Source organism: Lathyrus oleraceus, chromosome 7, assembly GCF_024323335.1.
Source record: "Lathyrus oleraceus cultivar Zhongwan6 chromosome 7, CAAS_Psat_ZW6_1.0, whole genome shotgun sequence".
Classification (NCBI taxonomy): Eukaryota; Viridiplantae; Streptophyta; class Magnoliopsida; order Fabales; family Fabaceae; genus Lathyrus; species Lathyrus oleraceus.
In genome coordinates, this window is record NC_066585.1 from 82996041 (window position 1) to 83140219 (window position 144179).

General features: G+C 38.9%; 1 long non-coding RNA gene across 3 annotated transcripts; it reads right to left on the minus strand.

Annotated features, from left to right (window-relative positions):
- Positions 1-49237: 49237 nt before the first annotated feature.
- On the minus strand, positions 49238-50586 carry LOC127107037 (uncharacterized). Of its 3 annotated transcripts, XR_007795614.1 has the most exons (4): positions 50473-50586; positions 50228-50368; positions 49854-50058; positions 49238-49663 (listed from the first exon to the last, which is right to left on the minus strand). It is a non-coding gene; the product is annotated as an uncharacterized LOC127107037 (long non-coding RNA). The 3 variants fall into 3 exon arrangements; XR_007795613.1 differs by having other exon boundaries at positions 50228-50562; XR_007795612.1 differs by lacking the exons at positions 50228-50368; positions 50473-50586 and having other exon boundaries at positions 49854-50215.
- Between the last annotated feature and the right edge of the window lie 93593 nt (positions 50587-144179).

Below are 144179 nucleotides of genomic sequence, written 5' to 3' on the forward strand. Positions count from 1 at the left end.
CACACTGCAGATAGTACAACTATCGTGGTCGTGTTCACAATCACTAATCGTACATAGGGTCTTGCGCATTTCTACCAAAGATCGACGAATACGTTGCACATCAAACACTCAGAAACTTCTTGGATAATCATCTACCATATTAACAGAGGGATTACCATGAGCAGGCAATGGGTTAGCTTTCATAATTGGCACACGGTCCTCAAAAAAAATTCTAAGTGTCAAGCCATATGTTCAATTATTCCACCTTGGCTAACTTTTTATGTGAGCTTCAAATGAGAAAAGTGTCTTCATAAAAGTTGTAGCTCTTTAAAAAAAACCTTCAAAATGGTCATAAATTTGACCTTATTTGGATTTGGGATGAATGAGTTATGCATTTTTGAAGTTGAGGAAAATCACTTGTTCAATGGTATTGGTCCAAAATGACCTATAATGTATCCTCATAGCACATGCTCATAAAAGTTGAATTAGCTCTTCCTCCAAACCTAAAAGTTGAAGTAGACACCTTTAATTTGATTATGAAACTTGGAAATATTTCATATCATAAAAATTGAGCAAGTTATGGCCTTGGGAAGTTGGACTCCAAATTAGGGTTTAGACAAAATGACCTATAATCTTTCAACATAAGAAATGACTTTCCAAGAAAAAATAGCTCTAGACCTCTACATGAAAGTTGTTTGGAATGTCATTTAGAGTAACTTTTATCTTGGAAACATTTTCATATGATAAAAATTGTAGTAGATATGGTCTAGGTGACCCCAATTTTGATCAGATGAATTCCTCTGGTCAACCTCCAGCAACCACCTTGCTAACTTGCAATCCTATTGACTTTTTGGACTCATGGGAGATCATATCTGAATAAGATGACTAAATTTGAAGTGTCCCTTGAAATATTTGATCAATTGGTGAAGAAGCTTGATGAAGAAGTTACATAAGATACCCAGATGAACTAGGGTTTCCAAGGCAAACCAATTCCAAACTCTTGAAGAATTTTTGATCAAAATAACATGTAGAAATAATGGGGACTCATATATGATGCTTAGAGCCGTTGTGGATCATTATTGGTTGAGCTCTTAGTAATGAGGGTCTTAAACCCTAGATGTGAACTTGATAGATCAAAGGTGATCAAGTGCCCTACCTACAAAAGAGTTAGGCAAATGCAAAGACATATTTTTGGTAGTTTCGTTAGGAAATGATAAAATAAAGAGTATGATACAATCACATGGTGCTTGGTGATCTCTCCCAATACAAACCCAATGGATGAGAGGGGGAAAGAGGATGCCAAGGTGTGATCCCAATGCCAATGCATATGATGAGATAGCATGAGGGATCTTAGGGTCAAAATTGGGGTCTTACAAATAGCATATTCTTTATTTCCAGTTTCGTCTTGCTGACCAAGAACACAACCCATACTTTCATCAAGCACAATCAGATACATGATCAACGGTCTTCCTTCAACAGGTGGAGACAGAATCGGAGGCTCAAGCAGATATTTTTTGATACTGTCAAAAGCTTTCTGGAAATCTTCGGTCCAATCATAAGACTGATCTTTCCAAAGAAGCTTGAATATAGGCGCACACGTGGTAGTCATGTGCGAAATGAATCTTGAGATATGTCTGTAAGATCCTAATTTTGATCCTAAGATCCCTCATGGCATCATGTTATTGCACAAGTGCATTGCCTCAAGGATCATAGCATGGTTGGCTTCTTAACCCTAGGGTTGGGACTTGTTTGAGTGTTTTGAGATCACCAAGCCTGCTTGTATTGTATATTATTGCTTTTCTTATTTGATTACTAACCAAAAGCACAAAAATATGTCACTAACTCTTTTTGTTTTGAAGCTCAAGTGATCATGTGCTCCACAATGCTCCTAGGAGGCTCCTAAGCCCAATCAAATGGCTAGATGAAGATGAGAAAAAGCATGAAAATGGTCCACAAAGCTCCTAATCATCACATATGTCTCCCAAGTATCTCAATTTGCCAATTTGATCAAGATAAACCAAAGGGCTTGAAGATTGTCTCCCAAGGAAACCCTAATTTCACTGTGCTTTGAATGTGACTTGCCCATGAAGCAATCTCGACCATTTGCGCTTCACTTGATCTCAGCAAGCTTTTGCATTCATCATTGGCCCTTCCGCACGCTTGCACAGGCCCATGCATCCAAATTCAAAATGCCATGCACATGAAAGAAGCGTGGGGTTCAACCACATTCAGTTATAAATAGAGGAAACACGAGCTTCATTCATGAACCTTTTGGAGATCCAAATTGCTGCAGAAGTGAAACCATAGCCATACCAAAGGAATTTACTCAAAAAAATCACACTTTCGAGCTTGAAATTTAGTATCATTAGCTGAATTTTAAAGCCTAATTCCTTATCCTTTCACTTCCACTACATCCATAGATCAAAGAGGAGCAAGGAACTTGGAGGACTCGTGGCCAGAAGTGCTTCAATTCAAAGGTTATTTCTCAAACTTTTTGGATCTAGAACTCTTAATTCAATGTAGTATCCTTGTGTTTCTGTGGTTTTCTGAAGTCCTCACACTTGAGGCAACCTTGTGATGTTTTCAACTTTCCATTTTATGAACGTTTAGTCTGAACACCATGATTTTCTCCTTCACATTTCTCTCAATATAGGAAGAGTGAAGGAGATCCATTGGTACAATGATGATCTCCATCACACGAGCTTCATTTCCATGGCCTTGTTTTTAATTTTCATTGAGATTTTATTTCCTGCAACCGGTGGCCAGAATTTGTTGTTTGGCCGGAGAAGATGGTGCTTTCCACCACCACCACCACCACGTGTGCATCCTCCTGGCCCTTGGATTTGGTTTCCACGTTCTAATCTTGATCATCCATTGTAATTACTTCATTTAATGCATGTTGTTGCGCGTTTGACTCAAGCACACCGTGTTCTCTGTGATCTGGACCATCCATGAGTGCCACGTCAATTAATGAATGCATCATGTGGCTGAGCTTTTTTCCATTTATTCCATTTTCTTTTTATTTTCAGTTAATTCATTTGATTTTCAAAAATTCATTAAAAATTCATTCGAAGTCAGAAAAATAGGAGACTAATTCCAAAAAAAATCTTGAAAAATCTAGTTTCATATTATGATTTTTAATTATTTTTGTGACTTCATTTGATATTTTTTATGAATTACTTGTTTTTTAATAGTTTAAATTCATTTTAAAATACTTTCTGACTTTTAAAAAATCCAAAAATATTTTCATAGCATTTGTGGATCATGATAAGTAAATGAAAAATGGTCTCATCAATTTCTTATTGGATTTGAGATTATTTGAGATTTTAATTCATATTATGTTATTTTTAATTATTTTAATTGATTTTAAATACTTTCTGGTTTCAAAAATTGGTGAAAAAATTAGTCAAAACTTGTTTGACTATGTTGAACCTATGAGAATTTAATTTGACTCATTGAAGTTGTTTTGAATTGAATTTGAGGTTTGACCTTATTTGTTTATTTTTTATTTGCATTTTATTTTAATTCAAAAAATACCAAAAAAATATTGTTGACTTCTTGACTTGTTATCTTCATTTCTATTTTGTTTGGTGTTGATTGATGTTGATTTGATTCACATTTGATCAATTGGATTTGGTTGTTGTCCTCTTTTTCCCTCCCTTTCATCTTCATCCCTTTCTTTCCATCATTGGCCAATGAGTTAAAGTCTTGAAGTTTGTCTTGACAAATGAGGAGTTTAACCTTCTTTGATCCAAACCAAACTCAACTTGATTCATGATCAAGTGAGTTGTTTTGTGTCCAAGATAGGTTGCTTCTTGGTCAAGCAAATAACTAAAAGTCCATACAAGGCCCTTCCCCCTTTTTTGTTTGGCATGGCAAGTTTATGGAGCCTGGCTTACTAGTCATGATCTCTAACTTGTGTTCTTTGCCTATATTTTTATTGACCGACCTCAGATAGGTGTGACTACTACATTAGTCCACTTACGATTGCTTAACATAGCGATACATTGTATTATGACAAGCTAACATAACCTTACTAACTACTAACTTTAATTTGAGCTTTTAATTTCTTGCCATTTACTTTTAGTGCCATTTATTTCTTGCTCATTATTCATATTGCTTTTCATTTTGCTCACTTGAGCACATATTTTATGTTTATGTCATTTTTCTTTTGCTCATTTGAGCCCATTATTGTGTAAATATATATTGCTATTTTGTGTTGCTTTGTGTTTGTTTTGTGTGAACCGGATGCAAAAGGAGAAAGGACTTAGAATTAGGACTTACCTATGCTTAAAAGGAGTTCAAGAGCAACTAGGCCTCATGCCTTTAGAATGCAAAATTTATTGAAGAGCAACTAGGCCTCATGCCTTTAGAATGCTAAAATTCAAAGTTGATCTCAAAGGACTTCTCCTCCAAACTTATTATTTGTCCATTCCCCTTATTGTGTTGTGAACTTTTTGATGTTTGCTTTTGTGTGATAGGGATCTCATCTTAAGATTGTGAAAAGAGGACCATTGTCATGAGTAGCCAAGTTAAGAGCCAAGCCAATTGGAGATCCTGGGAGCTTGAATTTAATTTGTCTGGTTGCTTGTTTGTGTACTAAGTCCAAAGGAAAGGAGCATCTTGAGTCATCTCTATGACTTCAAGAAAAGGAACTCCAAGGGTTTATCGTTTCCCTCTTATCTTTGTATGTTTTAGGACTAGCCCTTCTCTTCTTCTCCCCACTCTAACCAAGCCAAAAACCATTTTCAAAACTTTGACTTTGTTTCAAATTAGAAACCTAGGCCTTAAGCCTTTGACTTTTTCCAAATCATTTTTATAAATACTCGTTGTGAATAAACATTAATCTAACTTTGACCTCATTTTGTAAATAACTTTAACTTGTAAATACAACCCATTTCAAGTTGTTTTGTGGCTCCAATGTCCACTTTGTCAAAACCTTTTTAAAACATTAGTCATAGGTTTGAGTTATCATAGTGGTTGATGTAAATCTCACCTCATCCTTAGTGATTGGATTATAAGTCTTCCATGCTTATTATAGGGTTAACCCCTCACTAGCATGTTAAAGCCTTCCTCACATGGTGGATTGTTGGTTTAGGTTGAGTTTTCTCCCTTTGATAGCAAAAGACCTTAAGGCTTTTGATTAAAATCAATTCACCCATCTTTGAGATTTTTACCCCGAACTATGAGGTTTTGATCCTCCTTTGTGATGGTATGTACACAATGGGTTCATCCATTCAAACAACAGAATTTGTAAATATAATCTATTCTTTTCTCATCCCTCCAATCTTTTTGCCCACATCTTTTCACAAATACCAACCTACAACACATATTTGCAAAAAGGGTTCCCTTAGAGTACTAAGGATGTTTTGGGTGCGTAAAACCTTCCCATTTCATAACCAACCCCCTTACCTAGATCTCTGACATTTTTATTAGTTTTTGATTTGAAAAAACTCTTACTTGGCTTTTGTTCGCTTTTTAGCCTTTCTTTTGGATAAATAAAAGTGCGGTGTCGACTCGAATTGTATGTTTACTTTTGGTTTAGTCAATAAACCTAAAGGTAACGAAAACCCCGCTACAATGTCATACCCTAATTTTACCCGAGTAGTTTAAAAAACTTTCGTTAAACATCCATAACCAAAGACCACGATGCATAGACTCAAAACTTAGAGGTATTTACTTGATCAAAACTTCATCAACCATAATCATGTCAAGCTTCCTTTGGGTGGCTTCTCAAACCTTAAAATTCTTCATCCTTCATAGTTTGTTTTCAGTTGCACAGGGTGATTGAGTCTTCCCTTGTTCATGGCCATTGCTTCTAGTATAAGCTCTTGGTCCCATATAATTTCGCCCGCTTTCCTTCATCTATGCACATTTCATCTAATTACTTCAAGCACGTGGTTTATTCTTGTTTTGTTCATCTTGTGTCCGTTAATTTATGCTGGCTCATTTCTAATTGATTCTTGATAAGACATAAGGTTTCATTTAAGCTTTGTATTATCCACACATGGCCAATGGTTTGGTCATGGTTCTTTCATTATTTATTCATGGATCCTTGGTTTAGGTTGTAGTCATGTTCACATGTCCATTTGCAATATATCGCATTTCAAAAGTTTAATCAAAACAGTCCCATACGACATCATTCATTCACAAACGATCCTCAAGAGTCATACTTCATTTAAACATTAATTATTCAAGGTCCGCATATACAAAGAACTACAAGTTTGACTAGTCCTACAAACAGTTGACTTCTGGTCAACTCATTGACCCGACTCAACGAACCTACATTGGTCAACATAAGACTTAATTTAATCCATCTTGTTCCATGTCTACTTTCTTTCACCCTGATTTCTTCAAGGAAAAACAAGTTATACTTGTTCATGCTATACCTACAAAATCAGCCCATGCGTACTTATGCTCAATGAACACGTTCATGTTTTTTTCCCAAACATTTCAAGCCGATTCAAGCGTATAGAAATAGGTATGATTAGAGAATTCATACATGATGTTGTGTGCAATATCAGTATCACAAACGCCTACACCAATTGCAACTTACGAATCAAAATCACGACCATAGAGTGGGCAAAGTAATTTTAAGTTACTCAACAAGGGAGAGCGTAGTGAACTTGGACCGTAAGATGCAAACGAATCAAGTACATACTAATAAAACAATGTCCATGGCACTTCCATTCCATGGAACGTAAACCAACAATTAAAACATTTTCAGCAAGACAGCAAAGTTGATCAAGTCATGAAACCTATGGGCACAACACAAGCTTGATTTACATTATGAATTCGGTAGTACAAACTCTAACCAGTATTCATTTGAAATATAAACCAAGCAATAAGAAGACAAATAGTAAACCAGCATGACTAAAGCGTGTACAAAAAAACTGAACCCATAGTTGAAACGAACTTGAAACATGTGCATACTCATTACAATATCATGGTATTTCAAATAAAGTCTCTACAAACAAGGGAATCATGCTTCAAAGTCGTGAACCACGACGTTTGACCACCGTATTTCAGAGGGTGCTACACTGCGCCTTGTCCAAGCAGTTGTGAGTCTACAAGTCTTCTGCAGAGAAGAGGTCACCACTTGTCCTTTGTTGTACAGCTTATACCTTACAATGCATCACTACAACATCACAATGCATGAACAAAACCTATAGGAAAGGCAAACCATGAGCAAAATAGAAGAAAATTTGGAACGACTATGACGTGATACATGAAGATAAGATCCTAGCTACAAGGCCATAAATAATACATTGGAATCATAAGGTTAAGGTGCAGCACAGTCCAGAAATGCATCTAAAACATGAACATGCCAAGCGTATGATGAATATGGTTAGATACCTGCTATGAACTAGTCACCTAAGGCTTGCAGCTACACAGAAAGCATTGAGTGAAATCCGATCTTTTGCTCTTTTGCTGCTGCAGAATCAGGTCAGGCACACGAGCTGATATAGCAGTACACATGAGTTAACCTTGTTACCATAACCTCTGCAGAATGGCCAAGAAGACTCCAAAGCACGAAAGCTAATGGGCCAATGTTTCGTACCTGCCAAAACATGAAGCAAGGAAACCAACAGAACATCATTCACCATAAAAAGGCCAAAAATAACAACAATAACAACGCACTACATTTGGAGTTTCTTTGCCTCAAAAATGAATGATAACACAAAATGCTCTCAAAGGGAATTAACAGAATTGGAATTCAAAAGCTTAACCTCTTCCTTTAAGTCGGACAGCAGCCAGTTGAAAATGATAGGTTGAAGAATGAGACAGAGAAGCCACATCAAGTAATGGTCCACCTCCTTTTAGATCAATAGCAGAGGAAGCTTCAAGACCTCTGGTGCAAGAGTCGTGTTCTAAAGGATGAAAACATCAAGACATATGTGATAACGACATCAACAGTAATTTAATATCTTATGGAATTAACAGCTAGAAGGAAGTGAGTAAATGATACTTAGACCTTTGGCTATGACTTCTTTCTTGCACTCGAGTCAGCTACCCTATGAACCAACGAGACAAAGTGTACCTTGACTTTGTAGCGTCAACAACCCTTCAAAGCTCAGCAGAACCCAAAACTACAACCGCACCAGTAAAAAAAACTGTCACAAAAAAGTCAGGTTAAAATCATACACCAGTAAAAACAGAACGATTACCACAGTAAAAGCTAAAGTAAATTGTTACCGCATTACATTTTGCATCAATGAAGAATTATCAGAGAAATTCTTACAAGCACCATGTAATCTCAAAAGGAAAGATCTCACTCACTACAGACAAAAAAAACAATTGGGACCACATCAATTTCTAGGACCACCAAATCTGGAGAGGATTCTTTTTACTAACGGAATGATTCGACAAAACTTGGCCAGCTCATGATGGATAACATTGAAGAAATCTCGTACAAAACTCTATAAAAGGGGGTCTCCAATGATGGATAAGTAGGGGTGTGCAAAAAAAACCGGTTATCCATAACCAAATTGGTATCCAAATTGATCCACTTTAAAAAAACCAAACCAAATGCTAAAATAAAATTTGGTTTTGTTATTGGTTATCCAAATATAAACCGTTACCCATTATAAAAATTTGGTTTTGTTATGGATTATCCAAATTTTATTGTGTTAAATTTTTATTTTTGTATGTTTACATGTTTTATCACATTATAAATCAATTTTATATTTTAAATTTTTTTAAATTTTATAAAAAATTTATTTTAAAAATAAAAATCAGATTTTTTTTCTTTTCACCAAAAATATTATATTTGGATTTTTTTCGAAAAAATTATATTTGATATTTTTTTTTCAAATAAAATTATTATTTTTTTCTAAATAAAAAATATATTTTTTATCAAAAATATTTTGTATTTTTTTCAGTAAAAAAAATTGTTTTTTTAAAAAAAATAGATTTTTTTTAATTTTTTATTTATTTTAAGAATATAATTTTATTATTTTCAATTTTTTATATATATTTCTTTTCTTTTTTCTGAATATTTGTTATTTTTTTTCTAAAAAAAATTGTTTTTTTAATGTTTTTTAAATTTTAAAAGAAAAAATATTTTAAAACCTTATAAAATTTGTTTAGGAACAATTATGAGAGATTTTAGAAATTTGAACAATTTTTTGATGAGTTATTTATTTTATGAATAATTATGATTTATAGAGATATGATTCATAATTATTTTATTTTATGACCGTTTTTATATAACGCATCATACTTTGATATTGCTTTAAATCGAGATATTATTTGTGGTGATTATAAAAGACAAACTTAAAATAATTTTTTCAAATAAATATTTTTTTTATATAAAATAGTTTTATAATTAGTGAAAATAAAAAAGTTAGTTAAAAGAAAATAAAATTAGTGAAAATAAAACTATTTTTTATTATAAAATTGGTTTTGAAATTGATTTTTTTTATGAAAATAAAAAATTGGTTTTAAAGAAATTGATTTAAAACTATTTTTTTTAAACTATTTTTTTTAAAAAAACTGTTTAAAACCGAACCGATCCACTTATAAACCGATTTCTAAAAAATAAATTGGTTTTATGAACTTGTTGGGATTTCACACCGAAGCTCAACAAGTTCGAGCTAAGGCACTGCTAAACCGAAACAATCGCCAGATCGATAAGGAAGAACGTGAAAGGAGAGGATTCAAAGTAGATGGAGCAAAGAGAGACTAAAGAGGATTGCTTACCAGGTATGTTCGCGGCCACTGAGTATCCGTCAAAGTTGCGTGAATCATCTTCTCTGTTGCTTCAAACATCATAACATTTGTATAACTCTGTTTTTCTTGCTGTGATTTGTTGTTGATTGTCGATATGAGAGATAGATTAAGAATCTAGGCCAGACTCTTTCTCAAAGTTTCAAATCGGTAAAACTAGAACTTTCGATGGTTGGGTCCAATTGAAGGTTTGGAGGTCTTAGAGAGTGTAAATGTTTCGTGTTGGAAATTTTTTGTCGAATTTCGTGTTGCTATTTTCGAATCCGAACAAGTTTAGAATATGAACACCAAAGGGTGTTCACCAGTTTCTTTTTGAATTTTGTTTTAAGAGGAACGAAAATTGGGTGTGTGTTTAAGAGGTAGATTAGAAGTGCAGGAGAGAAATATTTAAATTGAAATTTTATTTCTGCAGATGCCCAAAGACTTAATTGTATGTTGGTTTCCTCTTAATGTTTAATTAAAAATGTTTAAATATCATATTGGGAAACGGTTGCCAAATCAAATTCCCAAGAACGTCTTCACATCACTTTAAATGCCTGCTAACTGCTTTAATGCTATGCGTTTTTCCAATGCAATTTGGTCGGCTTTGGGATAGAGAAACGCCAGCAGCTGTACAACTGCCCTTTAGAACTTTTCATTTTCCATTGATTGTGTGTTATGGGCGGACGATCAAGTGGGCTTAAGGCCCATTCTTTTGTTTTTTTGTGTTAGCAGACTATTTGGCGTGGGGAGTCTTGGGCCTTAGGGCCCACTTCGAGTCACTCCCCCAACCCAGACCTCTGTTGGGCCCTGGTGGTTTGATTTTTAAGGTCCTATTCTCTGCTTTCCTACCACACCCCCAGTTTGTTATTTTATTTATTTTTTTCGTTTTTATTTAAAGGTTCTATTTAGACATTTGATTAACATAACAATTATGGTTCATAATAATCGTAAAATGTTTATCAATATGAGTTGGATTATTATCGTTGATTCGTATTTGATTTATTTATTTTGTTAGATAATTATAACCAATTAAATAGGATGATAATTGTTAAGTAATCAAAAATTCATATTCCTAAGGTGAATCCAGTCTTGGTCCAACACCAAGTATTTTTCTTCTCGAAACCTATTAAAATCGAATGCAAAATATTTAATTAAAATACTCCTTCAAACTTTTAATTCTTAATTTTTGGATGAAAAAGAGGATAGTAAGCATCTGATTCACTATCTCTCGATTGTTCGAATAATTGGTGTTCGCCATATTGCTCGGATTTTCGTCATTCAATTAAAACCCTAAAAAACTTACAAATTCAAGTCCTCTTCCTAAATTAGTATAATACTTAAAAATATTTTTATAAATTAAAACTTTGGATGAAAAGGGGTATGGTAAGCGACCGCTTCACTATCTCTCGAGTCTTCGAATATTTGGCGTCCGCCATATTACTCGGATTCTCGTCATCTAATTAAAACCTTAATCATACAAATTCAAATTATTTTTCCCAAACCAATTATAATTTCTAAAAGATTTTATTTTGATAATTTAAACTTCGGATGAAAAAGAGTGGGAGGCGTTCGCCTCACCATCACTCGAATTATTGAATGATTGGCGCTCTCCATATTGCTCAAATTATCGACCTCCGATTAACATACACTAAATGAACTTGGATAAGGGAATAGGTGGCGCACGCCTCATTATTCCTCGAATAAGCAAGTAGGAGGCGCACGCCTCGCTACCCCACATATTCGATGTCCACAAACAACTTTCAATAATAATTTGAACGAAAGGGGAATAAGAGGCGATTGCCTTATTATTCCCCAAAAGATTGAACGATTGGTGTGCACCATATTGCTCAATCTTTTATCGTTCTTCAAAAATACCAAACACATCAAACCTCTTTCATCGCCCCCGTGCGATTGAAACTCTTTTCAAAAAGAACACTATTTAATCCTTTCTAATGCGCATAACAAACTAATGCTTAAACCTCCACCGAGAGTAAACAAGCCAATCTTTAGCCTTTAGAACGCGATCTAAACAGTCGTTCATTAAAAGACACCAACCAATCGTAGTTTCCCGAATAACGAATGCTCTGACATCCTTATTGCACTATAAGGATATGTAGGCATGAGCTTGTGAGATCTTGGCGAGCACACTAATAAAAAAACCTCCCTTTTCCCCATTTTGAGGTTTCCATCCATCTCTCTTTTCAATATTTTTATCACTCGAAGAAAACAAATAACATTAACTAATATTCAAATCGCAAATTAGACTAAAAGGTTCTCGTTGAGTACAACGGACGTGAGGGGTGCTAATACCTTTTCCTTGCGTAATTGTGTAGCACCTCAAATTTGCACCTATCATTATGCATACATTTTCATATTAGGTCATAACATATCATGGTCCATTGCATAACATTTGTATTGCTTCAGTTGCTTCAAGTGCAAGACAGTCAAGGAATTAGGTCAAACCAATCTCCTGATCAGTCAACCAAGCAGGCAAAGGAATTTCTCATTGAACCAAGGCCCTAGGGTTTGTGCAACAAGTTCACATGGCTTGGAGGTCTATTTGAAGTATTTTGGTCAAGGGTTGAAGACTTGGAGATCATCAGTTCATACACAGACAGTCAAAAATCCTAAAAAAGTCAACTATCAGTCAAAGCAGTGGATGGTGGTCATTCTTGTGGAATTTGGGCACCATGATCAATAATCAAGAGTTCATGCAACTTGGGACATCATTCGAAGTCAAGTCCTCAAGGAATTAGGGTTTGGAAGTCATCAGTCAATGCACAATCAGTCAGAAACCCTAAAAGTCAACTGTTGGTCAACTGTCCATTTAATCAGTGATTTGATGATTGGAATTGGTTTGTGAGAGTTCATTCATGTCCAAATAGTCATCATATATCATGCCAAACACCATCATGGAAGAATTTGAAGCCAGATCAGAAATTTCCCAAAATGGAAACTGGGCCTGTAACTGAAACCTGCCATAAATGGAAAGTCTTGATCCTCAAACCTACATTTTTATACAAGCCTCAAATGAATTTTTGCCCAACATGAAAGTTGAAGATCTTGTTCTCCCATTTCCAAAAAGTCCTAGAACTCTCAATTCCCATGTGTGGTTGGCAAGTTATGATCGAATCGATTTCAGAAAATCTTGAACTTCAAAGGGCCATATCTCCCAAACCGTTTGGCCAATTTTGGTGGGGTTTTTTCCTACAAGTCACATTTGATCCCCTCTTTCCAAAAATATAGGTTTCATGAGCCAAAACTTCACCAATCAAAATAGCATATTTTGACCTTTTTCATTTAAATGGAAGTTTGACTAAGAGTTGACTTTTTGATTCAAACATTTTTTCAACATTTGGCCAATTGGAACAGCTCATAAATGTCGTTTAGAAGGTGTTTGCAAAGTCAAAATATGCAGCACATGTGAATCATACTTGGTTACTTGAATTGTAAGAAAGGTACAAATGCACCATACTTGTCCATGCCTTGCCTTGTACCTCAAAAGGACAGCAATTATGCAGCAATTTTTCTGTCAATTGAACACATCTTAGCAACCTAAAATCTCAGAAAAGAAGCCATACTTGCTCACTTGAATATTGGGACAAAAGGACAAAAGCAACCACATCCATCCATACCTCCACACTTTACTTTGTACTATGGCAGCAGGAAATCATGGATGCACAATGCCCTCACCTTGCTATTTGTTGTCCAAAACCCTAAGGTTGCCAAGCCTTGCACAGTTCTGGACCATCATCTTTCATCATGTCAAACTACTTGCACATAACACAACAGCAAGAAGGCCATTGTCCATACCCTCTCACACCTCATCCTGCTGTACAATTCAAAAAAAGACCATACCTCTATGAACCATGCTGGTACACTATCACATGGCAGGTTTTAGGGATGAGGGTTTTCTGTCAAAATGGAAGACTAACTGCTGCATAACAAAAAAACGGGATGCTGTGGAAAAGGATTTTTTGAGCCATTTGAACCAAGAGCTGAAAAACTTCAAAAAGAGAATGAAATCCTGCCAATGGCCAACAGCAGAAAGAACAGCAGAACAAAAACCTCCTTCAAACCTTACCTTGCCCTGCTAACATCTGCAACCAACAAGCATACAACACTGCAGCAGAAAAAAAGAAAGCTTTGGCAATTGCTTCTCAAAACCCTGCAGCAGCATAATCCAACCTTGCTTGGCAATCAAAAAACCTGAGTCACTTGCATTTCCAACCAAAGCCTGGCCACTTGCATCCATCTGCATACAGCATTCTAAAGCTTCACCCTTGCTATTTGCTTGGCATTTCACAAACCCTGCCACACCATAAAGCCACCACCGAGCAATCTTCATTTTCCACACTTTCAAAACCTGGCCTTTGCACCCTCCCAATCCTGTCACCATTTTGAAAGTAGCAGCATACCACAAAAACACTTTGGCATTTCTCTTCCAAGGTCTGTCACCACACTGCAGCAGAGGAAAGAAAAAAAACTTTGGCATTTGCTTCTCATAAAACCCTGCCACAAGCAGCATGCCAAAACAACAAAGAACCTTTGGAAATTACCTGTCATGAAAAAGCCCATAGCAACAACTAACCACCTCCAACTGCAGCAAAAAAACCAACAAACTAAACTGGCTTGGCCTTTCTTCCAAAAAACCTTACCAACATCAACCAACAGCTAGCAGCATACACTCTCAAACTTGACCTGGCTTTTGGCACTGCATCTTCAAAACCTTACAAATACAACAAATTAACCTGGCCATGAAAAACCAGTCACACCCTCCCAAATCACCTTTGGCTACTTGCAGTTGAACTTCACTTGGCCAAACTCAAAAGAACCTGTCCAACTCCAAACCTTGCCTTGCATTCTCTGTCAAAAAAGATACCACAAGCCACAAAACTACATCACTTGGCCATTTTTTGCATTTTTTTTCTGTCATCAAAACTAGTAACAGCAGTATACCACAAAGAACATTCATTCATTTTCCAACCAAAACCCCTGCTTTGCATTTCTTCTGCTGTCAAAAAGCATCAAAGAACCAACAGACCAACCAAGAGGCCTAAGTCATCCCAACTGCACTCACCCTTATCTTGCATCTCATTTCTCCTGTCCCAAGGCAAAGCAACCAAACCTGCCATACCATAGAGCAGTATCCAACAGCATGGCTTGACTTGGATACAACCCAAAACCTCACCTGCTGTCATTTTGGAAATGCAATGGTAGCCACAAACCAACACAACAAGCACTTCATCGATTCACACTCACTCAAAAGTCCAACCCTACCATTTTGCATTCCATTTTCTTCTGTCCAAAACAAAAACACTTAACTTGCCTCACCTTCACAATCCATTTCACCCTTTTGAAACCTTGCAGCAACCTTCATTTGCAAACATTGTCAAACTTTGCCTTGCAACACAAACCAATATAAAAATACACTAACATCATCAAGCCAACATTGCATTGATTCACTCATTCCAAAACACCCTTGCTTGGTATTTCATCTTTGATCTCCAACAGTCCAACCAACTGCATTGCATCTTCAAAAACCTGCCACTTTGCATCTTATCTTCTTCTGTTCAAAACAAGAGAGCACCAAAAACCCTGCCTTGCATAAGCAATGGGAAGGAGCAGATTGGTTCATAACATCCAAGTGTGAGTTCATTTCAACCTACACAAGCCAAAGCATCTCCCTCCCTCATCAAGGCATAGTTGGAACTTCAATTATTTCACTTCAATTCCATCAAAAAGCATCAGCAACATAACTGCTTTTCCAAATTGGTGAGTTTTTCAACTTCCACCCTTTTTTAAATTGACACATGTTTTGAAAAGGTCTTTCATTGCTGAGTTTAATGATGGCCTTAGTTTTGGAAATGGTTGAGTTATTATGAAGATGTCTTGAAATGAACATTGATGATCCAAACTTGTCTCACTCATTGCTCTTTGCCTAGCTCGAATTATTGAAAATAGGGTTTGGATTGTTGTTGTATGTTGATTGATGATTACAAGGGTATGCTCAATTGGCATTTTTGGGAGAAATTGAGAAATTCGAATTTGGGATGTTCATGACATAAACCCTAGTTTTCCCAATTTGTATTTTCCCAGATTTTCTGCCCCCTTTCACGTGCATGGCTTCTTTCCCTCCAGCCAATCAAAACATTTCATTTGGTGCCCAAAACGACTGTGTTTGGTTAAGTGAATCATGATATTACAACTTTGCCATTCTTGCTCCATTCATTTCATTTTTATTTCACATTTTATAGCCAATCTTCCAAAAATCATAACTTGCTCATTTTTGATCCAAATTCAATGGGATTTTTTGTGTTGTGTTCATCATGATCTCTACTTTTTTATCATTATTTTTCCAGATTTTTTAGATGAGTGGTTTTTAAATGGCCTTAGGGTTTGTGACATGTGACCAAATATTGTACCCTTTGCCAAATCAATTGTGAAATGATGAGAATGTATCCAATGGCTCCCAAATTTTTTGTGCTTAAACTAGACACATTCATGGTGATTTTGGTATAAAGTTTGTGGATTTATCATTTGTGGTTTGTGAGATATGATTTTTTGAATTAGGATGTGACAACTTGTGTCACACCATTGATGTCCAACTTCATGATTTTCATTACCATGCTTCCTTACATCCAAATGACCCCAAATTTTGCATGAACCTACTCTTGTATGTCTAGTTCACATGTGAATTTTCTTGGATTTATTTGAGCTATTTTCCTAATTGTTTGAGATTTTCTCCCCTGCCTAGTCAATAGTTGACTTTGTGTGACACATGTTCCCATTTCATTTGTGAAATTCTCATACTTTATTAGGTGGACATGAAATTTGATATGTGATAACTAGACATCTCAAGCTTGGCATTGGTGTTAATCTCATTCATTTCTCATCTGTTTTCAATTTGATATGATTTTTTGAAGTTGACCCATGCTTGTTGACTTTCTTTGTGCATGTTCAAATGTGCTTTGACTTTCTGATTTTTATTGACTGCCTTCCACTTGTCCAAATGGGATGAAATTTGACATGCTTACCATGCTATGTGTTATGTTTGATCATAATTTATTTGGTGATTTTTGGAAAATGTTTAGATTGCTTTTGAGATAAGTCTTGCTGTTGACTTCTATGAGCTTCTGTTTGCCATGTTTTGACCTAAATGGTTCATGAAATGATGATGATGATTGTTATGAGTGTGAATCCAATTGGTTGTGTTTCCTAATTGTTTGAACATGATTTTGGATACTTGACCCTTGCTGTCTTGACTTTCTCATTCACTTTTGACCCTAGGCTTGCCCTAGTGGTCCTGTTACTCACCTTTGAGTTTGTGATTTCAGGTTGACCATCAAATGGCCATTAAGACCAATTCTTTTGATTGAGCTTACTCAAGTATTATTGTCTAACCTATTTGTTTTGTAGGTGGCCTGGCTCACATGCCATAAGCCTCATGCCTTGCACATCCATGTGCCCCTAATGAACTATTGTTGTCTGCTTCTGTTTGTTTTGTTTAAAGTTGTATACTAACATCTGCTTGACTGTTTCAGGTGCTTTAGTTGCTTAGTTCCTTGTGAACTTTTTGCTTTGCTTTGCTTGTATAAGCAATTTGCATTGAGGTATGTCTCTTTTACTTCATGTAGTCTGGAAGACCTGGCCTGTTACTTGGCCAGGCAACTGTCTGAAGCCCTCCTTAAGAGGCAATGTTTGTGGATGTTTAACTTTGTCCTTGCATAGAGTCAAAGTCCTCCTAAGTGAAGAGGCAATTGGTGGAAGGTAGGGATATGCAATCTATCCCCCACTATTCAGTGTGTCATCTGCCTTGCTCACACCACTGTGTTGATGCATTGCAGATACAAACCCAAGATCTTGTACAACTGTACAGTTGAGTCAGTTTTAATGTGTAGAAGGGTTCCCACTTTCTGAACCCACACATTCTTGTCTTGAGCTCTCCCAGGCCAGGGATAAGAGCTGTGAGGTCTCATCCTCACTTCATCCTTTCATCTGCTTCACCTTAGTCTCTCAATGGCAAGGTTAAGAGCACATTCACCCCATTCCAGAGGTTTGTTTGTTGAGGTTGATATGACCCCTTGACTAAAACCTAACCCTTGTTTGAGCCACTTGTTTGTGTATAGCGTGTGCTATCTGTGCTTGTAGGATTGTTTGACTTGCTTCCTGTGCAAGGTAGGATTAGTTTAGACTTGCTTCCTGTGCAAGTTAGGTTTTGCTTGGCTTGCTTCCTGTGCAAGTTAAGTATGTGTGGCTTGCTTCCTGTGTGAGCCATGCTTAGGATAGGTTGGCCCTTGTGCCATTTAGCTAGAAACCATAACTTAGGGTTGATTTTGCATGACAACATCTAGGCTCGAGTCGTAGTCTCCCTAGAGTTGTGTCTCCCTCTGTTATCTGGTTAGGCTAGTCCTTTTCCCTGCGTAGGGGAACTACATCGCCCTGATCTTCACACCAGATGAAGTATGTAGGCAGGAGATTGAGCTGATCTCTCCGGGCGCCCTTTTTCTTTTTTGAGTGTGTGCTTGACAGTTATAGGCTCGAGTCCCCGACTCCCTATCAACTTGTTGTGTTGTTGTGTGCTTGGAAGCCGATGTAAGTCCATCGAGTGGCATTTGGGTTTCAGTGTGCGTGTGTTTAGGTTCGGATGCTGATGTAAGTCCAGCAATTGGCATTCAGGCTCCACGTTTGCCTCTTTGTGTGTGTTTTGGTTCGGATGCTGATATAAGTCCGGTGATTGGCATTCAGGCTCCACGTTTGCCTTTGCCAGCGTTTAGTTGTGTGCGTGTCAGCCGAGCTACGAATGCTCTGATTCTTCTCTCGTCCGAGAAGATACGTATGCATAGGATGCGATATCCTAGCAAGCATGTGTTGTCTCCCCAGTCCGAACTACTTCGACTCTGATGTCTATGCCTGATAAACTAAGTAGGCCCAGGATGCGATATCCTGCCGAGTCAGTTTCAGTTTTGTTTTCTTGTGTCTCCTTCAGCCAGTGTGTGTGAGTTTAAGCAGTGTTTAGCAACCAATATTCCTTCCTTTTGTGCGTGGATCCCGTAGAGTACTACGGATGCGTAGGGGTGCTAATACCTTCCCTTCGCATAACCGACTCCCGAACCCATTCTCTTTGGTCGCGAGACCATGTTCTTTCCCAGGTTTACTCTGAGCGTTTCCTTTCCCTCTTTTGGGATAAATAACGCACGGTGGCGGCTCTGTTGTTCTTGTTTTCCCGCCGGTTTTTCGCGCGATGCGACAGCTGGCGACTCTGCTGGGGATATAGAGAAGTTGACCTATGCTGGTCCATCTTCCCTGAGCGAGTCTCTCCTAGCGCTCTTTAGGTTAGGGTTTTGGTTGCTTTATGCTGTGTTTATTTATTGCATTCATTATTTACTGTTTGCATTCATTGTCTATTGTTTGCATTTATGTTTGCATTAATGTTTGCATTTATTCATCTGTTCACCTGGCTGGTTGTTTGTTTCTCTCTGTGTGGGGGGAAGAGTCAGTTGAGGTAAAAGGTCCAATACCCAGACCATGAGTGCAATCTAGGATACCTAGGAATAGAGTGATTCGTGGGAAGCGGGTGGTATGGCGCCACTTAGCGGAACATTGATATCACGAGCAGTTCAGACCCTGGTGGGATGCTGTCGTTACATACTTCGGGTGTGTATATGACAGTATTCTGCGAAAGGTTATTTATGCTGCGTTTCTCTCAAGCTTTACCCTGGCCTAGACTACACCCGTGAGTGGGGAAGGGTTATTCATTACAGGTACCGTTGGTGACTCGGTTCTGTTGGTGACTTGGTTCTGATGGTGACTTTGTGTTCAGACAGTGTTCAGTAAACCTTAAGTGGGATTTATGTTCTGATTTTGACTGAAGCTTTGACCTAGTATCAGAGTTTGCACAACCAGCCAGTCCAGTCTGCATCATTTGCATCATAGCATATTTATTTTTCAAAAGAAACGCAATAAAAAAAATCAAAAAAAAAGAAAACAAAAAAAAAAAAAAAAAAAAAAAAAAAAGAAAAAACTAATCTCTGCATGCATATCATTTCTCAGGTACATTCCAGAGCTTGTCTACTGATAGAGATGGCAACGGTCCCCGAGCCGAAGCGGAAGACCTGTTCCTACAGCTTTCATCGTGAGTCGTTGACTTCACTGATTGAGTTGGGTAGCTTTGTGACAGATGATCGTCTGAAGAATTTCGTTGGACAGTATGGAGATATCTTGACAGTACTAAAGACAGTAGTGGATCCGGTGCCTCTGCAGACACTACTACAGTTTTATGACCCAGAGCTCAGATGCTTCACTTTCCAGGATTATCAGCTTGCACCTACTCTCGAGGAGTATTCTATCCTGTTGAGTATCCCTATTCAGCATCAGATTCCCTTTTTGGACGTCCCAAAGGAGGTCGATTTCCGATTGATTGCCAGAGCTCTACGAATGAATGTCAAGGAAGTTGGTAAGAGTTGGAAGTCCAGTGGGGAAGTTGTAGGTCTGCCATTGAAGTTCCTGTTGAGAGTAGCCAGAGTTGAAGCAGAAAAGGGGAATTGGGAAGTTTTTCACGCACAGTTAGCTGCCATGATCTATGGTATCATCCTATTTCCCAGTATGCCAAACTTTATTGACTTCACTGCTATCAGCATTTTCATCAGAGGGAATCCAATCCCTACTCTTCTAGCAGATACTTACTATGCCATTCACAGCAGGCATGGTAAGGGAGGAGCCATCAGGTGTTGCCTACCTCTTTTGTTCAAATGGTTCATGTCTCTTCTGCCAGCCAGTGGACCATTTGTGGATACCCAGAGCACTCTTAAGTGGACTCAGAGGGTCATGTCGCTTACTTCCTACGACATCAGGTGGCAGTCGTACCGGATGGATGTGAAGGATGTCATCATAAGTTGTGGTGAATTCCGGGGCGTGCCACTCATAGGGACCAAAGGTTGCATCAATTACAACCCAGTTCTTTCTCTTCGCCAGCTAGGGTTTGTTATGAGCGAAAGACCGCTCGAAGCAGAGATAGCTGAGAATTTTTGTTTTGAGAAGAAAGATGACCCTGTTAGGTTAGAGCAGATAGGGAGAGCCTGGAGAGATGTGGGAGTGAAGGATGGATCCGTCTTGGGGAAGAAGTTTGCCGTTGCTATGCCCGATTACACTGAGTGGGTCAAGAAGAGAGTGGAAACTTTGTTGTTACCCTATGATAGGATGGAGCCGTTGCAGGAGCAACCACCTTTGATCCTTGCTGATAGTGTACCTGCTGAGCACTATAAGCAAGCCCTGATGGAGAATCGTCGTTTGAGAGAGAAGGAGCAAGACACCCATATGGAGCTGTACAAAGCTCAGGCTGATAAGCTGCACTTGGCCCATCAACTCAGGGAGGTGCAAGGAGAGGATGCTAGCAGAGCAAGAGGTAAGAAGAGGTCATATGAGGAGATGGAGAGTATGTTAGGTGCAGAATACCGGGAGCGCTTGAGGCTGCAGAGAGCAGAAGCCAGTTATCAGAAGAAGATCAGAGACTTGGAGAAGCAACTCAGAGATAAAGACATCCAGTTGAAGAAAGAGATGGAGTTGAGACAGAAATCAGAGGACCACCTTGGAGGAGAAGTCTTGGAGCTCAGAAGACAGTTGAAGGAGAAGATCACCCCTCTACCAGATTGTTCAGAATGCTCACTGTTGATCGACCAGTGCCATTACCTGAAGACCCTCATTCCTGAAGACCGTCTGTCTTAGTTTGTATCTCTGTTTGTATTTTGTTGAGAATCACCTCCAGGCTTGTTGGATGGGATTCATTTGCATGTAAGCCATCTCTTGGATCTTTTTGTTAAGAATCACCTCCAGGCTTGTTGGATGGGATTCTTTTTCTTTGTACGTTGTTTATTCAGATATTCTGTTGACATTGGTTGTATGCCTTTTCACCCTTATGTATGTATAAGGATGTCAGCATTCCCTTGTATCTGTTTGTTCTCTTGTTGCTGCAGGTTGCCATCTTTTCAGGATGGGTCAGGCTCTTTGAATGCCTGAGAAATGAGCATATCATGTGCATCATACGCATCATTTGCATCATACTCATATCATTTTGCATAACAGGTGTTCTTGGTCGTGACTTCTCACTCTTGGTTCCTGTTCAGGCAGGATAGCTGATCAACGTCCGCACCGCTACTCAACGAGACTGAATCAACAGAGAAGTATGGATCAATTTCAAGCTGAGTTGGCTGAGATGAAGGCAAGCATGGCCCAGTTTATGAATATGATGCAAGGGGTTGCGCAAGGTCAAGAAGAACTTCGAGCTATGGTTCAGAGACAAGAGGCTGCAAATCCACCGGTCAACCATGGTCCGCCAGAGGGAGGCCCGGTCAATGATAACAATGTCGCTGCTGCTGTACCCGTCAACAACTATGTTGTAGGTGATGAGTTGGGGGGTATTCGAATCAACGGTCAACCTATTGTTCCAGATGCCGCTAATGCCAGAGTAGTCCGTGCTCCGGCCCGTAATCATGTTCCAATTGTTGACAGACAAGAGGATATGTTCTCTCTGCTCAGTGAAGACGAAGACGTTCTGGGAAGGGTTAATGAGAGAGACCGCAAAGTTGAAGCTCTTGCTGAGAAGATCCGTGCTATGGAAAGTCAGAATTCCCTCGGTTTTGATGTTACCAACATGGGATTGGTTGAAGGTTTGAGAATCCCTCACAAGTTCAAAGCACCGTCCTTCGACAAATACAACGGTACTTCTTGCCCTCGCACCCATGTGCAGGCTTATTATCGAAAGATCTCTGCGTATACCGATGATGAAAAGATGTGGATGTATTTTTTCCAAGATAGTCTATCTGGGGCTTCTTTGGACTGGTACATGGAATTGAAGAGAGATTCTGTCCGCTGTTGGAGAGATTTGGGTGAAGCCTTCTTGAGGCAGTACAAACATAACATGGACATGGCACCGAGCCGGACTCAGCTGCAGAGTCTATGTCAGAAATCCAATGAAAGCTTCAAGGAGTATGCCCAGAGGTGGCGTGAACTGGCTGCTAGAGTTCAACCCCCTATGCTGGAGAGGGAGTTGACAGATATGTTTATCGGTACTCTTCAAGGTGTGTTTATGGACCGGATGGGGAGCTGCCCATTCGGTAGTTTTTCTGATGTTGTCATTTGTGGAGAGAGGACTGAGAGTTTGATCAAAACTGGGAAGATTCAAGATGCTGGTTCCTCTTCTTCTAAGAAGCCGTTTGCTGGGGTACCTCGTCGAAGAGAGGGTGAAACTAATGTTGTTCAACACCGCAGAGATCAGAACAGAATTGAATACCGTCAAGCTGCTGCAGTGACCATTCCGGCACCTCAACCTCGTCAGCAACAACAACAAAGAGTTCAACAACCGCAACAACAACAACAACAGCAGCGCCCTTTCCAGCCTAGGCAGAAGTTACAGGCTGATAGAAGATTTGATCCTCTGCCTATGTCTTACGCAGAGCTACTACCCGAACTACTCCGGTTGGGGATGATTGAGTTGCGTACAATGGCTCCGCCTACAGTATTGCCTCCCGGATACGACGCCAACGCCCGTTGTGACTTTCACTCTGGGGCACCAGGCCACCATACTGAGAAGTGTCGAGCTCTCCAGCACAAGGTTCAAGATTTGATCGATGCCAAGGCAATCAACTTCGCTCCAGTGCCTAATGTCGTAAACAACCCCATGCCTCAGCATGGTGGGCATAGAGTGAACAATATTGAAGGGAAAGAAGCTGAAGATCTGGTTGTTAATGTTGATGACGTTCAGACTTCTCTGCTAGTTGTGAAGTGCCGTCTGCTGAAGGGGGGTGTCTACCCGGGCTGTGCAGAATCTGAGAATGGCTGCGACCAGTTAAGGGCCGGTATCCAGGGTATGATGGATGAGGGTTGTTTGCAATTCAGTAGGGCTGTAAAAGATCGTGGAACAGCGTCAACTATCACCATTTACTTTAAACCGTCTGAAGAACGTGGACAAAGGGTCGTCAGTGCACCTGCAGCAAATGGTACCCCAGTTACCATTCCCGTGCCTGTAACCATCAGTGTTCCAACTACTACCGCTGCATCTGGAAGAAGGGCTGTTGAGAATAGTAGAGCTGTGCCGTGGAAGTATGATAACGCTCACCGCAGTTACAGAAGGGCTGAAAGTCAGACAAGACCAGTGAATCAAACTCCAGTGACAATTGGTTTACCGAATAGAGTTCCTGCAACTGTTGGTCCGGCTGTGGATAATGTAGGGGGTCCAGGAGGTTTTACCAGAAGCGGTCGTCTGTTCGCACCGCAGCCTTTGAGGGACAATAATGCTGAAGCTCTCGCCAAAGCAAAGGGTAAGCAAGCTGTGGTTGAGGAAGAACCTGTTCAGAAAGAAGCGCCCGAGGGGTCATTTGAGAAGGACGTGGAAGAGTTTATGAAGATAATCAAGAAGAGTGACTACAAGATTGTGGATCAGTTGAATCAAACTCCGTCCAAGATTTCTATACTTTCACTATTGATGTGCTCTGAGGCACACCGTAATGCCTTGCTAAAGATGTTGAATCTGGCTTACGTGCCTCAGGAGATTTCTGTCAATCAACTGGAGGGTGTGATGGCCAATGTGAGCACCAGGCATGGTGTGGGTTTCACCAACCTGGACTTACCGCCTGAAGGGCGAAACCATAACAAAGCCTTGCACATCACCATGGAGTGCAAGGGGGCAGTGTTGTCTCATGTATTGGTAGACACCGGGTCGTCGTTGAATGTGTTGCCTAAGCAGATTCTGAGGAAGATTGATGCAGAAGGGTTTGTGCTTAATCCCAGTGACCTGATCGTTCGTGCTTTCGACGGATCCAAACGTTCTGTGTGTGGAGAAGTTACCTTGCCCGTGAAGATAGGTCCTGAGGTTTTTGATATCATCTTCTATGTTATGGACATCCAGCCTGCCTACAGTTGTTTGTTGGGGCGTCCATGGATTCATGCAGCAGGGGCAGTCTCGTCGACTCTCCATCAAAAGCTCAAGTATGTCTGGAACGGTCAGATCGTGACTGTGTGCGGTGAAGAAGAGATTCTGGTGAGTCATCTATCCTCGTTCAAATATGTTGAGGTGGATGGCGAGATCCACGAAACCTTATGCCAGGCGTTTGAGACTGTGGCTCTTGAGAAAGTGGCGTACGCTGAGCAGAGAAAACCAGGTGTTTCAATTACTTCTTACAAGCAGGCTAAGGAGGTTGTTGATTCTGGAAAAGCTGAAGGCTGGGGCAAGATGGTGGATTTGCCGGTTAAAGAAGACAAATTTGGCGTCGGTTACGAGCCTCTCCGAGCAGAGCAGAATGGTCAAGCGGGTCCGAGTACCTTTACCAGCGCTGGGCTGATGAATCATGGCGATGTCTCTGCAACCGGTAGTGAAGACTGTGACAGTGATTGTGATTTGAACAACTGGGTTCGCCCGTGTGCACCAGGGGGGTCTATCAACAACTGGACGGCTGAAGAAGTGGTTCAAGTTACTCTTCTGACAGAGTAATTTTCTGTTGTTTTGTCATTTTGCATGAAAATCCTACGTTCTGCCCAAGGCGTAGTGATTCATTTTTGTAGGGCCTCATCATGTTTTAATAATTATCATTAATGAAGGACATTTTTTGAACAAATTTTGTGATCCCTGTCTTTCTGTTTTCTGTTTTCACTTTTTTCAAAACAATAAAAATGGCAATGTTTTTTGTTTTTGTGACTTTATTGAACTCTTTTTCTAAAACAAAGCATCAAACATGCAGAAGCGACCTTATGGCATTCACTATGAACAGTTCTGTTATGGCTCAGTATGATTTCGATAATCCCATCTACCAAGCTGAAGAGGAGAGTGAGGAAGACTGTGAACTCCCTGCAGAATTGGCCAGATTACTGAAGCAGGAGGAAAGGGTCATCCAACCTCATCAGGAGGAGTTGGAAACTGTTAATCTGGGTACTGAGGACGACAAAAGAGAAATCAAGATTGGGGCTGCTTTAGAGGACTCTGTCAAGAGGAGGCTGATTGAGATGCTGAGAGAATATGTGGAAGTGTTCGCCTGGTCGTATCAAGATATGCCTGGTTTAGATACAGACATCGTGATGCACCGATTACCTCTTAGGGAAGGATGTCCTTCGGTCAAGCAGAAGCTTCGTAGAACGAGTCCTGACATGGCAACTAAGATCAAGGAAGAGGTTCAGAAGCAGTGGGATGCGGGTTTTCTGGCTGTTACAAGTTATCCGCCGTGGGTTGCCAACATCGTTCCTGTGCCGAAGAAGGATGGTAAAGTCAGAATGTGTGTCGATTACCGGGATTTGAATAGAGCGAGTCCGAAAGATGATTTCCCATTACCTCACATTGATGTATTGGTTGATAATACGGCTCAATCTTCGGTATTCTCTTTCATGGATGGTTTCTCCGGATACAATCAGATCAAGATGGCGCCAGAGGACATGGAAAAGACGACATTCATTACACCTTGGGGCACGTTCTGCTATAAGGTGATGCCATTTGGGTTAAAGAATGCCGGTGCTACCTATCAGAGGGCAATGACGACTCTCTTTCATGACATGATGCACAAAGAGATTGAAGTGTACGTAGATGATATGATCGCGAAGTCGCAGACAGAAGAGGAGCACCTGGTTAATTTGCAGAAGTTGTTCGACCGGTTGAGGAAGTTCAAGCTGAGGTTGAATCCGAATAAGTGTACGTTTGGGGTGAGGTCCGGGAAGCTCTTAGGCTTTATTGTCAGTGAGAAAGGGATTGAGGTTGATCCAGCTAAAGTCAAAGCTATTCAAGAGATGCCTGAACCGAAAACGGAGAAGCAAGTCCGTGGGTTTTTAGGGAGGTTGAACTACATTGCAAGGTTCATATCTCATCTAACTGCTACATGTGAACCAATCTTCAAACTGCTTAGAAAGAATCAAGCGATCAAGTGGAATGATGATTGTCAGAAAGCTTTTGACAAAATCAAGGAGTACCTACAGAAACCTCCAATCCTTATACCTCCAGTTCCAGGGAGACCTCTGATAATGTACCTGTCAGTGACTGAGAACTCGATGGGGTGTGTATTGGGACAGCATGACGAGTCTGGTCGAAAAGAGCATGCCATATACTACCTTATCAAAAAGTTTACCGACTGTGAAACAAGATATTCACTGCTCGAGAAAACTTGCTGTGCTTTGGCCTGGGCTGCTCGCCGACTGAGACAGTATATGTTGAGCCATACTACCTTGTTGATTTCTAAGATGGATCCAGTGAAGTACATCTTTGAGAAACCAGCTCTCACCGGACGTGTTGCCCGTTGGCAGATGATTCTAACAGAATACGACATTCAGTACACGTCACAGAAGGCCATCAAGGGTAGTATTCTGTCAGACTATCTTGCCGAACAACCGATTGAAGATTATCAGCCTATGATGTTTGAATTCCCTGATGAGGACATCATGTATCTGAAGATGAAAGACTGCGAAGAGCCTCTTGTCGAAGAAGGACCGGACCCGGATGACAAGTGGACACTGATGTTTGATGGGGCTGTGAATATGAATGGTAATGGTGTTGGGGCAGTATTGATCAATCCTAAAGGTGCTCATATACCTTTTTCTGCCAGATTGACGTTTGACGTCACCAACAACGAAGCTGAGTATGAGGCTTGTATCATGGGGATAGAAGAAGCCATTGATCTGAGGATCAAAACACTTGATATATTTGGAGATTCAGCTCTAGTGGTCAATCAAGTCAACGGAGATTGGAATACAAATCAGCCGCATTTGATTCCGTATAGAGATTACACCAGAAGAATACTGACGTTCTTCAAGAAAGTGGAGTTGTATCATGTCCCCCGGGATGAGAATCAAATGGCTGATGCTCTGGCAACTTTGTCGTCTATGATCAAAGTTCATTGGTGGAATCATGTGCCACATGTTGCGGTGAATCGACTTGAGAGGCCTGCGTATGTGTTTGCAGCCGAGTCTGTTGTGATTGATGAGAAGCCGTGGTATTATGACATCAAGAATTTCCTCAAGACTCAGGAGTATCCGGAAGGTGCGTCGAAGAATGACAAGAAAACCCTGAGAAGGCTAGCTGGAAGCTTTTATTTGAATCAGGATGATGTGTTGTACAAGAGAAACTTTGACATGGTCTTGCTCAGATGCGTGGACAGACCCGAGGCGGATATGTTAATGCAGGAAGTTCATGAAGGTTCCTTCGGTACTCATGCCGGCGGACATGCAATGGCTAAGAAATTGTTGAGAGCGGGTTATTACTGGATGACTATGGAATCCGATTGTTTCAAGTATGCTCGGAAGTGCCATAAGTGTCAAATCTATGCTGATAAGGTGCATGTACCACCAAGCCCTCTGAATATCATGAATTCACCTTGGCCGTTTGCCATGTGGGGCATTGATATGATTGGGAAGATTGAGCCCACTGCTTCGAATGGACATCGCTTCATCTTGGTTGCGATTGATTATTTCACCAAGTGGGTGGAAGCAGCTTCCTACGCTAATGTTACCAAACAAGTGGTTACCCGGTTCATCAAGAAAGAAATCATCTGTCGTTATGGAGTTCCTGAGAGGATCATCACTGACAATGGTTCGAATCTCAACAACAAGATGATGAAAGAGCTTTGTAAAGATTTCAAGATTGAACATCACAATTCTTCTCCCTACAGACCGAAGATGAATGGTGCTGTGGAAGCGGCAAACAAGAATATCAAGAAGATTGTGCAGAAGATGGTCGTTACGTACAAGGATTGGCATGAGATGCTGCCTTTCGCTTTGCATGGGTACCGTACCTCAGTACGTACGTCGACCGGGGCAACCCCTTACTCCCTTGTGTATGGTATGGAAGCTGTTCTACCTGTCGAAGTAGAGATTCCTTCTCTGAGAGTTTTATTGGATGTCAAGCTAGACGAAGCCGAGTGGATTCGAACAAGGTTTAACGAGTTGAGCCTTATCGAGGAGAGACGGTTAGCAGCTGTATGCCATGGACAGTTGTATCAGCGAAGGATGAAGCGAGCCTTTGATCAGAAAGTGCGTCCTCGAAGCTATCAGATCGGTGATCTAGTTTTGAAGAGGATCCTCCCTCCCGGTACAGATAACAGGGGCAAGTGGACTCCTAATTATGAAGGTCCGTATGTTGTGAAGAAGGTCTTCTCTGGTGGAGCCTTGATGCTTACAACTATGGATGGTGAAGATTTTCCGTCTCCTGTTAACTCAGATGTAGTCAAAAAATACTTCGCATAAATTGACCCGCTGGACAAGAAAAAAGAGTCCAGGCAAAAATGGGCATCCCGGCGAACCAAAAAACAGAAAGAAAAGGTTCGGGCAAAAATTAGGGATAAAAAATAATAAAAATTTGTACACCCGGTAAGTCGAAAACCCGCAAGGGCGGCTTAGGCAAAAATGGGTATCCCGGTGGATTGAAAACCCGAAAGGGCGATCCAGGCAAAAGTTAGGGATTAAAGCGAAGACTACAGTCTGAGTTGTCTGTACTTCATCGAGCTTTGTCGTCTGCCATCTCGAAAGATGTGATCCGTCCAGTCATTCTTCTCAGAAAGCAAGGAGTTGGGAGGAAAACTGATGATCTATGAGTTATAACAGAATTGGGAAATGGTGGATGCCGTGTTCACATTGCCATTAGGATAGATTTTTCCTTTTGTACGCAATTACCTCTTTCTAGGAATTGCTTCCTAATGTATTTGCCTCTTCAGGCACATTTTCAATCAATAAAAATCGTTATTCAGATAAACAGCTTCTTTGTTTTTATTTTTACTGTTTTGTTTGCAAAAATGTCCGAATTTTTTGATAAGCATTGCATATATAAGAACATGAAGGCTACACAACAATGTGCAGAATGATAAAACATTTGAAAATCATTTTTGAAAGATGAGGACACTTGAGCGTATCTTGTCCATGTACCCCCTGGGGGCATTTTGTTGTGCTGTTTTCAGGTTGGCATCTGTGAGGACGTTTCCTCAGCAGATATTTTCCCCAAGCAAGTTTGGAAGCTACCAGAGCTATGTTCCCCTGCGGAGACGTCTGTGGATAGTGCCTTCTATTCCTCAACAGATCTAAGGATTGCCTATCCCCAGCAGGCCGGTATTTGCCAATTTCCTCCCCGAGTGAGGCAGGTTCATTGAAGTTATCTCCAGCGTTTATCCTACCTGTGGACTGAAGGATATCCCCAGCGGAGTTTACCTTTTCCCAGCAGCAGTGCTATGCTTCAACATGAGTGTGAAGTCGCTTTACCATTCCTCAAGCAGAGTTCCCCGCAGAATATTTCCCCAAGAGGAGTCTCCCCACAGAGTCAGAGTATCTGATACTTTGGCTCCCCAGCCGGAGTTTTTCATCATTTGCATTTTGCATGTAGTAATCATCGCATCCTCAAATTGCGTAGCATTCCCATTCGATATGGAGCATTACGCCATAGAAAAATTCAAACATATGCATTCATGTGTTAACTTCACCAGACCGTATCCCCGGCAGAGACGGATCATTTTATTCAACATCAGCACAGCAAGTCCGCTACAGTTGCTCTTGACAGCATTCAGAATTGTTTATTCCCCACAGAGGTTTATTTCCTCACCCGATGGTGACAGAGGTTTATTTCCTCACCCGATGGTGACAGAGGTTTATTGCCTCACCCGATGGTGACTGAGGTTTATTTCCTCACCCGATGGTGACAGAAAGTCTATTTCTCCTCAGTGAGACCCCCAGCAAGTGATCAGCCTTGCCTTGGCATATCTAAAAAGTTGTTCTTGTGATACCGGTAAGTGTCATGCTAGCACCCACGTGTGTTTCTTTCTTTTGGTGTCGGTAAACACCATTGTTTCGGTGTCCATAAACATAGAGTCTTCCTCCAGTCATCAGTAAATGTCTGGTCATCATTTTTGGTGTCGGTAAACACCATTGTTTCGGTGTCTGTAAACATCGAGTATTTTCTCCAGTCATCAGTAAATGTCTGGTCATCATTTTGTTGATGTCGGTAAACATCATCTTTCGATGTCGGTAAACATCGAATCTTTCCATCAGTCATCGGTAAATGTCTGATAATCCCCAACTAGAAATCCCCAGTAGAGTCATTTGTAAATGTCCTATCTGGTTTCCAGTTGCAAATATCTGTATCTCCCCAATAAAATTCTCATTCCCAGTCATCGGTAAATGTCTGGTCATTTCTTTGGATGTCGGTAAACATCATCTTTCGATGTCGGTAAACATCGAGTCTCATTCCCAGTCATCGGTAAATGTCTGGTCATTTCTTTGGATGTCGGTAAACATCATCTTTCGATGTCGGTAAACATCGAGTCTCATCCCAGTCATCGGTAAATGTCTGGTCGTGAAATCAAGATCCCCAGAAGTCGTCGGTAAACGTCTTGTCTGATTACACCACGAAGATCTTGTCCCTCCCCAAGTGGAGACGCCATCAGTAAATGGCCCAGTTTTTCTTCGATATCGGTAAATATCGAATTCCCAGTTGCAGCAGCCATCGGTAAATGGTCTTGCCAAGTTGACATCGGTAAATGTCAAGTTTCTTTGAAGCCACCATCGGTAAATGGTTTTGCTTCCTTTCAACATCAAATCTGTTTTCCCAGCAGCCATCGGTAAATGGTTGTGCTGAAGTTGATATCGGTAAATATCAAAGTTTCCAATTCTAACCATCGGTAAATGGTTTTGTTTTTCAGAAGTTTATTTTCCCCAGCCACCATCGGTAAATGGTCTCGCTGAAGTTGATATCGGTAAATATCAAAGTTCTAGTTCTCTAACCATCGGTAAATGGTTTCGCTTTCCTGAAGCTGTCAATTGCAGTCGTCATCGGTAAATGACGTGGTCTTCTTTGTATCATATCCAGTCTGTGCAAATTCTACGGTTCTTTGGTATTCAATCCCTGTTTACCCTGAAAGTCTGACAGCCGTCGCTATCATCCGTTCGGGTTCCCAGCTGATTGAATAGGGGCAGCTGTAGCACCTCAAATTTGCACCTATCATTATGCATACATTTTCATATTAGGTCATAACATATCATGGTCCATTGCATAACATTTGTATTGCTTCAGTTGCTTCAAGTGCAAGACAGTCAAGGAATTAGGTCAAACCAATCTCCTGATCAGTCAACCAAGCAGGCAAAGGAATTTCTCATTGAACCAAGGCCCTAGGGTTTGTGCAACAAGTTCACATGGCTTGGAGGTCTATTTGAAGTATTTTGGTCAAGGGTTGAAGACTTGGAGATCATCAGTTCATACACAGACAGTCAAAAATCCTAAAAAAGTCAACTATCAGTCAAAGCAGTGGATGGTGGTCATTCTTGTGGAATTTGGGCACCATGATCAATAATCAAGAGTTCATGCAACTTGGGACATCATTCGAAGTCAAGTCCTCAAGGAATTAGGGTTTGGAAGTCATCAGTCAATGCACAATCAGTCCGAAACCCTAAAAGTCAACTGTTGGTCAACTGTCCATTTAATCAGTGATTTGATGATTGGAATTGGTTTGTGAGAGTTCATTCATATCCAAATAGTCATCATATATCATGCCAAACACCATCATGGAAGAATTTGAAGCCAGATCAGAAATTTCCCAAAATGGAAACTGGGCCTGTAACTGAAACCTGCCATAAATGGAAAGTCTTGATCCTCAAACCTACATTTTGATACAAGCCTCAAATGAATTTTTGCCCAACATGAAAGTTGAAGATCTTGTTCTCCCATTTCCAAAAAGTCCTAGAACTCTCAATTCCCATGTGTGGTTGGCAAGTTATGATCGAATCGATTTCAGAAAATCTTGAACTTCAAAGGGCCATATCTCCCAAACCGTTTGGCCAATTTTGGTGGGGTTTTTTCCTACAAGTCACATTTGATCCCCTCTTTCCAAAAATATAGGTTTCATGAGCCAAAACTTCACCAATCAAAATAGCATATTTTGACCTTTTTCATTTAAATGGAAGTTTGACTAAGAGTTGACTTTTTGATTCAAACATTTTTTCAACATTTGGCCAATTGGAACAGCTCATAAATGTCGTTTAGAAGGTGTTTGCAAAGTCAAAATATGCAGCACATGTGAATCATACTTGGTTACTTGAATTGTAAGAAAGGTACAAATGCACCATACTTGTCCATGCCTTGCCTTGTACCTCAAAAGGACAGCAATTATGCAGCAATTTTTCTGTCAATTGAACACATCTTAGCAACCTAAAATCTCAGAAAAGAAGCCATACTTGCTCACTTGAATATTGGGACAAAAGGACAAAAGCAACCACATTCATCCATACCTCCACACTTTACTTTGTACTATGGCAGCAGGAAATCATGGATGCACAATGCCCTCACCTTGCTATTTGTTGTCCAAAACCCTAAGGTTGCCAAGCCTTGCACAGTTCTGGACCATCATCTTTCATCATGTCAAACTACTTGCACATAACACAACAGCAAGAAGGCCATTGTCCATACCCTCTCACACCTCATCCTGCTGTACAATTCAAAAAAAGACCATACCTCTATGAACCATGCTGGTACACTATCACATGGCAGGTTTTAGGGATGAGGGTTTTCTGTCAAAATGGAAGACTAACTGCTGCATAACAAAAAAACGGGATGCTGTGGAAAAGGATTTTTTGAGCCATTTGAACCAAGAGCTGAAAAACTTCAAAAAGAGAATGAAATCCTGCCAATGGCCAACAACAGAAAGAACAGCAGAACAAAAACCTCCTTCAAACCTTACCTTGCCCTGCTAACATCTGCAACCAACAAGCATACAACACTGCAGCAGAAAAAAAGAAAGCTTTGGCAATTGCTTCTCAAAACCCTGCAGCAGCATAATCCAACCTTGCTTGGCAATCAAAAAACCTGAGTCACTTGCATTTCCAACCAAAGCCTGGCCACTTGCATCCATCTGCATACAGCATTCTAAAGCTTCACCCTTGCTATTTGCTTGGCATTTCACAAACCATGCCACACCATAAAGCCACCACCGAGCAATCTTCATTTTCCACACTTTCAAAACCTGGCCTTTGCACCCTCCCAATCCTGTCACCATTTTGAAAGTAGCAGCATACCACAAAAACACTTTGGCATTTCTCTTCCAAGGTCTGTCACCACACTGCAGCAGAGGAAAGAAAAAAAACTTTGGCATTTGCTTCTCATAAAACCCTGCCACAAGCAGCATGCCAAAACAACAAAGAACCTTTGGAAATTACCTGTCATGAAAAAGCCCATAGCAACAACTAACCACCTCCAACTGCAGCAAAAAAACCAACAAACTAAACTGGCTTGGCCTTTCTTCCAAAAAACCTTACCAACATCAACCAACAGCTAGCAGCATACACTCTCAAACTTGACCTGGCTTTTGGCACTGCATCTTCAAAACCTTACAAATACAACAAATTAACCTGGCCATGAAAAACCAGTCACACCCTCCCAAATCACCTTTGGCTACTTGCAGTTGAACTTCACTTGGCCAAACTCAAAAGAACCTGTCCAACTCCAAACCTTGCCTTGCATTCTCTGTCAAAAAAGATACCACAAGCCACAAAACTACATCACTTGGCCATTTTTTGCATTTTTTTTCTGTCATCAAAACTAGTAACAGCAGTATACCACAAAGAACATTCATTCATTTTCCAACCAAAACCCCTGCTTTGCATTTCTTCTGCTGTCAAAAAGCATCAAAGAACCAACAGACCAACCAAGAGGCCTAAGTCATCCCAACTGCACTCACCCTTATCTTGCATCTCATTTCTCCTGTCCCAAGGCAAAGCAACCAAACCTGCCATACCATAGAGCAGTATCCAACAGCATGGCTTGACTTGGATACAACCCAAAACCTCACCTGCTGTCATTTTGGAAATGCAATGGTAGCCACAAACCAACACAACAAGCACTTCATCGATTCACACTCACTCAAAAGTCCAACCCTACCATTTTGCATTCCATTTTCTTCTGTCCAAAACAAAAACACTTAACTTGCCTCACCTTCACAATCCATTTCACCCTTTTGAAACCTTGCAGCAACCTTCATTTGCAAACATTGTCAAACTTTGCCTTGCAACACAAACCAATATAAAAATACACTAACATCATCAAGCCAACATTGCATTGATTCACTCATTCCAAAACACCCTTGCTTGGTATTTCATCTTTGATCTCCAACAGTCCAACCAACTGCATTGCATCTTCAAAAACCTGCCACTTTGCATCTTATCTTCTTCTGTTCAAAACAAGAGAGCACCAAAAACCCTGCCTTGCATAAGCAATGGGAAGGAGCAGATTGGTTCATAACATCCAAGTGTGAGTTCATTTCAACCTACACAAGCCAAAGCATCTCCCTCCCTCATCAAGGCATAGTTGGAACTTCAATTATTTCACTTCAATTCCATCAAAAAGCATCAGCAACATAACTGCTTTTCCAAATTGGTGAGTTTTTCAACTTCCACCCTTTTTTAAATTGACACATGTTTTGAAAAGGTCTTTCATTGCTGAGTTTAATGATGGCCTTAGTTTTGGAAATGGTTGAGTTATTATGAAGATGTCTTGAAATGAACATTGATGATCCAAACTTGTCTCACTCATTGCTCTTTGCCTAGCTCGAATTATTGAAAATAGGGTTTGGATTGTTGTTGTATGTTGATTGATGATTACAAGGGTATGCTCAATTGGCATTTTTGGGAGAAATTGAGAAATTCGAATTTGGGATGTTCATGACATAAACCCTAGTTTTCCCAATTTGTATTTTCCCAGATTTTCTGCCCCCTTTCACGTGCATGGCTTCTTTCCCTCCAGCCAATCAAAACATTTCATTTGGTGCCCAAAACGACTGTGTTTGGTTAAGTGAATCATGATATTACAACTTTGCCATTCTTGCTCCATTCATTTCATTTTTATTTCACATTTTATAGCCAATCTTCCAAAAATCATAACTTGCTCATTTTTGATCCAAATTCAATGGGATTTTTTGTGTTGTGTTCATCATGATCTCTACTTTTTTATCATTATTTTTCCAGATTTTTTAGATGAGTGGTTTTTAAATGGCCTTAGGGTTTGTGACATGTGACCAAATATTGTACCCTTTGCCAAATCAATTGTGAAATGATGAGAATGTATCCAATGGCTCCCAAATTTTTTGTGCTTAAACTAGACACATTCATGGTGATTTTGGTATAAAGTTTGTGGATTTATCATTTGTGGTTTGTGAGATATGATTTTTTGAATTAGGATGTGACAACTTGTGTCACACCATTGATGTCCAACTTCATGATTTTCATTACCATGCTTCCTTACATCCAAATGACCCCAAATTTTGCATGAACCTACTCTTGTATGTCTAGTTCACATGTGAATTTTCTTGGATTTATTTGAGCTATTTTCCTAATTGTTTGAGATTTTCTCCCCTGCCTAGTCAATAGTTGACTTTGTGTGACACATGTTCCCATTTCATTTGTGAAATTCTCATACTTTATTAGGTGGACATGAAATTTGATATGTGATAACTAGACATCTCAAGCTTGGCATTGGTGTTAATCTCATTCATTTCTCATCTGTTTTCAATTTGATATGATTTTTTGAAGTTGACCCATGCTTGTTGACTTTCTTTGTGCATGTTCAAATGTGCTTTGACTTTCTGATTTTTATTGACTGCCTTCCACTTGTCCAAATGGGATGAAATTTGACATGCTTACCATGCTATGTGTTATGTTTGATCATAATTTATTTGGTGATTTTTGGAAAATGTTTAGATTGCTTTTGAGATAAGTCTTGCTGTTGACTTCTATGAGCTTCTGTTTGCCATGTTTTGACCTAAATGGTTCATGAAATGATGATGATGATTGTTATGAGTGTGAATCCAATTGGTTGTGTTTCCTAATTGTTTGAACATGATTTTGGATACTTGACCCTTGCTGTCTTGACTTTCTCATTCACTTTTGACCCTAGGCTTGCCCTAGTGGTCCTGTTACTCACCTTTGAGTTTGTGATTTCAGGTTGACCATCAAATGGCCATTAAGACCAATTCTTTTGATTGAGCTTACTCAAGTATTATTGTCTAACCTATTTGTTTTGTAGGTGGCCTGGCTCACATGCCATAAGCCTCATGCCTTGCACATCCATGTGCCCCTAATGAACTATTGTTGTCTGCTTCTGTTTGTTTTGTTTAAAGTTGTATACTAACATCTGCTTGACTGTTTCAGGTGCTTTAGTTGCTTAGTTCCTTGTGAACTTTTTGCTTTGCTTTGCTTGTATAAGCAATTTGCATTGAGGTATGTCTCTTTTACTTCATGTAGTCTGGAAGACCTGGCCTGTTACTTGGCCAGGCAACTGTCTGAAGCCCTCCTTAAGAGGCAATGTTTGTGGATGTTTAACTTTGTCCTTGCATAGAGTCAAAGTCCTCCTAAGTGAAGAGGCAATTGGTGGAAGGTAGGGATATGCAATCTATCCCCCACTATTCAGTGTGTCATCTGCCTTGCTCACACCACTGTGTTGATGCATTGCAGATACAAACCCAAGATCTTGTACAACTGTACAGTTGAGTCAGTTTTAATGTGTAGAAGGGTTCCCACTTTCTGAACCCACACATTCTTGTCTTGAGCTCTCCCAGGCCAGGGATAAGAGCTGTGAGGTCTCATCCTCACTTCATCCTTTCATCTGCTTCACCTTAGTCTCTCAATGGCAAGGTTAAGAGCACATTCACCCCATTCCAGAGGTTTGTTTGTTGAGGTTGATATGACCCCTTGACTAAAACCTAACCCTTGTTTGAGCCACTTGTTTGTGTATAGCGTGTGCTATCTGTGCTTGTAGGATTGTTTGACTTGCTTCCTGTGCAAGGTAGGATTAGTTTAGACTTGCTTCCTGTGCAAGTTAGGTTTTGCTTGGCTTGCTTCCTGTGCAAGTTAAGTATGTGTGGCTTGCTTCCTGTGTGAGCCATGCTTAGGATAGGTTGGCCCTTGTGCCATTTAGCTAGAAACCATAACTTAGGGTTGATTTTGCATGACAACATCTAGGCTCGAGTCGTAGTCTCCCTAGAGTTGTGTCTCCCTCTGTTATCTGGTTAGGCTAGTCCTTTTCCCTGCGTAGGGGAACTACATCGCCCTGATCTTCACACCAGATGAAGTATGTAGGCAGGAGATTGAGCTGATCTCTCCGGGCGCCCTTTTTCTTTTTTGAGTGTGTGCTTGACAGTTATAGGCTCGAGTCCCCGACTCCCTATCAACTTGTTGTGTTGTTGTGTGCTTGGAAGCCGATGTAAGTCCATCGAGTGGCATTTGGGTTTCAGTGTGCGTGTGTTTAGGTTCGGATGCTGATGTAAGTCCAGCAATTGGCATTCAGGCTCCACGTTTGCCTCTTTGTGTGTGTTTTGGTTCGGATGCTGATATAAGTCCAGTGATTGGCATTCAGGCTCCACGTTTGCCTTTGCCAGCGTTTAGTTGTGTGCGTGTCAGCCGAGCTACGAATGCTCTGATTCTTCTCTCGTCCGAGAAGATACGTATGCATAGGATGCGATATCCTAGCAAGCATGTGTTGTCTCCCCAGTCCGAACTACTTCGACTCTGATGTCTATGCCTAATAAACTAAGTAGGCCCAGGATGCGATATCCCGCCGAGTCAGTTTCAGTTTTGTTTTCTTGTGTCTCCTTCAGCCAGTGTGTGTGAGTTTGAGCAGTGTTTAGCAACCAATATTCCTTCCTTTTGTGCGTGGATCCCGTAGAGTACTACGGATGCGTAGGGGTGCTAATACCTTCCCTTCGCATAACCGACTCCCGAACCCATTCTCTTTGGTCGCGAGACCATGTTCTTTCCCAGGTTTACTCTGAGCGTTTCCTTTCCCTCTTTTGGGATAAATAACGCACGGTGGCGGCTCTGTTGTTCTTGTTTTCCCGCCGGTTTTTCGCGCGATGCGACAAATTGACTCCTGAACCTGAATATGGTTGCGACGACCATTATTCTATTTTTTAAAGGTTTTATCGATATTTTCCTATTCCTTCATTGGGATAAATAAAGTTTGGTGGCGACTCTGTTCGAACAATTTTTTCCGCGACCATCGCGAGGAATCGTATTTTTCGAGATACGACAAGATATAATTCAAGCGGCCAAGAAAACCTCTAACTTGCTTCTCAGTTTTGGGCGCAAGCATCTCTTGTATTGCTTTGACCGTGGTAGGATCAACTTCAATACCCTTTTAGCTGACAATAAAGCCCAATAACTTACCAGAACAAACACCAAAAGTACACTTATTGGGATTCAAGCGGAGTTTGTACTTCCTCAAACGTTGGAATAACTTCAACAAATGCTCAACATGTTCTTCTTCATCACTAGATTTGGCAATCATGTCATCAACATAGACTTAGATCTCTTTATGCATCATATCATGAAAAAGAGTGGTCATAGCTCTCTGGTATGTTGCACCAGTATTCTTTAGACCGAAAGGCATCACTCTATAACAGAATGTTCCCCAGGGTGTAATGAATGTGGTCTTCTCCATATCTTCGGGTGCCATTTTAATCTAGTTATAACCGGAAAATCCGTCCATAAACTAAAAGACTTTGAATTTAGCTGTATTGTCTACTTACATATCAATGTGTGGCAGAGGAAAATCATCTTTGGACTAGCTTTGTTCAAATCTCTATAATCGACACACATGTGGACTTTTCCATCCTTCTTCGGAACATGCATAATATTGGTCACCCATTGCGGATATTCAGTGGTAACAAGGAAACCAACATCAATTTTCTTCTGCACTTCTTCTTTGATCTTCACTGCCATATCAAGATGAGTTCTCCTCAATCTCTGCTTGACTGGCGGGCATTCTGGATTCAACGGCAATCTATGCTCCACAATCTCAGAATCCAAACCAGGCATGTCTTGATAGGACCAAGCAAACACATCTGAATATTGTCAAAGAAGATCAATTAACCTTTTCTTAGCTTCTGCACACAGTTATGACCCAATCTTGAATTCCTTCACATCATCCTCGAAACCCAAGTTGACTAACTCAATCTGTTCTTCGAATGGCTGAATGGCTTTTTCCTCGTGCTCAAGTAGACGAGACAATTCATCAGACATTTCTTCATCACTTTCTTCCTCAGCCTCAAACATAGGGAATTCAAAGTTTGGAGAAGGAGTTGGATCATTGTATTCAATGGGTTTATAAACCAACATGCATGATGATTTGATATTTTGATTTTAGAGAAGTGAATTGTGACCAATTATTATGCATATGGATAATTATTATTTATTTATTTATGTTTTTTGTGATTACCATTTTTAGAAAAGTAAAAAGTAAAATAAAACATCCTAGATGTGGATTAATAGAATTGCATTTTATTAATGATCAAATTGAAAGATGCCTGACAATGTTCACTTCTCCCTTAGGCATAGGAGAAGGATTTTCAAAAATAATAAAACAATTACTTATAACGATGAACAATAACAGGAACATCGACAGCGATCCAATTGTTGCAAGCTTTTCCATGCGTCACAAAATTGGTGCAGTCTTCATCTTCATCATCCTCAATCACTGCAGTTGAGTGTTGTTCATTACCATGGCTGAACCCTCAGCTACGGAAACTAGGTTGCACACCTTCAACTTTGATCATAGACGACCCTTGCTGAAATCCCAAACCAGCACGATTCTTGTTCTCGGCGACCTCTACCATCCGGCCCCACTGATCAGAACTACCATTTTCAACAACCTTCTGAGCATCTTTAAAAGAGGTAATAGGTGCCTCAACTCTCTTTTCTTCAGCAATAGATAGAGCTTGGAACGGAGTTCCAATCTCATCCTCAGCTTCCACATATGAGAAATACGACAGATGACTCACTAACATCGCTTTTTCCCCACCCACAATGACGAGCTTACCATTCTTCACATATTTTAAATTTTTTATGCAGAGTGGATGTCACAGCTCCTACCTCATGTATCCATGGCCTTCATAACAAGCAGCTATAGGCCGGGTGGATATCCATTACCTGAAAAGTACTTTGGAAATCACACGGACCTATCTTCACTTGAAGGTCCACTTCACCAATAACAGCCTTGCGAGAACCATCAAAAGCTTTGACGATCACGCCATTGTATCTCATCGGAGCTCCTTGGTAGGATAATCTTGACAGAGTTGACTTGGGGAATACATTCAAAGAAGAATCGGTATCAACCAATACATTGGACAGTGCATCCTCCTTACAATTCATTGATATGTGTAGTGGCATATTGTGATTCCTACCCTCCTCGGGGAGTTCTTCATCATAGAAACTCAGATTATTGCAGGAAGTAATGTTAGCCACAATGTGGTCAAATTGATCCACTGTCACATCATGTTCCACATAGGCTTGCTCCAATACTTTTTGCAATGCTTCTCCGTGTGCTTCAGAATTCATAAGCAGAGACAGCATTGAAATCTTGTAAGGAGTTTGGAGCAACTGCTCCACCATATTGAATTCACTCTTCTTAATCAAACGAAGCACCTCATCATTATCATTAGGCTTCATATTACTGGATTCACCAGACTGACACTTTGGAGCACTAACCGGAATTGCTACAGGTACCTCAACCTTATTACCAACATCCTCTACATCCTTCGAGAAAACAGGACCAAACACACGACCGTTACGAATCACCTTTTCTATGTCGACAATATTCATAACAGAATTAGTCGTAGGCAACATGATCTCTTGACCATTCTCCATCATTGTTGTATTATACTAGTATGGAACAGCTGTGTCGGATGCATATGGGATGGAGCCCGCTAACCGTATCACTAACAGCGATACCGATCTGTTGATGATGTTACTGCTACTGCTATCAAACTGAATGACCATCCGCTCAGGGGTCTTCAAGACTGGCATTATCACGTTGACATCATCTATATCCCTAGATTGTTGAATCTGGATTACATTATCATCCATCAACTTCTGGACATCTCTCTTGACAACCGAACACCCACGGGGGTTCACACTGCAGATAGTACAACTATTGTGGTCGTGTTCACAATCACTAATCGTACACAGGGTCTTGCGCATTTCTACCAAAGATCGACGAATACGTTGCACATCAAACACTCAGAAACTTCTTGGATAACCATCTACCATATTAACAGAGGGATTACCATGAGTAGGCAATGGGTTAGCTTTCATAATTGGCACACGGTCCTCAAAAAAAATTCTAAGTGTCAAGCCATATGTTCAATTATTCCATCTTGGCTAACTTTTTATGTGAGCTTTAAATGAGAAAAGTGTCTTCATCAAAGTTGTAGCTCTTTAAAAAAACCTTCAAAATGGTCACAAATTTGACCTCATTTGGATTTGGGATGAATGAGTTATGCATTTTTGAAGTTGAGGAAAATCACTTGTTCAATGGTATTGGTCCAAAATGACCTATAATGTATCCTCATAGCACATGCTCATAAAAGTTGAATTAGCTCTTCCTCCAAACCTAAAAGTTGAAGTAGACACCTTTAATTTGATTGTGAAACTTGGAAATAATTCATATCATAAAAATTGAGCAAGTTATGGCCTTGGGAAGTTGGACTCCAAATTAGGGTTTAGACAAAATGACATATAATCTTTCAACATAAGAAATGACTTTCCAAGAAAAAATAGCTCTAGACCTCTACATGAAAGTTGTTTGGAATGTCATTTAGAGTAACTTTTATCTTGGAAACATTTTCATATGATAAAAATTGTAGTAGATATGGTCTAGGTGACCCCAATTTTGATCAGATGAATTCCTCTGGTCAACCTCCAGCAACCACCTTGCTAACTTGCAATCCTATTGACTTTTTGGACTCATGGGAGATCATATCTGAATAAGATGACTAAATTTGAAGTGTCCCTTGAAATATTTGATCAATTGGTGAAGAAGCTTGATGAAGAAGTTACATAAGATACCCATATGAACTAGGGTTTCCAAGGCAAACCAATTCCAAACTCTTGAAGAATTTTTGATCAAAATAACATGTAGAAATAATGGGGACTCATATATGATGCTTAGAGCCATTGTGGATCATTATTGGTTGAGCTCTTAGTAATGAGGGTCTTAAACCCTAGATGTGAACTTGATAGATCAAAGGTGATCAAGTGCCCTACCTACAAAAGAGTTAGGCAAATGCAAAGACATATTTTTGGTAGTTTCGTTAGGAAATGATAAAATAAAGAGTATGATACAATCACATGGTGCTTGGTGATCTCTCCCAATACAAACCCAATGGATGAGGGGGGGAAAGAGGATGCCAAGGTGTGATCCCAATGCCAATGCATATGATGAGATAGCATGAGGGATCTTAGGGTCAAAATTGGGGTCTTACAAATAGCATATTCTTTATTTCCAGTTTCGTCTTGCTGACCAAGAACACAACCCATACTTTCATCAAGCACAATCAGATACATGATCAACAGTCTTCCTTCAACAGGTGGAGACAGAATCAGAGGCTCCAGCAGATATTTTTTTGATACTGTCAAAAGCTTTCTGGAAATCTTCGGTCCAATCATAAGACTGATCTTTCCAAAGAAGCTTGAATATAGGCGCACACGTGGTAGTCATGTGTGAAATGAATCTTGAGATATGTCTGTAAGATCCTAATTTTGACCCTAAGATCCCTCATGGCATCATGTTATTGCACAAGTGCATTGCCTCAAGGACCATAGCATGGTTGGCTTCTTAACCCTAGGGTTGGGACTTGTTTGAGTGTTTTGAGATCACCAAGCCTGCTTGTATTGTATATTATTGCTTTTCTTATTTGATTACTAACCAAAAGCATAAAAATATGTCACTAACTCTTTTTGTTTTGAAGCTCAAGTGATCATGTGCTCCACAATGCTCCTATGAGGCTCCTAAGCCCAATCAAATGGCTAGATGAAGATGAGAAAAAGCATGACAATGGTCCACAAAGCTCCTAATCGTCATATATGTCTCCCAAGTATCTCAATTTTCCAATTTGATCAAGATAAACCAAAGGGCTTGAAGATTGTCTCCCGAGGAAACCCTAATTTCACTGTGCTTTGAATGTGCCTTGCCCATGAAGCAATCTCAACCTGTGATCAAATTTAATCAAGGGAAGTTCTTTTCATTCATCATTTGATGCATATGTGATCCTACTTGAGGCCCCTCAATCATTTATTCATAAAGATTGGAAGTTTGGCCTTGAAAAAGTTGACCAGTCAAGTCATCTGACTAAGCTAAGAACCAATGAGATATAACGTTTGATGTATTTGTCAAATGAAGATGGTCCCAAGTGAAAATATGTTCCTAAGAACCATATGAACAACTTTCATGTTCATGAAAAATCCATTTGAGACTTGGAAAGTCATCATTCATTTCAAAACATTATAGGTCATTTTGACTGAAACCCTAATTTTGGGTCAACTTACCAAGGGTATAACTTCCTTAATTTTTATGATTTTGAGGTTAGACAAAATGAATTGGAATTATTCAGATGTCTAATTCAAATGTTATGTTCGACAAAATTTCATAATCCTAAAATAAATACATGTGATAATACAAAACATTATAGGTCATCTTGGACCTAGTTCATTGAATTTAAAAAAGTACCCAACTTCAAATGCCCTTAACTCTGTCATAGAAACTCCAAATGATGCAAACTTTGAGTCTAGATTGACTATCTTGAAAGGATATACAACTTTTATGTTGGAGGTTTTTCAATTTGAATCTTGTATAATGAGGACAAAGGGGTTTGATTAAGCTTGTTTTTTGTGAACTTTTTCAAAATGACTTGAATATGTTTTGTACTTGAATTTTCACAGCCAGTTTTCATCAATTTGCACATGCCAACTGAATTTTTTCCCAACATTACTTTTGTTCTTTATTTCAAGGGATTTCCAACCATTACTCACATTACTCTTTTGGATTCATCATTTATGAGTTTCGAATTCATTTCCATTTATGTGCATTTTAGTATTTTATGATGAAACTTGAATATGCATGCTTGTTCAGTCCAATGCACACGACCATTTGCCCTTCACTTGATCTCAGCAAGCTTTTGCATTCATCATTGGGCCTTCCGCACGCTTGCACAGGCCCATGCATCCAAATTCAAAATGCCATGCACATGAAAGAAGCGTGGGATTCAGCCACATTCAGTTATAAATAGAGGAGCCACGAGCTTTATTCATGAACCTTTTGGAGATCCAAATTGCTGCAGAAGTGAAACCATAGCCATACCAAAGGAATTTACTCAAAAAAATTCACACTTTCGAGCTTGAAATTCAGTATCATTAGCTGAATTTTAAAGCCTAATTCCTTATCCTTTCACTTCCACTACATCCATAGATCAAAGAGGAGCAAGGAACTTGGAGGACTCGTGGCTAGAAGTGCTTCAATTCAAAGGTTATTTCTCAAACTTTTTGGATCTAGAACTCTTAATTCAATGTAGTATCCTTGTGTTTCTGTGGTTTTCTGAAGTCCTCACACTTGAGGCAAGCTTGTGATGTTTTCAATTTTCCATTTTATGAACGTTTAGTTTGAACACCATGCTTTTCTCCTTCACATTTCTCTCAATATATGAAGAGTGAAGGAGATCCATTGGTACAATGATGATCTCCATCACACGAGCTTCATTTCCATGGCCTTGTTTTTAGTTTTCATTGAGATTTTATTTCCTGCAACCGGTGGCCAGAATTTGTTGTCTGGCCGGAGAAGATGGTGGTTTCCACCACCACCACCACCACGTGTGCATCCTCCTGGCCCTTTGATTTGGTTTCCACGTTCTAATCTTGATCATCCATTGTAATTACTTCATTTAATGCATGTTGTTGCGCGATTGACTCAAGCACACCGTGTTCCCTGTGATCTGGACCATCCATGAGTGCCACGTCAATTAATGAATGCATCATGTGGCTGAGCTTTTTTCCATTTATTCCATTTTCTTTTTATTTTCAGTTAATTCATTTGATTTTCAAAAATTCATTAAAAATTCATTCGAAGTCAGAAAAATATGAGACCAATTCCAAAAAAATTCTTGAAAAATCTAGTTTCATATTATGATTTTTAATTATTTTTGTGACTTCATTTGATATTTTTTATGAATTACTTGTTTTTTAATAGTTTTAATTCATTTTAAAATACTTTCTGACTTTTAAAAAATCCAAAAATATTTTCATAGCATTTATGGATCATGATAAGTAAATGAAAAATAGTCTCATCAACTTCTTATTTGATTTGAGATTATTTGAGATTTTAATTCATATTATGTTATTTTTAATTATTTTAATTGATTTTAAATACTTTCTGGTTTCAAAAATTGGTGAAAAAATTAGTCAAAACTTGTTTGACTATGTTGAACCTATGAGAATTTAATTGGACTCATTGAAGTTGTTTTGAATTGAATTTGAGGTTTGACCTTATTTGTTTATTTTTTATTTGCATTTTATTTTAATTCAAAAAATACCAAAAAAATATTGTTGACTTCTTGACTTGTTATCTTCATTTCTATTTTGTTTGGTGTTGATTGATGTTGATTTGATTCACATTTGATCAATTGGATTTGGCTGTTGTCCTATTTTTCCCTCCCTTTCATCTTCATCCCTTTCTTTCCATCATTGGCCAATGAGTTAAAGTCTTGAAGTTTGTCTTGACAAATCAGGAGTTTAACCTTCTTTGATCCAAACAAAACTCAACTTGATTCATGATCAAGTGAGTTGTTTTGTGTCCAAGATAGGTTGCTTCTTGGTCAAGCGAATAACTAAAAGTCCATACAAGGCCCTTCCCCCTTTTTTGTTTGGCATGGCAAGTTTATGGAGCCTGGCTTACTAGTCATGATCTCTAACTTGTGTTCTTTGCCTATATTTTTATTGACCGGCCTCAGATAGGTGTGACTACTACATTAGTCCACTTACGATTGCTTAACATACCGATACATTGTATTATGACAAGCTAACATAACCTTACTAAGTACTAACTTTAATTTGAGCTTTTAATTTCTTGCCATTTACTTTTAGTGCCATTTATTTCTTGCTCATTATTCATATTGCTTTTCATTTTGCTCACTTGAGCACATATTTTATGTTTATGTCATTTTTCTTTTGCTCATTTGAGCCCATTATTGTGTAAATATATATTGCTATTTTGTGTTGCTTTGTGTTTGTTTTGTGTGAACCGGATGCAAAAGGAGAAAGGACTTAGAATTAGGACTTACCTATGCTTAAAAGGAGTTCAAGAGCAACTAGGCCTCATGCCTTTAGAATGCAAAATTTATTGAAGAGCAACTAGGCCTCATGCCTTTAGAATGCTAAAATTCAAAGTTGATCTCAAAGGACTTCTCCTCCAAACTTATTATTTGTCCATTCCCCTTATTGTGTTGTGAACTTTTTGATGTTTGCTTTTGTGTGATAGGGATCTCATCTTAAGATTGTGAAAAGAGGACCATTGTCATGAGTAGCCAAGTTAAGAGCCAAGCCAGTTGGAGATCCTGGGAGCTTGAATTTAATTTGTCTGGTTGCTTGTTTGTGTACTAAGTCCAAAGGAAAGGAGCATCTTGAGTCATCTCTATGACTTCAAGAAAAGGAACTCCAAGGGTTTATCTTTTCCCTCTTATCTTTGTATGTTTTAGGACTAGCCCTTCTCTTCTTCTCCCCACTCTAACCAAGCCAAAAACCATTTTCAAAACTTTGACTTTGTTTCAAATTAGAAACCTAGGCCTTAAGCCTTTGACTTTTTCCAAATCATTTTTATAAATACTCGTTGTGAATAAACATTAATCTAACTTTGACCTCATTTTGTAAATAACTTTAACTTGTAAATACAACCCATTTCAAGTTGTTTTGTGGCTCCAATGTCCACTTTGTCAAAACCTTTTTAAAACATTAGTCATAGGTTTGAGTTATCATAGTGGTTGATGTAAATCTCACCTCATCCTTAGTGATTGGATTATAAGTCTTCCATGCTTATTATAGGGTTAACCCCTCACTAGCATGTTAAAGCCTTCCTCACATGGTGGATTGTTGGTTTAGGTTGAGTTTTCTCCCTTTGATAGCAAAAGACCTTAAGGCTTTTGATTAAAATCAATTCACCCATCTTTGAGATTTTTACCCCGAACTATGAGGTTTTGATCCTCCTTTGTGATGGTACGTAGACAATGGGTTCATCCATTCAAACAACAGAATTTGTAAATATAATCTATTCTTTTCTCATCCCTCCAATCTTTTTGCCCACATCTTTTCACAAATACCAACCTACAACACATATTTGCAAAAAGGGTTCCCTTAGAGTACTAAGGATGTTTTGGGTGCGTAAAACCTTCCCATTTCATAACCAACCCCCTTACCTAGATCTCTGACATTTTTATTAGTTTTTGATTTGAAAAAACTCTTACTTGGCTTTTGTTCGCTTTTTAGCCTTTCTTTTGGATAAATACAAGTGCGGTGCCGACTCGAATTGTATGTTTACTTTTGGTTTAGTCAATAAACCTAAAGGTAACGAAAACCCCGCTACAATGTCATACCCTAATTTTACCCGAGTAGTTTAAAAAACTTTCGTTAAACATCTATAACCAAAGACCACGATGCATAGACTCAAAACTTAGAGGTCTTTACTTGATCAAAACTTCATCAACCATAATCATGTCAAGCTTCCTTTGGGTGGCTTCTCAAACCTTAAAATTCTTCATCCTTCATAGTTTGTTTTCAGTTGCACAGGGTGATTGAGTCTTCCCTTGTCCATGGCCATTGATTCTAGTATAAGCTCTTGGTCCCATATAATTTCGCCCGCTTTCCTTCATCTATGCACATTTCATCTAATTACTTCAAGCACGTGGTTTATTCTTGTTTTGTTCATCTTGTGTCCGTTAATTTATGCTGGCTCATTTCTAATTGATTCTTGATAAGACACAAGGTTTCATTTAAGTTTTGTATTATCCACACATGGTCAATGGTTTGGTCATGGTTCTTTCATTATTTATTCATGGATCCTTGGTTTAGGTTGTAGTCATGTTCACATGTCCATTTGCAATATATCGCATTTCAAAAGTTTAATCAAAACAGTCCCATACGACATCATTCATTCACAAACGATCCTCAAGAGTCATACTTCATTTAAACATTAATTATTCAAGGTTCGCATATACAAAGAACTACAAGTTTGACTAGTCCTACAAACAGTTGACTTCTGGTCAACTCATTGACCCGACTCAACGAACCTACATTGGTCAACATAAGACTTAATTTAATCCATCTTGTTCCATGTCTACTTTCTTTCACCCTGATTTCTTCAAGGAAAAACAAGTATTACTTGTTCATGCTATACCTACAAAATCAGCCCATGCGTACTTATGCACAATGAACACGTTCATGTTTTTTTCCCATACATTTCAAGCCGATTCAAGCATATAGAAATATGTATGATTAGAGAATTCATACATGATGTTGTGTGCAATATCAGTATCACAAATGCCTACACCAATTGCAACTTACAAATCAAAATCACAACCATAGAGTGGGCAAAGTAATTTTAAGTTACTCAACAAGGGAGAGCGTAGTGAACTTGGACCGTAAGCTGCAAACGAATCGAGTACATACTAATAAAACAATGTCCATCGCACTGCCATTCCATGGAACGTAAACCAACAATTAAAACATTTTCAGCAAGACAACAAAGTTGATCAAGTCATGAAACCTATGGGCACAACACAAGCTTGATTTACATTATGAATTCGGTAGTACAAACTCTAACCAGTATTCATTTGAAATATAAACCAAGCAATAAGAAGACAAATAGTAAACCAACATGACTAAAGCGTGTACAAAAAAACTGAACCAATAGTTGAAACGAACTTGAAACATGTGCATACTCATTACAATATCATGGTATTTCAAATAAAGTCTCTACAAACAAGGGAATCATGCTTCAAAGTCGTGAACCACAACGTTTGACCACCGTATTTCAGAGGGTACTACACTGCACCCTGTCTAAGCAGTTGTGAGTCTGCAAGTCTTCTGCAGAGAAGAGGTCACCACTTGTCCTTTGTCGTACAACTTATACCTTACAATGCATCACTACAACATCACAATGCATGAACAAAACCTACAGGAAAGGCAAACCATGAGCAAAGTAGAAGAAAATTTGGAACGACTATGTCGTGATACATGAAGATAAGATCCTAGCTACAAGGCCATAAATAATACATTGGAATCATAAGGTTATGGTGCAGCACAGTCCAGAAATGCATCTAAAACATGAACATGCCAAGCGTATGATGAATATGGTTAGATACCTGCTATGAATTAGTCACATAAGGCTTGCAGCTACACAGAAAGCATTGAGTGAAATCCGATCTTTTGCTCTTTTGCTGCTGCAGAATCAAGTCAGGCACACAAGTTGATATAGTAGTACACATGAGTTAACCTTGTTACCATAACCTCTGCAGAATGGCCAAGAAGACTCCAAAGCATGAAAGCTAATGGGCCAATGTTTCGTACCTGCCAAAACATGAAGCAAGGAAACCAACAGAACATCATTCACCATAAAAAGGCCAGAAATAACAACAATAACAACGCACTACATTTGGAGTTTCTTTGCCTCAAAAATGAATGATAACACAAAATGCTCTCAAAGGGAATTAATAGAATTGGAATTCAAAAGCTTAACCTCTTCCTTTAAGCCGGACAGCAGCCAGTTGAAAATGATAGGTTGAAGACTGAGACAGAGAAGCCACATCAAGTAATGTTCCACCTCCTTTTAGATCAATAGCAGAGGAAGCTTCAAGACCTCTGGTGCAAGAGTCGTGTTCTAAAGGATGAAAACATCAAGACATATGTGATAATGACATCAACAGTAATTTAATGTCTTATGGAATTAACAGCTAGAAGGAAGTGAGTAAATGATACTTAGACCTTTGGCTATGACTTCTTTCTTGCACTCGAGCCAGCTACCCTGTGAACCAACGAGACAAAGTGTACCTTGACTTTGTAGCGTCAACAACCCTTCAAAGCTCAGTAGAACCCAAAACTACAACTGCACCAGTAAAAAAAACTGTCACAAAAAAGTCACGTTAAAATCATACACCAGTAAAAACAGAACGATTACCACAGTAAAAGCTAAAGTAAATTGTTACCGCATTGCATTTTGCAACAATGAAGAATTATCAGAGAAATTCTTACAAGCACCATGTAATCTCAAAAGGAAAGATCTCACTCACTACAGACAAAAAAAACAATTGGGACCACATCAATTTCTGGGACCACATCAATTTCTAGGACCACCAAATCTGGAGAGGATTCTTTTTGCTAACGGAATGATTCGACAAAACTTGGCCAGCTCATGATGGATAACATTGAAGAAATCTCGTACAAAACTCTATAAAAGGGGGTCTCCAATGATGGATAAGTAGGGGTGTGCAAAAAAAACCGTTTATCCATAACCAAATTGGTATCCAAATTGATCCACTTTAAAAAAACCAAACCAAATGCTAAAATAAAATTTGGTTTTGTTATTGGTTATCCAAATATAAACCGTTACCCATTATAAAAATTTGGTTTTGTTATGGATTATCCAAATTTTACTATGTGTTAAATTTTTACTTTTGTATGTTTTCATGTTTTATCACATTATAAATCAATTTTATATTTTAAATTTTTTTAAATTTTATAAAAAATTTATTTTAAAAATAAAAATCAGATTTTTTTTCTTTTCACCAAAAATATTATATTTGGATTTTTTTCGAAAAAATTATATTTGATATTTTTTTTTCAAATAAAATTATTATTTTTTTCTAAATAAAAAAGATATTTTTTATCAAAAATATTTTGTATTTTTTTCAGTAAAAAAAATGTTTTTTTAAAAAAAATAGATTTTTTTAATTTTTTATTTATTTTCAATTTTTTTTTATATATTTCTTTTCTTTTTTCTGAATATTTGTTATTTTTTTTCTAAAAAAAATTGTTTTTTTAATGTTTTTTAAATTTTAAAAGAAAAAATATTTTAAAACCTTATAAAATTTGTTTAGGAACAATTATGAGAGATTTTAGAAATTTGAACAATTTTTTGATGAGTTATTTATTTTATGAATAATTATGATTTATAGAGATATGATTCATAATTATTTTATTTTATGACCGCTTTTATATAACGCATCATACTTTGAGATTGTTTTTAATCGAGATATTATTTGTGGTGATTATAAAAGACAAACTTAAAATAATTTTTTAAAATAAATATTTTTTTATATAAAATAGTTTTATAATTAGTGAAAATAAAAAAGTTAGTTAAAAGAAAATAAAATATTAGTGAAAATAAAACTATTTTTTTTTTATAAAATTGGTTTTGAAATTGATTTTTTTTATGAAAATAAAAAATTGGTTTTAAATAAATTGATTTAGAACTATTTTTTTTTAAAAAAACTATTTAAAACCGAACCGATCCACTTATAAACCGATTTCTAAAAAATAAATTGGTTTTATGAACTTGTTGGGATTTCACACCGAAGCTCAACAAGTTTGAGCTAAGGCACTGCTAAATCGAAACAAACGCCAGATCGATAAGGAAGAACGTGAAAGGAGAGGATTCAAAGTAGATGGAGCAAAGAGAGACTAAAGAGGATTGCTTACCAGGTATGTTCGCGGCCACTGAGTATCCGTCAAAGTTGCCTGAATCATCTTCTCTGTTGCTTCAAACATCATAACATTTGTATAACTCTGTTTTTCTTGTTGTGATTTGTTGTTTTCTTTTGTTGTTGATTGTCGATATGAGAGATAGATTAAGAATCTAGGCCAGACTCTTTCTTAAAGTTTCAAATCGGTAAAACTAGAACTTTCGATGGCTGGGTCCGATTGAAGGTTTGGAGGTCTTAGAGAGTGTAAATGTTTCGTGTTGGAAATTTTTTGTCGAATTTCGTGTTGCTATTTTCGAATCCGAACAAGTTTAGAATATGAACACCAAAGGGTGTTCACCAGTTTCTTTTCGAATTTTGTTTTAAGAGGAACGAAAATTGGGTGTGTGTTTAAGAGGAAGATTAGAAGTGCAGGAGAGAAAGATTTAAATTGAAATTTTATTTCTGCAGATACCCAAAGACTTAATTGTATGTTGGTTTCCTCTTAATGTTTAATTAAAAATGTTTAAATATCATATTGGGAAAAGGTTGCCAAATCAAATTCCCAAGAACGTCTTCACATCACTTTAAATGCCTGCTAACTGCTTTAATGATATGCGTTTTTCCAATACAATTTGGTCGGCTTTGGGATAGAGAAACGCCAGCAGCTGTACAACTGCCCTTTAGAACTTTTCATTTTCCATTAATTGTGTGTTATGGGCGGACGATCAAGTGGGCTTAAGGCCCATTCTTTTGTTTTTTTGTGTTAGCAGACTATTTGGCGTGGGGAGTCTTGGGCCTTAGGGCCCACTTCGAGTCACTCCCCCAACCCAGACCTCTGTTGGGCCCTGGTGGTTTGATTTTTAAAGTCCTATTCCCTGCTTTCCTACCACACCCCTAGTTTGTTATTTTATTTATTTTTTTCATTTTTATTTAAAGTTTCTATTTAGACATTTGATTAACATAACAATTATGGTTCATAATAATCGTAAAATGTTTATCAATATGAGTTGGATTATTATCGTTGATTCGTATTTGATTTATTTATTTTGTTAGATAATTATAACCAATTAAATAGGATGATAATTGTTAAGTAATCAAAAATTCATATTCCTAAGGTGAATCCAGTCTTGGTCCAACACCAAGTATTTTTCTTCTCGAAACCTATTAAAATCGAATGCAAAATATTTAATTAAAATACTCCTTCAAACTTTTAATTCTTAATTTTTGGATGAAAAAGAGGATAGTAAGCATCTGATTCACTATCTCTCGATTGTTCGAATAATTGGTGTTCGCCATATTGCTCGGATTTTCGTCATTCAATTAAAACCCTGAAAAACTTACAAATTCAAGTCCTCTTCCTAAATTAGTATAATACTTAAAAATATTTTTATAAATTAAAACTTTGGATGAAGAGGGGTATGGTAAGCGACCGCTTCACTATCTCTCGAGTCTTCGAATAATTGGCGTCCGCCATATTACTCGGATTCTCGTCATCTAATTAAAACCTTAATCATACAAATTCAAATTATTTTTCCCAAACCAATTATAATTTCTAAAAGATTTTATTTTGATAATTTAAACTTCGGATGAAAAAGAGTGGGAGGCGTTCGCCTCACCATCACTCGAATTATGAATGATTGGCGCTCTCCATATTGCTCAAATTATCGACCTCCGATTAACATACACTAAATGAACTTGGATAAGGGAATAGGTGGCGCACGCCTCATTATTTCTCGAATAAGCAAGTAGGAGGCGCACGCCTCGCTACCCCACATATTCGATGTCCACAAACAACTTTCAATAACAATTTGAACGAAAGGGGAATAAGAGGCGATTTCCTTATTATTCCCCAAAAGATTGAACGATTGGTGTGCACCATATTGCTCAACCTTTAGCCTTTAGAACGCGATCTAAATAGTCGTTCATTAAAAGACACCAACCAATCGTAATTTCCCGAATAACGAATGCTCTGACATCCTTATTGCACTATAAGGATACGTAGGCATGAGATTGTGAGATCTTGGCGAGCACCCTAATAAAAAAACCTCCCTTTTCCCCCTTCTGAGGTTTCCATCCATCTCTCTTTTCAATATTTTTATCACTCGAAGAAAACAAATAACATTAACTAACATTCAAATCGCAAATTAGACTAAAAGGTTCTCGTTGAGTACAACGGACGTGAGGGGTGCTAATACCTTTTCCTTGCGTAATCGACTCCTGAACCTGAATATGGTTGCGACGACCATTATTCTATTTTTTAAAGGTTTTATCGATATTTTCCTATTCCTTCATTGGGATAAATAAAGTTTGGTGGCGACTCTGTTCGAACAATTTTTTCCGCGACCATCGCGAGGAATCGTATTTTTCGAGATACGGCAAGATATAATTCAAGCGGCCAAGAAAACCTCTAACTTGCTTCTCAGTTTTGGGCGCAAGCATCTCTTGTATTGCTTTGACCTTGGTAGGATCAACTTCAATACCCTTTTAGATGACAATAAAGCCCAATAACTTACTAGAACAAACACCAAAAGTACACTTATTGGGATTCAAGCGGAGTTTGTACTTCCTCAAACGTTGGAATAACTTCAACAAATGCTCAACATGTTCTTCTTCATCACTAGATTTGGCAATCATGTCATCAACATAGACTTCGATCTCTTTATGCATCATATCATGAAAAAGAGTGGTCATAGCTCTCTGGTATGTTGCACCAGTATTCTTTAGACCGAAAGGCATCACTCTATAACAAAATGTTCCCCAGGGTATAATGAATGTGGTCTTCTCCATATCTTCGGGTGCCATTTTAATCTAGTTATAACCGGAAAATCCGTCCATAAACGAAAAGACTTTGAATTTAGCTGTATTGTCTACTAACATATCAATGTGTGGCAGAGGAAAATCATCTTTGGACTAGCTTTGTTCAAATCTCTATAATAGACACACATGTGGTCTTTTCCATCCTTCTTCGGAACATGCATAATATTGGTCACCCATTGCGGATATTCAGTGGTAACAAGGAAACCAACATCAATTTTCTTCTGCACTTCTTCTTTGATCTTCACTGCCATATCAAGATGAGTTCTCCTCAATCTCTGCTTGACTGGCGGGCATTCTGGATTCAACGGCAATCTATGCTCCACAATCTCAGAATCCAAACCAGGCATGTCTTGATAGGACCAAGCAAACACATCTGAATATTGTTGAAGAAGATCAATTAACCCCTTCTTAGCTTCTGGACACAGTTATGACCCAATCTTGAATTCCTTCACATCATCCTCGAAACCCAAGTTGACTAACTCAATCTGTTCTTCGAATGGCTGAATGGCTTTTTCCTCGTTCTCAAGTAGACGAGACAATTCATCAGACATTTCTTCATCACTTTCTTCCTCAGCCTCAAACATAGGGAATTCAAAGTTTGGAGAAGGAGTTGGATCATTGTATTCAATGGGTTTATAAACCAACATGCATGATGATTTGATATTTTGATTTTAGAGAAGTGAATTGTGACCAATTATTATGCCTATGGATAATTATTATTTATTTATTTATGTTTTTTGTGATTACCATTTTTAGAAAAGTAAAAAGTAAATAGATAGAGCTTGGAACGGAGTTAATAGGTGCCTCAACAACCTTCTGAGCATCTTTAAAAGAGGTAATAGGTGCCTCAACTCTCTTTTCTTCAGCAATAGATAGAGCTTGGAACGGAGTTACAATCTCATCCTCAGCTTCCACATATGAGAAATACGACAGATTACTCACTAACATCGCTTTTTCCCCACCCACAATGACGAGCTTACCATTCTTCACATATTTTAAATTTTTTATGCAGAGTGGATGTCACAGCTCCTACCTCATGTATCCATGGCCTTCCTAACAAGCAGCTATAGGCCGGGTGGATATCCATTACCTGAAAAGTACTTTGGAACTCACTCGGACCTATCTTCACTGGAAGGTCCACTTCACCAATAACAGCCTTGCGAGAACCATCAAAAGCTTTGACGATCACGCCATTGTATCTCATCGGAGCTCCTTGGTAGGATAATCTTGATAGAGTTGACTTGGGGAATACATTCAAAGAAGAATCGGTATCAACCAATACATTGGACAGTGCATCCTCCTTACAATTCATTGATATGTGTAGTGCCATATTGTGATTCCTACCCTCCTCGAGGAGTTCTTCATCATAGAAACTCAGATTATTACAGGAAGTAATGTTAGCCACAATGTGGTCAAATTGATCCACTGTCACATCATGTTCCACATAGGCTTGCTCCAATACTTTTTGCAATGCTTCTCTGTGTGCTTTAGAATTCATAAGCAGAGACAACACTGAAATCTTGTAAGGAGTTTGGAGCAACTGCTCCACCATATTGAATTCACTCTTCTTAATCAAATGAAGCACCTCATCATTATCATTAGGCTTCATATTGCTGGATTCACCAGACTGGCACTTTGGAGCACTAACCGGATTTGCTACAGGTATCTCAACCTTATTACCAACATCATCTACATCCTTCAAGAAAACAGGACCAAACACACGACCGTTACGAATCACCTTTTCTATGTCGGCAATATTCATAACAGAATTAGTCGTAGGCAACAGGATCTCTTGACCATTCTCCATCATTGTTGTATTATACTAGTATGGAACAACTGTGTCGGATGCATACGGGATGGAGCCCGCTAACCGTATCACTAACAGCGATACCGATCTGTTGATGATGTTACTGCTACTGCTATCGAACTAAATTACCATCCGCTCAGGGGTCTTAAAGACTGGCATTATCACGTTGACATCATCTATATCCCTAGATTGTTGAATATGGATTACATTATCATCCATCAACTTCTGGATATCTCTCTTGACAACCGAACACCCACGGGGGTTCACACTGCAGATAGTACAACTATCGTGGTCGTGTTCACAATCACTTATCGTACACAGGGTCTTGCGCATTTCTACCAAAGATTGACGAATACGTTGCACATCAAACACTCAGAAACTTCTTGGATAACCATCTACCATATTAACAGAGGGATTACCATGAGCAGGCAATGGGTTAGCTTTCATAATTGGCACACGGTCCTTAAAGGACACCATCCCACTCTTCACTAGCTTCTGGACCTCGTATTTTGACGGGTAGCAATTCTCGATATCATGATCAGGAGCCCCTTGATGAAAGGCACAACGGAGTTCTGGCTTATGCCACCATAGAAATGGTTCTGGAATTTGTGGCGGATTTCTTGGTTGGAGAAGGTTCTTAAGAACCAAAGACGGATATAACTCGGCATAGGACATAGGAATAGGGTCAAAAGAGACCTTCTTCCTCTCAAAGTTATGTTGTTGTTGTTGATTATTGTTGGTGTTGTTGTTGTAGTTGTTTGTTCTTTGTTCTTTATTGTGGCTGTTGTTGATGTTGTTGTATTTGAACTGGCATAGATTGATTGTTGGAAAATACTAGAATAACTTATGAAACTTGATGATGATGCTAACATGGTTGCGGACTTATTTTGACATGAGGCCTCCTCTACCTCCCTGCTAACACTGCATTGGTTTCACCTTCCTTCTTCCTAGCGAAACTGTTACCATACTTCTTGCTTGAAGATACCTATTCCTTAGACAAACGTCTCTCACAGACACCCTCTTCTAATCTCATCCCCATATTTACCATTTCGGTAAAGTCACTAAGGGCACTAGCAATCATTCGTTCGTAATAAAACGAACTCAAGGTCTTAAGGAAAATCTTGGTCATCTCTTTTTCTTCCAACGGAAGGTTGATCTGAGCGGCAAGCTCTCTCCACCTCTGGGCGTACTCTTTAAACGTCTCTTTGTCCTTCTAAGACATCGACCTCAATTGGTCCCTATCTGGCGCCATATCAATGTTTTACCTGTACTGTTTCACAAAGGATTCACCCAAATCATTGAACGTGCGAACACTTGCACTATCCAATCCCATGTACCACCTCAGAGCGGCACCAGTCAGACTGTCCTGAAAGTAGTGAATCAATAACTGATTGTTATCAGTTTGCGTCGATATTTTCCTGGCATACATGACGAGATGGCTAAGTGGACAGGTATTTCCCTTATATTTTTCAAAGTCATGGACTTTGAACTTCATCGGGATTCTGACATTTGGCACTAAGAAGAGTTCAACAGCACTCTTACCGAACATATCTTTTCCCCTCAAGGTCTTAAACTCCTTTCGCAGCACAAGAAATTGGTCTTTCATCTTATCCATCTTCTCATAAACATCCGGACCCTCAGACGGCTCGAAATGGTAGATAGTGTCCTCAACACGAGGCAGAGTGTGAACAACTGGAGGCGGCACAGACATGACTAGGATAGATGTCGGCATGGAAGCAAAGGTAGGCGCAAAACCTTCAGGCATAAAGTTCGGCGGTATCCCCCACGGGAATTCGGCAAGCATAGCAGGCGTAAATTGAGTGGCAGGCACGATTGAAGTAACAACTTCTGAGATGACATACCTCTGAGGAGGAGGAGTTGCATGCATTGGAGAAGACTGACTCTGAGCAGCTAGGACAAACTCCATCATGGCAGTCAAACGGGCAATCTCGTTCTTCAACTCTCGGTTCTCTTGTTCCAAGTGTTCCATGATTCTCGGATGATTGGCGCGAGTATTGTATCGATGAGTCAGCTTGGCTGAAGCACACAAGAATAACCAATAAGACATCTGGCGGAAGAAAAACTTGCTATGCAAATGATGCATGAAATACAAAGCTTTGATTGTTTTTCTTTTCAAGGAACATACTATTTTATTTGCAAATATATAATAACAATTGTAACAATTTGATTGACCATAAAAATTTCTTTTATTCATATAATTTGGTAGGATTATACTGAGTACAATTTCAGGAACCAAAATACAAATACAAGATAAAAGGAAACTAATCATCCTAAGGATCCCCTAACAACGGTGTCAGATGATTTGGCTACAGGCGCGTACTTCCTTCGGATGCATCGGATCTCGGACTCAAAAGAAGTCTTCATCTGAGCCTTCTCGAGGACAAGTTGGTCAACAATCTTCTTCCAAGCACCGAAAGGCATACTAGAGGAAAATGGACCCTCTGGCTCTCTTTGTATTTTCACTAATTGGTCTTCAAGAAGTTCAATAAGTTCCTCTTTGTCCTTAGACTCAAGCTGCAACTCCTCATGCTTTCTTCTCAAGGCATGGAACCGCTCTTCCCACATATCCTTCTCTTGCTTCATCTTGGCGAGTGCGTCTTCCAACTCCTCTACATCTTGGTTAGGGAAAGTTGATGGCTCAACCACAACCATAGACATATGTCTCTCACAAGCATAAGGCATCTTCAATTCCAAAGCTCTCTTCTTCACCCAAAGAGTGTAAGCTTCCAAAGCTACACAGTTGCATGGACCAAGCTCGGATCTTCCTTTCCTATGCACATTATTCCAAGCGTGAATCATCTTCTGCTTCAAAAGTTAGGGATCTTTACCCTCTTGATATAAAAGACCTTTTAACTGAGTGTTATTGGGTTTGTCTCTCAAGGGGAACCCAAGTTGACGATGAGCCAAAGAAGGGTTGTAGTTAATTCCTCCTTGTGTACGAATGAGAGGCACATTAGAGAATTCACCACAACTATCAACAATCTCCATGCTACCCAATGCAGAGTCATACCAAACTATATCATTATTAGTAAGAGACATAAGTCTCTGAGACCACCGTAGACATTGTTTGTTCTCCACAAAAGCAGACGTCCGAGGCTAGTGCAAAATAAACCACTTGTACAGAAGAGGAACACATCAAACAATAGTTCCGCCACCTTTAGAATTCCTTAGATGCAAAGAGAAGTACATATCACCTAACAAAGTAGGCACAAGATTCCCAATCAAGAAGATTCTAATGGCGTTAACATCAACAAAATCGTCAATGTTAGGGAACAAAGCTAAACCATAGATGAGCAACACAAAGATAGCTTCAAAAGCATCCACACTATCGGCTTGAGCAAAGGCAGTGGCTTTCCCAATGAGAAACTCAAAAGTCAACCCAAACATTCCTCCTTTCTTCACCCAATGAGCCTTAATCTCAGACTTCTTCAGATGTAGAGCTTCAGCTATGATATGAGACCTAGGAATCTCCTCCAAACCACTAAAATGCAACTTGTCAGAAACGGGTATTCCCAAGAGATGGGCATACTACTCTAACGTAGGCAAAAGCTGATAATCGGGAAAAGTGAAGCAATGGTAGAGAGGATCATAAAACTGAACCAACACACTTAAAATTCCTTCGACCATATCAGCAGATAACACAAATAGAAGCTTCCCATGGTGTTGCTTGAAGTCCAAGGAATCTAATACAAAAGATGATAGCTTCCTTAACTCTTTCAAATCCGGACATCTGAAACTGTACTTCTTAGTGTTCCTTCATCCACAATCCATGGTCTGAAAATATTTGCAAATAAAACCTCAGTTCCTTGAGGTTACTTTTCGTGTGATGAATGTTATAATGTGCATGAATGCATGAATGCAACAATCACAAGTAAGGGATCATACACAAGGCAAACAATCAAAGGTCAAGGGATGAATCGAGTCATTGTCAAGATCAATCATCCATTTTGGTGGATTATGGTTTTAACCTTATCAACACCCAAGTTCCACTGATATTGACAAGACTTGATTGGATCAACCAAGAATCAAGGGTTTGTTGTGAGTCACGAGCATGGGGTCAGGTTAAGAACCATCCCAAAGGAGTGTACTAAGGATAAAAACCTATAGATCATGTTCTAAAAAGTTCCCAAAGTCTTAATTCCATCTATCGGATATTACAGGTTGGGATGACTGACTCATCAACCCATAATATTCTCAAGAGAAACTCGTCTGAGTGTAGTATCATGTAACAACTGTTATCAAGTCTACGCCTAAACAATCTCCGCACTACGTCCTAAATAGGCCAAGTTGGGTTAAATGTTCTATGTTCCTTAGCTTCTCGGACCCCAAATCAGAGAAAGTAATGCCTAACCATAAATAACTTGTGTGACATTGATAGCTCCAAAAGGATCTCCACTGAGTAGATGGGTCTCAAGCCAACTTGTTAAGGACTACTCCACACAAGTCGAACATGACTATACCATCCTCCTATCTTAATTGCACTCAAGTTCGGTTTAGAACTTATCTCACCACTCAGAGATCACTAAGCATAACAAACAGATTATATCACACAAACAAATATACAATCATCAAAGATACAATTATATACACATAAAAAAGTAGGGTAAACCTACTGAGGACTACTCCCCAGCAGAGTCGCCACTTAATTTCGGTAGCGGTAAATTCATGACCATTAAGCTATGGGTAAACTTAACGTCAATAAAACCAGAGTCGCCACCGCGCTTTTATTGTTTCCAAAGAAAAAGGGAAAAGTACAAACAAAACCCAAAGATAAGAAGTTTTCAAATCAAAACTAATAAAATGTCATAGATTACAGGTAAGGGGGTTGGTTACACAGAGAGAAGGTGTTAGCACCAAAAGTGTCCTAGCTACTCCTAGGGAGCCCTTTTTTATGTGTGTATGTGTTTTTGGTATAAAAGATGTTTGAGAAAAATAGAGTGTGGGGATGAGGAAAGAATTCATTAATTATATTTTTGTGTTTGACAAGACCTTCGGACTTGTGCCTACGTACCAACTATAAGACCCCAATTTTGACCCTAAGATCCCTCATGATATCTCATCATATGCATTAGCATTGGGATCACACATTGGCATCCTTCTTACCCCTCATTCATTGGGTTTGCATTGGGAGAGATCATCAAGAACCATTTGATTGTATCATACTTTGTATTTTATCATATTTACTAACTAAAATCCCAAAAAATATGTCTTTGCATTTTGTCTAACTCTTTTGTAGGTAGGCCACATGCTCACCTTTGATCTATCAAGCTCATATCTACGGTTTAAGACCCTCATTGCTAAGAGCTCAATCAATAATGATTTAAAATGACTTTAGGCATCATATACGAATCCCCAGGAGCTTCACATGTTATTTTGATCAAGAATTCATCAAGAGTTTGGAGTTTGTTTGCCTTGGAAACCCTAATTCATATGGGTATCTTGTGTGACTTCTTCAACATGTTTCTTCAACAATTGATCAAATATTTCAAGGGATAATTCCAATTTCATCATATTATGCGTATATGATCTCCCATGAGTCCCAAAAGTCAAGAGAATTGCAAGCTAGCAAGTTGGTCCATGGTGGTTGACCAGAGGAATTCATCTGATCAAAATTAAGGTTCCCTAGACCCTATCTCCTACACTTTTTATCATATGAAAATTATTCCAAGATCAAATTTACTCTAAATGACATTCCAAACAACTTTCATGTTGGGGTCTAGAGCTATTTTTTCTTGAAAAGTCATTTTTTATGGTGAAAGAGTATAGGTCATTTTGTCTAAACCCTAATTTGGATGTCAACTTCCCAAGGCCATAACTTGCTCAATATTTATGAGATGAAATATTTCCAAGTTGCACAATCAAATTAAAGATGTCTACTTCGACCTTTATGTTTGGGGGAAGAGCTAATTCAGCTTTTATGAGCATTTGATATGAGGATACATTATAGGTCATTTTGGACCAATACCATTGAACAAGTGATTTTCCTCAACTTCAAAAATGCATAACTCCTTCATATTAAATCCAAATGAGGTCAAATTTGTGACCATTTTGAATTTATTTGAAATCTATACAACTTTTATGAAGACACTTTTCTCATTTGGAGCTCACATAAAAAGTTAGCCAAGGTGGAATAAGTGAACATATGGCTTGACACTTAGAAATATTTTTGATATGTTTAAATTTCCAAACTTCCACCTCAAATTACATCATGATGCAAGCTTCAAATGGAAAAGTGTTCAACATGAAAGTTGTTCCTCTTGATCTAACCTTTCTAAAAAGTCCAATTTCATCCATTTTGGACAAGATTTGAATAGGCTGCGCATGTATTGAACATTGCATCATCATTTGGCAAGATTAAACTTTAAACTTCCATGCACATTTGCCTAGCATTCCAACATGATCTCAGACTTATGTACACTCAATTATGGACCAAATGGAATGATTTCATGGGCCTGTACACGCCCATGCACCCATGTATCACTCATTGCCAAATTTGGAAGTTCACTTCAAGGGTGCAAATATCATTTGAATTAGCTATTAAATAGAGACCCTATGCATCAGAAATGAGGACCCCTTTGCGCCAGCTTTGATCACAAACACCAAACCCTTCCATTTGAGAGGATAAATCTGAGAATTTCCATTGGAAATTGAGTTTAAGTCTCACTATTTTGAGATTCAAAACTCCAGGGATCCAAAGCCTTTTGATCATTCTAATCTACTCCTGCAAGCATTCTGAGCAAGATCAAGCACGAATCAAAGCAAGAACAGTTGAATTCAGACCTGCATAGAAGGTATTATCCAGAAAATTTTATCTCTTCGATTCTCACTAAATTCTCCATAATTCTCTTGGATCCTTGGTTGTCTGAAGTCCTACCAATGTAGGCAACAAGATTGAGTTGCTTTGAGGTCAAATCGAGGCAACTCAGATTGTGCACCTCAAATTTCAACTCCTTGTATCTTTCAATATACTTGGAGTTAGGATGATTTGAGGTTAGATTCGAGCTCAGTGCCATTTTTACTTTGAAATCGTGTCCTTCTTTTTAATTTTGGCGATGGTTATGACTGAACCAGTCCGGCGAGGCTTGCCTGAGAAGGAGACCGGAGTTGTAGCTCCGGTGGTGAGTTGGTGTGTTCAGAGCCACATGATCCTTTTGAAATGAAATAATCTCGTGCGTTGGTTTGAATTACCAAGTTTGTGGCGCGCTGACTAGAGTCCATCGTGGATTGCGCGCTTGTGACCACTTGATTTGCCATCTCAATTAATGAGGGAGATCAAGTGGCCAACGTTTTTTCTGATTATTTCATTTTCATTTTATTTGTTTTATTTTCATTAATTCATATTAATTTTAATATTGATCCAAAAAATATGAGAGTTTCACCAAAAATGTTTAAATAATTTCCTCTTTCATATTCTGAATTAAAATTATTTTTTGGATCTTTATTAATATTTATCATGATTTAATTGATTTTGTGAATATTTTTAATTTTTTAAAAATAGTTTTAAGTTTCCAAAAATGATGAAATTTTTTCTCCAAGGTCCTTTGACCTTGTTTGACCTATGATAAATCTCATGGCCATTTCTTTTGTGTTTTGATGAGGTTTTAGGAATTTGATAAACCATAATTTAATTTAATGCATATTTTAGTTGATTTTAATTATTTAAATGCAAAATAAATTGTGTTGATCTTCTAATTTTGACTTGTTGAGTTTGACTTGTGTTGTTGGGCCTTGGTCAAGGGGTATTTGACTTTGTTGAGTTAAGATCATTGGATTTAGGGGATTGATGAAATGTACATTTCATCTTCCAAAATGAATGAATGATCTTAATTTGATAAAAGACCTTTTTTGACCAATTTGTGTTGATTCCATTTCCCCTTCCCTATTCATCTCATTCCTTTTCTTTATTCATTGATGTCATGGACCTATGATATCTCTAGATCCTAAGACTAGTTGATTGCAAAATCAACATGAGTATGGATGAGATTAGGTCCTCCTTTTTGCATATTCTTTTTGTGTGTGGTATGTTTTATGAGCATAGTCCATTATACTATGTCTCTAACATGCATTAACACCAAAATTCTATTGCCCGACCTCAAATAGTTGTGACTTCTACATAAGTCCAATTAAGATTGCTTAACATAGCGCTAAATTTGTGACACAAAAGGCATAGCATTCTAGTAAGTGATATTGTAAGTCTCCCCTCTTTCATGGTATTGTATGGAAACTTGGCCTTTTTTCCTTCCTTTGGAAGATGTATTGGTTCAAGGATCCATGCTTGTGATAAGTGGGTTGAGTGTTCCCCAAAGAATGACTTAAACAAAACCAAGGCAAAAGCAATAATAACTTCTAATCCACTAACCACTAACATTTAATTTCAAGCCATTTACATTTATGCACTTTAATTTCAAGCCTTTATTCATTTGTCATTATTCATACCATTCAATTTGTTTACTTTAATGTCATTTTCACTTTGCTCACTTGAGCCATACTTTGTGGATATATAGTGTTTGTATATACTTGTTTGTATTTGTGGTCTTTTGACCTTAATGAACATAATAAGAACAAAAACCCTAAAAAAACATTTTGTGTGGACTGTTGGATTGATCTGAGACATTGGACTTAGAATTAGGCAACACTCCCTATGCAAAGGACTTGGCCAATGCCAACTTTTCTAAAACCAAGTGCTTGTGAAGAAAACTTTCATCTAATGCAAATATTGAAGATCCATTTGAGTTCATCTGCAACATGATCATATTGAAGTTGTTATTTTGAACCTGTGTCTAATGCTCCTCTTTGAAGCCATCTGATACATGGGGAATTATGAAGAAGGATCATGGAGTTGCTAAGCTTGGATGTGGCTGTCTTTATTTGATGTCTTGCTCTTCATCTTGCTATTTGTGTATTGATATTGCTTTATTCTAAAGTCCAAGGGAAATTTGGGTTTCTATATGACATTCTTGTCTATTGGATTACAGCCCATTGGTCAGATCTTTTCAACTCTCAACTTTTAAATTTTTGCTTAGGATTAGTCTCTTTATCTCTTCCTTACTTATTTAATTTCAAAAATCTCTCCCTCCTTTTAAAATATTCTTTGTTTTTTTCCTAAACTTAGACTCTTTGCAAATTAGAAACGTTGGCCTTATGCCATTGAATTTTTAAACTCTTTTCTTAATCAAACTTGTAAATGAAGTTAATTATACTTGACTTAAAGTTTCAAAAGCCAAAAAGAACTAATACACATTCAAACCTTTTAAGGCCTCTTGTGCCTTTGTTAAATTCAAAATTTTGTTAAAAACAACTCATTCACTTTGAAATTGTTACCACGAACTACGGGGTTTTGATCCCTCATTTTATGTTGGTACGTAGACACAAGTCTGAAGGTCTTGTCAAACACAAAAATATAATTAATGAATTCTTTTCTCATCCCTCCACTCTATTTATTGCAAACATCATTTTGTACAAAAACACATATGCACACAAAAAAGGGCTCCCTAGGAGTACCTAGGACACTTTGGGTGCTAACACCTTCCCTTTGTGTAACCAACCCCCTTACTTGTAATCTCTGGCATTTTATTAGTTTTGATTTGAAAACTTCTTTTTTTGGGTTTTGTTCGTACTTTTCCCTTTTCCCTTGGAAATAATAAAAGCGCGGTGGCGACTCTGGTTTAATTGGCATCTAGCTTATCCATAGCTTGATGGTCATGAATTTACCGCTACAGAAATTAAATGGAGACTCTGTTGGGGAGTAGTCTCTAGTGGGTTTAGCCTACTTTTGTGTGTGTATATAATTGTATATTTGATGTTTGTATATTTGTTTGTATGATATAATTTGCTTGTTGTGCTTGGTGATCTCTTAGTGGTGAGATAAGTTCTAACCCGAACTTGAGTGCAATTAAGATAAGAGGATGGTATAGTCATGTTCGACTTGTGTGGAGTATTCCTTAACAAGTTGGCATAAGACCCATCTACTAAGTGGAGACCCTTTTGGAGTAATGAATGTCACACAATTCATTTGTGGTTAGGCATTACTATCTCTGATTTGGGGTCCGAGAAGCTGAGGACCGTAGAATATTTAACCCCTCTTGGCCTATTTAGGACGTAGTGTGGAGAATGTTCAAGTGTAGACTTGATAACAATTGTTACGCGATACTACACTCATACGAGTTTCTCTTGGGAATATTATGGGTTGATGAGTCAGTCATCCTAACCTGTAATATCTGATATATGGAATTAAGACTCTGGGAACTTCTTAGAACATGATCTAAAGGTTTTTATCGTTAGTTCACTCCTTTGGGATGGTTCTTACCCAGAATCCATGCTCGTGACTCACAACAAACCCTTGATTCTTGGTTGATCCAATTAAGTTTTGTCAATATCAATGGAACTTGGGTGTTGATAAGGTGAAAGCCATAATCCACCAAAATGGATGATTGATCTTGACAATGACCTGATCTGCATAATAACATTCATTTCACAAAAATTTCAAGGAACTGATGTCTTACCTGTAAATATTTTCAGACCATGGATTATGGACGAAGGAACACTAAGAAGTACAGTTTCAGATGTCTCGACTTGAAAGAGTTAAGGAAGCTAGCATCTTTTGTATTAGATCCCTTGGACTTCAAGCAACGTCATGGGAAGCTTCTGTCTATTTTTTCTGCTGATGTGGTCGAAGGACTCTTGAGTGTGTTGGTTCAGTTTTATGACCCTTTCTACCGGTGCTTCACTTTTCCTGATTATCAGCTTATGCCTATACTAGAGGAGTATGCACATCTCTTGGGAATACCTGTTTCTAGCAAAGTACCTTTTAGTGGATTGGAGGAGATTCCCAGGTCTCACATTATTGTTGAAGCTCTTCACTTGAAGAAGTCTGAGATATAGGCTCATTGGGTGAAGAAAGGAGGATTCTTTGGATTGAATTCTGATTCCTCATCAAGGAAGTTACTGCCTTTGCTCAAGCTAGTAATGTGGATGCTTTTGAAGCTATCTTTGTGTTTCTCATCTATGGATTAGCTTTGTTCCCTAACATTGACGGTTTTGTTGATGTTAACGCCATTAGAATCTTCTTGATTGGAAATCATGTGCCTACTCTGTTGGGTGATATGTACTTCTCATTGCATCTAAGGAACTCTAAGGATGGTGGAAATATCGTCTGTTGTGTTCCTCTTCTGTACAAGGGGTTTATTTCGCACTTGCCTCAAACGCCCGCTTTTATGGAGAATGAAATTCTGGTATCAGATATGAGATGTCGAAGGTAATGTCCCGACACTAATATCTGAATAATACAAACAGGATAAAGATAAAGAACTGTAATGCAAAAGACATAAGCAATTGTTAACCCAGTTCGGTGCAACTCACCTACGTCTGGGGGCTACCAAGCCAGGAAGGAAATCCACTAAATAGAATCAGTTCAAAGACTCTCAATAAACTACACAAGTTACAGTCTTTTTCACCTAATCTCTACTTGTATGACTTCTACCTAAGAACTCTTAAATATGAGATCCCATCTCACTCCCCCTCAATCACACCAGTGATATTAAACAAGAATTGCTTATGAAAAGAAGACACTCTTCAAAGACACACACTTGATCTTACTTAGCAGCTTCAATCAAGTAGACACACATTCATGCTTAAAACCTTTGAGTGACAAATTACAACTCAAAAATCAGACCAATTCAATCATCTATGGATGAATTGAATGGCTTACAAGTCACACGACCACACAAGACTAAAACCCTTATTCTCTCTCAATATTTCGCTTTGTATTTCTTGTGTCTCAAATCAGGTTTTCCATGTCCTTTTTATAGAAGCTTTCAGCTGGGCTTGGACATCATAAAACCCTAAAACTATTTTCCATTCAAATCTTCTTATGACAGTTGGTTAGATCTCTTTGGAAAATAAGTTAAATCACATTGTAATCATTCATTGATTGTGTTTGCAATTAACTCATCAATCAAACATAGATTGCCATTAAAAGAGAAATGACATAACACATAACATTCAGACTGAATGTTCTGTGTACAGATGTCATGACATCAGGTCTGACATCCTGGAACAATCCTGCATAATTCCATTTTAAATATCCAGCAGGTACATTATATCAGATGTTATGACATCGGGTATGACATCCTGAAACAATCCTGCTTAATTATATTTTAAAACTTCAGCAGATACAAGATATCTTATGTTAAGACATCATATGTAACATCTTATGAACACTCTTTGTTTTTACCAAAATTGCTGCCAACACTTAGAACCAACAAACTCCCCCTTTGGCAAATTTTGGCTATAACATATATCTGTCCATTTTGTTCACAAGAAAAACACATCAGTAGTTAAATAGCATAACAACGTTTAAGCAGCAGCAGAAGCAAATAGAATTACTAGCTATAATAACAACTAGTAAAACACACAAATGCACATGGGTACTTCTTCTCCCCCTAAGTCTGTTCAAAACAGACATCTCCTTCAACACCTGTAACATTCAGAGTTACCCTCTGACATCTCCTTCAACACATGTGCAACACATCAGACATCTCCTCCAACATCTGTAAACAGAACATCATTCTGTCTTATATCAAACATCTCCTTCAACATTAGTTGTTCATCTGTTCAGCTAAACCAGCACATACATACTAACTGCAGTTCTCCACATACATCCCCATACAGCTCCACATATTTAACTGTAGCTCTCCACATATTCACACATTAACTGCAGCTTTCCACATAATAACTTCTCCCCCTTTTTAGTCAAAATAGACCAAAGGTGACCAATTAGACAAAATAAATGCCAATCAGCCTAGCAGAGAATGTCACAAGAGATGTTATAACGTATAAAATGTTAAACATAAATGTAAGGGGATACAAAATATAATTATACACAGCTGCAATAGCTGAGATAATTAGAAATCCATGGAACTCATCAAGAGCCCAAATATTACAACAAGGCATCAGTAAGGACTGCCAAAAATTACAATCATTAAACAGAAAAGCAGTAAAATCATCCAAGCATCCAAAACATGCAAAACAACATCCAGAACACACATCATTAACAGGGGGTCCATCACAACTTAGTCTGAGAAGGTAGCATCTTCTTCACCTTCAGATCCAGAACTGCCACTAGATTGATCTTGAGAATTAGACCTCTCACTTGAGGTATGGGCATCTGACTCCTTGACTTCACCTCTAAATTCTCTTTCCTAGCCTTGGCCACCTTAATCCCAGTTTCCAACTCCTTACAGGTTTCTTTTAATTGAGCAATCAGGCCATCTTGGGAGGTTGGCTCCTTCCTTGCAGATGTCATGACAATGTCATTGACATGACTGCCTTCAAATAACTTGTAATGAATGGACAATGGAGGCTTCCTTCTACTGGGGATATCACTTGTGTTTAGAATACCAGGTTGCTGGCTTAAAATAATTGCACAAATGATTGAAGGAAAGATAATTGGCAGCTTTATTGCATTAGTGGAAGCATGTCTAACACTTTGTTCAAACATGAACCTTCCATAATCAAAGTTGAGCTTGGTTCCAATAGCATATATAATCCTTCCAAGAGCATTAGATATTGTTGAGATGTGGTTTGTTGGCACCCAGTTGGCTGAACCTATCTTATGCAAGATAGCATATTTTACAGTTAATTTGGCAGCAGATAGATGCTTTTTACTTGGCCATTCCTTGACTTGACCAGCGGTGATTGTCCTACAGACTTCATTGTCAGTGGCCTCTAACTCAACAGCTCCTTCTGTTCCTCTCCCTAGGAACTTATTGATTACAGTTGGGAGAACCTTACACACCTTCCTCTCTCAAACACCTTGCAAAATTCTTTGCTATTCTTGTCAAAAATATCCTCTGGGATGTTAACCACAAACTTCTTCACCAAACCTTCAAAGCATTGAGGTAATGCACTAATTATCTTCAATAAACCTGCAGACTTGATCAATTCCATAACCTCCTTCACTTCCATGTCCTCCTTCCCTAGTTCCCCCTCCACAGTAACTCTCCTATGTATCACAAATTTCCACTTGGTTGCACCATCTTCCAAATGAAAAGAAATGTTATCTGAATGCACAGCAGCAACCTTGGCAGAAGATTTTCTAACATTTTGCTTTTTAGCAGGAGAGATGTCTGGGACATCGTCTTCGACATCATCTTCAGAATCAGAACTTTATCTGACCTTTCTCTTCTTGACTTCCACTTTACTCCATGATTTTGAAGGACCTACAACAGTAGCCTTCTTACCAGTTCTGGCTGTCATCATCTCAGCCACAGACCTCCCTTTCCTGGTCTTCATTTTCTTTGCAACATTTGGCTCCAAGTGATGAAATAAGGTGTCATCTTCACTATCTGAGCTGGTAGTTCCAATATTTGGTAATGATTTTCCATAAATGGGGCACTTTCTTTTAAGTGGGCAGACAATATTTTTATTACATTTTCCACTCCACATTAATTGCTATAAATTATCATGGATACAAATCCCCAATTTTCCTCTTAAACATTCAAACTGATTAGCATCCAAAGCCTTTGTAAATATGTCAGCTAATTGCATTTCAGTAGTAACATGCTCCAGTGCTATGATTTTATCTTCCACAAGTTCTCTAATGAAGTGATGACGAATATCAATGTGCTTTGTCCTGCTGTGCTGAATAGGATTTTTAGAAATATTTATAGCAATCAGATTGTCACAGTACACTGTCATGACATCTTGTATGACATTATATTCAGTCGACATTTGTTTCATCCAAACCAGTTGAGAACAGCTACTTCCAACTACTATGTATTCAGCACAAACACCTACAGCAAAGGCAATGTCAGGTCTACTCGCTGTGAGGTATAGCAGACTTCCTCTCATGCTTCTGCACAAACTTTGATCTGCACTAACACCATTTTCATCTTTGGAGACTTTCGAATGTGTAGGAGCAGGTGTCCTTTTATGACTTGCACTCTCCATGCCAACCTTCTTAACAATGTTCTTGGCATATTTGCTTTGACATAGAAAGATAGAATCTTCTATCTGCTTGACTTGTAGCCCAAGGAAATAGGTCAGTTCTCCAACAAGGCTCATCTCAAACTCAGACTGCATTTGTATAATAACATGTTCTACCATCTGATCTGACATCCCATCAAACACAATATCATCCACATCTATTTTAGTCACCATGAGCTTTCCTCCTTCATTTTTCACAGATAGGGTCTTGTCAATACCTCCCCTCCTATAGCCATTGTTAGTGAGGAACACGGTGAGTCTCTCATTCTTTCTATTTGAGAAATCAGCTGGGGGATCATTCAGAGATGCCTCAACATCGTCTGTGACATCAGTCTGTTGGTCATCAACCACAACATTGATAGATTCCATCATTACTTTTGTTCTGGAATTAAAGACTCTGTAAGCTCTGTTGTTTGTTGAGTAGCCCAGAAAAACTCCTTCATCACTTTTGGGATCCATCTTCCTTCTTTGTTCACTATCACTCAAGATATAGCATTTACTACAAAACACATGGAAGTATTTGACTGTAGGTCTTCTCCCTTTCCAGACTTTATATAGGGTTGTAGGAGTCCCTTTCTTCAAGATCACTCTGTTGTGAACATAGCAGGTTGTATTCATAGCTTCAGTCCAAAAGTGGTAGGGCAATTTCTTAGCATGAATCATAGCTCTGGCTGATTCTTGAAGGGTTCTATTTTTCTTATCCACCACACCATTTTGCTGGGGAGTGATGGGAGATGAGAACTCATGATGAGCTCCTTCTGAAGAGCAAGATTCAGCAAATTTGTTGTTCTCAAATTCCTTCCCTTGATCACTTCTAATTTTGATAACTTGACTTTCCTTTTCTCTTAGAAGTTTTAGACAAAGATCTTTGAAGACTTCAAAAACATCAGATTTTTCTCTTATAAAATTGATCCAGGTGTATCTGGAGAAGTCATCCACCACTACATATGCATACTTCTTCCCACCAAGGATTTTCACCTGCATGGGTCCCATCAAATCCATATGTAGGAGTTCCAAAACTTTGGTAGTGGTGTCATGTCTGAGCTTCTGGTGTGACATCCTTGTCTGTTTTCCAATCTGACATTCTCCACAGACTTTTCCTTCATCAATCTTCAAGTTGGGAATTCCTCTAACAGCTTCAATAGATATAATCCTCTTCATACCCTTAAGATGCAGATGGCCCAATCTTTGATGCCGTATCTTCACTTCTTCTTCTTTGGCTAAAGTACACATTGAAGAATAACCAGTTTCTTGAGAACTCCACATGTAGCAGTTGTCTTTAGACCTAACTCCTTTCATGATTACTTCATTTTCTTTGTTAGTAATCAGACATTCAGTTCTAGTGAAGTTTACATTTAGACCTTGGTCACACAGTTGACTGATGCTTATTAGATTTGCAGTCAATCCCTTAACAAGTAGAACATTGTCAAGGTCAGGAACTCCAGGGCAATCAAGCTTACCAATCCCCTTGATTCCTTTTCTCCATCACCAAAGGTTACATAACTTGTGGCATGAGGATGAAGGCCAGTTAGCAGGTTTTTGTTTCCAGTCATGTGTCTGGAGCACCCACTGTCAAAATACCAATCTTCTTTGGCTGAAACTCTGAAGGAATTGTGAGCTATCAAACTTGTAACATTAGTCCTAGGAACCCATTGCTTTTTATTGACAGGTCTATGATGTTTGGGTCCAGGTTAATAATGAGCATGCTGAGGGTAACCATACAACTTATAACAGAAAGGTTTCAGGATGTCTAAGGTGTCAGATCCATTATTTATCATTCTTACATACTTGGTCATCTCATCCAGTTTAGAATTGAAGAGTACAACTTTAGTCTTCAACTTGAAGATGGTTTCCACATGTTCTGCCTTTTCATTCTCCAGATGTGCTATCACTTTCTTCTGGCTTTCAACTTGTCTACACACCTCTGCACTTCTGTGACACAACTCTCTGTAGGTAGTGGCCAACTCTTCAAAGGTTACTTCATCAGAGCCCCATCTTCCTGTCAAGGCAGTCACAAGATTTGCAGCCTCTTCTGTTTCACTTTCATCAGAACAAGTGGCAATAAGACCCTCTTATGTTTCTTGAGGTAGGTCCCACATTCAGTTCTAATGTGACCATACCCATCACATTCATGGCACTGAACTCCTTTTCCTTCTTTGGGCTTTTCATCTGACCTTGTTCTTCTTCCAATATTATTGGATTTACTGATATCAGATGCGATGTTCTTGACATTGGCCTTAGATCTTACATCCATCTTTTTTATAAGTCTTTTGAACTGTCTTTCCAGCATTGCTACATCATTTTCCAGATCTTCATCAATATCTTGACCACCTTCCTCCTCTTCCCTTTCAGTGTTTGACATGAAGGCTATGCTTTTGGCTTTCTTTTCAGTTCCATCACACATTCCCATCTCAAATGTTTGGAGGGATCCAATTAGCTCATTAACTCTCATATTTGAGATGTCTTGAGACTCTTCTATGGATGTCACCTTCATAGCAAATCTCTTAGGGAGTGACCTGAGTATTTTCCTTACTAATTTTTCATCTGACATCTTTTCTCCCAGAGCTCCTGAGGCATTAGCAATTTCAAGGATATTCATATGAAATTCATGAATATTTTCATCCTCTTTCATCCTTAAATTTTCAAACTTGGTAGTGAGCAGCTGCAATCTAGACATCTTCACTCTAGAGGTGCCTTCATGAGTAATTTTGAGAATGTCCCAAGCATCTTTAGCTACCTCACAGTTATTTACCAATCTGAAGATATTCTTGTCTACTCCATTGAATATAGCATTCAATTCTTTAGAGTTTCCAAGGGCTAGATCATCCTCCTCCTTGGACCATTGTTCTTCAGGCTTCTTATCAGTTGTAGCTTCTCCTTCCTTAGTAACTACTGGATGTTCCCAACCTGTTAACACAACCTTCCAAGCCTTATCATCCAGAGATTTTAGGAAGGATACCATTCGAGGTTTCCAGTAGTCATAGTTAGATCCATCCAAAATAGGGGGCCTGTGAACAGATCCTCCATCTCTCTCCGTAGTACCAGAAAGTATCGTCCCTAGATCTCACCCAGAACCAGAGCAGGATGCCTGCTCTGATACCAATTGAAATTCTGGTATCAGATATGATATGTCGAAGGTAATGTCACGACACAAATATCTGAATAATACAAATAGGATAAAGATAAAGAATTGTAATGCAAAAGACACAAGCAATTGTTAACCCGGTTCGGTGCAACTCACCTACGTCTGAGGGCTACCAAGCCAGGAAGGAAATCCACTAAATAGAATCAGTTCAAAGACTCTCAGTAAACTACACAATGTCGCAACCTGAAAAATACAGTGCGCGAAAAAAACAACCGGCGAAAGAAAAAGACAGAAGAGTCGCCACCGTGCGTTATTCATCCCAAAGGAGAGAAAGGAAACGCCCGAAGTAAACCTGAAAAAGGAAAGGACAAGACGGGGTCTCGCAACCAAATCTTGGGTTCGGGAGTCGGTTATGCGAAGGGAAGGTATTAGCACCCCTACGCATCCATAGTACTCTAAGGGATCCACTTTTGTGGTTTTCGTCTAAAGGGTGTGGGTTTACCTAATGTGTTTATTTACTAAAAATGTTAAGAGAAATGACTCGCGCGGATGTCGCATCCACTGCATACGTATCTCATCTGAATATGAGAATCAGAGTCTTCGTAGCTCGGCTGACCTATGGGTTGGGGGATGTGTGCTCGCTAAGACATCGCGTCTTATGCCTACGTATCTCATCTGGAATGAGAATCAGAGTAAGCCGTAGTTTGGCTAACTACGGGGTTATGGAGTGGGTTTTGGACGAACGACGTTACTACGCAATCTACCGGATGCTCGACCTTTGGAGACTTACTCACCTGTAGTAGAAGGAGTAAACGTGTGTTATGGAGAAGAAAAATCAATGAAGGGTTTGTTTGCATTGTAGGAACGCGCATGCAAAAGGGTAATGAGGATAAGACCTCATAGCTCTTAACCCTGGACAAAGGAACCTGCATAAAGTAAACACAAAAACATTGCCTCCTATCGAGGTCTTCCAGCTAGGAAAGCAGTAAAATGCGGGAAAAATGTAAAAGTACCACACATAAAGATCCGAAGTAACAGCAATTAAAGGAACGATAAACCCTGAGATCCTTCCAAGCTAACATCATCAAAGAAAGTGGGTCAGTACAGATAATCGGAATGAACCTCCAGGGGGTATCCCACAAATAAAGTGGGAAACCACGCAAGTTATCCCTGCAAACGTCATGTGAGCCCTCACAAAAAAACTCAACAAACAGGTTAGAGAAACAAAATAGGGTAACCAAGAGTTGCCCCTAAATCAAAATGTAACCACATGAATAATTCCATCAAAATTCACAAAAAGCTCACAAAAAGCAATCAAGGGTAGGAGGCCTAAACCTCTTGTCAAACACATGCATCAAAAGGGTATCAAATTCACCCATAATACCTCATACATTTAGAGCATTCAAATTAAAGGCATAAAGATGATGGATATAGGGCAAACCTGATTGGAGAGCTTGATTGAAATTGAGTTGCACCCGTGAGGTTTACAAAACAATCTTTAGGGTTTATGTGAGGCAGAGGTGATTCTGTGCAGTTGAGTTCCCTTCAGGGTTTGGAGGCTGCTCTGAACTCTGTTAGTTCTTCTCTCACTATCTTTTTCCTCAGGGTTTTGTTCCAAGGAAACCTCAGAGTATTTTGCTTCTCTCCCTTTTTCTCAAGTGAAGCCTTGGTATTTATAGACTGAATTCCATGGCTTTGTGGGCTCAAATGAGAGAGACCCAAGTCCAAAAAAATTTGTTATATTTTATTTATTTATTTAATTAATTTTATTTATTTATTTATTTTTAACTCTTTTTTTTTCGTTTTTTTTTCAGGAAAAATGAAGGGTAAATTTTGGGGTATTACACATAAGTTATAGTCTTTTTCACCTAATCTCTACCCGTATGACTTCTACCTAAGAACTCTTAGATATGAGATCCCATCTCACTCCCCCTCAATCACACCAGTGATATTAAACAAGAATTGCTTATGAAAAGAAGACACTCTTCAAAGACACACACTTGATCTTACTTAGCAGCTTCAATCAAGTAGACGCACACTCATGCTTAAAAGCTTTGAGTGACAAATTACAACTCAAAAATCAGACCAATTCAATCATCTATGGATGAATTGAATGGCTTACAAGTCACACGACCACACAAGACTAAAACCCTTATTCTCTCTCAATATTTCGCTCTGTATTTCTTGTGTCTCAAATTAGATTTTCCATGTCCTTTTTATAGAAACTTTCAGATGGGCTTAGACATCATAAAACCCTAAAACTATTTTCCATTCAAATCTTCTTATGGTAGTTCGTTAGATCTCTTTGGAAAATAAGTTAAATCACGTTGTAATCATTGATTGATTGCGTTTGCAATTAACTCATCAATCAAACATAGATTGCCATTAAAAGCGCAATCACATAACACATAACATTCAGACTGAATGTTCTGTATACAGATGTCATGACACCGGGTCTGACATCCTGGAACAATCCTGCATAATTCCATTTTAAATATCCAGCAGGTGTATTATATCAGATGTCATGACATCGGGTATGACATCCTGAAACAATCCTGCATAATTATATTTTAAACCTCCAGCAGGTACAAGATATCTTATGTTAAGACATCATATTTAACATCTTATGAACACTCTTTGTTTTACCAAAATTTATGTTAACACTTAGAACCAACAAACTCCCCCTTTGGAAAATTTTGGCTAAAACATATATCTGTCCATTTTGTTCACAAGAAAAACACATCAGCAGTTAAACAGCATAACAGCGGTTAAGCAGCAGCAGAAGCAAACAGAATTACTAGCTATAATAGCAACTAGTAAAACACACAAATGCACATGGGTACTTCTTCTCCCCCTAAGTCTGTTCAAAACAGACATCTCCATCAACACCTGTAATATTCAGAGTTACCCTCTGACATCTCCTTCAACACATGTGCAACACATCAGACATCTCCTCCAACATCTGTAAACATAACATCATTCTGTCTTGCATCAAACATCTCCTTCAACATTAGTTGTTCATCTGTTCAGCTACACCAGCACATACATACTAACTGTAGTTCTCCACATACATCCCCACACAGGTCCACATATTTAACTGCACCTCTCCACATATTCACACATTAACTGCAGCTCTCCACATAATAACTTCTCCCCCTTTTTAGTCAAAATAGACCAAAGGTGACCAATTAGACAAAATAGAACGTCATGATGAGTGGACTTGAGGAGACTCAAGTATCTTTGACATCTTCAGTAGATTATGATGAGATCTTGAACACAGCAGCCTTTCATCCACATGAGGGGAAACTACATCAGAGTTTGAGTTTTGCCATGTATTATGCAGCGGAAATCATAATACAACTCAACCTATGAACACACACTTCACCAGATTGGCCTCCAAGACCATACCAGGTTTGAATGTGATTTAGTACTGGCACAGCTGTCCCACACACAGGCCAATTGCCAACCTCCAGAGACAGGTACACACCATTCCTGTCATGAACAGTCCATCCACCTACTTCAAGGGACCATTCAGGGAATTACAGAACCTTACACAGGTTCCAGCATCAGTACTAACATAACTCCTTGCCAGCTACCAGAAAGTATCACCCATGGATCTCATCCAGAGACAGAACAGGATGCCTGCTCTGATACCAATTGAAATTCTGGCGTAGTCAGAATTCAGATGTTCTACTCCACGTCATGACATCTGATCTAACATTGTACAGCAAGACAGTTATTACACTCTGTACTAATGTGCACCTTTTCACAGTGTCACGACCTCTCCTTCTATGTCATCCTAGAATGGAGGGACACCTGGTTATGTGCACCTTATCATTCACTTCTGTTGTTTTCCTACACAGATATCAGTAAGATGTCTCAATCCTGTTTTGGACATTATCTGCTAAATTGTTCCAGTTTGTTGGTCATGTACTTGTATTTCCTAAATTAAAGGTTGTAACAAGTTAAACTAATCTCCACTTATTAAGGAGCTAACAAATAGATTATTTGCCAGGTTCATTAATTGTAGCTTAGTTGTTAGTTTCCTAGATTTTAGATCAGCTGGTGGATTCCTGAAGAATAGCCTGAGAAAAATCCTGAAACAGAAAAACTAACCATCCAACAATTTAGCATATGCAGTCAGGAGTGAATGTCACAACATTCCGTTTGACATCCAAGTCCAGAACCATATGCTAAGTCTGCTTGGTTCCTGAAAACAGACTGTGCTAAATTTGCTGTACTGTAAAAGTCCAACCAGTCTCTACTTCAGTATCAGCTTACTGGAAGAACTGTCAAGACATCCAGTTTGACAGTTTCACAATGATCTTTTGGCCAGGTCTGTTATGCTTTTGAACTCCAGACTTCACTACATACTGAACTGAAATCATCAGCTTATTAAACAGTATGTGCTATTGTTGATGAATGTCAAAACATTCTGATTGACATTCCAACAGAAGGCTATGTATCAGGTCTGCTATTATCTTGATGAACAGACTGGAATACATGCTTAGTTATGGCAGACATGATTATATCATACAGAAGGAAAACAAACACAGGAAATTGTTAACCCAGTTCAGTCCAACATGACCTACATCTGGGGGCTACCAAGCCAGGAAGAAGATCCACTATTAGCAGTATCAATTCAGAGTTAAACTCACCCGTTTACAAATCCTCACTTAATCCCTACCCAATGCAATCTATACCTAGGAACTCCTAGATAGAAACCTCCAGTTTCCATTCCTATCACTACAAATACAATGTAATGTTACCACACCTTGAACTTGCTTCACAGCTTCATTCAAGAACAAAATCACTCTTGCCTACAGGCTTCGAGTTACAAACACTCTCAGGTTTTACCACTGAGAAACACATGGTAACCTTCCCACAGATTGGGAGGTTTACCTTACACACACCCCTAAAAATACATTCTAAGAGGCTTACAAAAACTAGGTTACAATCAGCTATTTATAACCTAATCACCCAACTGGATTTGGGCCTTCAGAAAATTACAGCAGACTTGTTCTTTGCTGTTGCAACTTCAGCAGAAAAGTTCTGCTACAAACAAGGTCTTCAAGTTCCTAAACTCTCTCCATATATATCTCCATATTTAGAGCCTATATATATTCTGATTTAGTCTTCAACCTCACAAGGGAGTTAGGATATTCACCAGATATCCTTGCTGATCCCATGACATATACTGAATTAATTAATTCAGTTTCCTACACATGTGCGATGTCACAGACCTGATGTCGTGACATCGTACATGACATGTTGGTCCAGATGTTGAATTTCTTCAACCCAACATATTAAAGCAACAGAGATGATTACATTATTTGTTTTCTAAAATTACTGCCAATCCTAAGGAATCAACAATCTCCCCCTTTGGCAAATTTTAGCTAAAACAAATACACAATACACTGGACAAAACATCCCAATTTGGGAATGCTCTTCATCTCCGTCATTGGCTCCACCACTACAAACACCAAAGTTGGTGTACATGGGGAAGAAGAGGGACAAGACTTAGTTGTACCAGAACCCTTCCCCTCAACCGGAGAGCTTCCTGAAGAATATGTAATGCTGAGTACATAGACAATGTAACTCAGATCACACGGCACAACTGTCTTCTTAACTCAGATCACAAGACACAAGTGGTAACCCCAGTTGGTGGATTTTATGCCTGATGCCAACTTCTGTTTGCTGCCACATCCACAGTTGGCTTTCTTCGGGTACATTCTCAACCCTAGGACTATATTTCTCTCCCCCTTTTTAGCTAAACATTTGTAAAGGCACCCTTCACAAAACCAGATCCAGGCGCAGCTTGCCCAAACCTTAACATACCCCATGATTCTGAGAATGGATTGTTTTTCTTGTGAGAGGAAGGGGGCTAGTGTATCCTTTAAATAGTCCAGCCCGTGCCTAGGAATTTCCGGTAGAAATAAATGCTTGGTCAAGATGCATTTATTTTTGCTGAGAAACAGTCAGAGAATCACCAACAAAATCTCAGACTATCTTTGAATACCTTTTATAGCTCTTGACTGTTTCTTTTCCAAAACAGTCGTTCCAGTGCATGGAGACCATTCCATATATGCAGTCAGACACGTTGCACGCGATGTCTTAACATTCCTGCATTCAGCCAGTATTCAACCTTTTCCCAAGACCTCTGTCATACCTCCAGTAGAGACTTGACACCTAGCACTGCTACAACCAACTTTTCACACTTCAGTTGATGGTTACTCCCCCTGTACCACACAGCTGTAGCCATCAGGCTTATTCTGGTTTATCAGACTTAGCCACATCACCCTCATAATTCCTAATGACTTTAAGATTCAGAAGGAATTAACAACAATGTCCAGGGCAATGTCATGACATCCGGTCAGACATTCTTCTACTCACTCAGCCACAGCATCCTGATAACTACCTAGTCATCTGAGAACACATAGACCACAAGCTTGGTGATTGCTTGCAGCACACAGGCACAACTCCCCCTGTCATGGACAACCTACTCTCTTGGAGGTCACACATATCCAACATGGTTGGACCTTCACCTTCTTCCTGATTCAAAAAGAACTCAACCCACTTGATGAATGGAAAACATAAGACTCATCTTCATGTCTTCAAGAGCGCACCCTCTGTTCAACCCTCTTGGTTGAACACATCCACACCCTGTGTCAATCTCTCTTCTAACCAAAACAGAAAGCCACTTCACAAAATGTTCTAACATTCGTTAGGACATCCTTCACACATAACAGGGAACACCATCTGACAGTCTTCAGATATCACTGAGTCACCAGCTTGATCAAGAAGAACCCAGACATACATTGGGACATATACATTTTCATCCCATTACATGAGATAATCTTCCATAGATGGCTCAGAACTCCTACCACAAGCTCCAAGGGATGAATAGAAAACACCTCCTTTTGTCTTCAACTTAATACTTTTCTGCTCAAAAGTAATTTGTCTCAGACTTTCCTCAAGAATAATCAGCTGCCTTATGTTGATTATCTTGATTCTTCGAACTCACTTCTGAGATAGACCAACTGCCACTGGTTGATTACCTCCTTCATGAATTCTCATATGAAAAGGTCAAATGCTGCTTTTTGACCTCCCCAAGTTTATCAGACTTCTCCCTAAGATATTCTGACCTCTCAAGTGAGACTAGAACTTCAAGTTTTTGAAGTATCCAATCTACAACCCTGTAGACCTTTCTATCTCAAGTTGATGTGCCACTTCACCAACTAAGAGTCTGATGTTGAACCAAATGTCACAACATTGTGTTTTGACATCTAGCTGTTGAATTCAGCTCCTTCTTCTGCCATTTGAAAGAACTTCCTCCCTTCACAGAACAAGAGTTCAATGTTCTCATAGACTTGATTGTGGAACCAAGTTTGAGTAAACAACCTCCATCCTGCTGGTTTGCAGTTAAGTCATCCAAGCTCACACCTTGATGAATCCCTGCTTCTTCTCCAAAGACATCAAACACTCTGATGTATGAGTCTTCAGAAGGACCAGTTAGACACTAACACTTCAGCTCTACCAAGGATTTCACATCCTAAGGCAAGGCTGTTTCCATGATGTCAAGATTGCTGCCACTTGTTCTTGACTCCACAGTGTGCATAAGCTAATGCACTTCCTTACCTAGATCAGAAATAAACTGATCCAAGTAACCACCATCAAGACTATGATGTCTTCTTCTTCTTGTACATACCAAGGCTGAATCAAGTTTCTTGCCAGGAAACCTTTTCAGAGATCATATGCTTTTGCTGCCACCAAAGAGATAGATCATAAGCCAATGTACTATCCTTCCTGTGATTCTGCACAGGGTCTTGAAGAAGTGATGTTCCAACATCTTTAAGAACATCCGTTATCTTGAGCTCCAAGGATAATCAATTACACACTTGTACTTGGCACAAGTAGACATTGATCTTAAATCCTTTCCCAATTTTCCTTTCAGATACTTCCACCATAAGAATACTTTGAAAGTACTCTTCTTATGTCAACATCTTCTGCTTGCAAGCACCTAGACAATTTTGAAAGTCTTCCCAGATTAAATTCACCCTTAGGAATGAGAGAGATGAATTCTTCCTTGCAAATGTGTCACACAACCACCAGAACCCATGTGACACAGGTTAACAGCCAACCAGACCCTAGGCTGACCAGACTTGAGGAGGTTAACCAAGACTCCCCCTCAACTTAACAATCATGGAAACTCCACACCAATATCCATGCATTGTACACAAATGTCTCAACATGACATCCACCATCCCTTACCAGTGGCAACTAACTCCTCCAATCACACCAATCAGACTTCAGCTGACCATAAGTACTAGTGAGACAAACAACACCAGTCAATAGTAGATATGCATTGCCAGAGCATATTACCTCAACCAACCTCTGAATCTTCATATTCTCACTCCTAGTAAGAACTGCCACTTCTGAACGTGGTGTTTGAATAACAAGATTCATGGTTCCAACCCCCTTAAATGATATCACAATCAGGTTACCCCATTATTGACTGCTAACATCCAGGAGACTTGTCTTCCAACACACCATAGTACTTCAGGGAACAACTATCCAATCCTGATCAAACTGCAAGAAGATACCTAACAGCAGGAGATTGCACAATGTCACATCTCAACCAGCTCAACTTCTAGGGATGACCTTCTTGAGCACACACCCAGTTGACCCTACTCTTGTCAACTTAGCACACACAGATGTCTCCTCTTCCAGGTCAGGAGTAGGTTCCAAACAGAATTATCCCTTTGTTTGAACCCTAAAAACATCTGCTCTTCAACCAGTAGCTGCATACTTGTTGAACAACATGTTCTAACATCACATAGACCATTGGTTCCACCTCCTTGGAACAACCCTTCCTTGAAGGTCTTCAAGGTCTTCATATACACTACTCAAGAGAGTAAGAGAATCAGTGATTAAGTGACTCTTACCATCCTGAAGTGAGAACGTCATGATGAGTGGACTTGAGGAGACTCAAGTATCTTTGACATCTTCAGTAGATTATGATGAGATCTTGAACACAGCAGCCTTTCATCCACATGAGGGGAAACTACATCAGAGTTTGAGTTTTGCCATGTATTATGCAGCGGAAATCATAATACAACTCAACCTATGAACACACACTTCACCAGATTGGCCTCCAAGACCATACCAGGTTTGAATGTGATTTAGTACTGGCACAGCTGTCCCACACACAGGCCAATTGCCAACCTCCAGAGACAGGTACACACCATTCCTGTCATGAACAGTCCATTCACCTACTTCAAGGGACCATTCAGGGAATTACAGAACCTTACACAGGTTCCAGCATCAGTACTAACATAACTCCTTGCCAGCTACCAGAAAGTATCACCCATGGATCTCATCCAGAGACAGAACAGGATGCCTGCTCTGATACCAATTGAAATTCTGGCGTAGTCAGAATTCAGATGTTCTACTCCACGTCATGACATCTGATCTAACATTGTACAGCAAGACAGTTATTACACTCTGTACTAATGTGCACCTTTTCACAGTGTCACGACCTCTCCTTCTATGTCATCCTAGAATGGAGGGACACCTGGTTATGTGCACCTTATCATTCACTTCTGTTGTTTTCCTACACAGATATCAGTAAGATGTCTCAATCCTGTTTTGGACATTATCTGCTAAATTGTTCCAGTTTGTTGGTCATGTACTTGTATTTCCTAAATTAAAGGTTGTAACAAGTTAAACTAATCTCCACTTATTAAGGAGCTAACAAATAGATTATTTGCCAGGTTCATTAATTGTAGCTTAGTTGTTAGTTTCCTAGATTTTAGATCAGCTGGTGGATTCCTGAAGAATAGCCTGAGAAAAATCCTGAAACAGAAAAACTAACCATCCAACAATTTAGCATATGCAGTCAGGAGTGAATGTCACAACATTCCGTTTGACATCCAAGTCCAGAACCATATGCTAAGTCTGCTTGGTTCCTGAAAACAGACTGTGCTAAATTTGCTGTACTGTAAAAGTCCAACCAGTCTCTACTTCAGTATCAGCTTACTGGAAGAACTGTCAAGACATCCAGTTTGACAGTTTCACAATGATCTTTTGGCCAGGTCTGTTATGCTTTTGAACTCCAGACTTCACTACATACTGAACTGAAATCATCAGCTTATTAAACAGTATGTGCTGTTGTTGATGAATGTCAAAACATTCTGATTGACATTCCAACAGAAGGCTATGTATCAGGTCTGCTATTATCTTGATGAACAGACTGGAATACATGCTTAGTTATGGCAGACATGATTATATCATACAGAAGGAAAACAAACACAGGAAATTGTTAACCCAGTTCAGTCCAACATGACCTACATCTGGGGGCTACCAAGCCAGGAAGAAGATCCACTATTAGCAGTATCAATTCAGAGTTAAACTCACCCGTTTACAACTCCTCACTTAATCCCTACCCAATGCAATCTATACCTAGGAACTCCTAGATAGAAACCTCCAGTTTCCATTCATATCACTACAAATACAATGTAATGTTACCACACCTTGAACTTGCTTCACAGCTTCATTCAAGAACAAAATCACTCTTGCCTACAGGCTTCGAGTTACAAACACTCTCAGGTTTTACCACTGAGAAACACATGGTAACCTTCCCACAGATTGGGAGGTTTACCTTACACACACCCCTAAAAATACATTCTAAGAGGCTTACAAAAACTAGGTTACAATCAGCTATTTATAACCTAATCACCCAACTGGATTTTGGGCCTTCAGAAAATTGCAGCAGACTTGTTCTTTGCTGTTGCAACTTCAGCAGAAAAGTTCTGCTACAAACAAGGTCTTCAAGTTCCTAAACTCTCTCCATATATATCTCCATATTTAGAGCCTATATATATTCTGATTTAGTCTTCAAGACCTCCACAAGGGAGTTAGGATATTCACCAGATATCCTTGTTGATCCCATGACATATACTGAATTAATTAATTCAGTTTCCTACACATGTGCGATGTCACAGACCTGATGTCGTGACATCGTACATGACATGTTGGTCCAGATGTTGAATTTCTTCAACCCAACATATTAAAGCAACAGAGATGATTACATTATTTGTTTTCTAAAATTACTGCCAATCCTAAGGAATCAACACCTTCCATAATCAAAGTTGAGCTTGGTTCCAATAGCATATATAGTCCTTCCAGGAGCATTAGATATTATTGAGATGTGGTTTGTTGGCACGCAGTTGGCTGAACCTATCTTATGCAAGATAGCATATTTTATAGTTAATTTGCCAGCAGATAGATCCTTTTTGCTTGGCCATTCCTTGACTTGACCAGTAGTGATTGTCCTACAAACTTCATTTTCTGTGGCCTCTAACTCAACAGCTCCTTCTGTTCCTCTCCCTAGGAACTTATTGATTACAGTTGGGGAGAACCTTACACACCTTCCTCTCACAAACACCTTGCAAAATTCTTTGCTATTCTTGTCAGAAATATCCTCTCAGATGTTAACCACAAACTCCATCGCCAGACCTTCAAAGCATTGAGGTAATGCATTAACTGTCTTCAATAAACCTGCAGACTTGATCAATTCCTTAACCTCCTTTACTTCCACAACCTCCTTCCCTAGTTCCCTCTCCACAACAACTCTCCTATGTATCAGAAATTTCCACTTGGCTGACCATCTTCCAAATGAAAAGAAATGTTATCCAAATGCACAGCAGCAACCTTGGCAAGAGATTTTCTAACATTTTTATTTTTAGAAGGAGAGATGTCTAGGACATCGTCTTCGACATCATCTTCATAATCAAAACTTTCTCTGACCTTTCTCTTCTTGACTTCCACTTTACTCCATGATTTTGAAGGACCTACAGCAGCAGCCTTCTTAGCAGTTTTGGCTGTCATCATCTCAGCCACAGACCTCCCTTTCCTGGTCTTCATTTTCTTTGCAACACTTGGCTCCAAGTGATGAAACAAGGTATCATCTTCACTATCTGAGCTGGTAGTTCCAATATTTGGTAATGATTTTCCATAAATGGGGCACTTTCTTTTAAGTGGGCAGACAATATTTTTATTACCTTTTCCACTCCACATTAATTGCTATAAGTTCTCATGGATACAAATCCCCAATTTCCCTCTTAAACATTCAAACTGATTAGCATCCAAAGCCTTGGTGGGAAGAAGTGTGCATATGTAGTGGTGGATGACTTCTCTAGATACACCTGGATTAATTTTAGGATGACTAGGATCCTTTCCTCTTGTATTTTGTGTTTTGGTTTCTGAAATTGTACTTAGTGTAATCCTTCCAATTATATGAATAAAAGAGATTTTTATGGTCATATCAAATTGTTGCAATTGTTGTTATAAACATATATATTTACAAATAATATAGTAAGTTCCTTCACAAAAAAAAATCAAGCATTGCAATTCATGCATCATTTGCATAGCAGGTTTCTCTTTCGCCAGATGTCTTATTGGTATTTCTTTTGTGCTTCAGCCAAGTTGACTCATCGATACAATACCCGCGCCAATCACTCAAGAATCATGGAACACCTAGAGCAAGAGAACAGAGACTTGAAGGACGAGATCGTCCGCCTGACTGGCATGATGGAGTCAGTGTTGGCAGCTCAGAACCAATCTTCTCCAATGCCTGCAACTCCTCCTCCTCAGAGGACTGTCATTTTCGAGGTTGCTACATCTACCATTCCTGCTACCACTGCTCACTTTGTGCCTACCATGCCTGCCGGATTCCCGTGGGGAATGCCACCCAACTTTTTACCCGAGGGTTTCGCGCCTACTTTTGCTTCCATGCCAGCATCTAGCCCGGTCATGTCTGTGCCACCACCGGTTGTTCATACTTTGCCCCGAGTTGAAGACACCATCTATCATTCTGAGCCGTCTAAGGGTCCGGATGTTTATGAAAAGATGGACGAAATGAAAGACCAATTCCTTGAGCTGCGAAAGAAGTTGAAGACCTTGAGGGGTAAAGATCTGTTTGGTAAGAGTGTTGCGGAACTTTGCTTGGTTCCAAATGTAAAAATCCCGATGAAGTTCAAAGTCCCTGACTTTGAAAAGTATAAGGGGAATACATGTCCTCTCAGTCATCTCGTCATGTATGCTAGAAAGATGTCGACATAAACTGATAATGATCAATTATTGATTCACTATTTCCAAGACAGTCTAACTGGTGCCGCTCTGAGGTGGTACATGGGTTTGGATGGTGCGAGTGTTCGCACGTTCAACGATTTGGGTGAAGCATTTGTGAAGCAGTACAAATATAATATGGATATGGCGCCAGATAGAAATTAGTTGAGGTAGTTGTCTCAAAAGGATAAGGAGACGTTCAAAGAGTACACTCAATGATGGAGAGAGCTTGCCGCTCAAATTACCCCTCCTTTGGAAGAGAAGGAGATGACCAAGATTTTTCTCAAGACCCTGAGCTCATTTTACTATGAGCAGATGATTGTCAGTGCCCCTAGTGATTTTACCGAAATGGTAAACATGGGGATGAGGCTAGAAGAAGGTGTCTGAGAAGGACGATTATCTAGGGAAGAGGTTTCGTCTAGCAAGAAGTATGGCAGTGGGTTTACTAAGAAGAAAGAGAACGAGACTAATGCAATATATGTTGGGAGGCAGAGGAGGCCTCATGTAAGAAGAAGTCAACAACCCCGTCAACACCATTATCAAGTATCATCTGTAATTCCGGTGTTTTCTAACAATCAGTCAACACCAATTCAACAACAACGTCAACAACCGCCACCCAACGAACAAACACCTACAACAACAACAATATCAAAAATCATCAAAAACCACAAAAATTTGAGAGGAAGGTCTCTTTTGACCCAATTCCTATGACTTATGTCGTATTGTATCCATCGTTGGTTCTCAAGAACCGTTTGCAACCGAGAAATCCACCTCAAATACCTGAACCCCTTCCATGGTGGTAAAATCGGAACTCCGTTGTGCCTTTCACCAAGGATCTCCTGGTCATGATATTGAGAATTGTTACCCCCTGAAGTATGAAGTCCAAACGCTAGTCAAGAATGGAATGGTGTCCTTTGAGGACCGTGTGCCAAATGTCAAAGCTAATCCACTACCTGCCCATGGTAACACTTCTGTCAATATGGTCGATGGTTGTCCTGGGGAGTTAAAGGTATTTGATGTACGCTTTATTAGAAGGTCCTTGTGAGGATGCACAAGGATATTTGTTTGGTTAGCGATTGCGAGCATGACCATGATGGTTGTGCAATCTACAGTGTCAATCATAGAGGTTGTATGGTTGTGAAGAGAGACACCTAGAAGTTAATGGATGAAGGTATGATTCAGATTCTCCAGTCTCGTCATGTGGACGACGATGTGAATGTAATGGTTCTGGTATTCAAGACACCAGAGAGAGTGGTGATTCAATTTGATAGTAGTAGCAGTAACAGTGTCAGCAACAGATCAGTATCGCCGTTGGTTATACGGTTAGCGGGCCCCGTCCTGTATGCATCCGATAAGGCTGCCCCATATCAGTACAATGCTACCATGTTAGAGAATGGTCAAGAGGTTCCTTTGCCTGCTGTCGCATTATGCAAAAAATCGGCGGGAAAAAGAAACAGAGCCGCCACCGTGCGTTATTTATCCCAAAGGAGGGAAAGGAAACGCTCGAAGTAAACCTGGAAAGGAAATGGTCTTACGACCGGAGATTGCAAGGATCGGGAGTCGGTTATGCGAAGGGAAGGTATTAGCACCCCTACGCATCCGTCGTACTCGACGGGATCCACGCTCAAAAGAATAGAATAAGATTGCTAAATAACTGCTCAAAACTGCACAAAACTGGAGTGAAACACAGATGAAAGACGGAAGAAGGTGACTCGGCAAGATGTCGCATCTTGGGCCTACGTAGTTTGTCAGAAACAAACATCAGAGTCGACGTAGTTCGGGGATAGGGGAAACGTGCTCGCTAGGATGTCGCATCCTATGCATACGTATCTTCTCTAACCAGAGCAAGAATCAGAGCACTCGTAGCTCGGCGAACGCACGCCAAACAAAACGCTAAATGGAGACGTTGAGACGTCAAAGCAAACACACAACTGGAAACGGACTGCCAATCGCTGGTCTTACATCCAACTCCAAACAAACAAGTAAACAGGAAACCAACTGCCAATCGCTGGACTTACGTCAGACTCCAAACAAACAACAAATAAACGGGAAACCGAATGCCAATCGCTGGACTTACATCAGACTCCACACACACACAAGAGGGTTGAAAAAGAAAAAGGGCGCCCGGAGAGATCAGCTCATCTCCTGCCTACGTACCTCATCTGGTATGAGGATCAGGGCGACGTAGTTCCCCTTAACAGGGAAAAAATTCCTAAGCAGAGACTAGGGAGATAACAAGCTACTAGGGAGACTACGACTCGAGCCTAGACGTTGTCATGCATACGATCCCTAAGTTGAGGTCTCTACTCTTAACCTAACTCGCACAGGAGGCAAGCTAGCCTAAACAACAAGTAACCAAGCACAAGCACAGGTGAACGGGTATCACACGCTATATGCAAACAAGTGGCTCATACAAGGCTGGGCTTTAGTCAAGGGGTCATATCAACCTCGACAAACAAACAAATACTGGAAGGGTATCTGATGAAGCTCTTAACCACTGACATTGACCGTCAGGGTGAGCAGATGAAAAGGTAATGAGGATTAGACCTCATAGCTCTTAACCCAGGCCTGGGTGAGCTTCAAACAATGAAGGTGTGGGAGTCCAGAATGGGGAACTCTACTCCACATGACTGACTCTATATACAAGGATCTTGGGGGTTTATTCAAATGCATCAACATGTAGTGCGAGCAAGATGAAAGACTCAACTGAATAGCAGGGGATGGATTGCACATCCCTTCTATCTGTCAATTGCCTCTTCACTTAGGAGGGATTGAAGTACATGGCACAAAAGTAAACAATCACAGTCATTGCCTCTTAAGGAGGACTTCAGCCAAATGCCTGCCAAACAGAAACGACAGGGCTTCCAGACTACATGGAGTACAAGAGGGTTTACCTAGGTGGTATGCCAACCACAAGCAAAGCAAAGCAACTCAAGCAATGAGTTAAAGCTACTAAAGTACCTGTAAGAAAATCAAACAATCAGTACTATGTTCAGACAAACAACCAATCAGTCAATCACAGTGTTACAACTCAATAGGCACACAAGTCAAACTTTATGACTCAAGAATTCAAGTGGTTCCACCATACTCCATGAACCTACAACACAAAGGATTAGTGCACAAAGTAATTTGCATCTCATGAAATGAGATTACATCAATCACTAAGATTAGAAGCTTGAACCTGAAATACAAAGCTTAGAAAGTGAGTACAAACCACTAGCACCAAGGCTAGGGTCAAAGGTAAGTCAAAAAGTCTAAACAGCAACCAATATTCAACATGTAGCACATTTAGTCTATCATGAACATGTCCTAAAAAGTACCAAGTCAAAAGCATCAAGCAAAGTCATCATTCAACCAAGATAAGGCAAGGCAAGCAAAAGGTGCATACAATTGGTCATCAAGAATCAAAATTCCATATTAAAACAGAAATGACTCAAACAATCATGGAAATGTTTATGAGCATACAACATGTCAAACATAATCATCATGCCAAAAATTATAAACAGAAGAGCTCAATTGGCAAGGCAATGAAAATGGAGAAGATCCACATCAAATTGTGTGATACACATTGTCACACCATACAATCACATGCATAAAACAGAAATGGAAAATGATAAAAATGCCAAACCAAATCTCACAAGTCATGTACCATGTTGGGAATCAGCACACAAAATTTCATGGCAATTGGATCATTATTGAGCATTTCACAACAATTTGAATGAGGCATGTCACAAAAGCATACATGTTCAATTAGTCTAACACAATTAAAATTCCAACCAGGCACAATTCCAGAAATCCACATCAAAAAATAGAAGACATTTATATGATCATGTAGAAAAAAATCTGGAATGATTTGGATCATTATTCTATTTTTTAGGATTTTTTGAATATCATGCATAAAATGAAATAAACATTGCAAAACATGAAAAATAATGAAAAGAATTGAAGAAATCTGGAAAATGCAATCACAAGGATCGAACAGACAACACAAGGCTCAATGCGCGCCTCCAAAACGCACTGTATCAATTATTGATATGGCAAGCCACATCACTGGTCCAAGCTGGCGTGGACGAGTCAACAGAAACCGAACCAATGGAATTGCCACGAAGGTGCCATGCAAGCGCTCAGTCAGAATGAATTAAACAAAACAAATGCAATCACGAAGGATCGAACACGCACGGCTTGGATGAAAGGCGCTTCTACAGTGTTTTCACATGAACGAACCAGAACAAGCCCTAGCCTGTACAGGTGCGGCTGTCTACGGTGGAAACCACCGTCTTCTTCATGAAGACGGTGGATGAACAGTGGTCAACAAATTATTTTTTTCCAGAATTTTGTAAAACCTATACCAAATGAAAGCTCTCAATGTGTACAATCCAAATCCACTAATATTTTGGCCTAATTCCTCAGAAACAAAGCAAATCGATGAAGAACATTTTTGAACACAAACTTTCATCTCAACATAACTCCATGAATACTCAACCAAATTGCATGAAATTTAGATTAGAATGTTCAGCAATCAAAGCTCTACAACATTATGCACATAAAATCATTAATTAAAAGACTCGGAAATCACACCTCTTGAAGCTCCAACAATGGCATTAGTGGATTCTGGTGCCTAGCAATGTGTAGATCTCTTCTATCAACCTTGTTATCACTTCTGAAGCATGAATCAACTCTTGGAAGGGCTTGGATCTAGCTCAAAGGTCAATTTCCATCTTCATGTTCTTGAGCTTCATGTGCTTAATTCTTCACCAAATTCTGCAAATCAAAGCTTGATCTATATTGAATAATGATCAGAGAACACAAATATGCAAGAAAATCCCAAGTGTTATGTGGAAAAATTTTGAATTATGGTGGAGAGAAATTTTGGAGGGAAAGTTTGAATCTAGATCTAGAATGATGAAATCTGAAAATTCTGTTAGGATTAGGGCTTTATATGATGTGTTAATCCATTTGCTAATTAGAATTAAGCATGGTTAATGAAAGTTTAGTGAGAAATAAGGTGTAGTGCAAAAATTGATTTTTCACCCCATGCATGCAACATGCACGTGAACAGTACCACATGGCCATGCAATTTCACTTAAAATCATCTTATGAACATGTTGGAATGGTTAAAAAGCTCATATGATGCACCAAATTCAAAATCATGATTTTCCCTACAAAATGAGTATGAATGAGCATATGATTATGTGATGAAATTTCATGCAATGTAATGAATGATTTGGAAAATACATGTCATGAGAAGAAATATGCAAAAAGAGGCACTCATTTTGGAGTTTTAAATCAAAAGTTATGGCCTTTTGAAGTTCCATGCACACTTGGCACTGATTTGATCATATCTCCTCAACCATTCATCAGATGCTCATGATCTTGGACTTTTTGGAAATGGGAGAGAAATATCTTCAACTTTCATGTTGGACAAAATTTCAGTTGAAGCTTATTTGATGTTGGAAAGTCAAGTTGAAAGTGGTCCAAAAACTTGCCATTTTTGGAAACTTGAAATTACAGGTCACTTTCCATTTTGGGAAACTTTTGATCTGGCTTCAAATTCTTCAAGTTAGATGTTTGACATGATGAATAAACCTCTTTTAGACATGAATGAAGTGTCTCAAACCATTTCTCCACTTCCTAGCCCTCAGTTGACTTGCAGTTGACTTTTATGGGCCCCAGTTGACTTTTATGGGCCCCAGATGACCTGAAACTGCACTGTGGACTTTGAGCCTCTAACACTTGGTCAAGTTGCTTCAAAATGAACCTTGGTTCACATAAGCTCTCTAGAACAACCATAGGGCTTTTATCTCATGGAAATGCTTGGTCTCTTGCACAGATGAATTCTCCTGATGCCAGTCTTGACTGATGAGATGCAATGTACTATGCAATGTTAAGGTATTGTTAATGCAATGGTAATAACCTAAAAAATGAAATGAATGAATGAATTGGGGGTGCAAATTTGAGGTGCTACAGCTGCCCCTATTCAATCAACTGAGAACTTGAACGAATGAGAGCAACGGCTGTCAGACCTTCAAGGTAGACAGGGATTGAATACCAAAAGAACCTGGAATTTGCACTCTGCGGGAGATGATGTGAAGAAAGCGAGACCATTTACCGATGGCTGCTTCAACTGGAAATTTGATATTATACGGAAGTGAGACCATTTACCGATGGTGGCTTCAAAACAACATTTGATATTTACCGATATCAAAGACAGCGAGACCATTTACCGATGGCTGCTGGGGAACGGATCACAGATAGCGGGGCCATTTACCGATGGCGGCTACACTGGGCACTCGATATTTACCGATATCGAAGGAAGCAAGACCATTTACCGATGGTAGCTTCAAAGCAACATTAGATATTTACCGATATCAAAGTCAGCGAGGTCATTTACCGATGACGGCTTCCACTGGGGATGAAAAATATATTTACAAATTGGAACCAGACAGGACGTTTACCGACGACTCTACTGGGGATTTTGAAAAGATTCATGACCAGACATTTACCGATGACTGGGAAAAACTCGATGTTTACCGACATCAAGAAAGGACAACCAGACATTTACCGATGACTGGGAACAGAAAAATTACAACCAGACATTTACCGATGACTGGAAAAAGATCACCACCAGACGTCAACGGACGAATGGAAAAACTCGACGTTTACCGACGTCGAAAGATGATGTTTACCGGCATCAAAAAACAACGACCAGGCATTTACCGATGACTGGGGAAAAATGAATTACAACCCGACATTTACCGATGACTGGGAAAAAAGGAATCACAACCAGACATTTACCGATGACAGGGAAGAACTCGATGTTTACCGACACCGAAACAATGGTGTTTACCGACACCAAGGAAAGAATACCTTCATGATACGACACCATTTACCGATGGCTGACATCCACAGATAATAAATCTGATGGGGATTTGAAACAACAAAACCATTTACCGATGGTTAACAAGCGACTCGATGTTTACCGACATCGAAAAATGATGTTTACGGACACCAAAAAAAACAGACCTTATGGGGGTCGACACGACACTTACCGGTATCGCAAGGATGACATCTACATGTGTCACAACAAGGCAGACACCTGTCGGGGACCATACTGGGGAGAATCAAGCTTTCCTTTCACGGACGGGTGAGGAAATAAGTCTCTTTGGGGATTGTCAATTCTGAATGCTGTCAGGAGAAACTGTAGAAAATATGCCGTACAGATGTTGAAAAATGGTCCGCCTCGGTTGGGGATATGATCCAATCTGGTTTAACACATGTATGCATATGTTTGAGTTTTTCTATGGCGTAATGCTCCATACCGAATGGAAATGCTACGCGATTTGAGGATGCAAATGCAAATGATTACTATATGCAAGATGCCAATGAGGAAAACTCCTGCTGGGAAAGCCCACGATCCTGATTCGGTCTTCTAACTCTGTGGGGAGACGCAACAATTCTGCTTCTGCGGATACTCGCTGATCTGACACTCTGGGGACTGCAGAGAAACCAACTCAATTGGGGAGTCGTCTGTTGGGGAGACACCAACCTTCCCACCTTGCTGGGGAATAGCACTGCTGCTGGGGAAAGGATCGTTCTTACTGGGGACGACCTCCACTGAACCTAATCCACTTGGGGACTCCGCTGGGGGAAACAACTGATGCAAACCTCCGCTGGGGACACTGCCCACTTCAGACTTGCTAGGGAAAAACATTCTCAACCCTGCTAGGGGAAACTGCAAACTCAAACCCTGTTGAGGATTACAGCACTTCAAACCTTGCTGCTGAGGACTAAACTACCCACACACACCTTCGCTGTGGAAATAACAATCTTCAGGCTCACTAGGGAACTAACAGTCCTCAGACTTGCTGGGGAAAGGGTAGCCTTTGAACCTGCTGGGGATACAGACGTTCTCAACCCTGCTGGGGATTGCAATCAACTTCAGGCCTGACTGCCGAGGCAACACTGATCTTGGACTCGCTGGGGAGTGTCAGTTCTAAACTTGACTTGGACACCCCAACTTCTCACACTACTGGACAGTGTTGGAACACCTTTGAACAAACTGTGGCTCATCTGTTTTAGCCAGTAATCAAAGATAGTAATCTGCAAAACAGCAAGACATACATGCCCCAGGGGATTGCATGGACAAGATACACCCAAGTGTACTCAACATTCAAAATGATTTTCAAATGTTTTATCTTTCTGCACGTTATTGTCAAGCCTTCATGTTTTTATATGCAATGTTTATCAAAAATTCGGACGTTTTTGCAAACAAAACAGTAAAATAAAAACAAGAGAGCAATTTAACTGAATAACGACTTTTATTGATTGAAATGGGCCTGAAAAGGCAAAGTACATCAGGAAGCAATTCCTAGGAAGAGGTAATTGCGCCAAAACAAGGAAATAAACTATCCTATTGGCAATGTGAATACGGCATCCACTATTTTCCAATTCTGTTATGACTCACAGATCCTCAACCTTCCCCACATTCCTTGATTTCTGAGAAGAATGATTGGACCGATCATATCCTTCGAGATGGTAGACGTTGAAGCGCGATGAAGTACAGATAACTCAGACTGTAGTTTTCGCTTTAATCCCTGTTTTTCCTGGATCGCCCTTTCAGGTTTTCAATCCACCGGGATACCCATTTTTGCCTAAGCCTCCCTTGCGGGTTTTCGACTTACCGGGTGTACATATTCTTTTTATTCTTTATCCCTAACTTTTGCCCGAACCTTTCTTTTTCGTGGTTCGCCGGGATGCCCTTTTTTGCTTGGACTCTTTTATTCTTTTCGTCCAGCGGGTCAATTTATGCGAAGTATTTTTTGACTACATCTGAGTTCACAGGGGACGGAAAATCTTCACCATCCATAGTTGTAAGCATCAAGGCTCCACCGGAGAAAACCTTTTTAACAACATATGGACCTTCATAATTCGGGGTCCACTTGCCCCAGTTATCCGTACCGGGAGGAAGGATCCTCTTCAAAACCAAGTCACTTGTCTGATAGCTTTGACGACGCACTTTCTGATCGAAGGCTTTCTTCATTCTTCTCTGATACAATTGCCCATGGCACACGGCTGCCAACCGCTTCTCTTTGATAAGGCTCAACTCATTAAACCTTGTTTGAATCCATTCAGCTTCGTCTAGCTTGACATCCAGCAAGACTCTCAAAGAAGGAATCTCCACTTCAACAGGTAGGGCTGCTTCCATACCATACACAAGGGAGTAAGGGGTTGCCCCGGTCGACGTACGTACTGAGGTACGGTACCCATGTAAAGCGAAAAGCAGCATCTCATGCCAATCCTTGTACGTCACAACCATCTTCTGCACAATCTTCTTAATGTTCTTATTAGCCGCCTCTACAGCACCATTCATCTTCGGTCTGTAAGGAGAAGAATTGTGATGTTCAATCTTAAAATCTCTGCAAAGCTATTTCATCATCTTGTTATTAAGATTCGAACCATTGTCAGTGATGATTCTCTCAGGAACCCCATAACGATAGATGATTTCCTTCTTGATGAATCGGGCAACCACTTGCTTGGTAACATTAGCATAGGAAGCTGCTTCCACCCACTTGGTGAAGTAATCAATCGCAACCAGGATGAAGCGATGCCCATTAGAAGCAGTAGGTTCAATCTTCCCAATCATATCGATGCCCCACATTGCGAATGGCCAAGGCGAGTTCATAACATTCAGAGGGCTTGGTGGTACATGCACCTTATCTGCATAGATCTGGCATTTATGGCACTTCTGAGCGTATTTGAAACAATCGGATTCCATAGTCATCCAGTAATAACCGGCTCTCAACAACTTCTTGGCCATTGCATGACCACCAGCATGGGTATCGAACGAACCCTCGTGTACTTCCTGCATCAACATGTTTGCTTCGTGTCTATCCACGCATATGAGCAGAACCATGTCAAAGTTCCTCTTGTACAACACGTCATCCTGATTCAAATAAAAGCTTCTAGCTAGCCTTCTCAGGGTCTTCTTGTCATTCTTTGACGCTCCTTCAGGATACTCCTGGCTTTTGAGGAAATTATTAATATCATAGTACCACGGCTTCTCATCAATAACAGACTCGGCTGCGAACAAATACGCAGGCCTCTCGAGTCGATTCACAGCAACATGTGGCACATGATTATGCCAATGAACTTTGATCATCGAAGACAAAGTAGCCAAGGCATCAGCCATCTGATTTTCATCTCGGGGTACATGATACAACTTCACTGTTTTGAAGAAAGTCAGGATCCTTCTGGTGTAATCTCTGTAAGGAATCAAATGCGGCTGATGGGTATTCCAGTCTCCATTGACTTGGTTAATCACTAGAGCGGAATCTCCATAAATGTCAAGAGTTTTGATCATTAGATCGATGGCTTCTTCAATCCCCATGAAACAAGCCTCGTACTCCGCTTCATTGTTGGTTACTTCAAAAGTCAACCTGGCAGAAAAAGGTAAATGTGCACCTTTAGGATTGATAAGTACTGCCCCAACATCGTTCCCATTCACATTAACTGCCCCATCAAACATCAGTGTCCACTTGTCATCAGGATCCGGTCCTTCCTCGACAAGAGGCTCTTCACAATCTTTCATCTTTAGATACATGATGTCTTCATCAGGGAATTCAAACATCATCGGCTGATAGTCATCGATCGGTTGCTCGGCAAGGTAATCAGACAGAATACTACCTTTGATGGCCTTTTGAGACGTGTACTGGATATCATACTCAGTCAAAATCATCTGCCAACGAGCCACACGTCTGGTAAGAGCCGGCTTTTCAAAGATGTATTTCACTGGATCCATCTTAGAAATCAACAAGGTAGTATGGTTCAACATATATTGTCTCAGTCGGCGAGCAGCCCATGCCAAAGCGCAGCAAGTTTTCTCGAGCTGCGAATATCTTATTTCACAGTCGGTAAACTTTTTGCTAAGGTAGTATATAGCATGCTCTTTTCGACCAGACTCGTCATGCTGTCCCAATACACACCCCATCGAGTTCTCAGTTACTGAAAGGTACATTATCAGAGGCCTCCCAGGAACTGGAGGTATAAGGATTGGAGGTTTCTGCAAATACTCTTTTATCTTGTCAAAAGCTTTTTGACAGTCATCATTCCACCTGATTGCTTGATCTTTTCTTAGCAATTTGAAAATCGGTTCATACGTGGCAGTTAGGTGAGATACAAACCGTGCAATGTAGTTCAATCTCCCTAAAAACCCACGAACCTGCTTTTCTGTTCTTGGTTCAGGCATTTCTTGAATAGCTTTCACTTTCGCTGGATCAACCTCAATCCCTTTCTCACTGACAATGAAGCCTAACAGCTTACCGGATCTCACCCCAAACGTACACTTGTTTGGATTCAGCCTCAGTTTGAACTTTCTCAGTCTGTCAAACAACTTCTGCAGGTTTACCAAATGCTCCTCTTCTGTCTGAGACTTTGCAATCATATCATCCACGTACACTTCGATTTCTTTGTGCATCATGTCATGAAAGAGAGTCGTCATAGCCCTCTGATAGGTAGCACCGGCATTCTTCAGCCCAAATGGCATCACCTTATAGCAGAACGTGCCCCAAGGTGTAATGAATGTCGTCTTTTCCATGTCTTCTGGCACCATCTTGATCTGATTATAGCCAGAGAATCCATCCATGAAAGAGAAAACCGAGGATTGAGTCGTGTTATCAACCAATACATCAATGTGAGGTAATGGGAAGTCATCTTTCGGACTGGCTCTGTTTAAATCTCGGTAATCGACACACATCCTGACTTTGCCATCCTTCTTCAGCACGAGTACGATGTTAGCCACCCACGGGGGATAATTGGTAACTGCCAGAAAACCCGCATCCAACTGCTTCTGAACCTCCTCTTTGATCTTGACAGCCATATCAGGACTAGTTCTGCGAAGCTTCTGCTTTACCGAAGGACACTCTTCTCTGAGAGGTAGCCTGTGCACAACAATATCTGTATCCAAACTAGGCATATCTTGATACGACCATGCGAAGATTTCCACATATTCTCTCAGCATCTCAATCAGCCCTCTCTTGACAGATTCCTTCAAAGCAGCCCCGATCTTGATCTCTTTCCGGGCGTCCTCGGTACCAAGGTTAATGACTTCCAACTCTTCCTGATGAGGTTGGATGACCCTTTTCTCCTGTTTCAATAATCTAACCAATTCTTTGGGGAGTTCACAGTCTTCCTCACTCTCCTCTTCAGCTTGGTAAATGGGATTATCGAAATCATACTGAGCCATAACAGAACTGTTTTTAGTGGAATCCGCGAGATCAATTCTGCATGAACGATGTTTAATGCTTTATTTTAGAAAAGAGTTCAAGGAAATCACAAAAACAAAAAACATTGCCATTTTATTGTTTGGAAAATGAAAATAAAAACAGAAAGACAGTGAGCACAAATTTGTTCGCAAAACGTCCTTTATTAATGATAATCATTTCAAAACATGATGTGGTCCTACAATGAACCACTACGCCTCGGGCAAAGCGTAGGGTTTTTGTGCATAATGAAAAACAAAAGAAAATTACTCTGTCTGAAGAGTAACTTGGACTATTTCTTCGGCTGTCCAATTATTCACCATCTCCCCTGGAGCACACGGGCGCACCCAGTTGTCCACATCATAATCATTGTCTTCACTACCAGCTGCAAAGACGTCACCATGATTCATCAACCCAGCGCTGGTGAAGGTACTCGGCCCTTTCTGAACACACTGCTCTGCCTGAAGAGGCTGATAACCGATGCCGAATTTATCTTCTTTGACGGGCAGGTCAACCATCTTGCCCTAGCCTTCTGCATTGCCAGAATTGACAACCTCCAAGGCTTGCTTGTACGATGCAATTGAGACACCCGGCTTCTTCTTCTTGACGAAAGCCACCTTCTCAATGTCAATGGTCTCGAATGCTTGGCACAGAGTTTCATGAATCTCGCCATCCATCTCCACATACTTGAAGGAAGATAGATGACTCACAAGAATGTCCTCCTCGCCACACACAGTCACGACCTGACCATTCCATACGTACTTCAGCTTCTGATGGAGAGTTGACGAAACTGCCCCAGCCCCATGTATCCAAGGACGCCCCAGTAAACAACTATATGCTGGTTGAATATCCATCACATAGAAGACAATATCGAACACCTCCGGGCCAATCTTCACTAGCAATGTGACTTCACCAAAAACAGATCGCTTGGATTCATCAAAGGCACGGATGATGAGATCACTCAGAGTGAGGACAACCCCTTCAACATCAATCTTACTCAAAATCTTCTTGGGCAACACGTTCAACAACGAGCCAGTATCGACCAACACATGCGACAACACCGTGCCTTTACACTCCATGGTAATATGCAGGGCTTTGTTATGATTGCGACCCTCAGGTGTCAAATCCAGATCCGTGAACCCCAAACCATGTCGTCAGCTTACATTCGCAATAACACCCTCGAGCTGGTTGACAGAAATCTCCTGAGGCACGTAAGCCAGATTCAACATTTTCAGCAAGGCGTTACGGTGTGCCTCAGAACATAATAACAATGAGAGGATAGAAATTTTGGACGGAGTTTGGTTCAGTTGATCCACAATCTTATAATCACTTTTCTTAATGATCTTCATGAACTCCTCCACGTCTTTCTCAAATGAACCCTCAGGCACTTCCTTCTGCGCAGGTCCTTCTTCAACCATAGCTTGTTTACCTTTGGCCTTGGCAAGAGCCTCAGCATTGCTATCTCTCAAAGTCTGTGGTGTGAATAAACGACCACTCCTTGTAAACCCTCCAGGTCCTCCCACATTATCCACAGCCAGACCAACAGTTACAGGAGTTCTACTTGGCAAACCAATTGTCACTGGAGCCTGATTGACTGGCCTTGCCTGATTCTCTGACCCTCTGTTGCTGCAGAACGCATTGTCATACTTCCACGGGACCGCCCTACTATTCTCAACAGGTCTTGTACTAGGAGCAACAATGGTGACAGGGGTTCCAACCGTCACTGGTGCAGATATGGTTACAGGGGTACCGATAGTCAAGGGTGCACTGACAGTTCTCGGAGCACGTCCAGGACCCTCGGACGGTTTAAAGTAAATGGTAACAGTTGATACCACCCCACGATCTTTTACAGCCCGACTAAACTGCAAGAAACCCTCATCTATCAGACCCTAGATACCTTTCCTCAGCTGCATACAACCATTCTCTTGATTAGCACAATCTGAGCAGCCTTCCTCACAGCCCGGGAACACTCCCCCTTTCAGCAGACGCTCTTTCACCACAAGCAACGACGTCTGAACCTCACCAACACTGACTACAAAATCCACAGCTTCCCCATCTTCCACATATTTCACCCTCGGCCCACCATGCTGAGGCATAGGGTTATTCGCAACATTTGGAACAGGAGCAAAATTGATTGTCTTGGCATCAATCAGATCCTGGACCTTATGGTGAAATGCCCGACAATTTTCAATATGATGCCCAGGTGCACCGGAATAAAAGTCGCAACGGACATTGGCATCATACCCAGCAGGTATCTTTGTCAATGGAGCCATGGTGCGAAGTTCAACAAACCCCAACCTGAGCAGTTCGGGAAGCAATTCAGCATACGTCATCGGCAACGGGTTGAAACGACGATCCGGCATTCTCTGTCTCGGCTGAAATGGGCGTTGTTGTTGTTGTTGTTGTCTGGGATGTTGTTGTTGAGATTGAGGTTGGGGTGCTGGGATAGTCACAGCAGCAACCTGACGATATTGTCCTCTATTTGTGTTCCTCCGATGGTGCACTGCATTAGTCTCACCCTCCCTCCTTCGGGGTGCCCCAGCAAATGGTTTCTTTAAACTGGAAGATGAAGAACCAGAATCTTGAATCTTCCCTGCTTTGATGAGACTCTCAGTCCTCTCTCCGCAGATAACCACATCAGAAAAGCTACCGAACGGGCAACTTCCCATACGGTCCATGAACACCCCCTGCAATGTTCCGATAAACATATCGGTCAGCTCTCGCTCCAACATAGGAGGTTGCACTCTTACCGCTAATTCACGCCACCTATGGGCGTACTCTTTGAAGCTTTCACCAGACTTTTGGAACAGGCTCTGAAGTTGGGTTCTGCTCGGAGCCATATCCATATTGTGCTTGTACTGCCTCAAGAAGGCTTCACCCAAATCCCTCCAGCTTCTAACGAATTCTTTCCTCAGGTCCATATACCAGTCCAAAGACGCTCCAGACAAGCTGTCTTAGAAAAAGTATATCCACATCTTCTCGTCATCAGTGTATGCGGAGATATTTCTGTAGTAAGCCTGCACATGAGTGCGAGGATAAGAAGTGCCATTGTATTTGTCAAAGGATGGCGCCTTGAATTTGTAAGGGATTCTCAGCCCATCAACCAATCCCATGTTGGTTACATCAAATCCCAAAGAGTTCTGACACTCCATGGCACGGATTTTCTCAGCTGGGGCATCAACCTTCCTATCCCTCTCTTCAGTCCTTACAACATCATCATCCTCGCTGAGAACAGTGAACATATCTTCTTGTCTGTCGACCAGCGGAGCAGGATGACGGACTGGAGCACGGGTTGCTCGAACATTAACAGTCTCTGGAGCAATAGGTTGTCCGTTGATTCTGATACCCCTCAACTCATCACCCACAGCATAGTTGTTGACGGGAATAGTAGCAGCAGCAACGTTGTCATTAACAGGGACTCCCTCTGGCGAAGCACGGTTGACCGGTGGAATCACAGCTTCCTGTCTCTGGGCTAAGGCTCGCAGCTCCTCTTTCCCTTGAACGAACCCTTGCGTCATGCTCATAAATTGGGCCATGTTAGCCCTCATCTCTGCCAACTCAGCCTGAACTTGATCCATACTTCTCTGTTGATTCAGTCTTGTCGCGTAGCGGTGCGGACGACGATCAGCAATTCTGCCTAAAACAGGAACCAGAATGAGAAGTCTCGTCAAGAACACCTGTAATGCAAGAATGATATGTGTATGATACGTATGATGCGTATGATGCATATGCTATGTTCATTTCTCAGGCATTCAAGAGTCTCATCCATCTTTGAAAATGGCAACCTGCAACATAAACAACAAGGAAGCAACCTACATAGGATGATGAGCACAAGTGAAACATCAACAATCTCATTCATAGATCATGAGAAATAAAGATCATACAGACAGAGTTCACGCAAATATACGATTCATCAGAGTAGAATAAGGAATCCCATCCAACAATCCTGGAGGTGATTCTCAAAATAAACAACAAGACAAACTAAGAAAGTCGGCCTCCAGGAATGAGAGTCTTCAGGTACTGGCATTGATCAATCAACCGGTCGCACTCTGAACACTCAGGTAAAGGAGTGAGCTTCTCCTTCAGTTGCACTTTGAGTTCTACCACTTCTCCTCTGAGCTGGCTCTCTGATGCATGCCTTTCCAAGTCTCGTATTTTCTTCTGGTAATTGGCTTCCGCTTTTTGCAACCTCAAGCGTTCATGATGCTCTTCATCCAACAATGTCTCTATCTCCTCATAGGACCTCTTCTTGTTACTCAATCCACTTCCTTTGAGTTTATGAGCCAAGTTCAACTTATCAGCTTTGTCTTTGTAAAGCTCCATCTGGATCTCTTGTTCCTTCTCTTTCAAACGACGATTCTCCATCAATGCTTGTTTGTACTGCTCAGCAGGCACATTCTCAGAATGTATCAAAGGTGGTTGCTCTTGCAATGGTTCCATCCTATCATAGGGTAGCAACAAGGTTCCAACTTTATCCTTGACCCACTCCATGTAGGCAGGCATAGCAATGGCAAACTTCTTCCCTAAAACAGATCCATCCTTGACACCAATAGTCTCCCAAGCTTTCCCTACTTGCTCCAATCTAGCTGGGTCACTCCGCTTCTCAAAGTACACACTCTCAGCTATCTCAGCATCTAGTGGCCTTTCATTCATGACAAAGCCCAACTGACATTACGATTGCTTAACATAGCGTTAAATTTGTGACACAGAAGGCATAGGATTCTAGTAAGTGAGATTGTAAGTCTCCCCTCTTTCATGGTATTGTGTGGAAGCTTTGCCTTTTTTCCTTCCTTTGTAAGATGTCTTGGTTCAAGGATCCATGCTTGTGATAAGTGGGTTGAGTGTTCTCCAAAGAATGACTTAAACAAAACCAAAGAAAAAGCAATACTAACTTCTAATCCACTAACCACTAACATTTAATTTTAAGCCATTTACTTTTATGCACTTTAATTTCAAGCCTTTATTAATTTTCCATTATTCATACCATTCAATTTGTTTACTTTAATGTCATTTTCACTTTACTCACTTGAGCCATACTTTGTGGATATATTGTGTTTGTATATATTTGTTTGTATTTGTGGTCTTTTGACCTTAATGAACATAATAAGAACAGAAACCCTAAAAAACATTTTGTGTGGACTGTTGGATTGATCTGAGACATTGGACTTAGAATTAGGCAACACTCCCTATGCAAAGGACTTGGCCAATGCCAACTTTTCTGAAACCAAGTGCTTGTGAAGAAAACTTTCATCTAATGCAAATATTGAAGATCCATTTGATTTCATCTGCAACATGATCATATTGAAGCTGTTATTTTGAACATGTGTCTAATGCTCCTCTTTGAAACCATCTGATACATGGGGAATTAAGAAGAAGGATCATGGAGTTGCTAAGCTTGGATGTGGATATCTTTATTTGATGTTTTGCTCTTCATCTTGCTATTTGTGTATTGATATTGCTTGGTTCTAAATTCCAAGGGAAATTTGGGTTTCTATATGACATTCTTGTCTATTGGATTGCAGTTCATTGGTCAGATCTTTTCAACTCTCAACTTTTAAATTTTTTCTTCGGATTAGTCTCTTTATCTCTTCCCTATGTAAGACCCCAATTTTGCCCCTAAGATCCCTCATGGCATCATAATATTGCATCTTGCATTGCCTCAAGGATCATTAGCATCTTGGTTCCCTTTGCCTCTGAGTGGGACCTTCTGTGAGGTGGTTTGAGATCACCAAGCATGCTTGAATTGTATATCATTTCTTTTCTAATTTTATTTACTAACCAAAAGCACAAAAATATGTCACTAACATCTTTTGTTTTGTAGCTTGAGCAATCACAAGGTCAAAAGCTTCAAGGAGATCATTGGTACAAAGACATGGTCAAGAGGAGATGATAGCAAGCATGGTAATGGTCCCCAAAGCTCTCATCCATAAAATATGCCTCCCTAGTATCTCAATTCATCATTTTGATCAAAGCAAGTCAAAGGGCTTGAGGTCTTGTTCTTCAAGAAAACCCTAATTCATCTGTGCACCACAATGCCTTGCTCCTGAAGCAACCTCAGCCCATGATGAAATACAATCAAGGGAAGTTCTTTAATTCATCATTTCATGCATATTTGAACTTATTTGAGTGTCCTCAATCATCAATTCCTCAAGATATGAGTCATGGACTTGAGAAGTTGATCAGTCAATTCATCTGACTATTTTGAAATGCACTGAGACCTAACTTTTCATGTGTTGGTCAAATGGAGATGGTTCCAAAATAAAAGGTGTTCTTAAGGACAATATGAACAACTTTCATGTTCATCAAAAATTGATTTGAAGCTTGGAAGGCCATCTGTCATTCCAATACATTATGGGTCATTTTGACTGAAACCCTAATTGTGGGTCAACTTCCCAAGGACATAAATCATTCATTTTTTATGATTTTGAGGTGGGATCAAATGCATTGGAAATATTAAGATGTCTACTTCAAATGTTATGTTTAATAAAAGTTCAAAATCTCAAATGAAATACATGTGATAATGCAAGACATTATAGGTCCTTTTGGGCCAAATGCATTAAAAGGCAAAAAGTCCAACTTCAAGTGCCCATAACTCTTTCATCAAAAATCCAAATGATGCAAAATTTAAGACCATTTTGATTGTCTTGAAAATATATACAACTTTGATGTTGGAGGTTTTTCCATTTGAATCTTGCATCATCAAAACAGAAGGGCTTGAACATTGGCCAAATTTAGAAACCTTGCATTGACATGTTTTGCACATCACACTTTAAACTCAAATTTCATGAATTTACACACTTCAAATGAGTTTTTGTCCAACATAACAATTGTTCCTTACATCAAGACCTTTCCAACCAATACCCACATGCCTATGTGTGGATTTTCTAAATAGTATTTTCGAAGAGGTGAATGTTTAGGTTCAATTGTGGAATTCATGTTGAAATCTTGTTGCACAAGCCAATTCAGAGCAAATTACACGTCCAAACCTTTGGCATTTTGAGTTCAGCTTGCATTTGGCATTGTTTTTGGGCCTTGTGCATGATATGCAAGCCCATGCAAGTGGTATCCAAATTCATGCACACAAATCATTTCATCATTCCCTTGCCTTTCCCTCTATAAATAGGGACCCTATGCCATTCAAATTTCACACCTAATCCAACCTGAAGTGCTGCAGAAATCAAAACTCAACCTCTCACCAAAGAAGCAATTTCATTTTCTTTAAATTTTTCAGATCCAAAATTCAACTTCATCTGGTTGAATTCTTGGATCTTAAGCTTCTAAACCTTCATCATTCATCTCACTGATCTTCTGTTTTAGCAAAGCAAGCAAGGAATCGAGCTCAAGTTACCAGAATTTAAGCTTACACTTCAACTGGTATTTTCTTCGAATCTCATCATCCATTGACCTATTTGCTTGGATCTAGTGTTTTCTAAAGTCCTCATTTGAGAGGCAAGCTAGTGGTAGCTTCAATTTCGTTTTTCCTTGATCTGCATTTTCCATACCTGAATCTTCCACCTCAGATTTCTCAACCTATAGGAATCTTGAGTGTGATTCAAGGTTATAGGGGTGATGTACATCACCCCAGCTTCATTTTGGTATAAGGATCGTGTACTTTGGTTGTCTTTTGAATCTCTACAATTTTGGCAGGAAAGTCTAAGCTCACCGGAGAAGACGGTGGCTCCGGTGGCTTCATCATTGCCAGATCCATTCCTGGCCGTTTGATCTATTTTCCATATTTAATCTGGATCCTTCATTGTTATGACTTTTTATTGTTTTCCATGTGATTGCATTGACCGTGGACTACAATAGGCGCGCGCTTCTGGATCCTTGGATCTGCCAGCTCAATTAATGAGCTCAGATCCAAGGGCTCTCGTTTTTTGCCATTTTTAATTTCTGGTTTTATTTTCTTTAATTCCAATTATTTTCAAAAATCAATATCTTCTTCATTTTTAATCCAAAAATTATGGGACCAATTGCATTAGTCTCCAACTAATTTCTAGTTTCTATTTCTGATTTTTAATATTTTTTATTTTGTCATTTGATATTTTTTGTGAATTTTCTCTTTTCTGGTTATTTTTAATTCATTTTAAATAGTTTTTGATATTCAAAAAATGCAAAAATATTTTCCTAACCTATTTGAATGATGATGGATCTATGAAAAATATTCTCATCAATTTTTAAATTTATTTGAGATTTATTTGAGATTTTAGTTCAATTAGGTTATTTTTATTCATTTTTAATTGATTAAAAATAGTTTCTGACTTTTAAAAATGTTGAAATTTTTTGTCAAACTTTGTTTGACCTTGTTGAACTTGGGATAAATTACTTGAACCTTTCAAGGTTGATTTGAAGTGATTTTGAAGTTTGACCTCTCCATTATTTTTAATTCAAGTTTAATTTTAAATATTAAAAATGCCAAAAATATTTTATTCACTTCTTGACTTCCAATCTTCATCTCACTTCTGTTTTGATTGTTTGACCTTGACTTTCAATGCCATTGGTCAACATATGATGATTGGTACATTGTATTTCATTTAATGCACTTTGATTTTGCCATTTCCATTTCTCTTATCCATCTTCTTCTTCTTCTCCTTCTTCTTTCTTTGATCAATGAGTTGAAGGTTGATAAGTTAGCATTGGTTAGGGAGATTTAATCTTCCTTGATTCAAATCTAATTCATCTTGATCAATTGATCAAGTGAATGGCTTTGCATTAAGGATAGGTTGTCTTCTAAATCATGCAAAAGGCTTAAACCAATACAAGATCAATTCTCATTTTCTTTTTGGCATGGCAAGTTGTTGGAACTTGGTTCACTAATCAAGACTTCTAACTTGTGTTGTTGCCCACATTATTATTGATCGGCCTCAGATAGTTGTGACTTCTACATAAGTCCAATTACGATTGCTTAACATAGCGCTAAATTTGCCTTATGGCACACTAACTACTAACACTAACTATTGACAATTAACATTTACTTTATGCAATTTACTTTTATGCAATTTACTATTCTTGCACATATTATCCATTTGCTTTTCTCTTTGCTCATTTGAGCACATGTTTATGTTAATGCCATTTGCCTTTTGCTCACTTGAGCACATAATTGTGTATATATTATTATGCTTGTGTTTTTGTTTTGATTGTTGTGGACCAAATGCAAAGAAATGGACTTAGTTTCTAGGACTTTCCCTATGCAAAGAAATGGAGAATTGGACTTAGATTCTAGGACTTTCCTTATGCAAAATTGGAGTAAATGGACCTTAATGATGAAGATGGATTGGAAGGACCAAATCTCTAAACGCACTCTTGTCCATTCTTGTTTTACTTCATGGAACTTTTGATGTGTGTGCTTTTGTGCTAGGAGTTTCCATTTGAGCTTAATTGGAGGACCATTGCCATGTTCATCCAAAGTGAAAGATACAAGACACATTGAGGATCTCTTATGAGACTTGTTTGATGATTGCTTATGCTTTATTGTGATTGCTTATTCCAAAGGATGGGAGCTACTTGAATCATCAATATGATCTCAAGAGAGGAACTCCATTGTGGTTTTATTTCTTTATCCCTCACCTTTTTTGTTTTACTTAGGACTTAGCCCTTCTTCTTATTCTCTCCACTCTAACCCAAGCCAAAACCTTTTGTGCAAACATTTAACCATTGTTTTCAAACATTAGAAACCTAAGTCTTATGCTTTTGATTTTCAAACTTTCTTTTCATAACACTTATTTTGAATTAAACCTTTAAGTCAACTTTAACCATTTTTGTATATACTTCTAATTGGTAAATATAACCCATTCAAATTTCTTTTTGTGGTTCCAATGGCCACTTTCTTAATCAAATTTTCCATAACCTTTAGTTATTAGGTTTGAGTTATCTTTGTGGTAGATGTAATACTCACCTATATCCTTAGTGATGGACAATGAGTCTTCCATGCTTATTATAGGGTTAACCCCTCACTAGCATGTTGAAGTTATCCTCACATGGTGGATTTGTGGTTTGGTTGAGTTTTCTCCCTTTGATAACAAAAGACCTTAAGACTTTTGGACCAATCAATTCACCGACTTGTTTTGAGATTTTTACCCCGAACTACGAGGTTTTGATCCTAATCTTTTTATAAGATGGTACGTAGGCAATGGGTTTATCCATCCAAACACAAAATGTAAATAACTTGTATATTCTCTTCTCATCTCTTCAATCATGTTTGCACAAACAAATTTTCACAAAACAAGCAACCTTCACAACAAGTATGAAAAGGGCTCCCTAGGAGTACCTAGGATGTTTTGGGTGCCTAACACCTTCCCATTGCATAACCAACCCCCTTACCCAGATCTCTGTTTCTTTTACTAGTTTTTGTTAAAACTATTAGGTTTCTGTTTGCTTTCTAACCATTCCTTTGGATAAATAGAAGTGCGGTGGCGACTCGACTTGTATGATTTACCTTGGATTTAGTCAATATCTCTAATGGTAACGAATACCCCACTACAGAAAAGTGGCGACTTTGCTGGGGAGATTTGCCTAGTGGGTTTTGCCAACTTTTCATGCTTGTTGTATTGTATTGTTTTGTGACATATTTTTGTGCAATTTGGGATTACTGTATTGTATGTAATGATTGATTTGCTTGAATATTAATTCCTTGTATGCTTGGTGATCTTTGTGAGATGAGTTCTATACCCGAACTCGAGTGTACTTAGGATAGGAGAATGGCGTAGTCTTGTTGACTTGTGTGGAGTTATTCCTTAGCAAGTTGACTTGCAAGTCCATTCACTTGGTGGAGGTCATGTTGGGATCAATAATGTCACACAAGTAAGTTGTGGTTAGACATTACTCTTTCCAATATAGACCTTAGAAGCCAAGGACCTTAGTTTACCAAGCCCATTTTGGCCTATTCTTAGGATGTAGTGCGAAAGTCGTTCGAATGTAAGATTTGATACGATTGTTACACGATACTACACTCATAAGAGTCTCTCTTGAGAATATTTTTGGAATACGAGTAGTCGTTTCTCCGATAATATCCGAAAGATGAGATGATGACTATGGGAACCTCTTGTAGAACATGTTTGGCAGGTTTAAACCATAGTACATTCCCTTTGGGTGGTTCTTAACCAAGACTCCATGCTCGTGACTTGCAACAAACCTTTGATTCATGGTTGATTCGTTCATATATCCTTAATATCAATGGAACTTGGGTGTTGATAAGGTGTAAGCCATAATCCACCAAAATGGATGATTGATATTAAGGATGATATGATCCATCCCATGACCTTTGTTTGGTATGCTTTGCTTGAACCTTGAGTGTGATTGTTGCATTCATGCATTCATGCACCCATCTGCATTCATGTCATCAATAATGAAGAAAATTTTCAAGGAACTTAAGGGGTTTATTTGCAAAATTTTCAGACATGGAAAGACAAAGAAGGAATACAAAGAAGTACAGTTTCAGACAACCAGATTTGAAAGAGCTAAGGAATCTGACATCCTATGTATTAGATCCTTTGGGTTTCAAGGCTCGTTTTGGGAAGCTTCTTCCTCTTCTGACTACTCAGGTGGATGAAGGGTTGATGAGTGTATTGGTGCAGTTTTATGATCCCTTGTACCGTTGCTTCACGTTTCCGGATTTCCAATTTTTACCTACGCTTGAGGAGTATGCCTATCTTGTGGGTATACCTATTCTAGACCAGTTGCCATTCAGTGGCTTGGAGAGTATTCCTACTTCTCAAGAGATAGCAGACATGTTGCACATAGATGAATCTCTGGTTGGTGCTCATATGACTACCAAAGGTGGAATTCAAGGTCTCCCTTCTGAGTTCCTCATTGCTCAAGCTACTGTATATGGGAAGGCCATGAGTGAGGATGCCTTTGAAGCCATATTTGTACTTCTCATCTATGGATTGGTATTGTTCCCCAACATCGACAAGTTTGTGGATGTGAATGCTATTAGGATTTTCTCTACTCTTAATCCCGTTCCGACTCTGTTGGGTGATACCTTTTTCTCTTTGCATATGAGGAATGCAAAGGGTGGGGGTGCCATTGTGTGCTGTTTGCCTCTGTTGTATAAGTGGTTTATTTCTCACTTACCATAGACGGTCGCCTTCGAGGAGAATAAGGGATGTCTACGGTGGTCTACGAGACTTATGTCTCTTACTAATGATGATATCTCTTGGTACAACCGTGTGTATGATGGTGTGCAGATTATTGACTCTTGTGGTGAATTCTCCAATGTACCTCTTCTTGGTACATGTGGTGGGATTAACTACAACCATGTTTTGGCGCGTCGTCAACTTGGGTTCCCCCTAAAGGATAAACCTAATAACATTCTGTTAGAGGGTATGTTCTTTCAGGAGGGTAAAGATCCCCAAGGCTTGAAGGGCAGAATGGTCTGCGCCTGGCGCAAGATTCATAGGAAAGGAAGGAAGGAGTTAGGTCCTAAGAATTGTGTTTCTATGGAGTCGTACACTACTTGGGTTAGGAAGAGAGCGTCTGAATATCTCATGCCTTACGAGTATCCGAGGCCTACACCTTTGGTTATGGCTGGGCCTTCAACCCTCCATAACCAAGGAGTAGAGGAGTTGAGAGACGAAGACCGATCACGTGCCTGGATCCGTGAAAGGGAAGAGTTGCTTCAGCAGATCAGAGAGAAGGACGCTTTGATAAAGTTCCTCGAACATCAGGTTATTGATGATCCTGATGATGCATGGACTTCTCTACTTCCTCAGTCTTCCAAGTTTTGGAAGAGGAAGTACGATCGACTCACCCAAGAGAAAGCGGATATGGAGGCAGCCTACGAGAGAGAGGTGAAGAGACTTCGTGCATCCTATCTTCCTGTGTCCCAAGCTTTAGATGATTGTTTCTAGGGATCCATAGGATGATTATTTTCCTTTTCTCTTGTATATGATTGACAATGCTGTACTTCTTTTCCCTGATATTATTTGATGAGATATTCCCATACGTGATAAATGTTTAGTATTTCCAAAATTTGCGAATAGAACCCTAGAGTTCCTTTGAAATAAAAAAAAACAAATCATATGCACAAGCATTGCATGTATCATGTGCATAAGCAGGTTTTGTTCCCGGCTTCTTGTCCTGTGGTCTAACTCTGTGTTCTTCATTTATTTTGAAGACAAGCTGGCTCACCGGTACTACACCAGAGCCAATATTTCAAGACTGATGGATCACCTAGAACAAGAGAACCGTGAGCTGAAAGAGGAAGTGGCCAGATTAAGTGCCTTGATGGAATCAATCTTGGCTACTCATAGCCAGTCCTCTCCGACGCCTTCAACTCCTCCCCAGAGGACAGTCATCTCTGAGATTGTCTCCTCGACTGTGCCTGCAGCCAGTGCACATTTTGCTCCAACGGCCATGCCAGCCGGATTCCCGTGGGGGATGCCTCCCAATTTTATGCCTGAGGGTCCTGCTCTAACCTTTGCTTCTATGCCGGCATCTAGCCCGGTCCTTGCTGTTCCTCCTCCTTTCATGCATACTATACCCAGAGTAGACGACACCATTTATCCTTCTGAGCCGTCTGAATGCCCAGATGTCTATGAGAAGATGGACTCTATGAACGATCAATTTCTTGAGCTTCACAAGGAATTGAAAACTCTTAGAGGAAAGGATCTTTTCGGCAAGTCTGCTACCGAACTGTGTTTGGTTCCCAATGTGAAGATCCCTGTAAAATTCAAGGTCCCTGACTTTGAAAAATACAAGGGAAATACTTGCCCTCTCAGCCACCTGGTCATGTATGCCAGGAAGATGTCAACTCAAACTGATAATGACCAGTTGCTCATCCACTACTTTCAGGACAATCTGTCCGGTGCTGCTCTGCGTTGGTATATGGGATTAGACAGTGCGAACATCCAATCCTTCAACGACCTTGACGAGGCCCTCGTTAAGCAGTATAAGTACAATGTGGATATGGCTCCCGATAGGGATCAATTGAGGGCCATGTCCCAGAAGGACAAGGAAACATTCAAAGAATACGCCCAGAGGTGGCGAGAGTTAGCAGCACAAATCGTGCCTCCGCTAGAAGAGAAAGAGATGACCAAGATCTTTTTGAAGACCTTGAGTTCTTTTTATTATGAGCGGATGATCGCTAGCGCTCCTTCTGACTTCACCGAGATGGTGAATATGGGGATGCGTCTAGAAGAAGGGGTTAGAGAAGGGCGTCTAACCAGAGAAGAAGGCTCTTCTGCCAAACGTTATGGGGTGTTTGCGAAGAAGAAAGATGGAGAGGCACATGTTGTGACCTCCCATGTGAAACCAAGAAGACCCTCGGTGAGGAGGAAGACCGTGCGTCCCGCCGGTAACCAGCACCAGGTGGCCCATATAACACCTGTTTTCAGAGACAATCAACAGTATCAGCAACATAGCAACAATCAGCAACCACATCCGTAATATCAACAACATCATCGTCCGCAACAGCAAGCCTACCAGCCTCGAAACAGTAATCAAACCAGCACGAGTTACGAGAGGAAAAAGGTCACTTTTGATCCTATTCCAATGACATATGCAGAATTATATCCCTCCTTGATAGAGAGGAAGTTGATTACTCCAATAGACCCACCGGCTATACCTGCTAACCCCCAATGATGGTATAAGCCTGAATTACATTGTGTTTATCATTCTGGTGCTCCCGGCCACGACGTGGAGAATTGTTACCCTTTGAAGACCAAGGTTCAAGACCTTGTGAGGTGTGGCATTCTGTGTTTCGAGGACGTAGGTCCTAACGTGAAGAAGAACCCATTGCCCGAGCATGGGAAATCTGTCAACATGGTCCAGGGCTGCCCTGGCAAGTACAAAGTCAAATATGTCAGTCATATTCGACAGTCTCTTGTCGAAATGCATCGTTTGCTATGTGATTACAGTCATTATGAGCACGACCATGATAGATGCCGAGTATGCTCTGTTAATCGATTGGGTTGTCGTCAGGTGCGCAAGGATATTCAGGAAATGTTGGATGAAGGAGTCATTGAGATTCTTCAGAATAGGAATGTTGACGAAGATGAGCCTGAGGTCAACGTAATTTCCCCAGTATTCTGGATGCTCGAGCCTGTTATCATCAAGTATGATGGTAGCAAGCAGAAGGCTTCTCCTGTTCTTATCATTAAGCCTGCCGGTCCAGTACCGTACTCTATCGAAAAAGCAATCCCCTTTCGTTACAACGCTGTTGCTGTAGAAGATGGGAAAGAAGTGTCCTTACCATCCTCCTCTATTGTTAGCATTGCGGATGTAAGTGGTTTGACCCGCGGCGGTCGTGTGTTTTCGACACCTTCCAAGCCTCAGGCTACTGCTGGTTTTGTTGAACGCCCGATTGGGAATGCTGTGACCACCCCGAATCCGGCACCTGTTGTTAAGCCCTCCTCTACATTGATAACTCCTACTTCTGTTGGCCCAAGCGGCAATGTGAAAGAAGACTGTGATGAGATGTTGAGGCTCATCAAGAAAAGTGAGTACAATGTTGTAGACCAGCTTCTACAAACGGCGTCAAAGATATCGGTGTTGTCATTGCTGTTAAATCCAGAACCACATAGAGAGGCTCTACAAAAGGTTTTGGATGTGGCATATGTAGATCATGATGTCACAATAGAACAATTTGATGGCATTGTTGCAAACATTACTGCTTGTAACAATTTGAGTTTCTGTGACTCTGATCTCCCTGAGGAGGGACGAGACCACAACTTGGCGTTACACATATCTATGAATTGCAGAGACAACGCCATGTCCAATGTGCTGGTGGACACTGGGTCATCACTGAATGTATTGTCGAAGTCCACTCTCTCGAAACTGTCATATCAAGGGTCTCCCATGAGGCAGAGTGGAGTTGTTGTGAAAGCTTTCGATGGGTCGCGTAAAACTGTGATTGGGGAAGTTGATCTCCCAATCAAAATTGGACCAAGTGATTTCCAGATTACCTTCCAGGTTATGGATATTCACCCATCGTATAGCTGTCTCTTAGGCAGACCTAGGATTCACGAGGCGGGCGCCGTGACATCCACCCTACACCAGAAACTGAAATTTGTGAAAAATAAGAAGCTGGTGGCGGGGGGGAGAAAAGGCTCTCCTGGTTAGCCACTTGTCTTCCTTCTCATACATAGATGCTAAGGATGAAGTTGGAACTCCTTTCCAAGCTTTGTCTATTGCTGAGCCTATTAAGAAGAGAGCTCTTTCATTTGTTTCCTATAAAGATGCAAAGTTGGCCATTGAGTGTGGTGCAACTGCTGGTTTAGGGAAAATGATTGAGCTAGAAGACAACAAGTCTCGGGCTGGCATAGGTTATTCCTCTAGGGTGTTCAACGCGTAAGGGCTGTTCAAGAGTGGAGGGTTCATCCACACCGGTCAGGATGAAGAAACTGTTGCTGTCTTGGAAGAAGATACAGAGGATTCTGGCAATTTCATCATCCCTGGAGGGGTCTGCAACAATTGGGTCGCTGTGGATATTCCTACAGTTATCCATAAGTCAACGTAATGATCATTTTGTTTAAAAAACCCTCCTCCCATGCCAAAAGGAGGAGTGATGACATTGTTGGCACATAAATACAATGATATTTTCATTCAATAAATTCATGTTAAATGTTTGTTTTTCCAATTATTTTCCCTTTTCGTTTTTGCATGAAATTGGTGATCACATAAAACCCTAAAAAAACAAAATAAAATAAATCTTTTCATCTGCATAATGATTTGCCTTGTTTGAATTCTAAAGCTTTTCATATCCCTAAATCATTATGCAGGTTGATCAAACCCATTGAACATAATGATCCAACACCATCTCCCAATTTTGAATTCCCTGTATTTGAGGCAGAAGAAGATGATGCTGAAGAGATTCCTGACGAGATTACCCGTCTACTTGAGCATGAAGAGAAAATCATTCAGCCGCATCTTGAGAATCTGGAAATAGTCAACTTGGGGTCTGAGGATTGTGTTCGTGAAGTAAAGATTGGGGCACTCCTTGAAGAATCTATTAAGAAAGGGTTGATTGAATTGCTACGAGAATATGTTGACGTCTTTGCTTGGTCGTATGAAGACATGCCAGGTCTAGATACTGATATTGTGCAACATTTCTTACCTTTGAGACCTGAGTGCGTACCTGTGAAGCAGAAGCTCAGAAGAACTCATCCTGATATGGCAGTAAAAATCAAAGAGGAGGTTCAAAAGCAAATTGATGCAGGGTTTCTGGTGACTTCTACATATCCTCAATGGGTGGCCAATATTGTGCCCGTGCCCAAGAAAGATGGAAAAGTCCGGATGTGTGTGGACTATAGAGACTTGAATAAAGCTAGTCCGAAAGATGATTTTCCTCTACCACACATTGATATGTTGGTGGATAATACATCTAAATTCAATGTCTTCTCATTTATGGATGGATTTTCCGGATATAACCAGATCAAGATGGCACCCGAGGATATGGAGAAGACAACATTCATCACACCTTGGGGAACATTCTGTTATCGAGTGATGCCCTTCGGTTTGAAGAACGTCGGAGCCACGTATCAACGAGCTATGACCACCTTGTTTCATGATATGATGCACAAGGAGATCGAGGTATACGTTGATGATATGATTGCTAAGTCGAGAACGGAAGTTGAACATGTAGAGCATTTGTTGAAGCTTTTCCAGCGTTTGAGGAAGTACAAGCTTCGTCTGAATCCCAACAAGTGTACATTTGGAGTCCGTTCTGGAAAGTTATTGGGCTTTATTGTTAGTGAAAGAGGTATTGAGGTTGATCCTGCAAAGGTCAAAGCAATACAAGAGATGCCTGCGCCCAAAACTGAGAAGCAAGTCCGAGGTTTTCTTGGCCGCTTGAATTATATTTCCAGATTCATATCCCACAGGACTACCACATGTGCACCGATATTCAATCTCCTCCAGAAAGATCAGTCTCATGATTGGACCGAGGATTGCCAAAAAGCTTTCGACAATATTAAAGAGTATCTGTCTGAACCTCCGATCCTGTCTCCGCCTGTGGAAGGAAGACCTTTGATCATGTATCTGACTATTCTGGAAGACTCAATGGGTTGTGTCCTTGGTCAGCAAGGCGAATCAGGGAAGAAGGAGTATGTTATTTACTACTTGAGCAAGAAGTTCACTGATTGTGAGTCTCGATACTCAATGCTTGAGAAGACATGTTGTGCATTGACTTGGGCTGCTAAGTGCTTACGCCAGTATATGTTAAATCATACAACTTGGTTAATATGCAATCAAGTACATCTTCGAGAAGCCTGCTTTAACAGGAAGGATTGCCCGTTGGCAGATGTTGTTATCTGAGTATGATATTGAGTATCGAACTCAGAAGGCTATTAAAGGTAGTATCTTGGCTGACCACTTGGCACATCAGCCGATCTAGGATTATCAGTCAGTTCAGTATGACTTCCCATATGAGGAGATTCTATATTTGAAAATGAAAGATTGCGATGAGCCTACACTCGATGAAGGGCCAGAGCCTGGTTCCAGATGGGGTATGGTGTTTGATGGCGCTGTAAATCAGTATGGAAATGGTATTGGGGCAGTGATTATTACTCCTCATGGCACACATATTCCTTTTACAGCAAGGCTAACTTTCAAATGCACGAATAATATGGCTGAGTATGAGGCCTGTATTATGGGATTGGAGGAATGCATTGATCTAAGGATCAAGCATCTTGATGTATATGGTTATTCGGCCCTCGTCGTCAATCAGATTAAGGGTGACTGGGAAACGAATCAGCCTGGTCTCATTCCATATAGAGATTATGTGAGGAGGATTTCAACGTTCTTTACTGAGGTTGAATTCCATCATATTCCTCGAGATGAGAATCGGATGGCAGACGCTCTTGCTACGCTAGCTTCGATGATTGTGGTTAAACTTTGGAATGAAGTCCCCAATATCACTGTGATGCGCTTGGACGGACAAGCTCATGTATTTGCAGTAGAAGAAGTGAAAGATGATAAGCCATGGTATTATGACATCAAGTGTTTCCTTCATAACCAGGTTTACCCGCCTGGGGCATCTGTGAAAGATAGGAAGACTTTGAGGAGATTGTCAAGCAGTTTCTACCTCAATGGCGATGTGCTGTATAAGAGAAATTTTGACATGGTTCTGCTCATATGCGTGGATAGACACGAAGCAGACCTGTTGATGACTGAGGTCCATGAAGGTTCGTTTGGTACTCATTCCAATGGACATGCCATGGCTAGAAAGATGTTGAGAGCAGGCTACTATTGGCTGACAATGGAGTCTGACTGCTGCAAATATGTAAAGAAATGCCACAAGTGTCAGATTTACGCGGATAAGATTCATATTCCTCCGACACTTCTGAATGTGATTTCATCACCATGGCCTTTCTCCATGTGGGGAATTGACATGATTTGCATGATAGAGCCAAAAGTGTCTAATGGGCACAGATTTATTCTCGTAGCAATTGATTACTTCACCAAGTGGGTTGAAGCGGCATCGTATGCAAACGTGACCAGGAAGGTGGTCGTGAAGTTTATCAAGAATCAACTCATATGCCGCTATGGTGTGCCAGATAAGATCATTACTGATAATTGATCTAACTTGAACAACAAAATGATGAAAGAGCTGTGTAGTGAGTTCAAGATCGCGCATCATAATTCTTCTCCTTATAGACCCAAGATGAATGGGGTTGTTGAAGCTGCTAATAAGAACATCAATAAGATTATCCAGAAGATGGTTGTCACGTATAAGGATTGGCATGAGATGTTGTCGTTTGCTTTACATGGATATCGTACGTCTGTCCGCACTTCAACAGGGGCAACCCCTTTCTCGCTTGTTTATGGCATGGAGGTTGTACTCCCAGTAGAGGTAGAGATCCCATCAATGAGAGTCTTGATGGAGGCAAAGTTGACTAATGCTGAATGGGTTCAGAGTCGTTATGACCAGTTGAATCTGATAGAAGAGAAGAGATTGACTGCCATGTGCCATGGTCAGTTGTATCAGCAGAGGATGAAGAAAGCTTTTGATAAGAAGGTCAAGCCTCGTGTGTTCCGAGAAGGTGACCTTGTGCTCAAGAAAGTCTTGTCTTTCGCGCCCGATTCCAGGGGCAAGTGGACTCCAAACTATGAAGGTCCATATGTTGTTAAGAGAGCCTTTTCAGGCAGTGCTTTGATGCTTACAACTATGGATGGGGAGGACTTCACTCGTCCTGTGAATTCAGATGCAGTCAAGAAATACTTCGCCTAAAATAAAAACAGAATAGCTCACTAAGTTGAAAACCCGAAAGGGCGGCTTAGGCAAAAATGAGCGTCTCGGTGGATTGAAAACCCGAAAGGGCGGTCCAGGAAAAAGTTAGAGACATGAAAAAATGAATATATGTATCCCGCTAGATTGAGTACCTCATCCTGGGGCAATCTAGGCCAAAATTAGGGATTTGGCAAGTAACTGCATCCTGACAAGACTTTGTTCTACAACTGTCATCCGTCGGGGATTCTTGTTCATTCGTCATCAACCGAAGCTTCGAATACATCGAATTCAGAATTGGTGGAGAAATGGTCATTATGTTCAATGTAGCCCTTTTCTAATATATATCACCAATTTCAAATTTGTAAAGATCTATGGAGTCTTGCCATTTGCAGACTACCGTTCCATCAAATAAATTTGAGCCTTTTATCCAATTATTTGCACTCTTGTTTTGTTTCTATTCAACAAATGTTTTGCATGCTTTAATTGAGAAAATATCGTTGTTTTGAATAAACGAATTTTTTTCATAACTTGTTTTTAAACAAAGTAAACATTCACCCTGACAAAAGGATACTTAGGAGATCCTCAGTGCTCTCCCAAGGATGGTATGATCTCCAACAGGGTAAGACATTTGTTCATATTCCTGGCATGATTGTATCTTCTTCCTCCAGAGCCTTTCGAGGCTTATCCTACTTTTGTGAGATGCTTGATGAGATGTTCACCACTTGTCCCTTCGGCAAAGTGACGATCTTTCCTCCTCAGCAGATGTGATCTCCTTGGTGGGTACGATACTTGGTGGTTGATTCCCCAGAATCCCTTTATCCCTCGGATAGACTCCCCGGTAGAGTTGCTTATGTGGTGGATGTGGTCCCCTTATAACTCCTGTCCCCAGCCGGGTTGACTGATGATTCATCCCCTGCAGAGATTCTGTTGTTTCCTGGTATCTCTGATTCCCGACAGATTGATTACTCTCTGGTGATCTTGGCTTTCTCTCTTGAGATGTAGTACCGGATGTTTGTGTGCTTATTCCTGTGAAGCCTGTTTGTGTTAGAAATGTCTGTTTGTCAGCATTCATCATACATTAACCACGCATGTATGCATATAATTTTCGAACATTTGGATATTCATATTGCATTTTTTGCCATATATCTTCTGTTTGTTATCCTCTGCTAGTTGGTAATATATTTCCCAAGCAGATGTCGGTGTCTGATCCCTCAATGTAGAGTCATCCCCTTAAGCAGAAAGTGTTTATCTTTCCTTCCGCATTTCCCACCGAGTTATATCCTCGTGGACGATGGTTGTTTTGCTTCCTCCCAACACATATATTGGGATGGGTTCCATATTGAGTTATATCCTCATTAGGACGAGTCTTGATTCAGTTTGCCTCTTCGGTTTGATCCTAAACTGGCCCCTTGAAGCTGTTTCCTTTGTTTCCCCGTGGTATAAATGAATAATTGCTCAGTAATCGGTAATCATTCATCTTATCCTCGACGGAACCTGTGGTTTTCTACCCTGATACCGGTAGTTGTAAACCCTATTTTCTCCCTTTGCAGAGTTAACCTTTTTGTTCATCCTAATCGATGATGGTTACTCTTCTGTGGTTTTCTACCCAGTATCCGGTAGATGTAATCCCCTCCTTGACGGTTATCATTATCCAATATTTGGTGGTGATATTCCCTCATTCTTTTGGATAATTGCTCTGATTAGGCAATTTATCCTCAGCAAGCCCTCTCTTATTTACCGATTGTCGGTAATGTTTGTTGCTCCTATTGATCGGTCATCATTATATACCTAGTTCGGTATCCCGATGCCTTTCTTTCTCGGTCGATTTATCCTTTATTAACCCAGTAACCAATTGTGGATAATCTTCCATGCGAGTGTATTATCTATGTTTTGACGGTAATAGATAATATATCTCATGCACTCGTTGGACGAAGCCTTTTGTTCTTCCCTAGTTGAGTAAGATTTGTATCCCTGTTTTGGAATCGAATGTCCATCCCTTAATCGAGTTTGCTTTTCGCCCTCTTTTTGGATGATGAGTGTCTTGGGAATATTCTCCAATTCACGCTTTGGTTGGTCACCTATTATATGCCCAGTAACCGGCATCCCTGGTGTTCCTTCCTTCTGCTCCCTATTATGACCTTTTTGTCCCCTGTGGAGTCAGATTTTTTCCTGAGTTGAAATATACCTTTCTAGGTCTTCCTCAGATGATTTGGTTGATTGATATCTCTCACCCTTATACCGGTCTTAGATATTCATTCTTCTCGAGCATGCTGTTCTCTCACCCTTATACCAGTGTTCAGATCACACGTCTCTTTTGAGTTTATTACCCCAGTAACCGATAATACCTCATCCCGTTGCTTCCCCAGGAGAGTCCTTTTTGGATATCCCCAGTGAGGTCCCTTAGTGGATTATCCTCACCTAAGTCCAGATTTTTATCCGAAGTGTCCATTGTGGATAATGTTGTTGTGTGGGCATATTCCCCAACACATGCACCTTCGAGTCAGCTCGAGTCTTTCCATTGGATTTATTCCCTTTGGAATTATGTTCCCCAAGTTTTGAGTCGTGACCTGCTCACGCGTTTTCACCCTTTACTCCCCTAGAGTCTATGTCTCCCTAGTGAGTGTATTACTCCTTTGGATGTTTTAGCCTCTCCGGCTTTTTCTTTTTTTTGTGGACGCATATCCCCACAAAGTATTACCGCTTGCATGCATACATCTGCATCATGAGGTCTCTTAGGGACCAAAATTCATCTCTTTGTTATTATTTAAGCCCATTCTTCCCCGTCGAGACGAAGATTTTAACCTTCACTTCTCCGGCTAGAATGACCTTAAATAGGGGCATCTGTAAGACCCCAATTTTGCCCCTAAGATCCCTCATGGCATCATAATATTGCATCTTGCATTGCCTCAAGGATCATTAGCATCTTGGTTCCCTTTGCCTCTGGGTGGGACCTTCTGTGAGGTGGTTTGAGATCACCAAGCATGCTTGAATTGTATATCATTGCTTTTCTCATTTTATTTACCAACCAAAAGCACAAAAATATGTCACTAACATCTTTTGTTTTGTAGCTTGAGCAATCACAAGGTCAAAAGCTTCAAGGAGATCATTGGTACAAAGACATGGTCAAGAGGAGATGATAGCAAGCATGGTAATGGTCCCCAAAGCTCTCATCCATCAAATATGCCTCCCTAGTATCTCAATTCATCATTTTGATCAAAGCAAGTCAAAGGGCTTGAGGTCTTGTTCTTCAAGAAAACCCTAATTCATCTGTGCACCACAATGCCTTGCTCCTGAAGCAACCTCAGCCCATGATCAAATACAATCAAGGGAAGTTATTTAATTCATCATTTCATGAATATTTGAACTTATTTGAGTGTCCTCAATCATCAATTCCTCAAGATATGAGCCATGGACTTGAGAAGTTGATCATTCAATTCATCTGACTATTTTGAAATGCACTGAGACCTAACGTTTTATGTGTTGGTCAAATGGAGATGGTTCCAAAAGCAAAAGTGTTCTTAAGGACAATATGAATAACTTTAATGTTCATCAAAACTTTATTTGAAGCTTGGAAGGCCATCTTTCGTTCCAATACATTATGGGTCATTTTGACTGAAACCCTAATTGTGGGTCAACTTCCCAAGGACATAACTCATTCATTTTTTATGATTTTGAGGTGGGATCAAATGCATTGGAAAGCTTAAGATGTACAATTCAAATGTTATGTTGAATAAAATTTCAAAATCTCAAAGGAAATACATGTGATAATGCAAGACATTATAGGTCCTTTTGGGCCAAATGCATTAAAAGGCAAAAAGTCCAACTTCAAGTGCCCATAACTCTTTCATAAAAAATCCAAATGATGCAAAATTTAAGTCCATTTTTATTGTCTTGAAAAGATCTACAACTTTGATGTTAGAGTTGTTTTCATTTGAAGCTTGAATCATCAAAACATAAGGGCTTGAACATTGGCCAAATTTAGAAACCTTGCATTGACATGTTTTGCACATCACACTTTAAACTCAAATTTCATGAATTTCCACACTTCAAATGAGTTTTTGTCCAACATAACAATTGTTCCTTACATCAAGACCTTTCCAACCATTACCCACATGCCTATGTGTGGATTTTCTAAATAGTATTTTCGAAGAGGTGAATGTTTAGGTTCAATTGTGGAATTCATGTTGAAATCTTGTTGCACAAGCCAATTCAGAGCAAATTACACGTCCAAACCTTTGGCATTTGAGTTCAGCTTGCATTTGGCATTGTTTTTGGGCCTTGTGCATGATCATGCAAGCCCATGCAAGTGGTATCCAAATTCATACACACGGGTCATTTCATCATTCCCTTGCCTTTCCCTCTATAAATAGGGACCCTATGCCATTCAAATTTCACACCTGATTCAACCTGAAGTGCTGCAGAAATCAAAACTCAACCTCTCACCAAAGAAGCAATTTCATTTTCTTCAAATTTTTCAGATCCAAAATTCAACTTCATCTGGTTGAATTCTTGGATCTTAAGCTTCTAAACCTTCATCATTCATCTCACTGATCTTCTGTTTTAGCAAAGCAAGCAAGGAATCGAGCTCAAGTTACCAGAATTTAAGCTTACACTTCAACTGGTATTTTCTTCGAATCTCATCATCCATTGACCTATTTGCTTGGATCTAGTGTTTTCTGAAGTCCTCATTTGAGAGGCAAGCTAGTGGTAGCTTCAATTTTGTTTTTCCTTGATCTGCATTTTCCATACCTGAATCTTCCACCTCAGATTTCTCAACATATAGGAATCTTGAGTGTGATTCAAGGTTATAGGGGTGATGTACATCACCCCAGCTTCATTTTGGTATAAGGATCGTGTACTTTGGTTGCCTTTTGAATCTCTGCAATTTTGGCCGGAAAGTCTAAGCTCACCGGAGAAGACGGTGGCTCCGGTGGCTTCATCATTGCCAGATCCATTCTTGGCCGTTTGATCTATTTTCCAGATTTAATCTGGATCCTTCATTGTTATGACTTTTTATTATTTTCCATGTGATTGCATTGACCGTGGACTACAATAGGCGCGTGCTTCTGGATCCTTGGATCTGCCAGCTCAATTAATGAGCTCAGATCCAAGGGCTCTCGTTTTTTGCCATTTTTAATTTCTGGTTTTATTTTCTTTAATTCCAATTATTTTCAAAAATCAATATCTTCTTCATTTTTAATCCAAAAATTATGGGACCAATTGCATTAGTCTCCAAATAATTTCTAGTTTCTATCGCTGATTTTTAATATTTTTTATTTTGTCATTTGATATTTTTTGTGAATTTTCTCTTTTCTGGTTATTTATAATTCATTTTAAATAGTTTTTGATATTCAAAAAATGCAAAAATATTTTCCTAACCTATTTGAATGATGATGGATCTATGAAAAATATTCTCATCAATTTTTAAATTGATTTGAGATTTATTTGAGATTTTAGTTCAATTAGGTTATTTTTATTCATTTTTAATTGATTAAAAATAGTTTCTGACTTTTAAAAATGTTGAAATTTTTTGTCAAACTTTGTTTGACCTTGTTGAACTTGGGATAAATTACTTGAACCTTTCAAGGTTGATTTGAAGTGATTTTGAAGTTTGACCTCTCCATTATTTTTAATTCAAGTTTAATTTTAAATATTAAAAATGCCAAAAATATTTTATTCACTTCTTGACTTCCAATCTTCATCTCACTTCTGTTTTGATTGTTTGACCTTGACTTTCAATGCCATTGGTCAACATATGATGATTGGTACATTGTATTTCATTTAATGCACTTTGATTTTGCCATTTCCATTTCTCTTATCCATCTTCTTCTTCTTCTCCTTCTTCTTTCTTTGATCAATGAGTTGAAGGTTGATAAGTTAGCATTGGTTAGGGAGATTTAATCTTCCTTGATTCAAATCTAATTCATCTTGATCAATTGATCAAGTGAATGGCTTTGCATTAAGGATAGGTTGTCTTCTAAATCATGCAAAAGGCTTAAACCAATACAAGATCAATTCTCATTTTCTTTTTGGCATGGCAAGTTGTTGGAACTTGGTTCACTAATCAAGACTTCTAACTTGTGTTGTTGCCCACATTATTATTGATCGGCCTCAGATAGTTGTGACTTCTACATAAGTCCAATTACGATTGCTTAACATAGCGCTAAATTTGCCTTATGGCACACTAACTCCTAACACTAACTATTGACAATTAAAATTTACTTTATGCAATTTACTTTTATGCAATTTACTATTCTTGCACATATTATCCATTTTCTTTTCTATTTGCTCATTTGAGCACATGTTTATGTTAATGCCATTTGCCTTTTGCTCACTTGAGCACATAATTGTGTATATATTATTATGCTTGTGTTTTTGTTTTGATTGTTGTGGACCAAATGCAAAGAAATGGACTTAGTTTCTAGGACTTTCCCTATGCAAAGAAATGGAGAATTGGACTTAGATTCTAGGACTTTCCTTATGCAAAATTGGAGTAAATGGACCTTAATGATGAAGATGGATTGGAAGGACCAAATCTCTAAACTCACTCTTGTCCATTCTTGTTTTACTTCATGGAACTTTTGATGTGTGTGCTTTTGTGCTAGGAGTTTCCATTTGAGCTTAATTGGAGGATCATTTCCATGTTCATCCAAAGTGAAAGATACAAGACACATTGAGGATCTCTTATGAGACTTGTTTGATGATTGCTTATGCTTTATTGTGATTGCTTATTCCAAAGGATAGGAGCTATTTGAATCATCAATATGATCTCAAGAGAGGAACTCCATTATGGTTTTATTTCTTTATCCCTCACCTTTTTTGTTTTACTTACGACTTAGCCCTTCTTCTTCTTCTCTCCACTCTAACCCAAGCCAAAACCTTTTGTGCAAACATTTAACCATTGTTTTCAAACATTAGAAACCTAAGCCTTATGCTTTTGATTTTCAAATTTTCTTTTCATAACACTTATTTTGAATTAAACCTTTAAGTCAACTTTGACCATTTTTGTATATACTTCTAATTGGTAAATATAACCCATTCAAATTTCTTTTTGTGGTTCCAATGGCAACTTTCTTAATCAAATTTTCCATAACCTTTAGTTATTAGGTTTGAGTTATCTTTGTGGTAGATGTAATACTCACATATATCCTTAGTGATGGACAATGAGTCTTCCATGCTTATTATAGGGTTAACCCCTCACTAGCATGTTGAAGCTATCCTCACATGGTGGATTTGTGGTTTGGTTGAGTTTTCTCCCTTTGATAACAAAAGACCTTAAGACTTTTGGACCAATCAATTCACCGACTTGTTTTGAGATTTTTACCCCGAACTACGAGGTTTTGATCCTAATCTTTTTATAAGATGGTACGTAGGCAATGGGTTTATCCATCCAAACACAAAATGTAAATAACTTGTATATTCTCTTCTCATCTCTTCAATCATGTTTGCACAAACAAATTTTCACAAAACAAGCAACCTTCACAACAAGTATGAAAAGGGCTCCCTAGGAGTACCTAGGATATTTTGGGTGCCTAACACCTTCCCATTGCATAACCAACCCCCTTACCTAGATCTCTGTTTCTTTTACTAGTTTTTGTTAAAACTATTAGGTTTTTGTTCGCTTTCTAACCATTCCTTTGGATAAATAGAAGTGCGGTGGCGACTCGACTTGTATGATTTACCTTGGATTTAGTCAATATCTCTAATGGTAACGAATACCCCGCTACACCCTACTTCTTTAATTTCAAAAATCTCTCCCTCCTTTTAAAATCTTATTTGTTTATTTTCTAAACTTAGACTCTTTGCAAATTAGAAACTTTGGCCTTATGCCATTGAATTTTTAAACTCTTTTCTTAATCAAATTTGTAAATGAACTTAACTATACTTGACTTAAAATTTCAAAAGTAAAAAAGAACTAATACTCATTCAAACCTTTTTAGGCCTCTTGTGCCACGAACTACGAGGTTTTGATCCCTCATTTTATATTGGTACGTAGGCACAAGTTCGAAGGTCTTGTCAAACACAAAAATATAATTAATGAATTCTTTTCTCATCCCTCCACTCTATTTATTGCAAACATCATTTTATACAAAAACATATATGCACACAAAAAAGGGCTCCCTAGGAGTACCTAGGACACTTTGGGTGCTAACACCTTACCTCTGTGTAACCAACCTCCTTACCTGTAATCTCTGGCATTTTATTAGTTTTCATTTTAAAACTTCTTTTTTTGGGTTTTGTTCGTACTTTTCCCTTTTCCCTTAGAAACAATAAAAGCGCGGTGGCGACTCTGGTTTAATTGACATCTAGCTCATCCATAACTTGATGGTCATGAATTTACCGTTACACCAACAAAAAATGAGGGATCAAAACCTCGTAGTTCGTGGTACCAATTTCAAAATGAGTGGATTACTTTTAACAAAAATTTAAATTTAAAATAGGCACAAAGGGCCTAAAAGAGTTTGAATGAGTGTTAGTTCTTTTTGTCTTTTGAAATTTTAAGTCAAGTATGGTTAAGTTCATTTACAAGTTTGATCAAGAAAAAGAAGTTTAAAAAAAAGCAATGGCCTAAGGCCAAAGTTTCTAATTTTCAATAAAGTCTAAATTTATAAATCACAAGCAAAGAAGATTTTGAGAAAGGGGAGAGATTTAAAATTTAAGAAGTGGGAGGAGATGAAGAGACTAATCCTATGAAAAAATTTAAAAGTTGAAAAGATATGACCAATGGGATGTAATCCAATAGACAAGAATGTCATATAGAAACCCATTTTTCCTTTGGACTTTAAAATCAAGCAATATCAATAAGCAAGCAAGATGAAGAGCAAGGCATCAAATAAAGATAGTCACATCCAAGCTAGCAACTTCATAGTCTTCTTCATAATCTTCCATGTATCGGATGACATACTCCTTGAAGGGCTCAGAAATAGGCATTAGACACAGGTTCAAAGTAACATTTGCATCAAGACCATGTAGCAGATGAACTCAAAAGGGATCTCAATACATGCATCAGATGAAAGTTCAATTCACAATGGCTTGGCTTCAGAAAAGTTGGCATTGGTCAAGTCCTTTTGCATAAGGAGTGTTGCCTAATTCTAAGTCCAAGTCTCAGATCAAATCCAACAGTCCACACAAACATTTTTAGGGTTTTTTGTTATTATTATGTACATTAAGGTCCTAAGACCACAAACACAAACAAAATACACAAGCAAGTATGTACAATCACAATATATTCACAATACATGGCTCAAGTGGGCAAAGTAAAAATAGCATTAAAATAAACAAGTTAAATGATATGAATAATGGCAAATGATAAAATAGCTTGAATTTAAAGTACATAAGTTAAATGACTTAAAATTAAAAGTTAGCCAAATGTTAGTTGATTAGATGTTAGTGTTGTTTTTGCTTTTCAATTGTTTAAGTCATTCTTTGGAGAACACTCAACCCTCTATTCACAAGCATGGGTCCTTGAACCAAGATATCTTCCAAAGGAATGAAAAAAGGCTAAGTTTCCATACAATACTATGAAAGGGGGGAGACTTACAATCTCACTTACTAGAATGTTATGCTTTTGGGTCAAAATTTAGCACTATGTTAAGCAATTGTAATTGGACTTATGTAGAAGCTACAACTATCTGAGGTCGGGCAATAGAAATTTTAGTGTTAATGCATGTTAGAGATATGGTATAATGAACCATACTCCTAAAACATACCACACTTAAAAAGAAAATGGCAAAAGGATGGACCTAATCTCATCCATACTTGTGTTGGTTTATGAACCAACTAGCCTTAGGATATAGAGATATCATTGGTCAATGGAAATGGATGGGATAGAATGGGATTGAAGATGAAGAAGGAGGGGAAACGAAACAAACACAAATTGGTCATGGAAGGAATTTTATCAAATTAAAACCATTCATTCATTTTGGGAGATGAAATGTGTATTTCATCAATCCCCTAAATCCAATGATTTTAATCCAACAAATTCAAATCAACTTTAACCAAGGCCCAAACACAATAGTCAAACTTCACAAGTCAATAAAAGTAGCTCAACACAATTTACTCATAATTAAACAATTAAAAATTAATTAAAAATGCATTAAATTAAATTATGTTTGATCAAAAATCTAAAATCTCTTCAAAACACCAAATAAATGGCCAAGAGATTTATCATAGGTCAATGAAGGTCAAAGGACCTTGGAGAAAAAATTTCATTATTTTTGAAAAGCCAAAAGTATTTTTAAACAATTAAAAATATGCACAAAAACAATTAAATCATGAAAAATATTAATATTGATCCAAAAAATAATTTTAATTAAGAAAATGAAAGAGAAAAATATTTGAATGTTTTTTGTGAAAGTCCCATATTTTTTCGATCAATATTAAAATTAATATGAATTAATGAAAATAAAGCAATTAAAATGAAAATAAAAAAATAAAAAAAATGTGGACCATCTGATCTCCCTCATTAATTGAGGTGGCAGATCAGATGGTCCCAAGCGCGCGTTCCACGTGATCTCTAGTCAACTGCGCAGCATATGTGGTAATCAAAACCAACACTCAAGATTAAAACATTTTGAATGGATCATGTGGTGCAGAGACTTGCCAACGCATCGCCGGAGCCAGAGCTCCGGTCTTCTTCTCCGGTGGACCTCACCGGACTGGTCCACCTTTAACCATCACCAAAATGAAAAGGCAGGACATGGATTTTCAATTTTGTCTAACTCCAAGTATATAGGAAGATGCAGGGAGTTGAATTTTGAGGATCATGATCTGAGTTGCTTCGATTTAACCTCTAAGCAACTCAATCTTGTTGCCTACGTTGGTAGGACTTCAGACAACCAAAAATCAACACGAATAGTGGAGAAATAAGAGAGAATCAAAAAGTAGAAAAATCTGGAAAATCACCTTCAGTGGAGCTTCAGATTGGCACGATCTTGCTCTTAATTATGCTTGGCCTTGCTTCAGATGCTTGATGAAATAAAAATGGATCAAGGAAAGGGATGGACTCTTGGAGTTTCAATCTCAAAAACAGTGGGAGATTCAAACTCAGTTTTCAAAGAAAATCTTCAAGCTTATCCTTTAATGGTGAGGGTTTAGGGTTGCTGAAGCAAAGCTTGCGCGCCAGGTTCCAATTTCTGAGCAAGAGAGCTTCTATTTATAGGCCAATGGGACTGATATTTGCACACTTCCATTTTTGGCAAAACTTGAAAATCTATCTTGCTTGCTTGCATGGACATGTGATAGGCCAATCAAGTGATGCACTTAGGTACAAAATTGAGTGTAAGTCATGCTGAAATCATGTTGTCAAGCCATGCATTCATGTATGAAAAGTGAAACTTGATATTATCCAAATGGTCCTTCAACTTTAACCCATGCGCAAGTCATTCATCCTTTGTCCAAATGAGATAATTTTGGACTTTTTGGAAAGGCTAGATCAATAGAAACAAATTTCATGTTGAACACTTTTTCATTTGAAGCTTGTATCATGATGAATTTTGAGGTGGAAGTTTGGAAAATCAAACATATCAAAAAAAAGTCTAAGTACCAAGCCATATGTTCACTTCTTCCACCTTGAATAACTTTTTTCTATGGGATTCAAATGAGAAAAGTTCCTTCATCAAAGTTGTAGATATTCCAAATCCCTTCAATTTGGTCACAAATTTGACCTCATTTGGATTTGGGATGAAGGAGTTATTCATTTTAGAAGTTGAGGAAAATCACTTGTTCAATGGTATTGGCCCAAAATGACCTATAATGTTTCCTCTTGGCACATGCATTTGCAAGTTGAATTTGCACTTCCTCCAAACCTAAAAGTTGAATTAAACACCTTGAATTTTATCATGAAATTTTAATAGATTTCATGTCATAAAAAATGAGCAAGATATGATCTTGGGAAGTTGACCTCCAAATTAGGGGTTACACAAAATGACCTATAATCTTTCACCATAAAATATGACTTTCCAAGCAAAAATAGCTCTTGACCTCAATATGAAAATTGTTTGGAATGTCATTTAGAGTAACGTTTCTCTTGGAATAATTTTAATAGGATACAAATTGTAGGAGATAGGGTCTAGGGAACCCCATTTTTGACTAGTTGAATTCCTCTGGTCAACCACCATGAACTAACTTGCTAGCTTGATATTATCTTGACTTTTGGGACTCATGGAGGATCATATATTCATAATATGATGAAATGTGAAGTATCCCTTGAAATATTTGATCAATTGGTGAAGAAACTTGTTGAAGAAGTCACACAAGATACCTAGATGAATTAGGGTTTCCAAGGCAAACAAACTCCAAACTATTGATGATTTCTTGATCAAAATAACAATTTTAAGATCATGGGGATCCATATATGATACTTAGAGCCATATTAAACCATTTCTTGATTGATCTCCTTGCATTGAGGGTCTCAAACCCTAGATATGAGCTTGATAGATCAAGGGTGAGCATACACACTACCTACAAAAGCAGTTAAACTATACAATGACATATTTTTGGTAATTTGATTATTAAATAAATAAAAAATGATGTATGATACAATAAAAATGTGCCTTGTGATCTCTCCCAATGCAAACCCAATGAGTGAGAGGGGTAAGGAGGATGCCAAGGTGTGATCCCAATGCCAATGCATATGATGAGATAGCATGAGGGATCTTAGGGTCAAAATTGGGGTCTTACGTTATGTTAAAGTTCTTTTCTTCCCCGGTTGAGTTTGAGTGTGTATTTCCTCAGTGAAATCGACGTCCCCTGTTTGGATCAAGTATTTCAGTTTTGTTCTGATCTACCTGTTTCCCCTGCAGATTTTTCTTTTATCCCCTGTTGAGTCTTTCCACTAATTTATTTTCATGGAATCTCCCGTGTCCCCCAGCATTTTTAAGTCGTAGCTTGGCCTACGCCTAACTTTTTATCTCCTAGAGTCTCTGTCTCCCTAGTGAATTTTCCCTAGGGAATGCATTATGCTCCTACGGATTTTCAGTCTCTTCGAATTCTTTTCCTTTGTGGCAACATTTTCCCCACAGAGATTATTTTAACATTTCACATCATATGCATCATGTGGTCTCTTAGGGACCAAAATTTGTTTTTATGTTGTTATTTAAGTCCATTCTACTTAGTCGATACGAATATTTTAACTTTCATCTCCTCCGCTAGAACGTCCTTAAATAGGGGCAGCTGTAAGACCCCAATTTTGACCCTAAGATCCCTCATACTATCTCATCATATGCATTGGTTTTGGAATCACACCTTGGGATCCTCCTTACCCCTCATTCATTGGGTTTGCATTGGGAGAGATCACCAAGCACATTTGATTGTATCATACTTCATTTTTCTTTGTTTACTGACCAAAATACCAAGAATATGTCAATGTATAGTTTATTGTTTTTGAAGGTGGTGTACATGTTCACCTATGCTCTGTCAAGCTCATATCTAGGGTTTGAGACCCTCAATGCAAGGACCTTAATCAAGAAATGATTTATTATGGCTCTAAGTATCATATATGGATCCCCATGATCTTCACATGTTATTTTGATCAAGAAATTATCAAGAGTTTGGAGTTTGTTTGCCTTGGAAACCCTAATTCATCTAGCTATCTTGTGTGACTTCTTCAACAAGTTTCTTCAACAATTGATCAAATATTTCAAGGGATACTTCAAATTATATCATCTTATGCATATATGTTCCTCCATGATTCCCAAAGATCAAGATAACTTCAAGTTTGCAAGTTGGTTCAAGGTGGTTGACCAGAGAAAGTCAACTAGTCAAAACTGGGGTTCCCTAGACCCTATCTCCTACACATTTTGTCATATGAAAATGATTCTAAGAGAAAATTTACTCTAAATGACATTCCAAACAACTTTAATGTTTAGGTCTATATCTAGTTGTTCTTGAAAAGTCACTTTTTATGGTGAAATATTATAGGTCATTTTGTCTAAACCCTAGTTTGGAGGTTAACTTCCCAATGCCATAACTTGCTCATCTTTTATGATATGAAAGACATTAAAATTCCATGATCAATTTAAATATGTATACTTAAACTTTGATGTTTGGAGGAAGTAAAAATTCAACTTGCAAATGCATGTTCCAAGTGAAAACATTATAGGTCATTTTGGGCCAATACCATTGATCAAGTGATTTTCCTCAACTTCTAAAATACATAACTCCTTCATAAAAAATCCAAATGAGGTTAAATTTGTGTCTAAATTGAATAGGTTTGAAAGACATACAATTTTTATGAAGGAAATTTTCTCATTTGAAGTCCATAGAAAAAAGTATTCAAGGTGGAAGAAGTGAACATTTGACTTGGGACTTAGAAAATTTTCAAATATGTTTGATTTCCCAAACTTCCACCTCAAAATTCATCATGATCTAAGCTTCAAATGAAAAAGTGTTCAACATGAACATTGTTCCCCTTGATCCCACCTTTCCAAAACATCCAAGATCATCTCATTTGGATTAAATTTGAGGGACTTACGCATGGCTTCATTATGGGAAGTGTTTTGGCAAGATTGGACTTCACATGATCATTTCCTTTTGCATGCTTCCACATGATGGTTTCAGCATAATTTGTACACGAATGAGAAGTGTATTGCATCATTCTCAAGGCCCAAATCATTGCCCATGCACCCATGCAAGGAGGTTTCTAATTTTGTCCAATTTTCAAATGGTGCAAATATCAAGTGCATTGCCTATTTAAACAGGCTTAAGGCTTCAGATTCATCATCAACACCTTTCCTAAGCTTTGCTAGACCATTTCAAACCCTTACTGCCATGTAATTTCTGAAGGTTTCTCTTGAAATTGAGCTTGAACTTCATCTTCTGTTTAGGAGTACAAACTCCAGAAATTCACTTCCTTTTTCATCTCATTTGGTTTCTACAAGCAAGAAGAGGAGAAAGCGATCAAATCCAGATCAAGATCAAGTGAAATTAGATCAACTCGAAGGTGATTTTTTAGAAACTTCTTCTCTTCGATTCTCTCTCAATTCTCCACTATTCTTGTTGATTTTTGGTTGTCTGAAGTCCTACCAATGTAGGCAACAAGATTGAGTTGCTTTGAGGTCAAATTGAAGCAACTCAGTTCATGATCCTCAAAATTCAATTCCCTGTATCTTTTCATATACTTGGAATTAGAAAAAATTGAGGCCAGATTCGAGCTCCTGAGCATTTTTTCTTTGAATCCATGTCTTGCTTTTTCATTTTGGTGATGGTTGAAGGTGGACCAGTCCGGTGAGGTCCACCGGAGAAGAAGACCGGAGCTCTGGCTCCGGCGATGTGTTGGAAGCATCTCAACCATAGGATCCATTTATATTATTTTAATCTTGGACGTTGCTTTTGATTACCACGCGTGCATCTCATTTGACTTAGGCATATGTGGAACGCGCGCTCTGATCCATCTGATCTGCCACCTCAATTAATGAGGGAGATCAAATGGTCCACGTTTTTTTTTATTTTTTGAAATTTCTTTTAATTGCTTTATTTTTATTAATTCATATTAATTTTATTATTGATCCAAAAAATATGGGACTTTCACCAAAAATTTCAAATATTTTTCTCTTTTTTTATTGAATTAAAATATTTTTCTCTTTCTTTTTTGAATTAAAATATTTTTTGGATCAATATTGATATTTTTCATGATTTAATTGTTTTTGTGCATATTTTTAATTGCTTAAAAATACTTCTGACTTTTCAAAAATAATGAAATATTTTCTCCAAGGTCCTTTGACCTTGTTTGACCTATGATAGATCTCTTGGCCATTTATTGTGTTTTGAAGAGGTTTTAGGTTTTTGATCAAATTTCATCTCCCAAAATGAATGAATGATTTTAATTTGATAAAATTCCTCCCATGAACAATTTGTGTTTGTCTCATTTCCCCTCCCTCTTCATCTTCAATCCTATTATATCCCATCCCTCTCATTGACCAATGACATCTCAATATCCTAAGGCTAATTGGTTCATCAATAACTTTGTGTTAGATGAATCAATACGAGTATGGATGAGATTAGGTTCATCCTTTGATCATTTTCTTTTTGTGTGTGGTATGTTTTAGGAGTATGGTTCATCATACCATATCTCTGATATACATTAACACCAAAATTTCTATTGCCCGACCTCAAATAGTTATGACTTCTACATAAGTCCAATTACAATTGCTTAACAGAGCGCTAAATTTTGACCCAAAGGCATAGCATTCTAGTAAGTGAGATTATAAGTCTTCCCCCTTTCATGATATTGTATGGAAACTTGGTCTTTTTTCCTTCCTTTGGAAGATGTCTTGGTTCAAGGATCCATGCTTGTGAATAGAGGGTTGAGTATTCTCCAAAGAATGACTTAAACAATTGAAAAGTAAAACTCCACTAACATCTAATCAACTAACATTTGACTAACTTTTATTATTAATTGCTTTTAATTTCAAGTCATTTACTTTATGCCATTTAAGTTCAAGCCATTTATCATTTGCTATTATACATATCATATAACTTGTTTATTTTGATGTCATTGTCCCTTTGCTCACTTGAGCCATATATGGTGATTGTATATATTTGTTTTGTATATTTTGTTTGTGACTGTGGTCTTAGGACCTTAAAATACTTTATAAACAACAAAACCCCCTAAAAAATGTTTGTGTGGACAGTTGGATTTGATCTGAGCTCTGAACTTAGAATTAGGCAACATTCCCTATGCAAAAGGACTTGGCTAATGCCAACATTTCTGAAACCAAGTTCTTGAGATTTGAATTTTCATCTGATGCAAGTATTGATATCCATTTGAGTTCATCTGCTACATGGTCTTAATGCGAATGTTATTTGGAACCTGTGTCTAATGCCTTATTCTGAGCCATTCAAGGAGTGTGTCATCTGATACATGGGGAAGATCATGAAGAAGATTATGAAGTCGCTAGCTTGGATGTGGCTATCTTTATTTTATGCATTGCTCTTCATTGTGCTATTTTCTTATTGATATTGCTTGATTTAAAAGTCCAAAGGGAAAATGGGTTTCTATATGACATTCTTGTCTATTGGATTGCATCCCATTGGTCAGATCTTTTCAACTCTTAACTTTTAATTCTTGGTTAGGATTAATCTTTTCATCTCCTCCCACTTCTTAAATTTCAAATCTCTCCCCCCTTTTTTTAAAATCTTCTTTTCTTGTGATTTCTAAACTTAGACTTTATTGCAAATTAGAAACTTTGGCCTTATGCCATTGCATTTTTTAAACTCTTTTTTCTTAATCAAACTTGTAAATGAACTTAATCATATTAGACTTAAAATTTCAAAAGACAAAAAGAACTAACACTCATTCAAACTCTTTTAGGTCTTTTGTGCCTCATTTAAACTTAAATTTTTTGTTAAAATCAATTCACTCACTTTGAAATTGTTACCACGAACTACGAGGTTTTGATCCCTCATTTTTTATGTTGGTACGTAGGCACAAGTCCGAAGGTCTTGTCAAACATAAAAATATAATTAATGAATTCTTTTCTCATCCCTACACTCTATTTATTGCAAACATCTTTTATACCGAAACACATACACACATAAAAAAGGGCTCCCTAGGAGTACCTAGGACACTTTGGGTGCTAACACCTTCCCTTTGTGTAACCAACCCCCTTACCTATAATCTTTGGCATTTTATTAGTTTTGATTTAAAAACTTCTTATCTTTGGGTTTTGTTCGTACTTTTCCCTTTTTCCTTTGGAAACAATAAAAGCGCGGTGGCGACTCTGGTTTTATTGACGTTAAGTTTATCCATAGTTAAATGGTCATGAATTTACCGCTACAGAGTATGATCCATGAATTTCTGGAGATGTTTGATCCTGACAGTCCGGTGACCCTCACCGGAGAAGATGACTGGAGCTAGAGCTATGGTGGTGTTGTGGCGAGTCCCTCACCCTTGGATCTCTCTTCCATGTTTTAATATTGGCTCTTGCTTTCGATTACCACATGTGTAGCGCGTTGACTAAGACACATGGTGGAACGCGCATTTCTAAGCATCAGATCTGCCACCTCAATTAATAAGGGAGATCTAATGACTCTTGTTTTTCTGTTTTATTTTATTTTTCTAAAATAATTTTTGAATAGCTTTTTCTTCCAAAACTCATTGTAAATTCATTTTTGATCCAAAAATTATGGGATCAACACCAAAAATTCACAAATATTTTCCTCCTCCCCTTTTGATTTAAAATTAATTTTTGGTGAATTTTGTGGTTTTTAACTTGTTTTAATTAGTTTTTAATTACTTCTGACTTTTGAAAAATGCCAAAAAAATTATTCAATGGTCATTTGACCTTGCTTGACCTATGATAAATCCCTTGGCCATTTCTTTGGTATTTTATAGGGGTTTTAGGTTTTTGATCTTTAAAAAATTATTTTCTTCATTTTAAAAATGTGTTTTAATTAGTTTAATTGATTTAATGCTTTGTTGAGCTTTTGTATTGACTTTGTGTTGACCTTACTTCTATTTGGCCTTGGTCTTGGTTGAATTGGACCTTGACTTGGTCAATACCATTGGATTTAGGGGGTTGATGAAGTTTAAACTTCATCTCTCAAGATGAATGAATGGTATTGATCAAGTAAGGTTAATCCCTTGACCAATTTGGGATCCCTTTCATTTCATCTCTCCATCTTCATCTCATTTCTTCCCCAATCATCTCTTGGCCAGTGACTTCTCATGGATCATTAGCTAGTTGACCTTCTGTTAGATAAATCAACATGTGCTTGATTGAGATAGGCCTATCCCCTATTGTTTTTGTCTGTGGTGTGTTTTAGGAGCTTGGTCTTGGATACCTTGTCTCTAGCATGCATTAACACCAATATCATTATTGATCGACCTCAGATAGTTGTGACTTCTACATAAGTCCAATTACGATTGCTTAACATAATGTTAAATTTGTCCCAAAGGCAATGACATTTTTATAAGTGAGATTGTAAGTCTCTTATTCCTCATGGTATTGTGTGAAAAAATTTCTCCTTTTCCATTTGTGAGAGCTAGTGGCATACTTGTTGATTTTATCCAAGTTGGAGCCCTTCTCATAAATGATGTATAGGTTCATATTTTCATGCTTGTGAGTGGATAGTTGAGTGTTCTCTAAAAAGTGACTAAAACATCTTTGCTTCCTTCACTAACATTTACTAAAATCTTATTATATTAACTTTATTTTAGTGTCATTTACTTCATGCATTTAATTTTTGTTATTTATTTTATGCTTTTATTTTAGCATCTCATATCATATTTTACTCTTTGTCCACTTGGGCCTATGTTTATGCTTTAGTTGTTTTCATTTTGCTCACTTGAGCCATTATCTTTTGTGCTTGTGATATATTTGTGCTCGTCTTCTTATTTTGTTTGTGGTCTTAGGACCTTAAAACACTTAATAAAAACAAAAACACTAAAAAACGCATTGGTGGACTATTGGATCTTTGAATGTGACTTGATTTGGACTTATGGACTTAGAGTAGGCAACATTCTTGAGCTATGTGTAAGACCCTAATTTTGGCCATAAGATCCCTCATGGCATCATAACATTGCATTTGCATAGCCTCAAGGATCATAAGCATCTTGGCTCCTTCCCTTTGGGTGGGATCTCTCTTGTAAGTGGTTTGAGATCACCAAGCATGCTTGGATTGTATATTATTGCTTTTCTCATTTCATTTACTAACCAAAAGCACAAAAATATGTCACTAACATTTCTTGTTTGTAGCTTGAGCAATCACAAGATCCAAAGCTTCTAGGAGATCCTTTGTGCATTGATATGGTCAATTTAAGATGAAAGCAAGCATGGTAATGGTTCCCAAATCTCTCATCCATCAAATATGCCTCCCAAGTATTTCAATTCATCATCTTGATCAAAGCAAGTCAAGGGGTTTGAGGTTTGTTTCCCAAGGAAACCCTAATTCATTTGTTCATCAATTGTGCTTTGCTCATGAAGCAACCTCAACCCATGGTCAAATACAATCAAGGGAAGTTCTTTAATTCATCATTTCATGCATATTTGAACTTATTTGAGTGTCCTCAATCATCAATTCATCAAGGTATGAGTCATGGATTTGAGAAGTTGATCAGTCAATTCATCTGACTATTTTGAAATACACTGAGACCTAACGTTTTATGTGTTGGTCAAATGGAGATGACTCCAAGAGCAAAACTGTTCTTAAGGACAATATGAACAACTTTCATGTTCATAAAATTTGATTTGAATCTTGGAAGGTCATCATCCATTCCAAGACATTATAGGTCATTTTGACTAAAACCCTAATTTTGGGTCAACTCCCCAGGAACATAACTCATTCATTTTTCATGATTTAGGTATGAGACTTAATGAATTGGAAAGCTTATTGTGTCTACTTCAAATGTTATGTTGAGAAAAATTGCAAAATCTCAAAAGAAATACATGTGATAATGCAAAACATTATAGGTCACTTTGGACCAAATGCATTGAAATGTGAAAAAGTCCAACTTCAAGTGCCCATAACTTCTTCATCAAAAATCTAAATGATGCCAAATTTAACTCCACATTGATTGTCTTGAAAAGATCTACAACTTTCATGTTGAAGATTTTATCATTTGGAGCTTACATCATTGAGACAGAGGGGCTTGAACATTGGCCAAATTTGGAAACTTCACAAATGCATGTTTTGCACCTTACACTTCAAGCTCAAATTTCATTAATTTCCAAGGCCCAATTGGAGTTTTGATCAACATGGCATTTGTTCCTTATGCAACAAGCTTTCTAACCATTACTCATAAGGTTGCATGTGGAGTTTGGAAGCATCATTTTCGAAGACATGAAGAATTAAGTGCATTTTGTGAAATTCATTTCAAACACATTGCATGAGCTGTTAACATTTAATCTGCACGTCCATTTCTCATTTGGTGATGTATAGCAATCCATTCCAATCAAAATTGGGCCCTCCATGCGCCTGTACAGGCCCATGCATGGAGGCCCTCTTCTCCCATGCACACTTTGTTCATTGCATTTCAGATGGTTTTGGCTATAAATACAAGTGTTATGCTCTTCAATTCTTCAACCTAATGGCGCCTAAATCCCTGCTGAATTGAATCCCCACCCATACCAAAGGAACAAATATCATTTTTCTCTAAAAAATTCAGATCTAAAATTCAGTTTCTTTGACTGCTTTCTTCAAATCTAAAGCTCCTAGACCTTCTTCATTTGATCCATTGAAGCTTCTGTTTGCAAAAGGAACCAAAGAGAGTGACTCAATTCTTCATAATCCAAAGGTTTTGCTCAACTGAATTTTTCTTCGAATCTCATCATACATTGCTCCATTTGCTTTGATCTTGTGTTGTCTGAAGTCCTCTGTATAGAGGCATCATTTTTGTGTTCTTAATTGTTGAAATCGAGCAAGTTTAGTTGAACACCACCAAAGTTCCATCTCTGATTTCTCTCTTAATAGGAATCTAGAGTGGAATTGAGTGGCATAGGAGTGATGTACATCACTTCACCTTTCAAATGGTGCCTGGATCGTGCATTTTGATGCACATTTGAATCTCTGTGATTTTTGATCTTCATCGGAGCTTGCTGGAGAAGATGGTGGCGCTGGCCACCGTCTGGTCTCCAAATCAGATCTGGACCGTCCCTTTCCATTTCCAGATTAGATCTAGGCAGTCCATTGTTATGACTTACTTTTATTATTTGTGCTTCTCATTGACTGAGGTTCATGGTGCGCGCGCATGCCAATGCCATTGGATCCTCCACGTCATTTAATGACATATAATCCAACGCGTGTGGATTTTTCATATTTTCCATTTCTGATTTTAATTTCTATTTTATTTTTTTTATTCCATTTCATTTTCTAAAATTCATATCTCTTTTATTATTGGTCCAAAAATTATGGGACCAATTGCATTATTTCTCTTTTATTTTCTAGTTTCTAAAAATGATTTTTAATATTTTTTATTTTATCATTTGCTATTTTTTAGTAATTTTTTATTTTCTGGTTATTTTTAATTCATTTTAAATAGTTTTTGATATTTAAAAAATACAAAAATATTTTCTCAACCTCTTTGAATGATGATAGATCTATGAAAAATATTCTCATCAATTTATTAATTGATTTGAGATTTATTTGAGATTTTAGTTCAATTAGGTTATTTTTATTCATTTTTAATTGATTAAAAATAGTTTTTAACTTTTAAAAATGCTGAAATTTTTTGTCAAACTTTGTTTGACCTTGTTGAACTTGGGATAATTCACTTGGACTTTTCAAAGTTGATTTGAAATGAGTTTGAAGTTTGACCTTTCTTTAATATTTTAATTCAAGTTTTATTTTAAATATTAAAAATGCCAAAAATATTTTGTTTATTCCTTGACTTCCAATCTTCATTTTGCTTCTGTTTTCTATTGTTTGACCTTGATCTTCCCTATCTTTGGTCAACATTTGTTGATTGGTACATTGCATTTCATTTAATGCACTTTAATTCTTCATTTATATTCTTTATCTTCTTCTTCTTCACCTTCTTTTCTTTTTGATCAATGAGTTAAAGGTTGATGGTTAGCATTGATTAGGGAGGTTTAATCTTCCTTGATTCAAATCTAATTCATCTTGATCAAATGATCAAGTGAATGGCTTTGCATTAAGGATAGATTGCTTTCTAAATCATGCAAAGGACTTAAACCAATACAAGATCATTTCTCATCTTCTTTTTTGCATGGCAAGTTGTTGGAGTTTGATTCACTAATCAAGACCTCTAACTTGTGTTGTTGCCTACATTATTATGGACCGGCCTCAGATAGTTGTGACTTCTACATAAGTCCAATTATGATTGCTTAACATAGCGCTAAATTTTCCTTATGGCACACTAACTACTAACGTTAACCATTAATCATTAACATTTAATTCTTGCTCTTTACATTTATGCAATTTACTATTCTTGTACATATTATTCATTTGCTTTTCCCCTTTGCTCATTTGAGCACATGTTTATGTTAATGCAATTTGCCTTTTGCTCACTTGAGCACATAATTGTGAATATATTATTGTGCTTGTGTTTTGTTTTGATTGTTGTTGACCAAATGCAAAGAAATGGACAAATGGACTTAGTTTCTAGGACTTTCCCTATGCAAATTGGAGTAAAAGGACTTTAAATGGTGAAGATGGACTAGAAGGACCAAACCTCTAAACTCACTTTTGTCCATTCTTGATTTACTTCATGGAACTTTTGATGTGTGTGCTTTTGTGCTAGGGAATCCTATAAGAGCTCAACTTGAAGAACCATTGCCATGTTCATCCAAAGTGAAAGATACAAGATACATTGAGGATCTCCTAAGGAGCTTGTTTGATTGTGTTGAATGTTTGAGCTTACTATTATTTTGCTTGCATATTCCAAAGGATGGGAGCTACTTGGATCATCAATATGATCTCAAGAGAGGAACTCCATTTGTGGTCTTGTTTCTTATCCCTTATCTCTTGTATGATTAGGACTTTAGCCATTCTTCTTCTTCCCTCCACTCTAACCCAAGCCAAAACTTTTGTGCAAACATTTAACACTTCTTTTTTTAAAACATTAGAAACCTAAGCCTTATGCTTTCGATTTTCAAACTTTCTTTTCATAATACTTATTTTGAATTGAACTTTTAAATCCACTTTGACCATATTTTTGTAAATACTTTTTATTGGTAAATACCACTCATTCAAATACCTTTTTGTGGTTTCAATGGCCACTTCCTTAATCAAATTTTTCATAACCTTTAGATATTAGGTTTGAGTTATCCTTGAGATAGATGTA